The sequence below is a fragment of the Aethalodelphis obliquidens genome, unplaced genomic scaffold, assembly GCF_003676395.1.
Source record: "Aethalodelphis obliquidens isolate GAN/ISIS:26980383/991018 unplaced genomic scaffold, ASM367639v1 scaffold115, whole genome shotgun sequence".
In the NCBI taxonomy this organism is placed as follows: Eukaryota; Metazoa; Chordata; class Mammalia; order Artiodactyla; family Delphinidae; genus Aethalodelphis; species Aethalodelphis obliquidens.
This window is the reverse complement of record NW_020838059.1, coordinates 882,205-1,026,383: the sequence shown is the minus strand read 5'-3', so window position 1 is coordinate 1,026,383 and position 144,179 is coordinate 882,205. Positions and strand designations below refer to the sequence as shown.

Sequence of the window (144,179 nt, the reverse complement as noted above, 5' to 3'; positions counted from 1 at the left end):
GCAATGTTGGTGGGAATATAAATTGATACAGCCACTATAAGAACAGTGTGGAGGGTCCTTAAAAAACTAAAAATAGAACTACCATATGACTCAGGAATCCTACTACTACTGGGCATATACCCTGAGAAAACCATAATTCAAAAACAGTCATGTACCACAATGTTCATTGCAGCACTATTTACAATAGCCAAGTCATGGAAGCAACCTAAATGTCCATCAACAGATGAATGGATAAAGAAGATGTGGCACATATATACAATGGAATATTACTCAGCCATAAAAAGAAACGAAATTGAGCTATTTGTTGTGATATGGATGGACCTAGAGTCTGTCATACAGAGTGAAGTAAGTCAGAAAGAGAAAAACAAATACCGTATGCTAACACATATATATGGAATCTAAAAAAAGTGTTATGAAGAACCTAGGGGCAGGACGGGAATAAAGCCACAGACCTGCTAGATAATGGACTTGAGGACACGGGGAGGGAGAAAGGTAAGCTGGGACAAAGTGAGAGAGTGGCATGGACATATATACACTACCAAATGTAAAATAGATAGCTAGTGGGAAGCAGCCACATAGCATAGGGAGATCAGCTGGGTGCTTTGTGACCACCTAGAGGGGTGGGATAGGGAGGGTGGGAGAGAGGGAGACACAAGAGGGAAGAGATATGGGAATATATGTATATGTATAGCTGATTCACTTTGTTATAAAGCAGAAACTAACACACCATTGTAAAGCTATTGTACTCCAATAAAGAAGTTATAAAAAGTTTTTATAATAAAGGAACATCTGACACCACCACAACAAAAAATTATACTACCCAATAGTCAGAAATTGAACAATGTACACTTCCTATTTATAGCAAGAGCACCAAAGCATATACAATGGGGAATTACTAAAATCCATACAAACAAGCCCTGTTTTTTTTATGGCATTCATAATCTACTCTAAGCAACAAGGATATACATTCCATGGGTAATAAGACTATGTAAGTATATTTGATGACACTCACTCTATATTTCCTAGTTGGATACGTCCAGAAATCAAAATTGTTGAAATGGATTTAAGGGAGACTCTGACTTCTCACCTTTGGTCAATAGAGTGGATCCCAGTCTCCCAAATTTATATACACCAGTGACTGGGAGAGCAAATTCTAATCTTACAGTTTTGATCACCTGAAAGTGGGATATATTACACTGTATCTGAGAAAATATATTTATTGAGACAGGAATTGGGGTAATGCTTCTGGGTCCATGGCCATGTGTTCCCAGAAGACAATTTCCTTGTGATCTACAGCACGCAGTGTCCTCTTCACTTTCCACTGCGAATGGAAGCAGGCATACTCTAAGAAGACATACAGATGGCCAAGAGGCACATGAAAAGCTGCTCAACATCACTAATTATTAGAGAAATGCAAATCAAAACTACAGTGAGGTGTCATCTCACACCAGTTAGAATGGGCATCAGCAGAAAATCTACAAACAACAAATGCTGGAGAGGGTGTGCAGAAAAGGGAACCCTCTTGCACTGTTGGTGGGAATGTAAATTGATACAGCCACTATGGAGAACAGTACAGAGTTTCCTTTAAAAACTAAAAATAGAATTACCATATGACTCAGCAATCCCACCAGTGGGCATATACCCAGAGAAAACCATAATTCAAAAAGGCACATGCACCCCAATGTTCATTGCAGCACTATTTACAATAGTCAGGTCATGGAAACAACCTAAATGTCCATCAACAGATGAAAGGATAAAGAAGAAGTGGTAGGTATATACAATGGAATATTATTCAGCCATAAGAAGGAACAAAATTGGGTCATTTGTAGAGATGTGGATGGACCTAGAGACTGTTATACTGAGTGAAGTAAGTCAGAAAGAGAGAAACAAATATCATATATTAACGCATATTTGTGGAATCTAGAAAAATGGTACAGATGAACTGGTTTGCAAGGCAGGAATAGAGACACAGATGTAGAAAACAAACATATGGACACCAAGGGGGGAAAGGGCAGTGGGATGAATTGGGAGATTGAGACTAACATATATACACTAATATGTATAAAATAGATAACTAATGAGAACCTGCTGTATAGCACAGGGAACTCCACTTCTCTGTACCGTAGAAACTAACACAACATTGTAAAACAACTATACCCCAGTAAAAAATTTTTTTAAAATAAGTGTCTAGACATTGCACAGGGAGGTGGCATCCACCATGCTTGTTCTAAATACTCCATTGATAGTAATTTATGGCCACACAGAGAAGGGACAAAATAAGGAAGGGAGATGAGGAGGAAACTAGTAATTGCTGCATTCCAGCACTGTGCTAGGTGTTTTCTTTCATGCTCTCTCATTCAATGAAGTAGGTTTGATCTCCAATTTACAGATAAGGAAACTGAGGCTGGGATGTTAATTGATTTGCTCAGGGTCACACAGCCACTGAGTAGCTGAGATGTGAATGAAATCTGCTTTTATCTGTTTCAAAGCCCGTATGTTCTCAATATTGTCTCTTTCAAGGAGCTGCGACCTCAATAGGCCCAATTCCTTTATTTTAAAAATGCAGAAATTGAGGCCCAGAGCATGAATTACCTTGCCGAAGGTCACGGGTTTCACTAACTTTCCTGTGGCTATACTCTAAGGAAGCGGAGTGAGGAGGACATTGCTAACCCCAGCAGGGCCCTATGCAGGAGGAAATTTTGCTGTCCTCTTCTGAGGGTGCACATCACCCTCCTTGGCCACTAGGGCAGAGTGGAAACAACAGCAGTGTCTGGACGCCCTTTGGAAATAGTTTTTCACAGCATCATGATGAACACTTTCCATGTGTGACTCATAGGCCAGTCTTATTTTCCCATTTTCTGAGGAGAAAAAGACACTGTGTGGCTTGAACCAAATTTTAACTCGAGAGTCCTATTTAAACTGAATTCCAAGCTGTGGGCAGCTCTGAAAGACCAGGGCAGTGAAGCTCTAAGCTGGCCTTCACTCCCAGCTCGGCAGAGACAGGAATGCATATGGAGGAGTGCCCCTTCTCATCTCTCACCCAACTCCGAGTCAAGCTGTTTACTGCAAATGCTTGGTGTGGGCCTTGCTGGACTATTCCTTGGGGTAGTGGAACTGTCTAGAAATAGATGTAGGAAAAAGATTTTGTGAATTTAGGCCATGAGATTTTTAGGCTCCTCGTGGGAACCAGACTAGGTCCCAGTGTTGATTAGTATCCATGGCTCCTTATAGGAAATCCTGGATTTAATAGTTATTTAGGGTCCAGGCAGATACTGTGGTCCCCATTACCTTTTTTTAAAAAAATCTTTTAATTTTAATTTTTTGGCTGTGCTGCGTGGCATGCAGGATCTTAGTTCCCCAACCAGGGATTGAACCCATGCCCCCTGCAGTGGAAGTGCAGGGTCCTAACCACTGGACCACCAGGGAAGTCCCCCCACTACTTTTTTTTTTTTTTTTTGTGGTGCACGGGCCTCTCACTGTCGTGGCCTCTCCCGTTGCGGAGCACAGGCTCCGGACGCGCAGGCTCAGCGGCCATGGCTCACAGGCCCAGCCGCTCCGCGGCATGTGGGATCCTCCCAGACCGGGGCACGAACCCGCGTCCCCTGCATCGGCAGGCGGACTCCCAACCACTGCGCCACCAGGGAAGCCCCCCCCCCACTACTTTTAATAGGAAGTGGACATAGGGACTTCACAGTCAGTCAGTGACTTGAAATACATTCATTGAGTGCTCCCTCGGTGTCAGGATCTGTGCTTGCAGGCTGGAGTTATATGACAGTGAACATCATAGATGTACCCTTATTCTCGTGGAACTTCCTGGATACCATGTGCAGTCACCAGTAAGACAACTAAGAAGGCCCCTGCTTGGGAGGATGATGGAGATACAATGACTGAACTCAATGGAGCCCATGCCAGAGAGAAAACATGCTGTGCAGAGAAACTGAGGTCACATCTTGATTTGCTTGATTCAGGCTGGAATGACTGGGGCAAGCAGTGAGTTAGGGGTAGTTCAGAAAGGCCTTCGAAGAGGAAGTAGCTTCATAGGCCACTCTAGTAGGCAGGCTCTAAGGAAGAGCCTAAAGAGGAAGCCTCTAAGGAGAGACTTGTGAAGAGATGTTAGCAGAAGCCTTGGAAGGACACAACTGTGGAGTTGAGTTTAGCTGCCTGCCCAGTGAGCAGTCTTAGGCTGAAATTCAAGGGTTATGGCTGGGGCTGGCCTAAGAAGAAAGGATGGCGAGTCCCCTAAATTAGGAGTAAGGAACAGCCCACCATCATGGATGGGAGGGGTGGAGCTAGGTGCGTATAACAGAAAGTCTATGGTCTGAACCTAATCAATGTGACCTGAGCTAAACTAAGGGAAATCAGGAGACATACTTGTCACTTGTTTTAATGGATTTCCTCTGTTATACCATCCCTCTGGCCCAGAGTAGCAAAGATTGTCCTCCCTGTAGCCTCTTGATGCAGACAGAGGCTTGTACTGGAGAGAAAAAGAAAGAGGTCAAAGTCCAACGCTATGTGATCGTTTGTGGAGCAACTTCTGTGACCTTAGATGGTGGCAAGAGAACCTTATCAGCAGGGTGCCCTAGGTGTAGGCAATCCAGGTACATCCATATCAGGGAGGCAGGGAGGCAGGCCTCAGCTGTCAGGTCATTACAATACTACTGATACTGGGCATTACATTGCTTTACTTGCCCCAAGACTGATTTGAACATAGACTATCACAACTGGAGGGGCCGTTATAAACAGTCTACAACAGTGGTTCTTAACCTAGTGCTTCTTTTTAATAAGAAAAACAAATTAACTCCTGCCATTATCCTGAAGTGGAAAACATAGGTGATTCAACCCATCTACACATGTGTTTAAAAACTAAAAATAAAAAAATAACGTCCTGTGATATAAAAGAGGGAAAAGGGGAAATGATTTATTATAAAGCAATACTTGTTTCTATATGTAAAGTCTTGGGCAGAAATACACAAGAAGACAAGCCTGTTCCCCAAAATTTCCAAAACCCCTTCTAGAAGGCAGTACTAGCCCTGTTGAGAACCTCTGCTCTGCACTGGCCTTAGTTCCCCCATGGACAAAGCAGATCCCAGAGAAACCAAGGATCACATCATGGGGTCTTTCTTCTGCTGGATCATAGCAGCCTTTCAGTGAGCTCCACTTAGAGTTTCCAATCAGAACTGTTCTGGAACTCCAAGGCTAGTACCAGGGAGCTCACGTTCTTTTTCTTATGAATTTATTTATTTTATTTAGTTATTTTTGGCTGCATTGGGTCTTCGTTGCTGCACACTGGCTTTCTCTAGTTGCGGCAAGTGGGGGCTACTCTTGGTCGTGGTGCGCGGGCTTCTCACTGCAGTGGCTTCTCTTATTGCGGAGCACGGGCTCTGGGCTCCCGGGCTTCAGTAGTTGTGGCACATGGGCTCAGTAGTTGTGGCTCGCAGGCTCTAGAGTGCAGGCTCAGTAGCTGTGGCGCACGCACTTAGTTGCTCCGCAGCATGTGGGATATTCTGGGACCAAGGCTCGAACCTGTGTCCCCTACACTGGCAGGCAGATTCTTAACCACTGCGCCACCAGGGAAGGCATCATGTTCTTTTTGATAACTCTTGCTACCATATAGCTCAGTGATTAAAAGCATGGGGTTTGAAGTTAAAATCTTTGAACTTGGGCAGCCACTCAGCAGTTATATGACCCTGTGCCAGATACTTACCCTCTCTGACTCTGTTTTCTCATATGTAAATCGGAGATAAGCTAGTACCTACCGCATGGGATTGGTAATAAAGTATGAAAGAGGCCTGATACATAGTAAGCCTCGAGAAGTGGTGTTATTGCTATTAATACCTGTGGCGCACCACTAACTGCACCCAGCACTCTGTTAATGCAACTGTCATCACTCCATTGCTACTCTTGCTCCCACCACTACTGCTACAGGGGTCCCCAATGGGGAGCATATCTTCCTTTCAGTAACACTCTCTTGACCAGCCTAACCTGACCTAGTCTCAGGTGCATACGATCTTGTGCAAGGCAAGGTGTCCTGACTATTCTGGGTTTTGTTCTTTCCTTTGCTGTGCTATAAGGTCTGAAGAATCAGGCCAGAGGGCATGTGAGCATTGCCCTCCAGAGTCCCATTAGTGCATTTCTCAATGCTTCCAAGCTAGTGTCACAGGAAGGAGCCCAGGGACCTCAATCCTTTCCTACTTTCAAGTGAGTTCCCATCAACCCTCACTGTTGGAACAGCCTTTGTCTCCCCTTCTTTGTTCACATTTTTAATGCTGTTGTGCTGAGAGCCTTCACTATTTATCCCAGGAGGCCTACGTGTCCTGTGTCCTTACGTAAATAAGACTCCTGGCAGCTTACCCTTCTCATCACAGAGTTCCCAAAATAGGAAATTGGATTTGGTCCCCATTGTGACCCTTATCTCAGTAATTTGGATAAACCCTATGGTTCCTTTCAACAATAATGAACCTCTGATTTGGGGCTTAGCCAGTTTGCAAGCCTGCAAGGCTCACTCTCATCAGTCTGGAGTCTCACAACAGTGTGGCTGGGAGGTACAGCTAGATATAGGTAGGGGCCTTGGACCTTGGCAAACAACCTACTTCTACAAACAAGTATGTCCCTCACACAGCTGTTAAGACACCTGAACATACACTCGTTCTCCTCTAACCTTTTCTGCCCCTCATGTGAAAACACATTTTCCCAACAACTAATGTAAACAAGGGATCCTGGGAAGTGTTTGTAAGGAATATGTGTGGGGGAGGAGTACTGTGTCTAATCCTTTCCAATTTATGCTGAGGTTAGACACCTGCGTGAATTTTATATCCATCCATATTATTATAGACCCTAAGGCCCAAGGAGATTAAAAAACTTTTTTTCATCATGATTTCTCAAGTTTCTTTTTCACAACTCTAAGAATATCACACTACTAGTAGCCTTCAGGGTATCTGCCAGCTTCCTGCTGGGGGCTACTCTGTGAGGTTTCAATCACAGCAAAGCACAGGGATGGGGAGAAGCATGCACGCATGTACTCATGCATGAGTGCATGCACACACACATGCATGCACACACACACACACACACACACACTTGCACAACCCAGCATAAAGCCATAATTCTCATGTTGTCATTGCATACTCAGAAACAACTTCTCTAAACCCTTAGAAACTCTTAGATAAAAGAAGAAAAGAATCTTAAGCTCATTATTTTATGTTTGAAATATGCAAATCATCATTATTAGAGCCCCTCAAGCATGCAATATCACATATATTTGAACTGAGCATTCTTGAATATAACTTCCCTATCAATAGAGATATATGAAACTAAAGAGAAATAAGCTGGGACATACCATGTAAGCACGCATGGACATGTGTACACAAACACACACACACACCCCAAATCATTATCAGAATTTTGCCCCAATGGAATTCATAGTATGAGGATGTCTAAAAAACAGAGATTTAAGCTTAATGTCAATTGTACTTGAATGAGTAGGAGGAGAACAAAACTGTGAAGTCAACATTCCAGTGGGTTTTGTAAAATCAGGAAATCAACAGAATACTGAAGAAGATAATTGCAGCAGATAGAGAAGCTAGCTCTTTTAAATCCACGTAAGCCATAGAACAGCACATGCCACTATCCACACAGCAGTCTCCATATCTAATCACATCAGTCTTCCATACTGTCTCCGTCACTCCCTAGTTTGTCACCCTCCTTGCAACACTGAATCGTGACCACATGATTTGGTCATGACAGCCTCCCTTCCCAGGTCACACTCTGTGGTCAGCTAATTTAACGGTGCCCTCCTTTCAACTTTCTGTTCATGTTTCAGCGAAGCCCATTCCAACTACGTATTTGAACTGCTGGCTATGGGAAGTAACAGCCCAGCATGACAGTAAAGAGCTCAGGGTCTGGAGTCAGATAGGACTGGATTTAAAGCCTACTTACTAGCTGTATGATCTTTGGCAAGTTACCTAATTTCTCCCAGGCTCAATTTCCATTTTCTGAAAAATGGAGGTCCATAATAGCACTTAGACCACAGGATCATTGTAAAGATAAATTTTATCACCCATGTGAAGTGTCTGGCCCCGTGAAGAGTAGGCATTCAGTAACTAGTAGCCACCGCCACCATCACCATCATCATTATCACCATCATCACTCCTTCTCCCAGTGTGATGAAACCGTCCAGATGACCCTTACTGTTTAACTCAGAAACATTCCACTTATAAAATCCATGGAAGTAAAGAAGCTTCTTTCTTTCAACCTCTGATTTCAATTTACTTGCTATCATACGTCCCAAGTTTTCCATAATTGTACTAAGAAATTCTAGGATTTTTTTCTGACAGTTACATGCCTGCCCCAAGGCTCCAAAGAGTTGTGGTGAGCAAGGTTCCAGCCCTTGGGATACTGCAATGAAAGGTAAGTACTGTCTCCTACTGGGACCACACGCAATGGGAAATTCCTCAAAAGGAGACTGAGAACTATTAAGAAAGAGGAATTCAATGCTGATAACCAAACTATGGCAAATGCATACTATACCCAGGAGTGCAGTGTGAAAGCTACCACCGTAGACCTCAGGAAGACAAATCCTAACAAATGTTAACCAACTTCTCCCTTCTCCCAGCAACCCCCTTCCACACTGAAGAAGAGTAGCACAGCAGTAGAGTCCTCACATTCCAGGACACTATTGGTCCATTGTCTTAGGAGGTGGAAAGTCTGCCTCTCTCTTGGGACCTCCTCTCCAGGCAGTCTCTTGCTTCCACAAGGTTAAACAGGTATCAGCTCTCTTTTCTTTGTCTCTCTCTCTCTCTCTCTCTCTCTCTCTCTCTCTCTCTCTCTCTCAGCTTGATTCCTTTCATCCTCAACTGTTAGATATTTCTACTCTGGTACCAAGAAAATACATGTCAGTCAGTGGGAAGCAGATTAAAAGATTAAGGCAACAGAGTAAAAGAGCCAGAACCAGAGTCGGAGCTTAAACCAAACCTTAGCCCAGTAGCCCTTCATCCCACGGAATAAAAGCCCATTTCAGCTTCCCTTGATATAACAGGTGTTGTTGGAGCTCCACCTATGTCCCTCAGTCCTTTCCATGTGCTTGGGCTGAGTTCTAACTGCCAGTATCTGCATGACTGCTTGAGGACTCTTTTCCCAGAACTGTAGATCTCTATGCTGCCTATATGTGCAGCAATCTAAAAAATGCCAGTGAATTAACACACCACAGGAGTGCTAAGATGTGGCTCGTAAGTTGGTGTATAAATACTTCAGCTCCCTTGCCTCTTGAGTGGGATAATTCTGAGGTGTATGTGTTGCACCATTTTCCAGAGGTTCTTTATATGATTAAGTGTTAGTCCCCCACTGTGGTAGCTGGCTCAATAGCATACTCTTTTTCTTAAAATTTTTATTGAGGTATAGTTGATTTACAATATTCTGTAATAACCTATATAGGAAAAGAATCTGAAAAAGAATGGATAAGACCAATGGAACAGGATAGAAAGCCCAGAGATAAACCCACACACATATGGTCACCTTATCTTTGATAAAGGAGGCAGGAATGTACAGTGGAGAAAGGACAGCCTCTTCAATAAGTGATGCTGGGAAAACTGGACAGGTACATGTAAAAGTATGAGATTAGCTCACTCCCTAACACCATACACAAAAAAAAGCTCAAAATGGATTAAAGACCTAAATGTAAGGCCAGAAACTATCAAACTCTTAGAGGAAAACAGAGGCAGAACACTCTATGACATAAATCACAGCAAGATCCTTTTTGACCCACATCCTAGAGAAATGGAAATAAAAAAATAAATAAACAAATGGGACCTAATGAAACTTAAAAGCTTTTGCACAGCAAAGGAAACCATAAACAAGACCAAAAGACAACCCTCAGAATGGAAGAAAATATTTGCAAATGAAGCAACTGACAAAGGATTAATCTCCAAAATTTACAAGCAGCTCATGCAGCTCAATAACAAAAAAACAAACAACCCAATCCAAAAATGGGCAGAAGACCTAAATAGACATTTCTCCAAAGAAGATACACAGATTGCCAACAAACACATGAAGGAACGCTCAACATCATTAATCATTAGAGAAATGCAAATCAAAACTACAATGAGACATCATCTCACACCAGTCAGAATGGCCATCATCAAAAATCTAGAAACAATAAATGCTGGAGAGGGTGTGGAGAAAAGGGAACACTCTTGCACTGCTGGTGGGAATGTGAATTGGTTCAGCCATTATGGAGAACAGTATGGAGGTTCCTTAAAAAACTACAAATAGAACTACCACATGACCCAGCAATCCCACTACTGGGCATATACCCCGAGAAAACCAAAATTCAAAAAGAGTCATGTACCGAAATGTTCATTGCAGCTCTATTTACAATAGTCCGGAGATGGGAACAACCTAAGTGCCCATCACTGGATGAATGGATAAAGAAGATGTGGCACATATATATACAATGGAATATTACTCAGCCATAAAAAGAAACGAAATTGAGCTATTTGTAATGAGGTGGATGGACCTAGAGTCTGTCATACAGAGTGCAGTAAGTCAGAAAGAGAAAGACAAATACTGTATGCTAACACATATATATGGAATTTAAGGGGAAAAAATGTTATGAAGTGCCTAGGGGTAAGACAGGAATAAAGACACAGACCTGCTAGAGAATGGACTTGAGGATATGGGGAGGGGGAAGGGTGAGCTGTGACAAAGCGAGAGAGAGGCATGGACATATATACACTACCAAACGTAAGGTAGATAGCTAGTGGGAAGCAGCCCCATAGCACAGGGAGATCAGCTCGGTGCTTTGTGACCGCCTGGAGGGGTGGGATAGGGAGGGTGGGAGGGAGGGGGATGCAAGAGAGAAGAGATATGGGAACATATGTATATGTATAACTGATTCACTTTGTTATAAAGCAGAAACTAACACACCATTGTAAAGCAATTATACCCCAATAAAGATGTTTAGAAAAAAAGAAAAAAAATGGATATATGTATATGTATAACTGATTCATTTTGCTGTATGCCTGAAACTAACACAACATTGTAAATCAATAGCATACTCTTTACTGACTGCCTTTATTTTCTTTACAGCTAACCCATTCCCTTACAGGTGTTACCTGCAATTCCCGAACAAACCATTTTCATTCAAATCCCTGTCTCAGGGTCTGATTCCTAGAGAACCTAAGCTAAGATTCCATGATTACCCTTGAGTCAGTTGATAAAGAACCATGAATGAAGCAGAATCTTTCCCAAAGTGTTTTTGCTATTTTGTCTTACAATAATCTCTGTAATGAACCTTTGGATCTTAAGTCACACCCTAATGAGTACTTATCAGCCAAATGGGATATAGAGAAAGTAACTATAGATCTGATATAGTATAATGTACTTACATAATTTCCTCTTGAGAATATCAATCTTCTAAATCTAAGAGATGTGGAAAATCATCATTTTACTATGAAGTAGGAATGTTGGGATCAAGGGCCATTTTCACAAATTGGCAAAATAAGGGGATGAGAAAAAGCCGCTCTTGATCACTAAAAAACATGAACTTTCTCTGAATAATCCAAGGGAATACAGAAATGCTTGCCAAGATTTGTTTGAAAATATTAAGGATAAATATTTCTGAAACAAACTGAATACATTTAAAAAGAAAGTATAAATGGAACAATATGCTAACAGCTTCAACAATAAATGAATGACAAAATCAACAGCAAAAGTAAAAACTGTCATTTTTGAGTACTTAAGTATAGACAGTTTGCTAAATGTTTTATGTACATTATTTCAGTTAATCCTCACAATGATTATTGAAGGTATTATTTTTTAATCCCAATTTTACACATGAGGAAAATGAGGCACAGAAAGGTTGAGTAATGCTTCCGGGGTCACACAGCTAGTAAATGGTATAGATAGGATCTGAAATCATGTTTTTCTATTCCAAAGCGCTTGCATTTTCTAATTTACCTCTTTGCTTCTCACTCATATACATTTCTATCACTGTCTACTGTGTTTCACTTCATGTGTGTTTATTACTTTCAATAAAGATCAATTGTAAAATGTAGAACTAAATGTGATTTAATGTTTAAACCTTATAATAATTTATAACAACTTTATATAAATAAATAGAGTCCTGAGACAAAATCCTTAAGTCATGTGTCTGATCTGGGATTCATAAATTATAGTTGTCATATTCATAATGAGTGGAAAGCACATCATATGCCCAATCAGGTCTGTACATTCCATACACCTGGCTTTCTGACACTATCAAATCTGGCATAGTTTATACTTTTTACTTTTTTTTTTTTTTTTGCGGTATGCGGGCCTCTCACTGCTGTGGCCTCTCCCGCTGTGGAGCACAGGCTCCGGACGCGCAGGCTCAGCGGCCATGGCTCACGGGCCCAGCCGCTCTGCGGCATGTGGGATCTTCCCGGACCGGGGCACGAACCTGTGTCCCCTTCATTGGCAGGCTGAGTCTCAACCACTGCGCCACCAGGGAAGCCCCTGGTTTATACTTTTGATGTTGCCACTGAGTTCCAAATTGTCACATTCCTGATTCAGAACCTAGCAGAGAGACTTACACATAGTAGGCTTTCAATAACTGGATTGAACTGAGTCCCAAGTTTCCTTACTGGTTTCCAGGCCCAAGGCCCTTGCCTAAGTTTGAAACTATAATCAACCCAATCACCAGGATTTCAGGCCATCGTTTTCTCTCCTCTGAAGTCGGTGATGAGAAGCTTCTTCTTTGACCTCCCCCCACCACCTTCCCAGCCCTGGACAATTTTCCAGGTGTTCTTCTGGGTCCTAAAGCTTGATTTCTAGATCCTCAGGTTCCGATGTTCCTGGGCGCTGACAAAAGATCCTAACTATTACTCAGAAGTGCTCCGTGCCTTCCTGCCTCTTTGTTCACAGTATTCCCTTGGTCTGGAATATCCCCCTCCCCCATTTCTTGGCTTCTGCCTGGCTCTTGTCTCAGCTTCATGAACCTTGCCTGAACCAGGTGCAGATGTAATTCCAGCCCCAGCCTCCAGTCCCTGCTCTCCAGACCAGCTGGGAGTACTTACTTCAGCTTACTGGGGTCTCCAACCTTGACCTGGCCCCTCAGATCTGGTGCTGGCCAGTGTGAACCTAATAAGGAGGCACAGTACCCTGAGAGGTTGCCACCAGTATGTCTGTTTCCGCTGGAGGCCTGGTTTCCAGCATGTGCCTGCAAATATCTAACTTATTTACTCATCCTGCCTTTTGCTTGAGTTCTTTGAACACAGCAGGTTTCCCCAAACCATTTCAGACAGTACAGAAAGAACCCTGCCCTCATCAGTCCACGAGTGAAATGGCAAGTCAGGCCTGTAAATAGGATTCTGACCTTTTCTAAGGCTCAGCTGCCTGTAGAGACATGCAGCTGTGCAGCATATCCCCCACAGAGATACAGGGCCCGGACAGGAGGTGGGAAGATGAGTATTGACATGGTTTTTGCACCTCTAGATATATAATTCTATTTGAAAGGGAGACTAGACTCTTGGTGAGAGTCCTGTGGACTCCATCAAGCAGAGCAGTGATATGATGTACTGTAACAAGGGTCCCACTGGCTGTTTAGAAAATGCAGTCACTTGGCCTGAAGTGCGGCAGCCCTCAGCATATATTGTCAACAATTTGCACACTTTCTTTTTGTATTGTCTTCAGAAAACTGAGCGTGCTTTATATACACTTCTGAAATATGAAAAAGCCAAGGGCGGGACTTCCCTGGTGGTGCAGTGGTTAAGAATCTGCCTGCCAGTGCAGGGGACACGGGTTTGAGCCCTGGTCTCAGAAGATCCCACATGCCGTGGAACAACTAAGCCCGTGCGCCACAGCTACTGAGCTTGTGCGCTAGAGCCCGCGAGCCACAACTACTGAGCCCACGTGCCACAACTACTGAAGCCCGTGCGCCTCGAGCCCGTACTCCACAACAAGAGAAGCCACTGCAATGAGAAGCCCACGCACCACAACGAAGAGTAGCCCCACTTGCCCGTGTGCAGCAACGAAGACCCAACACAGCCAAAAATTAATTAATTAATTTAAAAAAATGCCAAGGGCTTCAGTGTTGCCTGAAGTACATTTTCACTCATGGTTGATAAAAGATAAGTCTGAGGGCTTCCCTGGTGGTGCAGTGGTTGAGAGTCTGCCTGCCGATGCAGGGGATACAGGTTCGTGCCCCGGTCCGGGAAGATCCCACGTGCCGCGGAGCGGCTAGGCCCGTGAGCCATGGCCGCTAAGCCTGCGTGTCCGGAGCCTGTGCTCCGCAATGGGAGAGGCCACAACAGGGAGAGGCCTGCGTACCGCAAGAAAAAAAAAAAAAGATAAGTCTGAGACCCCCCTTCTTGCTACACTTGCACCTTCAGCTGGAAATGAAAGCTCCAGGTGGTTGGAATCCTAACTCTCCCTGCTAATAGGCCAGCCCGGCCCAGCATAGGGGCTCCTTCCTATTAGTGTGCCCTTGCAGAAGAACATGTCATCACTTGCCTGGGTGCTTGTTGTTTTGTAATTGTCTTACCCTGACCATCACCCTCTCCCTTCCTCACCGACTCTTCAGCCCCCTGCAGTCCTCATCATAGTCCATACTTCCACCAGTGCTATTGAATATTACTATAGCACATACACAGTGGTTGATACTAGCCCTATAAAAATATTTCTACAGGTAAAGAAGGATAACCTGTTGGTTTTGTTTCCAATATATTGGCATTTTTCCCCAATAGAGTTGAATTCCATTTGTTAATGCTGCATTACTCTATTGATTGGAAATACTAGCGGGGGGGCATGTTCCCTGAAGCATCTCTTCACAAGTAAAGGGCAACCTGTATTGGATTAGGTTATTTAGCAAGGGGGTCAGCTCTTCTCAGACATCAGTACCTCTGAGACAGCCCCTTCCATTTTAAGTAATGGTGTTAAGAAAGTTCAGATCCCTTTGAATAATGTGAGATGTGTGAAATAAGGTTAGTCACAGGATTTCCTGCCACAAAGCTCACAAACAAACTTTCCTCACTTCCTCTTTTTTAAAGTTCAATTTAGGCTCACTGGTCTAGTTGCTCTAGTTGTTTTAGTGGTTACAATCTCCACCCTGTACCAATGGTTAAAAAGTTTGACAGAATGTCAAGTTCTCTCTCTGTCTGTCTCTCTCTTTATCTCTGTCTCTGTCTCTCTCTCTCTTACACACACACACACACACACACACACACACACACACACACTAGAGGCATTATATTGAAACAACAGACATTCTATCCATCAGAAACTTAGACTCAGAAAACTTAGTTTCTTCTAGTTCCAGTTTTGGCTTGGTCCTCTCTCTTCCTTATAGGCTTTGTTATCTGTCTTCCAATCCCCATAATTTACCATCCTCCCATCCCAGCCTATCTTTTGCTATGATCCTCTTCCTTTGTCGCCAGATGCTTAGGTTTTCAGCCTTCACAGAGCTCCAAGCCCTGAACTTTTCCTAGTTGTCTGCACATTCTCTCTCTCCCTCTTCCCCTCCCCTCCCCCTCCCCCTCTTCCTATCCCCCTCCCTCTCCTCCATGTAACCTCATCCCACCTAACCTCCTCCGAAGACGAATTTTCCTGTACCATCCTCACATAAGGCCGTAAGCGCAGCTAAACTGTGAGCTTCTTGAAAGGGATGATTAGGTTTTATACACATGTGTACCCCTAGCATTGTATCAGGCCCTCAACGTTTGTTGAAAGAAGTTTTGGAGACAAAACTAATGAATCAGATAGAGCGTTACCCTCCAAGGTAGTAATGTTTTAGTTCAATTAAAAGATCTGTCTCCTCAAGGCCATGGAAGATAGAATCAAATCGTGGGGATTTCAGACCCTCAGGCATGCTTCCCCCACTTTGACATATCTCAGGCTCTTAAGATGCCATGTGTAATGGGGCTGGAGATTTCTTTACTTGGAGTTATAAGTTCCCCATTTTCACCAGACTGTCCAGGTTTTCCAGTAGCATTCGTCTCCCCACCTTGTCCACTGAGGACCAGCACAAGTAATTTATAACTCAGCCTCGCTCCAATATAAAGACATTCCAAGCTCTATACTATGTACCAGTAAAGTTTCTCCCAGGTACAGTTCACGTGGCTCACTTTGCACAGATATAAGCCATGCGTGGATTCTAATTCAGGATCCATCTCCTGGCATTCCTTTCTAATCCATAGGCCTTTCCTTAGAGTGATGGGATTCAGGTTGGTTCACTTTAAGTCCACCCACCAGTCCAGCATGGAGCTATTATCTTTGGTTCTCATTCTGGTTTCTGGAGGCCTAACGTTCTGTTTTGTTTGAACCCTTTATGGAACCTATTTGCTTTTGGTAGAACCCAATTCTATGTATGCAGTCTATACCTTCATCACCAACACAACTGGCACATTCTGACTACTCTGCTCTACGAATTTTGCTTCTTTTTACCTCCTACTCCAGCCCACGACACAGGTCTTGCTCTCTCCATGAACCTTCCTATGTGTTTTTCTGCCTTAGGAGTCTCTGCCTGGCATTACCCACCACCATGCATCTAGGATCCTCTGCTCTGAATCTTCCTTTTTCCTTTCTTAATTCTTCAGCCAATCTCTGTCCCCCGACCTACATTCTCCTATCATAGCTTGTCTGCTCTGTTTTCTTTAAATGTCTCAAGTTCATGTTACTAAGTTCATAACATACCAACTAAGGGTCAACTTCACCTCTTCCTCCCATCCGTGATCTAGCTAAGGGATTCCTCTACCACCTAACTAAACAGCTTAAGGGCAAGGACCCTGATTTATGCTTCCACATGTCCCACACAGCAATAAGCACAGGGCTTTACACATAGCAAATACTCAGTAAAGGTTTGTTGATTTGGTTTTCTTGAATAACATCTCGCATTTAGAGCTCCACAATGCACACATGTTTTAAAGAAAATTCTGATTTACTTCAGCTTTACTGGGAAAACACTTAAGGCCCCACACTTTTCAATGAAAACAACTATTTTCAACTGTATGTAGTGGAGGTTGAGGGCTGTTCAAAATCACTTTTGAGGGAAGGCATGTAGCTTCCCAGTCAGCTAACTTAACTGATAGTGGAGGGAAATATTCTACAGGTTGTGTCACAGTATTACAGAGGGTGCAAGCCACAACCACTGGCATCACATTCTGTTTGAGAGTAAGTGGAGACTCAGCAGTGCTAACCTAGGAAAGGGCGCCCAATGGGTAGCACCAAATGTCCACCCTGATTTATTCAAACTTTGATTAAATGAAAAGCAAGTGTGCTTTCTCCTCAATGAAAATAATGGATCTGAACTGCCTTAAAGAAAGTATTCCAACTGTGTCACATCCCAGACAGGTAGAATTCTGCCTCCTAACACTTGGAGGAATTTAGTTTCAGTTTCTGAGTACTTTCCTTGAGTCAGTCTCCTGGGGGATGGTATTTCTCCTTAAATAACACAAAACACCTTCACCTTTAAAAGGACTTGGGTTTATTAAATCTGACTTACAATGAGTACTGTGACAGTTGCCAGATGGCAAATATTCAATTGCTGTTGGCCCTTCATAAGTAATCATCATTTCTAAAGGAAAGAGGTGCCTCCCTAGTTTCAAATCTTCTTCTAAACTGCTGTGGACTTTTAGTCAGTGCCACACAATATCTCAATTATAAAACGCCTTATGTTGCTCCTCGGCAAAATGAACTGAGTAATTCTACTCTTTTCAGTAAGGCTTGGACCTAGGACCTTCCCACGTATCACAGAGTTGGGCATATGGTAGATAATTAATCATTGCTTATGAGTTTCATGTAAAAAATATTTTTTTTTACTCTGTACTATGTTCCAAACACTGTGGAAGGCAAAAAGGCTGGGTGTATGTTTCACAGGACAAGTCTTTGGCCCTTGTCTCAGAGTCTAGTGCATCGGATGAACATGTAAATCAATAGTTACAACTAAAGTTGTTAAATGCCATAACAGGAGTTTATATGAAGTTGAATAGAAGGACTACGTCAGGGTTAGAATACCTCACTGGAGACATTTGTTATGGGCTGCTCCCACGTAATAAGGTAGACAACAGGAGGAAGAGATTTTTCCAATAGAATGAAAAACATAGAAAAGAGAAAGGTCATGAGAGGTTCAAGGAGGAGAAGAGAGCTAGGTATAGCCAGAGCATAGAGTATATGAAAAGAAGAGGAAGAAAGGGATGAGGCAGGGCCAGGCTAAGGAATTAGGATTTCATTCTGAAGGTGTTGAGGAGCCATTGATGGGTTTTAAGCAAGTGAGTGTCATGTTCAGATTTACACTTTTAAATAGCCCACTTTAGCAGCAACATACATGTGGCTGTAAACTGACAGAGCAGAAGATCACAAGCAGACCAGTTAGGAGACTACTGCAATAATCCAGATTAAAAACAATGGTGGCTTGGGCTAGGGCCATGGAAATGGGGATAGGAGTTTCAATAGTGGATAGATTTGAGAAGCACTATGGAGGTGAAATGAATAGCAGCTCATGACTAGTAGAAGAAAGGGTTTGAAGGAGAAGTCAGACACAAGGATTATAGACCAGGAACCCTGGTAGATGGAGATAATGTTAATCAAGATTAGGTGGGATGTCAAGAGCCTAGAATTTGGAGTCAGTGCTGGAATGTTCATCACTTAACAGCTGTGAGGTTTGGGAGGCTTTTCAAGGCTTTTCAAGGCTTTTCACCCTGGAAACTCAGTGTACTCACAGTAGAAGCAAAAATAGCTATGATTTACCTCACATATCTATTGTAGGAGTTAATTAAAGTCATGTTTGAAAATATGCTTTATACGCTGGAAGGTACCATATACAAATGTTAATTGTTCTTCCGTTGACTTGAAAAGTCACATTTCTTGAATCCAACAAAACTAAATCATGACCTTTTCCCTTAGAACCAGTTACTGACACTGTGTCTCTCATAATGAAAGAAAGTGTTGCTTGTTCAGGACAGGTAGGCAGAAGGGATTATTCAAGTCATAATGACAAGTCAATCACCCACACTCTCCAGCACCCCCGCTTCCTTATGCTGCCAAGCAGGAAATGGCTGTCAGGGGTTATTATGCAGGTGACAGTTAACAGCCATACTTTTAACATTCCATCAAACCTAGTGCTTTGGTCTGCTTTTAGTCACATAGGTAAGGACTCTTTGTTTATTTCCTAAAAAAGCAACAGTTGTAACTTGGTGATTTGAGATTTGTTTATGCCAGCTAATCAGCGGATTTGGAACAAGAAAAATGTCCTCAGGCCCAAGGAGGACACAAACACAAATGTTATTTTCTCTGAACTGTCAATTAACAGTCTACATAAATAATAATAAACATGACCTTTCAGTTGGTCATCAGTGATGTCTTGCCCTCAAACTCCTATCTTGGAAAGGAGCTGCACCTTCATTCTCTTCCTCTAAATTGTGTTTGTGAGGGAAACTACATCTTGTTTTTACAGGTTGACCAGACATCTTACACAGTTTCTCGGTGAATAAGTAACGTTGGCTTCTGCTTCCAACTTTGTTACATCTGCTGACCTTCTACACTGTTCTGAGTTCTCATGGTACTAATTCAGTTGTCAACTCTACACATTTGATTAGACCTCATCTTTTTAAAGTATAGCTTTCAGGTCTCTGTTGGAACATAGGGACCCTTCTGTCTTCATGTATTTCTTGGGCTTATTTCTTATGTTATTTTAATCAGGTTTATTTCTTTCTAGCATCAAAGACATTTTCTAGAGTTTTTATTTTGAGGTGGCATAAATCCATCTCCACTAAAAGTAGCCTTCCAACTGAGAATATATTATATATACTGGGAATAAGCAACCTTAAATTTTTATTTATATAGTAATAGCTTACATTTCTTGATCACTTAGTATGTCTCAGAAATTCCACTAAGTGCTTTGCACGAACTATCCCATTTAATTCTCAAGACAACCCTGTATGGTAGGTACTATTATTACCTTCAAAGATCAGCAAATCGAGGCTCAGAATGATTAGGAAACTTGCCTAAGACCACAACTATAGTTCTAGAACTTTCTATAGTTCTAGAAAGTGGCAGAACTATAATTTGAACCCAAGTCTGTCTGATACCAGAACTTGGTTTCTTAACCATTATTGGATGCTGTTAATATAATACTATTTCATGTATTCTTATTACTGCTGGCCTAAAGCCAAATGGGGATGTAAGAGAAGCTTGTCTTACAGCACTGTTCCACTTCTCTCTTCTAGGACCATTCCTACTTCACCCCTATGTGTCCCATCCTGTGCCTTTATAGTGTCCTCGTGATCTAAATCTGTCCTTTGGGAATATGAACCTTTGCCTCTACTATCTTCCCATCAAAATATACCAGTCAGGTGTCTTCCTTAAGACGCCTCTTTTAATTAAGTGTTAGTGGAAGGGATCTGATAAATTAATTCATACCTGGGTGCTAATGACTGAGAACAATTTATCACTTCTCTCAGAGATATTTGCATGTTAACAATGGATTCTTACCTTAACCCAGAGTAAATAAGAGGAAACCTGAAAATTTCAGGTCAGGGTCTTCTCAGTGCTACCATATAGGTAGTTTGTATGTCATGGGTACATAGGTTGAGTCTGATGCTCATCCCAGCTTCACACCTCTGTGAATGAGGAAGCTAATATGATATGTACAGTATTTTGGTATTCATTTAAGCGAGAATGCAGAAATTAATAAGTGGAATTGTTACAGGATTTATGTGAAGCTACATTAATAATTGTTACCTGAGTCATCAGTAGAGATGAAACTAGCATTTAGACAGGAAGTGTATAATTAGGAAACTACTGTTGGAATGAGATATTTATGGAGCATTCTTTAAGGGTCCTCAAAGTACTGTTTGGGAAAATCATACTGTCTCTTCGTCTAGATGGTTATTACTAAAATTTCTTTGTATAACTGCATATACAAAAATCTATATAACCCTGAGGAGTTACCATTATATTTGAGTTTTCAAGTAACAGGGATGGAGTCATGCTGTAGAGTTATCCATATTCTGTTACCCATGTTCCATTGGGACCTGCAATTGTGAAATAGCTGGCTGAGGTTAGGGTTACAGACTATGTCCATGAAACTGAATGAGACTAACTTAAACAAATGGGAATTGAACCACCAACTTTGACCTCAGTAATTGCATGCTCTAAACAACTGAGATTTGCCAGCATCCGAATAAGATTTAACAAATTCATTCTCTGGAACTGAAACTTTGACTTTTCTTTAAGAGTACCTAATCTACTCACTTAGCCAAATAGATCCAGTACATATTTAATTTTTAATATATCCACTGCATACTGTGGACCATTCACTAAATATAAAAGTTATACTCTCTCCTCAAATATAGAGATAAAACAATACTAAAGTCATAGGATTAATTTTCAAAAATTATGTAGTAGTTGTGAAAACACTCTAAAGCACAATACATGGTAGATCAATATTATTGTCCTAATTGGAAGAGTCTATCTTCTAGAAACCCAGAATCATATGTATATAATAACAATCAGATACACATATGGGAGTGAAAATGTTAAGAAGAGGAGTAACAGGATCAGACCTATGTTTTAGAAAGATTACTTTCGCGGAAGTGTGGAGAATGGATTGGCAGGGGATGAGGGGCATGGGAGAGTAGGACCAGGGGAGAAAGAGACACTGGCCACAGGGAGACCAGTTATTAGGATACTATCGCAAATAGCTCAGGCAGGAGATGATGGATTCAAGAGACATTATGGAGAATAGAATTAATAAGTTTTGGCAGGCTTCCCTGGTGGCGCAGTGGTTGAGAGTCTGCCTGCCGATGCAGGGGGCAGGTTCGTGCACCGGTCCGGGAGGATCCCACATGCCGTGGAGCAGCTGGGCCCGTGAGCCATGGCCGCTGAGCCTGCGCGTCCGGAGCCTGTGCTCCGCAACCGGAGAGGCCGCAACAGTAAGAGGCCCGCGTAATGCAATGGATAGAGAAGATGTGGCACATATATACAATGGAATATTACTCAGCATAAAAAGAAACGAAATTGAGCTATTTGTAATGAGGTGGATGGACCTAGAGTCTGTCATACAGAGTGAAGTAAGTCAGAAAGAGAGAGACAAATACCGTATGCTAACACATATATACGGAATTTAAGAAAAAAAAATGTCATGAAGAACCTAGGGGTAAAACAGGAATAAAGACACAGACCTGCTAGAGAATGGACTTGAGGATATGGGGAGGGGGAAGGGTAAGCTGTGACAAAGCGAGAGAGAGGCATGGACATATATACACTAACAAACGAAAGGTAGATAGATAGTGGGAAGTAGCCGCATAGCACAGGGAGATCAGCTCGGTGCTTTGTGACCGCCTGGAGGGGTGGGATAGGGAGGGTGGGAGGGAGGGAGACGCAAGAGGGAAGAGATATGGGAACGTATGTATATATATAACTGATTCATTTTGTTGTAAAGCAGAAACTAACACACCACTGTAAAGCAATTATACTCCAATAAAGATGTTAAAAAAAAAAGACATCCCATGCTCATGAATTGGGAGACTTAATATTGTTAGGATGCCAATACTACCCAAAATGATCTACAGATTCAGTGCAATCCCTATCAAAATCTCAATGGTGTTCTTTGCACAAACAGAAAAATCTATCCTCAAATTCATATGGAATCTCAAGGAATCCCAAACAGCAAAAACAATCTTGAAAGAGAACTAAGTTGGAGGACTCATTCTTCCTGATTTCAAAACTTACTACAAAGCTACAGTAATCAAAACAATGTGATATTGGCATAAGGACAGACATACAGACCAATGGGACAGAATACAGAGTCTAGAAACAAACACTTGCATATATGGTTAAATGATTTTCAACAGCGGTACAAAGAAAAAAGAAAAGTTTTGGCGATCAATCAATGGGTGGGCTGTTGGGGGGAGGTGAGTATGAAGAAAGGGAAAAAATAGTAATTCTTCACAACTAAGAATTCAGAACTACTAAACAGTACATACTATAAACCATCATTTTTCTTCCTTATGTACATAATAGAGAAACTCAGTTAACTCTTCTGTACCTAGTGATTGGGCAATCAAATTCTTTCCATTTGTTTTCTGTTCCTTCTGAGAGCAGTATCAAGGCGTCACAAATCTCTCAAATCTGAGTTCTGTTCCCAGGATGTGGTGTATGGGGCAGGGGTACCTCTCATGGGGACCTGGATAAAAGTCCCAGGGAATGGGTTGGTCCCCATGCGGCACTCATACATCGATGCCAACAGAAGTCTAGTCAAGTGGGGAATCTGATTACTGGCCAAAGAGGACTGCAAAAAGGTTCAAGTTGGAGAAGTACACCAAGTGCCAGGTCCTAGGGTGAGGTAAGGCGGTAAGAGGAAAAATGAGTCACGAGATCAGACATTAGAGCAGACTGAGGAAGAGGTAGGAATGAGTGTGAGATAAGCTGGGGTGAATGGCTCAGGACAGAAGCCATGAATTCTGAAAGAATGAGCAAGGTCTGTTTTCATGTAATATGGGTAGGTTGGTACAGGCAAATACCTGATAGCTGAAGGCACTGAACAGGCCCAGACACCGTATATGGAATCCCTAGTCCAAAGTATCTCTGTGTCAAGAGCTGAAGAAACTTACATTCTTAGAATTATAGCAGAGGTTCCTATTCGTGTTTCATTTTCCTAAGATTTGCAGTAGAAATATATATATTCTCAATATGTAAGAGCACAAGTTCTTTCACCTTCTGGAAATACATGGGACACATTTCTAATCCAGAAGTCTAAATCCAAGGCTATCTATCTTTCTCATTCTATTAGGTTACTATTTTCAAAGACAAATCCTCTAATTTATAAATACAGACTGCTTCATTAACTGTCTTTAACAGGTAGCAGAGGCTTTGTTACTGACAGCTGCCAGGTGGTGACTTGGAACACAGCCTTTGGTTTTCAAATTTGCCGTAACATGATACAGAGCACATAGCACGTACTTTACTTCAAGAGACATGTCTAATTTTGTTAAACTTTTTGCTCTGGCTGCCATAATCTGTGTGTGCTGCTCTAGGCTCTCCAAGTTCACATTAGCCTTGTGGTTGACAAAGAATAAAACAAGGGAGTAGGAAAAGTGCATAAAGAAAATACAGTGAATCTTTCTCCCATTACCCCCAATACAGTTGTAGTTACAAAAGGGATAAAAAGCTTAGGCAAGAAAAAGCTTGTGAAGGAAATCCAAGCTGGGAAGGGCTCAGTCATCACAGCTGTCTCTGATTCTTTCTCATCTGAGTTTTGACCTTTATTCTGCTGTAAGACTTCTCCCCATCCTCTAACTGGGGCAGTCATTGCCACTACCATTCCTGGTTTCCAGCAGTCCTCTAATTGCCTAAGCTCCCCTGGACCAGTTATGGGCAATTCCCTTTGTTCTACCAGAACCAGGTTGGCATTTTTCAGGTGAATTTTTATTAAGATAGAAAGAGGAGACAAAAGCAAGGAGACTCTGATGCCTAGAACTGGACAGGATTCTTTATTCTGTGACAATGATTCTCAAAGTGGGCTCCCAAGATCAGGGAACTCATTATAAATGCAGGTTCTCAGGCCCCATCCTCAACTTCTGAATCAGACACTCTGGGAGTAAGGCCCAGCCATCTGTCATTTAATGAGCCCTGTAATTCTAGTACAGGTTCAAGTTCGGGAACCACTGTTCTAAGGAAACTGCAACCTAGTCCTAGGTAGCCTTGACCAGTCTCCTTTTTCTTTCCTTGTGCCAACCATGTTTGGTTCTGTTTGCTGACGGCCTGCTTACTAGTGGCTAACTCTACCTTTGGGCCAGTGGACTTCATGTTCTGGGCTAGCACACTCACCAAGTATTACTACCACTAATGATTCCAGAAGCTTCCAGATGTTTTGCATGTTCCTCATGTGCCTTGCACTGTACTAAGTACATTACACTCAGCGTTTCACCTTATCCTCACAACAGGTCCATAAGGGAAGCATTATTATCTGCATCTTCCAAATGAGGAAATGTAGACTCAGAGAAGGTGACCTACCCAAGGGATGCCAGGTAAAATGAGGCAGGGCCAGGATTCATACCTAGGTGTCTGTGACTCCAAAGTCCATACATACACCCTTGATTCCATACTGCCTCCGCACAGCTACGTGGCTCCATCACCAGCTTTATCATCGCGTATCAACTCACTGTCTTGGCTAGCTGACTTCTCTCCTCCCGCACTAGCCCTTTCGCATATTATCCCAGGACAGGTTACCTAACCTCACTGAGCTTCAGTTCCCTTGTCTGTAAGATGGAGAAATAATCCTTACCTCACAGGGTGGCTTTGAGGACCAAACAGGTCAATGTGTGTCAGAGTGTTGTCAATTGTAATAGAAAGGAAGGGTATTATTAGCTCCATTCTACAGATGAGGAAACGTAAGGTCACTGTGGTTACCTGATTTAGACAAAAACTGTTGGCTTTCCACCAGATATTTGAGGGTGTCAGGAGGCCTCTGCTCCCAAAATATCTCTGCTTGCCACTAGAAGTAAAGAGAGAGCTGCATTTAATAAGTATTCTCTATGAAGCTGAAAATGTTCTCAAGCTAGGGTAACAAGATGGGCAGAACACAGATTCATTTTGACCAAGAGAGGTGAGAGTGGCCTAGCACCGGGGCACTGCCTGGGGAAGTACTGGCTTAGCCGCTAGCTGTCGAAATGAGCTTTGGGCAGCCAGAGCACACAGGGTCAGGGTGAGGGGAGTGAGGAGAGCACAGAGCCTCTGCTATGAGAAGTAGAATAGCTCAAGGGGTTGGTCAGCTTCGCCATTTTGCTTATGGCCCAATTATCCATGTTACCATTTAGATCCACATTTAGTCCTATCTCTCTTTTAAACAATTTTTTAAAGAAATTTTTAATTTTTATTATTTTTGTTGTTGGCCGCACTGTGTGGCTTGCAGGATCTCAGTTTCCCAACCAGGGGTTGAACCTGGGCGACAACAGTGAAAGCCTGGAATCTAACCATTAGGCAACCAGGGAACTCCCCAAACAATTTTTAATTGTATAATATACTTCAGAACAATGCTATCTTTTCATTTGTCCCTTTCACCTTCCTCTGTTTCTCAGCTTTCCAATATTTTTTCATTTTTCTTTTCATACTTCCTTCCCACAGATAAGGTTAGTTCTCTGTGAACTACACATTCACTCCTAGACTTTCTTCTCTGTTTCTTTTTCATGGTATGCCCGGCACACACACAGTGTTTCAAAAAGGTAGAGGTCACCAAGCCAAGGGAGAACGTTGGTGTATTCTGCGGAGTCTAGCAGTGTTATACCAACAAGACCGAAGAAGCCCTCAGCAACACTGGATGGGTCTGTGCTTGAGTTTCATGAGGACTGATGTGACAGAGAAGGTACTATGTAAGTTTTCATGGGAGGGTTTTTACAGAGGGATATTCTTTTCAGCTATTTTTTTTGTTTTTCCTTGCATGCAATGTATTTTCTCTGAAATGTAATATCTTTAAGATATATGGGCATGAAATAACCCAAAATAAACACTGACTAGAGGGTGGATATTAAAGCAAAAACCCTCTACCTGCTCCTGTGTGGCAATTCATTCTTCTGCACGTAATTTTTTGAAAAAGATCCATTTCTACAGGGCAAAGCTTTGCTTAAAATAGGATTATGTGTAGTTTAAGTTATCAATGAAAACATTCAAGTATAGTATAAATTACAATCATCTTGAAATACCCACAGGGAATTCATGTACCATTCCCCTACTTACATCATAATTAAAAGGAAAAGCCACACTTGGCCAAATTTCTGGCCCATCCAGCCCAGAATTTGTACAGGGGGATTCAGACACACGTTGGCAGTAGGAGAGAGGGTGTGGCTGTCCTCATTTATGACAACCTCAAAGGTTAAGGACATTTCACAAGATTCTCTTCATAAGCTATTTTGGTTTTATCTTCTATAAATATAGTCTAAATCCTTCTTGGAATCTCTTTTCAGCTCAACTTGTACTGTTGCTTTAGGTGGTGAGTTCCCTAGGTTTTACTGCCCACTGTGTAAAGTCTCACTTCCTTTTGCTTGTCTTGGATTTGACTCTTTTGAGGTTTAAGGTCTGTGCTGAGCTCTAGCCAGTGAATAGCTTTGATCACTATTTACTCTGTACATATCCTTCATGATGCTTTTATAATGAGGATAATAGTGGGACCTATGTTATAGGGTTAATAGGTATTGAATGATTCAGTAAACGTCAAGTGCTAAGACCTGTGCCAGGGACATAGTGAGTACTAAATAAGCACTATTAGTGAACTTTGGCCGTTGCCTCTATCTTCATCCTTTTGGGTTAAAGAATCCTAACACTGTGTCTGTCTCAGTACAGCTCCTTCTCACTCCTTCATTCTTGCTGCCCATCTCTATACCACCTTGAGGTACATTTTGCCTTTCTTAAATTAAAACCCCCAGAATTAAATATTCTGCTCCAGATGTGGCTGTAGAAGGTTTAAATTTTTTTTTCAAAAATAGGATAATGTGTTATTCTGTTTCTAGTCTGTTTTCTATTGACGCACAGCATTTTGTTGACCTTTCCAGCCAAAATGGCACAGTCAGCTGAAATTGTTCTAGAAATATCTACAACTCCTGGGTCTCTTTCCAGAGCCACAAGTAACAACAGATCTTATTATTCGTATTGTATAGTTAGGAATTTTTTTCTGTAAATGCTTTACCTTGCTGAAGTAATCTATTGTTTCTTTTTCTTACTCCCCCAATTTTGAGACATCTTCCTGCAATTTATCCTATGTTGGCTTACCACTTCACTACTGAGAAGAGCTTAGCGCCAGCTACAAACACAGAAATACCACTGTGTACACCTTATTTTACACGACTTATAACATTTAAATAAGCCTGGGACCATGGGAATCTTAATGCTGACGCTTCTCCATCCAGAGAAGCACCCACTTTTTCCTATTCTCCATTTCATTCTGTAAGTTAGCTCACCTTCCATGGCAAAATGTTTCCCCAAGTCCCATAGGGACTCATTTAACAGCAACAAAAATGTCAACAGTATGGAAGCCTGTCAAAAGATATTTAAAAAGTCTGTGTAGATCCTATCCCCTGGTTTCTCCTTGTCCATAACGTTATTTACTCTCTTGAGTGCTAATAGATTAATCAGACATGATTTTCTCTCATAGAAACCCTGCTGCCTTTCTTCTGAAAGGTGATGTTTAACTGTGACTCTAGATTTATTATTTGTCTATAAAACAGTGGCTTGGAGATTTCCAGATTGTGCTTTTTAAGAAATTTTTAAAATATAATCATTAAATGTCAGTGCTGGAAAGAACCTTAGAGATGGACCAATTGTCTTCATTTTACAATGAGGACACTGAGGCCCGAAAAGGCTTCTGCCAAACTCGTTTTTCATTTATTAATCTTTTAACAATTTGAATAAAAATCTTATTCTGGATTGTGTTAAAATGTTTGGGCATATGTTCTCTCTGATGTCTCAAATGGAATGTATTTTTCTTACCATGGAATACACAATAGATATAATTTATAGAAACAAAATGTTTTCCAGAACTCTAATATTTTTTAAAGAAGCTTGTTATGTTTAACTTTGTCATTTCCTTTAGCTCACAAGTTTGCTTTTGATTTCCTTATTCCTATTAAGAATTCTACCCCCAAAACATACCTTCTTTCTTGTTATGGTTAAAATCACTTTGGAAAGCTTATATTGTGTTTACTATGTGCCAGGCACTGTTCTAAGCACATCACATAGATCCTCATTTAAAGTTCAAAGGTAGAAAATATGAATCCACAAGGTTTGAAGACACGGAGATGGACACATTGGGGCTGGAGGAGGTATTGACTGGATGAGGGCATCAAGAAGACTTCTGGGGTGTGAGTAGCGTTCTGTTTCTTGATCTGGGTGACAGATACATGAGTGTGTTAATTTTGTGGAATTTCATTGAGCTGTTCAGCACATGATCTGTGCAACTTTCTGTATGTATGGCATACTTCAATAAATGTTTAAAGGAAAAATAGCACATATTTAAGGTCTTAAGTAAACTCGATTAGATAGGTATTTTTATTACCCACATTTGACAGATGAGGAGACTGAGGTACAGAAAACTAAACACCTTGCTGAAGATCACAGAGCTAGTACGTAAACAAGACTGGGATTTGAACCTCAGTAGTCTGGCTCCACAGTCCATGTTCTTACTTAGTACACTGTATAGCACCTTCCCGAATTTTTTTTCAATATTATAATGACTTTGTATTTGACCATAACTGCATCTGATTTTATTATAGTAACTTTTGTATTTTCCCTCATCACACATCACCACCTCGTGCTTCAACACACATGCGTGTACACATGTATACACAGGAAAATGCTTTAATGACATCATTTCCCTGCTCTTGCCATTTCTTTTTGTGCCTCTCTGTGTCCCTCAGAGATGTCCATGGTGACTTTCCCCATGAAACTGAAGTATATAAACCCCACTCTGAAACTCTAAGAACATTCTCAATGTAGGGGGGAAAAAGAGCACCTCCAAAATCCTCACAATGGATTTCTAAGAGCAGAAATCACACTGCAGTCTTCTGTTCTAAACTAAACATTTTAGGGATTCAAACAAATCACAAAAAGAAGAAAAACATTTTACGCACTCTGGATTCCACCTGACTCTACCCCTGATTGCTATGTAACCTCTGGGCAAGTCAAAATGCTTTCATAAATAAGCAGAAGATTTTCAAAGATTCATGAGGGTTGCTGACAGTAGTGGAGGCTCAGGGGAAGAGGCAGAGGTACAGGGGAAAGGAACTACCACTATTTGTAAAGTGTCAATTCTGTATCAGATACCACATTAGAGCGGTGTATGTTCATTATCTCATTTAAGCCTCATCATCACCACTTGAAAGAGGCATTAATAATCCCCGTTTCCTAGATGAGGAAAATGAGGCTCAGACATCAAGTTTGCACAGCCAATAAGGTCTGTCTGGCTCCAAAGCCCAGGTTTTTTCCATTAAATTGCATTACCCTGCAAAAAGTTGATGCCCCTTTATCTATTCTAGAGTAAAAATATCAAAAGAAGAGAGAAGAAAATGGTGTGAGTAAATATATCACATATTTTTCTTTTAAAAAGCTCTTACTCTTTATAAACAACACGAAGCTGCTTTCTGAAGGAAGAGTAAGGTGTTTGGAATAACAGTACTGATCAGTTAATTCCACACATCACACTGAATCACACTTTTTCTTTAGTCTCTCTCCTTGGAGAGCACTGAAGAAAAAATTAGTTCAAAAATGTTATAGGTCTTATTAGTTTTAGAACAAAAAGTCTCACTATAAATACTGTGCCCAAATAATAGTAACAATTAGAGTAAATTGAAATAAATTCAAACTTATAAATCTATGATCCTGCCCGTGAGGTATTCATGAGTCATGATATTTTTCAATATTCCTCATATAGATAATAAAGCACTCTACCCTGCATTCCTTATAACCAGTAAAAGCATAGTGGTTAAGAGCATGAATTCTGATGTCACACTCCCTGGGTTCAAATTCTGGCTCCACTCCTTAATAACTATATGACCTTGGCTGGTAGGGTTGTCAAATTTAGCAAATAAAAAAGCAGGACAGCCAGTTGAATTCGAATTTCAGAAAATAATACTTTTTAAGTACATGTCTCATGTAGAATTATTCATCGCTTATTAAAATTAAAATTTAACTGGGCATCCTGTACTTTATCTGCCAGCCCTACCTTGGATGAGTTACTTAATCTCTCTGTGCCTCAGTTTCATCAACTGTAAAATGGGAACGACATTATGATAGTAGTACCTAGCTCATGGAGTCATGCTGAGGATTACGTGGGTGTATATATAATTTGCAACCATGCCTGACACTATATAAATAATAGTAAGCACTATATAAATAATAGCTTTAATTCCTCAATTTACATTAATATGACTTTGGCTTGAGCTTCTTGCTTTAAAAAGGACAATGAAAGAACTACTTTATACCTAATTTACTATGTGCAGAGCCAAAGTAGAAGAGTGATATTGAAGTGTATTGTTATGCATTCTCACATTGATTACCTTACTTTTTTTTTTTTTCTAGTAGGAAACATATTCAACAACCCAGCATTTTACAACCCGGACACAGTTTCTTTTGTCATTGTTCATACAAGTGACCTTTCCATACAGCAATAACCTTTTTATGCTTTGAGAGTCTGGCAAAAAAAGAAGAAAATAATCTCTTTATAGTATATGTTTCATGAACTAAATCCATCCTTCACAACTTAGTAAGCACTCATTTCTCTATATTTGCATAGCAGGAATCTGTATATTGTCAGATGCAAAAGTTACTTTAAAATTTAAGAGCTGGTATATTTCAGTTTCTTGTAACACCTGAGAAAAACCCAAACACATAATAAAATGCATTGTACAAAACATTTAAAATATACTCTGTTTGTGTCTGCTTTCATGATCTCAGATTGTAAATGTCTACCACTATTTTCACAATTTATATGAAAAGCATGATTTATCTATGTGAATTTCAAGTTGGCATTTAGCCACTTGAATGCCTACCTTCACATATGGTAAACTATAGGGATGTGTGAAGTTTCATAAAAGGTCAATAGCACAGAAAGAATGGAAGAACCAGAATGGCATGAATGATTCTGAAAAATTGAAGCAGTATTAACTAAGGTTGTTGTGCACTTTCACAGCAGGCAAACATCATGACTTTGCCAGTAATCTGTGCTTTAGATTGCAATAAATTGTTCCTGTTTTTCTTTCTATTGTAGAAGACACTGACTTGGCCTCATGAAACCAGGCATGCATGTCATCTCCCACCTCATTTTCTTTTGAGTGTAGGAGGGGAAATATAATACAAACCATTCTGGCGCACAATAATCTATTTTACAGTTGCATGCAAGAAAACCATCCCAGAAAACCTGGCAACATAGCATTCAGATCTCTTCACATCATTTCTGTCCTTTGCTCCATTCCTTTCTTTACTGTCATTATCATGCATTCAAAAGGCAATCTACGCATGCAGGGACACAGCAGAAATATTTAGTAATACCATCTTATAGACATGAGATTAACAATCATTACTCTGAAGAAAATAGTATACTTTTTGAGATAGATATAATGTCAGTAGGCACAGGCAGCATTTAACCAGACCAAAACATAGAAAAATTATTCAAGAAGTGATTTTCTAAATAGGAGGTGAATGGGTGCAACTTGATTTCTATTTTTTATGCCCTCTATTGACACCTCGCCATGAGGTTACAAAGCATTTCTCTTTGCAATTCTCAGATGTGTATTTGCAATCTGACCTCTTGTTACTTTCAACTGCCTTCTAGACATCTCCACTTAAATGTCATACAGGCACCTCAAACTCAGTGTATCCAAACTAAACTCCTTATCTTTCCCCAAAACCTGGTCCTCCTTCTGTATGCCCTGGCTCAGTTCCAGGCATCAACGCTTACCCAGTTCTCTAAGCTAGATGTCTCTGGCATTTTAAACCTCTCCCTCTGGTCCTGTCCACATCCAATCAATTGAATGCTGTTTATTTCACCTCCAAATTATTTCTGGAATCTATCCCTTCCTCTTCATTCTCACAGCCATTAATTAATTAATTAATTAATTTATTTTAAAAATTTAATTGTATCAATGTTTAATTAAGTTATTGATTTGTACATCATAATAATATAATACAGAATATGATAAAACTGTTGTTGATCACATGTGCTTCTCTTTTTCTCCCCATAATTCTTATTTTTATTTTTGAATTTCAGAGTTGTTTAAATTACAAAAGATGACTCTTTTATTAACAACTTTGTCCTTAGCCAGAATTCCTTTCATACAATTTTTTTTAACATCTTTATTGGAGTATAATTGCTTTACGATGGTGTGTTAGTTTCTGTTGTATAACAAAGTGAATCAGCTATACGTACACATATATCCCCATATCCCCTCCCTCTTGCGTCTCCCTCCCACCCACACTCCCTATCCCACCCCTCTAGGTGGACACAAAGCACCGAGCTGATCTCCCTGTGCTATGCAGCTGCTTCCCACTAGCTATCTATTTTACGTTTGGTAGTGTATATATGTCCATGCTACTCTCTCACTTTGTCCCAGCTTACCCATCCCCCTCCCCGTGTCCTCAAGTCCATTTGCTACATCTGCATGTTTATTCCTGTCCTGCCCCAGGCTCATCAGAACCTTTTTTTGTTTGTTTGTTTTCAGACTCCATATACATGTGTCAACATATGGTATTTGTTTTTCTCTTTCTGACTTACTTCACTCTGCATGACAGACTCTAGGTCCATCCACTTCACTACAAGTAACTCAATTTCATTTCTTTTCATGGCTGAGTAATATTCCATTGTATATATGTGCCACATCTTCTTTATCCATTCATCTGTTGATGGACACTTAGGCTGCTTCCATGTCCTGGCTATTGTAAATAGTGCTGCAATGAACATTCTGGTACATGGCTTTTTTTTTTTTTGCGGTACGCGGGCCTCTCACTGTTGTGGCCTCTCCCGTTGTGGAGCATAGGCTCCGGATGTGCAGGCTCAGCAGCCATGGCTCACGGGCCTGGCCGCTCCGCGGCATGTGGGATCCTCCCAGATCGGGGCACGAACCCGTGTCCCCTGCATTGGCAGGCGGACTCTCAACCACTGCGCCACCAGGGAAGCCCCATGGCTCTTTTTGAATTATGGTTTTCTCAGGGTATATACCCAGTAGTGGGATTGCTGGGTCATATGATAGTTCTATTTTCAGTTTTTTAAGGAACCTGCATACTTTTCTCCATAGTGGCTGTATCAATTTACACTCCCACCAACAGTGCAAGAGGGTTCCCTTTTCTCCACACCCGCTCCAGCATTTACTGTTTGTAGATTTTTTGATGATGGCCATTCTGACTGGTGTGAGGTGATACCTAATTGTAGTTTTGATTTGCATTTCTCTAATGATTAGTGATGTTGAGCATCCTTTCACGTGTTTGTTGGCAATCTGTATATCTTCTTTGTAGAAATGTCTATTTAGATCTTCTGCCCATGTTTGGATTGGGTTGTTTGTTTCTTTGATATTGAGCTGTAAGAGCTGCTTGTATATTTTGGAGATTAATCCTTTGTCAGTTGCTTCGTTTGCAACTATTTTCTCCCATTCTGAGGGTTGCCTTTTGATCTTGTTTATGGTTTCCTTTGCTGTGCAAAAGCTTTTAAGTTTCATTAGGTCCCATTTGCTTATTTTTGTTTTTATTTCCATTTCTCTAGGAGGTGGGTCAAAAAGGATTTTTCTGTGATTTATGTCATAGAGTGTTCTGCCTATGTTTTCCTCTAAGGGTTTGATAGTTTCTGGCCTTACATTTATGTCTTTAATCCATTTTGAGTGTATTTTTGTGTATGGTGTTAGGAAGTGTTCCAATTTAATTCTTTTACATGTAGCTGTCCAGTTTTCCCAGCACCACTTACTGAAGAGACTGTCTTTTCTCCATTGTATACCCTTGCCTCCTTTGTCATAGATTAGTTGACCATAAGTGCATGGGTTTATCTCTGGCCTTTCTATCCTGTTCCATTGATCTATATTTCTGTTTTTGTGCCAGTACCACACTGTCTTGATTACTGTAGCTTTGTAGTATAGTCTGAAGTCTGGGAGCCTTATTCCTCCAGCTCCGTTTTTCTTTCTCAAGATTGCTTTGGCTATTCGTGGTCTTTTGTGTTTCCATACAAATTGTGAAATTTTTTGTTCTAGTTCTGTGAAAAATGTCATTTGTAATTTGACTGGGATTGCATTGAATCTGTAGATTGCTTTGGGTAGTATAGTCATTTTCACAATGTTGATTCTTCCAATCCAAGAATATGGTATATCTCTCCATCTGTTTGTATCATCTTTAATTTCTTTCAGTGTCTTATAGTTTTCTCCATACAGGTCTTTTGTCTCCTTAGGTAGGTTTATTCCTAGGTATTTTATTCTACAGCCGTTAATTTAGTTCAATTCTTCTCTTGTACTTTTACAATGGCCTCCTAATAGCATCTTAATAGGTCCCTCTGCTTCTAGTCTCTCCCATATCCAATCTGTCTTTTATGTACTAAATAGAGAGTTTTTGAAAAAAATACAAATCTGGAGCAAATTCCTCTCTTCCTTAAAACCACTCAGTACTCCTGGGAGCCTATGGGATCAAGTCCAAAGTCTTTAGCATGGCAGACAAGCCTCACAGTCTGTCCCCCATTCCTCCTTCCAACTTCATTGCTGGGAATGCCTCATGTAACAGGCCTCTGCCTGTTAGACCAAACTACCAGCTCGTCCTCAAAGAAAGCTTGTCATTCCTCTAAGTTAGTGGTTCATAACCAAGAGGACGCATCATAATCACCTGGGGAGTGTTTTTTTTTTTTTAAATAAAATACAAATGCCCTTTCTTCATCTGAAACCTTCAAAATCAGAATCTGTCCAAATGGAGCACAGGATCTGTATTTTAACCAGGTCATCAGGTGATGGGAATACACATGCCTCGCTTAGGCATTTGCTCATGCTGTTCCTTCTATGTGGAATCCCCTTTCTTCTCCACTCCCTTTTCCCAATTCTCTACCCATTTTTCAAGGCGTAGCTCAAATATCACCTTCTTTGTGAAGCCTTCCAGGATCTACGCAGGTAAAATGAACTGCTCTCTGGTGCCAGTTGCTGTAACAGTTTTAAAAATTCTATTGCTACTATCATTATACATCACTTTGAGTGCTCCTTGTTTTTTATTTATTTTTTTAAATTTTATACAATTTTTAAAGGTTACTGAGTGATTCTTGTTTTTGTATTGTATTTTTTGCAAGAAAGCAAACTTCTTGCATTTCTTTGTATTCCCAGCACTTAAGCACAGTTCCTGGTACTGTGCTCGAGAAATATGTGAGAAAGCAAAGAAGGGAAGAGAAACTAAAGGAAAAAGCGTAAGGTGGTGTGGCCTAGCCTGGCTCTGGGGCCCAAGTAAAAGTATAAGAAAACGTTCTGCCTTCGATTTCTCAGCAAAAATCCCCTGTTGCAGTCTATAGTTGGACCCTTCTAGTGGGCCTCATGGTGGAACATACTGAATTTTAACTAATCTTAAAATATCTATTTGGCACAGAAAAAAAAAATGAGTAGAGAGGGAGCTCTGCTTGTCTACAATGTTGAGTTTCTGCCCCAGAAACTTCTGGTAGTCCCTGATAACAGTCTTGCAAGGGCTGCCTGCTATTCTCCAGTTCTGTTCATGTTCTCTTGAGTACAGATGTAACAAAACTATGGGAGCTTTTACCACAGGGTGACAGAACCTCAGCAAGCAAGTTGAAGGGTAATTTTACACAACTGCCTTTCTTAGAGGTCCTGGCAACAACTTCCTTTTCCTCAGTGTGAGCTGATGGCATAGTCACTTCCTATTCGGTCTCAACTGCCAGTTTGTTTTTCCTGTTTTTAACTGCCACCTTAGACTAGAACTGTTTCTTGAGAAACGTACAAATTAAAGAACAAGTGGTCAATTCAATACATGTAAAAAAGTTAATTCTGAGGGGAAAAGTATCACCCAAATTGGTTGTCTAGCATCATTTCATGGTAACACATGAATGGTTCTCCTGTGACTAAAAACTGCACTCTGGAGAATACAAAGAAGTTACCTGACTTCATTACAAGGAGCCTAGTCTCCCAAAGAATCTCTCCTAAGAAACTCCCCAGTCTCCTCATGTACCCCTATGGCAACACAAACCTCAATTATAGGACGAATGGTACAGCAAGCAGTGGTCTGTCATCATTGAGGAGACTGTGAGTGAGTGCCGGCAGGCTTCTGAGGGCCTTCACCTTGGGTCTAAGCCATCTAAAGATCAACAGTGCAATTGTGTGAGAGTTAAGGCAGGCAGCAAAACTAGAACCAGGAAGTTATTTCTTATCGTGCTATCTTTCGACTCCTACCTCTACATGTGAATGAAATTGTTCGGGCCACATCTGCCTCTCAGTACTGTAACCAATTGGTGAAGGCAAGAAGTAATGAGCTCAATTCTTTTCATACTTAAATGCAAATATTGCAAAGTGAGTAAGCGTACATGTAAAGAAATGTTCTAAGCAGGAAACCGCTTAAGCAGCATCTGCTTCCACCCACCTCCTCCGTTGCTCTACTCCCCTCAGTAGTGTCAGGAAGTAAAGCTAGCAAGAAAATTCAGCTGTGCTGAGTCTTAAATGCTAGGTTTTTTGTTATAAATAATACTATGGCAGAGTACTGTGCGAGCCCCCAAAGGTGCAAGGTTATTTAGCAGAATTAAGCAATTACACAGGTTTAATGCTCCTTGACCAAGAATTGATTCAATATGTTTTTCTTTGGGATGCTTTGCTGGAACAATAGCGAGGTTACAACATCTGCAAGAACTATTATTTCGTGCTTTCCAATTTGATACCCACAGAGAGTAAAGTAAAGAGGAGAGTTACGGTATCACGTATGCTTTTGTAAAAAAAAGAAAACGAAAAGAAAAGAACCTTTGAATGTTATATTTCCAAATATCAATAGAGTCTAGTAGCTTAAATCAAAATATTCCTATCACTGGATGGTGAGGTTCTAGAATTACCCAGATAATTTCCTTTAGTTTCAAATATTCAGATAATTGAAAGAAATTCAGATAATTATATCAACTTCTCTTACACTTCAGACATATATGCACTTTATACATTTTAATGTAGTGATGAGTCTCAAAATGTGACAGTCTAAAATGTGAAACCCTACCTTTAAATTTTATAAAGTGGAGTAAGAGGTCAAATTTATCTCGATGAGGTAACATATTTGAAGGCTCCTAGGTAATGCCCGGTACATTAGAACATGCTCCATGATTACATTTTTTAACACAAATCATTAAATTTTGCTTAAGGTTATTTTCTGTTCAATAGTATTTTTCATTAAGTAGTATTCACTCTTTGGGGGAAGATAATCTATGGTCTACACAAAGGTGGCATAAAAATACTGCTTTGTTTCCGGTACCCCCTTGATGTGGCCCAATATCTTGTGGGATTGTTTGTTTCTTTGTTTTAGCCCCAGCCACCACATTGAACTAAAATCTTCAGGGAACAAGGATTCTTAAGTCTGTTACCTTGTTATGGGACTTCCCTGGCGGTCCAGTGGTTAAGACTTTGCCTTCCAATGAAGGGGGTGCAGGTTCGATCCCTGGTTGGGGAGCTAAGATCCCACATGCCTCGCGGCCAAAAAACCAAAACATAAAACAGAAGCAATATTGTAACAAATTCAGTAAAGACTTTAAAAATGGTCCACATCCATTGGTTCTGTTTTATGTTTTGGTTTTTTGGCCGCGAGATATGTGGGAGATCAGCTTGGTGCTTTGTGTCCACCTAGAGGGGTGGGATAGGGAGGGTGGGAGGGAGATGCAAGACGGAGGGGATATATGTATATGTATAGCTGATTCACTTTGTTATAAAGCAGAAACTAACACACCACTGTAAAGCAATTATACTCCAATAAAGACGTTTAAAAAAAATGGTCCACATCAAAAAAAACTTAAAAAAAAAAAGTCTGTCACTTGGTTAGTAAACCCTAATGCAAAGAGTATAGAGCATGGTGTTTCAAACCTTGGCACCATGGACATTTTGGGCAGGCTAATCCTTTGTTGTGAGGGCAGCCCTGTGCATTGGAGTATGGTTAGCAGCATCTCTGGCCCCTACCCACTACCACTAGCACCCTTCCCCCCAATTCATGACAACCAACAACGTCTCCAGGAAGCAAATTTGCTCCTGTTTGAGAACCATGGCCCTAATGCATTACCTCACTATTGCCTAAATTAAAGTTTGGCCATTTCTGTCTACCTACACTTTAGCTATGAACCCAGTCCATTCAGTAAATATTTATAAATGTGGGAAAAGTTAAATATTTAATATTGAGGGTATGACAAATGTCAGGAAACCGAAGCCACAGATTGTAAATTTAAATGAGTAACTCTTATTGGGTTCAAGGGTACAGTCTAACTTGGAATTCACTGACTTTGCTTAATCTGCATATAATTTTGCTTTATTTATGTGGTTATTAAGTATTCATACCCACTCAGGTCATATCAATCAAGCAGGTACCAAATCCGATCTGATACACTATGTCACACTCTATGCGGCTACTCAGAACATAAGATGTGGTGTCTCCCCTCAAGCTGTGGGAACACATTGTAATATGTTATTAGATTCTAGGCTGACATTTTGGAGTAAAAATATTCAAGTGCCGTTTTGGGGGGGAATAACAAAAGCATATTTGAATTTCTTGTCATTTTGTTTAAATTAAGAAACAGACACGTGAAAAAGCATAAGCAAACTACAAGGAACTCCATATAAAAGCTCAAGTGATCTCTATCAATAATAACAACAACAGTTTATTTAATAGCAGGAAACCTAAAGAAAGATCAGAAAGTTCACTAAGATCTCAAAAGCAGTGTTTTTAAGGAAATTTCTCAATAGTTCAGGTCTCAAAATTTACCATTCAGTCTTCCACAGGCTTACATAACTCTGGCCCAGAATCATGTCAAGAAAAGTCACTTCTTAGATATGCTTACCTTATTTATTAAAATTACACAACTTGCTCTTAGGTAGTTGTGAAATTAAAGTAATGGAAAATAATTTAGGAGACAAAAAAAAGAAAGATGTAACATATAGTAAAGTGAACAATTTAAAGTTTCAGCAAGAGCAGTGCCTAGGAGTTAAACCAGGCCATCAATAAAACACTATACCAACTAGCACTATGCCAACCTCAGTGAAGAGTTCAAAGGAAATCCATCCATCCATTCATTCAACAAATATCTATTGAGGGCTTCCTATGTGCCATACACTGTTCTAGGCTCTGAGGATACAGCAATGAACAAAACCGACAAAAATCTTGCCCTCAGAAAGCTGACATTCTATCTGAATAATTCTTACGTAAGAGAAGCAAATGAAATGCATGAAATAAGAAGAAAGAACTGGGCTTCCCTGGTGGCGCAGTGGTTGAGAGTCCGCCTGCCAATGCGGGGGACACGGGTTCATGCCCCGGTCCGGGAAGATCCCACATGCCGCGGAGCGGCTGGGCCCGTGAGCCATGGCCGCTGAGCCTGTGCATCCGGAGCCTGTGCTCCGCAACGGGAGAGGCCACAACAGTGAGAGGCCCACATACCGCAAAAAAAAAAAAAAAAAAAAAAGAAAGAACTACAATGTGAGTGCTGCTTCCACCAACATGCAATAGGAGGAGCTTGAAGGAGGGCTTCGATCAATGAGGAAGAGTCAGTGGGGGTGGGACTTGAGATGAGCCTTAAATGATGGAGCTTGATTCAGACCCTTGCTACTCAAAGTGTGGTCTAAGAATCAGCACTATATGCACCACCTGGGAAATTGAGAGCAATGCAGAATCTTGGGCCACTCCAAACTTGCTAAGTCAAAATCTGCAGTTTAAAAATATCCCAGGGAATTTCTATGGACATTAAAGTTTAGATGGCACTGCAGGTTTCTGGTCAAGCTGGCATTAAGTGTGAACTGGGCTGGTGGGAAATAGAGACTGGATTGTGGCCTATCATCAGTTTATAAGTGGTGAGGGCCTGGACTTGAGGATGATATCCTTTGCCATCTGAATGGATAAAGAAAATGTGGTGTATATACATGAAATGGAATGTTATTTGGCAATAAAAAAGGAAATCCTACCATTTGTGACAACATGGTTGGACCTTGAGGGCATTATGCTAAGTGAAATAAGGCGGACAGAGAAAGACAAATACTGTATGATCTCACTTATATGAGGAATCTAAATAAATACCAAACTTATAGAAACAGAGAGTAGATTGGTGGTTGCCAGGGGAGGGTGATGGGGGAAGTAGGTGAAGGTGGTCAAAGGGTTCAAACTTCCAGTTAGAAGATTACTAAGCTCTGGGGATGTAATGTATGGCATGGTGACTTATAGTTAACAACACTATTTTGTATACTACTTGACAGTTGCTAAGACAACAGATCTTAAAAGTTAGAAGGACCTGGGTTTGAATTCCCAGCCCTACCACTTCTTAATTATGTGATATTTGGCTCAAATTATTTAACCTCACTGAGCCTTTTTCTGCATTTCTGCAAAATGGAAGAAAAGCAATGTGACCTCAGGGGACCCTTGTAAAGATTTAATAAGGTAACATATACATAGCACTTAGTGGTCCCTGGCACAAAGAAAATGGCACCCATTAACAATAACTATAGTGATAACAATAATTTGCTATCTTTGGAGACAGATTCTAAAGGAACAAGAGAAACATTTATTGTCTGCCGGAGTCCCAACACTGTGTTGGGTACAGACCTACAACAACCTGCAAGTTAGGGAACTCCATCCTCATTTTAAACTGGCACTTGTATTACATATTACAACCCCTTGTGGGTTCTCAAAGGTTCCTTCATAATGAGATGACCATAATTGCTATTATTATTATAGCGGTTGTTATTGTTAGGTTATTCTTAAAAGAGCCTGTCTCCCTGCTGGAGTGAAACTTCAAATGGGGTGGAGGCAGGGAGTTGCTAAAACCACTGCTGTGTATGCTGAGTTCAATAATACGCCCATCTAATGACCCAATCTCATTTCCCATGCCTCTATTTCCTCATTAATTTTTCTGCCGATGTACCATCTGTTTTCCAACTTCCCTCTCTCTTACATGTGCAGAACTTGTGATGAAGAGAAGCCCCAGTCTGGTCGCCCTCACCAAACCCCCCAACTGACAGCCCAAGAGATAGGTAGGGGTAGCCTCAGTTCTAAGTCACCTGAAGCCTGTCTGGGGGCGGGGAATCCGGAAAGAGGAGAGTGGTCACGGACCCGCCCAGTGGCCCGGCCCGAAGCTGGGGAAAGAGCAGGGGTCCACCGACTCGGCGGCTCTCTGCGTCCCCGCCCTCGACCAGATCGGGGAGTCAAGAAGGACTTCCAACACCCGCCAAGTTTCAACTCAAGACTTCTGCGAGGCCGCGTGTGCCCGAGCCCTTGCACGCCTGCCTGCAACGTGGCCGCGTCCGGGACGCCCTCGGACCCCGAGGGTCACCCGAACTCTTCCCTTCTCTCTCCAGGCCGAGCCGTGTTCCAGGCCCCCCTGGCCGCGGGGTCTCCTCTCCGTGGGCCGGGAAAGTCTCCCTCCTCTCGGGCTCCAACCACCCCAGCCGAGCCCCTTCCCTGCGCGGAGCCTTAGCTCTCCTGACACCGCCCGGCTGCAGGGCGGAGGCAGGGCCAGCGGCGGAACCGCCCCCAACCGCCTCCCCGGCCCGGCGAGCAGGCGGGTGGCTGGGGCGCCTCCACCTCCTCTTCCTAAAGCGGCGAGCAGACGAGCGGCATCACTCGAGCCCAGGTCCCGGCCACCGCCACACACGGTGCCCAGCGTTCAGTAGGGGGAGCAGCAGCTGAGGCGGCTGCCACAGCGGCGGGCCGGCGCCAGAAAGGTAGACTGAGTCTCGGGGAGCAGCGCCGCGGACCGCCCACCTCCCGTCCCCGGGCCGCGCGCGCCACCCGCCCCGTAACCCCACTCGTATGTGTCCTTCCAGGCCCCGGTCGAAAAGCCTGGGAGGGCCGCCGACCTACCCCCGGAGGAGGAGCCAGTCGGAGCCCAAGGCGCCACCGCCGCCGAAGCCGCGCGGAGCTGCTTTCGCCTTCATGGCCCACTCACCGGTGGCGGTCCAAGTGCCCGGGATGCAGGTGAGGACGCCCGGGCCTCCCCCGCCGTCCACGTGACTGCCCGGGAGCCGGGGGCGCGCTCCGCGCTGGGCACGGGCGACGAGAGGCGGCCCAGGGCTTCCCCGAAGCCGGGCCGGGCGCTCCGGCCAGGTGACCCGGGAAGAGCGTTCTCAGTGTTTCCCGGCGTGTAAGCTAGGTGGTGCACTGCGCCGGCCGGGCGCGGAGGGACTGGGGGCGCGGCGAGGTGGGGATGCTGGGGGGCGAGGGGGGGTGCACAAAATAGCCCGGAGCGAGACACCTGCGCCGGCTGAGCGTGGTGCGGTTGGGGGTTGGAGGTGGGAGCACTTAACTTGGGAGAGATGGAGGTGTCTCGGAAATCGTGGGGTAAAACGCAAGTGGTGCTCCCCCCTCACACACACACACACACACACACACACACACACACACACACACACACACACACACACACACACGACACAAGTTGGGGCGGAGCAAGGCAACGGGGTGTCGGTGGTGGCGGCTTTGAATTGGGCTCTTCCTGTATGCGTAGAGCAAAGAGCGAGGTGACTTCTTTTCCCCTTTTGGTGCTGCTGCTTCAGGGCCAAGTTGTATCTCGCTCCCCCAACCTGGTCCAGCCCATAGGGTGGCGTGAGAAATGCAGGGTCCTAAGTTAGAGTAGCGGAGGTGATGACTCCCCCGCCCCGCCCCCTGCCTTTCCCACAGGAGGTCTGTTGCAATGCGGTTAAAGGAAGCTTTTTGTCCTGAACAAGGGACTACTTGCCTGGGACCCAACTTTTTACTCGACATCTTCCCAGCTCTCTCCCATTATATTTTCATTTTATTGAAGAAGAAATAAGCTATGGCCACACACTTTTTATGCTGTTATGTTTTTAAATCGGTGCATTTCAAGCTATCTACTAAATGTTATCCAAGTTTACTGACTTTTAAGCGTTCACATTTTATTTTTTTTTCCTTTGCTAGACAGCCTAAACAACCTATTTATGAATAGGTCAGAGACTAGAAACACTTAAGCCTCATTACCTTCTAAAAATGTGAAAGCAAACTTTTTCTACGTTCAGAAAAAATGTTTAGAGTAGTAAACAGCTTATGTTTCTAGTAGAAATCAAAGTGCTATGGATTGGGGCCTCAGTTTACTAATTAATTAATGGAATTCATTTTTTTTAAAAAAGCAGTTGGTTACATTTGATGCATGGTCACACAAAAAAGGGGACTTTTAAAATACTTTCCCCCAAAAGGACCGTTTGTGTCGGACATATATCTGACCTAGGACGCCTGTGTCTCCTAAGCACCAGGCCTTTTAGCTAAATATAGGGCAAGTCTGGGTTGAGTCCCAGGAAGTCGCTGTGTAGTTAATAAAAAAGAAAGGAAGAAAAAGGGAAATGAGAAATATTAGGGCCTTTTTATAGGTTGATCCATTCAAGCTTTACAAAATGCCTCAAACTTCCTTCTTCTCACGCCACCCCCCTCCTTCCCTCCCTCTTTCCCCCAGCCACTGCCCCTCACCCCATTCATTCAGTTCTGCCTTTGATTATATCAAGAGAATTAGTAATTTGCATTACTAACTACAGTTTTGCTCTGTCTGATGTGGAAGAAAGTGCGAAATTTTTCCCACCGTGCTCTCCTTTCCATTCTGTGAAGAGTAGAACGTTACGGATGTGTAGTTTGTCTCTGAGGGTCTCGGTACTTCTCTCTCCATTGTGTGCACGCGCTGCCTGCGTGCGTGCGTCAGCAGATTGAGTGCCTCCCGTTCATCAAGTTTGTGATTCTGGGGAACTCTGTGTGCTGAGGAGAAAATGGTTTCTGGTCTTTATTTCATTTGTCTTGACTTTATTTGATTTATATGGTTTCTGGTCCTTATTTGATTTGTCTTTATTTGATTTATATGGTGTAGGAACTGCTTGCTGTTCAGTATTTATTATGGCTCCCTGCTTTGTTTCATTATCTGAGTTCCCTATCTCTTGAATTTTAAAATCTTAATTAAGGTGGTTTAGAATGTGAATCACATATTTTGAAAGATAAATTCTGCTTTTCACTTTATGTCTGCCCAAAGTTGTGATTACTTTGTCTACCCTGATTTGGGGAGGGCAATCATCTCAATATTAGAAAAGAGGAGAGGAATATTTATTTGTCATTTTCTCTGTCTGAATGAAATGGTAAATTCTTAACTTCTTATTTCCATTTTCTTTGTATATGTGGTTCTTATGCATTTGGTGCAACACAAAAGTTTTCCACTTTTAAAATTGTGGAGTATCCTAAAAATAAATTTGATGGCATGCAGTGCGACTCTTGAGCCTAGACTACTTTGACTATTCTTTTGTTTAAAAATATTGCAGATGAGATGCAGAAATATATCACGAGCTTGTAGAATTCTCCTCGAGTTTTGTGAAAGAGGGGCAACTTTTAGACCTATAGAGTAGTAAGAAAACGTGAGTTAGCCATGTGTTCTTGAAATTCATGTGTAGTATTTCCACAAATCTGGGTGAAGTGGTCGACCGGCCTATAACTTTTTAACAGTTTATTTTAGGGAATTATGAAGATTGATGGAAAAAATGATTTTTCCAGAAATAAAAACAAATTTACTTTATCCACAGTGTTTTTCTCCCCCCTGAGGAGAGACGTGAAGTCGAGCTACCTGTTCTATCACTTAAGACTTCCAGCATTCCTGACTTTCAAACAAAGAAATTTCTGTTGCCACTAGTTTAAAATAGAAAAGAAACTTGGAGTGACGAAAGAAAACCCAGGATTTGGTCCAGTTCAAACCCTTCCTTGTGAATTAGTTATTCAGACTCATATTGTTAATATTTCTTAATATTGTGGTAATGAACTTTTTGCCATATTACACCAAATGTGGAGGGTATGAATTTTTTGGGTACTTAATTTGTGCTTACTTCTCTAGTATATAACTAATTTTCCATACCAGGAGCTAAACTCTTGAAAAATATTTAAAGCACAACTTAAAAAAATAAGCCAATAAACCTGTTTCTTTCCACTCAAATATTTACTCTTTAATGATTTAAAACATGTTTTTTCTTTGAAGTTCTCAGTTGTAAATCATACTTAAGTTTAAGATATTTCCCCTTAGAACCTGCATTAGTATTTATGAAGACAAGTGTTCTAAATTGGGTGTTAAATCTTTCATAAAATGTGGGTGGGAGAATAAAGTTAAATGTTGAATTAGAGTACTAAGTATTATTATGTTATGCTTTGTGTTATGCCTTTTGTGAAAGAATTTTTTAAACTTCCTGCTAAAGAATTTAAACATTAGTCTTCATGTATCTTTAAATATGATCAGGGTGGTACAGTTTGTAAATGGTTGTTATTTGAGATGTGATATGGAAATGAAGTTTAAGGATTAATGAACACTTTATTGGAGACTTTTATCTAAGAGTTGGAAAACATTGCCTTGCATTGGTGAACCTAGTTACTGGATTCTGGGAAGGATACAGAAGTATACTACATGATGTCTGCCCTTAAAGATCTTAAAATGTTGTTGGGGAGATAAATCTAGCACATGAAATATCAAATAATGCAAAATCTGTGATACTTACTCTATAATAGAAGTTGCTGACTGGAAGAGTTGAAGGCTTGCCCCCAAAGGATTTTTAGGATCCATATTGGGGAGGGCATTTCCAAGCAGGGAAATACCCTGAGCAAGTGTGTGCACGCACACGATCTTTGAGCGTCGGATAAAATCACTTGACCTATGATGAAGAATTACACTAGAGAAATAATAGGGGGTAAGATTGGAAAACTTGACTGCGTCCAGATTATGGTGGTTCTTGAATGCTAGGGAAGGGTTTTGGCCTTCAGACTAGCCACTAAACATTTCTAAGTAAGGGAGGCTCAACAAACAAAGTTGTATATAGGAAGAGAAATCTTAAGATTGGTTGAATGGATGAGCTGGAGGATTGAGAGACTTGAGGCAGTTTGATCTACTGAGACTATTTCAACAAGGTATTCATATCTGTACAGATGTAATGGACCTTGCATTGACTGATTGCCTTCCCTATGCTTAGTACTATGAGGTAGAAAATATAATTACCAGACTTGTAATTAGCTAGTTACAGGAGGAAGAATCGAAGCCTTTGTGATGTTGAATATGGGCAACTGGGACAATTATGGTACATCCAAAAGAAATCGGAAAGTCAGGGAGAAGAGCCAGATCCAGTAGAACATTAATGATTTCTGTTCTAGGCTTGTGAAGTTCGAGGTAACAGTGGGATGACAAAATAAAAATGTAGAGCTGTATGTCTGTTATCTTGATTGTGGTGATGGTTTCAAAGGTGTATACATATGTCCAAACCCATCAAATCGTATACATTAAATATGTACAATTTTTTTTGTATCTCAACATGCCTCAGTAAAGCTGTTTTTAAAAATGTCCAGCGAATACTTGAAGATATAGATCTAGAGCTCTGGTCATTCATCAGACATTTACTGAGCATTTACTATATGCCAGTTTCTTTACTTGAAACTGAAGGGTGGGAGCCACCAAGGAGGGAAAGGTCATAATGCCAGAGAGCATGTGGAAGTGAGGGCCCTTGTGAGGCAGGAAGCATAGGTGGAGGGTTGGCTTGTAAGAAAAGGAAGGGTGACTTAAGATGCATGGGGGGGGGGCTTCCCTGGTGGCGCAGTGGTTGAGAGCCCGCCTGCCGATGCAGGGGACACGGGTTCATGCCCCGGTCCGGGAAGATCCCACATGCCGCGGAGCGGCTGGGCCCGTGAGCCATGGCCGCTGAGCCTGCGCATCCAGAGCAATGGGAGAGGCCACAACAGTGAGATGCCCGCGTACCGCAAAAAAAAAAAAAAAAAAAGCATGGAGGGATGAGAAAATGTGTCAGGATCGGGAAGGAGTTAACTGGGGTGGGGGGACTTCTTAATTTAACTCTCATCATGAAACCTAAATTGGAGAAAGAATTCAGTTTGGTGTCAGAATCTAGTATGTAGGCTTCTTACCTTCCTTCCACCTTCTGAAAGGACTGATCACCTTTGCAATTTGAGGTGGAAAGAGGTAGAGAGCAATGCTTGCACTCATAGATAAAGCCAAACCATTGTCCTCGTTGGTGGGAAGCATATTCAGAGATGTTGAATATGCTAATGATAGTGGCAGAAGAGCAGCTGAAACAGAATAATCAAAGACAACTGTGAGCTGGGAGAGTTGGAGGTAGTTGCAGGGTATGGGGTAAGCAGGCTGGGGGCTGAACGTAGAGTAAACAGGAATTGGGCATGGTAGGACATGTGCCTTGAACACTCATGAGGGTCTAAAAATGGCACATGAGGACAAATGTCCATCATGTACCTCCCTTGCTTGAGTTATAGAAAATGAGAGAATATAATTTAGCTGGTACCTAGGAACCATTGAACATTGTGATACTGCGTTTTTTTATTCTGCCTTTCATTTATTCAGTGACCTTGAGCAAATCATCTACAAAATGGGGAATAATAAAAGCTGCATTTCCTTTGCCTCAGTGAGTGCTATTAGGATGAATTAGCTATCATCTGTGGAGTATATTTTGAACTCCTTCATCAAAGGTGTTATGATGTATGTGGGCAGTTCATCCTACAGAACAATGCTAGGCTAATCACATGAAAACACTGTCATTATCCCCTCTCACTCCTGCTTGACAACCCATGTTTTTCTATTGAAATCCAGCCTCCCCACCCCCCCAAAACACCCACACACATACCACCACCACCAGACCCAAAGTCTCCTGCTCAGCTTTCCAGACTTTCTGTTATCTGGCTCCTCTCTACAGATCTGTACTTAGTTATTTCTACTCCCCAACAAGAAATCCCTTTTGTTCTACCATGCCAGTTGCAATTCAGCAATCACTGACTGGCCAAATGCTACCTGATTTTCAAGGTCTCCATCTTGCTTTCCCCATGAACTTTCTCTGAATGTTCCAGGCTACAGAAATCACTCCCATTTCCAAGCACCTGTTATATCCCTTGTCAGTAGCAGACAGTCCAGTCCTTGATTTATATACTGCCTTAGATTTTCCCTAATTATATATGTTATACTTGTCTCCCAAACTAGGTTGTAAATTTCTTGAAAGCAGGAACCATGTATCTTACTTTTATTTATACCGTTAGGTATGAATTATATGTAAAAGTGTAGGCTAGTGAGTGCAGTACATATAGACTAGACTTTTCTGACTTTTTTCCATTCTGTTTCTGTAAATATATTGTGTAATGCTTGAATTCTTCTAGCTCATGAAGGCTAATTTATGTGTGTACAATGTAGACATTTTATACTTAGTAAAATGATTTTAATATATTACATGTAATAGGTCTAACAAAATATACTTGTAACTAATCAGCTGTCCACACACTGAAGCTCTCATTCTCATCTTGCAAGACCTTTGAGAGAAAAAGGAGCCCTCATTGCTTTCCTAGTAACTAGGGCTGATTTCAGACAAATTTATGGCTTTGGGAGAAATAACCTCTTGTTCCTTCCCTTTGTTCCCCCGTCCCCCAAATAAACAAATAAATAAAAGAAACTTCTTTACTTCTCTGTCCCAGCCGTCACATTAGAAAGAATCTGATACATTTCACTGATATTAAGGTGTTTTTGATTAATGGCTCACTATGTGACCTCTCCCATGGATGTTCACATGTTACAGGAAGTAATGCCTTTTAAAAAGAAATATAATAGTAGAATTTCAAACTGCTTGGTGATAATTTTTGAATGAATTGTATCTTTTGAAAGAGTCGTGGTTTTACTCATTTGTTGCTAGAAAGCAGAGTTAGGAGAACAAAAACTAACACTATTATTAGGTGTGATGCAACAAACTCCTTTTCATTTCTTGTAGTTAAGACCCAAAGAATTTCTACCACAGGTACATATAAAACAATGTCTCTGGAGGAATGCCATGAGGTAACTCATTTTTAAAAGAACAAAAATCAATAAAATATGCACAGCTAAAATTTTCATTCCATCTTATGTACATTTCTCATTTGGTCATCTGCCACTTTAGACCAAGGTGTTATATGGTAGGGACCACAGAAAGCAAACATTTAAATAAGATATTAACTAATTCCTCTCAACAATCCTATGAAATAGGAAGAGTTCTCCAATAGGAAAATGACTTCAAATTTATATTTAAAAACAGAAGAGCATATTGCTGGCCAACTCTACCCATCATCCTCTTTGTTGTCCCTCCCCCAAATCCCATATATTTCAAGCAGATCTTCTGACATGCACATTCAGAGAAACCAGGAAACCTAGTGCAGAGCAGATCCCATCCTTCTCCTCTATTCCTGCTTGTCTCTCCCCATTACCTCTCACCAGCATTTACCTTACTGGGGATAGAGCTATACTCTCCCTCAGCCTTTTCTGGACTTGTTCCAGCATACTTCTGACAGCAGCCCGCTGGCCTTTCTTTTCCTTCGTTTATCATACGATCATGGATTAGAATGATTCGTGTCCTAAAATATTGGATTAGCCGTTGGTATGACAGCTTTGGATATTCTAGCAAAATATGAACAAAATTGTGGTTCATACTTCCTGGGGACTAGAGTAAACAAAACTATAGACAGCTTAGGTGTAAGAGTTAAAAATATTCTAATTATCTTTTAAAAAATGTCCACTCTCCTCCTTTTTGATCAAGTACCTTCAAGAATGTGCTGCTGAGGAAATCCAAGGCATTGTGTTTTTATCTTTTTCTCGTGAAAAATGTTTACAGATAAAAACTTCTCAACCTTTCTTTAAGATCCTTGTAACAGAGATCGTGTGTTCGTAGCGGTATTTTTTCCCCTCTTCCCCTTTCACCTGTTTTATAAAAAAGTGAGGAAAAGAAATCTGTAAAACCCTATCAATTTAAAATGTAAAGGACTGAAAAAAGTAGGGTTCAAATCAACTATCATTGAATTTTTCAATTTGTTTATTACAGAACAATAGAGTGTCTAGCTGAAGAATAACAGTTGCTTTGAATTATAGAAATAGCTTCCCAGTATCAACTTAATGAAGTTTTTACTGGATTTGAAATCCATACCATACTAGATATGTTAGGGAATTTCTAAGCACACTAGTGAATTACTCTACCAGATTTCAATAGTGCCTAGTAACACAATCCTAGGAGTGAATTTTTGGCAGGTGGAGTAAAGACTTCAAGGACATTTAGACGCATCCAGATTTTTCTTTGAAAATGCATTTTTGAGTTGCTCTGTTAGTGCCTTTTCATCCCCCTCCCCCGGCTTTCCATTAAGCCATTGGCTTTGGGACATATCACTTTACAGTATGTTATATTAAGCTAGGATTTAACTGCTTGCTGCAGTATAGTATAAATAACATAGCAGTGGGTGATGGGGAAGGGATGGGCAACATAGATAATCAAGTGGGGCATAAGTTGTTATTAATGCAAGAAAATTTGGGGCAGCTGAGCCAGTAGAAACCATAAAGTCATAATTTCTTCCCAGAGCTAGGTTCATCATTATTGTTGCCCCCTAGAGCTGGGAAAGTTTCTGGCCTCCCTGGTCTCAATTTCCTGCTGCCTGCCTTAACTTTAAGTAGAAGCATAAAAGAAACCAATCAGCAAAGCATGCACACATGCTACTAAGTATAGGGATAGAAAATAGAACTTTGACCTCTTGTGGTTAAGGAGACTACAGTCAGTGTGTCTAGCAGCCTCAGGGAAAGAAGCATATTTCAAATGTATGCTTTTTAAGTGCTACCAACCCCATGGGAAGAACAGTTAGCAAGCTCATTAATTAGGGTCCTGTTTGCTTCTCTAGTTTTATTTCAAATCCTTTGTTTGAACTTTGCTCTGAGCCTTCCTATGTGCCTGTCAGTTAATGGTAATATATTAGACTTTCCCAAGTTGGACGCTGGTGATCCAGGTTTAATGTCTTTACACGCTTAGTCTTCATGAAACAGCTAGGTGTGATTTAAGCTAGAAAATTATTAGCAGCAAAGTTTGGAAGACCCACATTGTGTAGGACATAGTGCTTGATACCTATCTTTGAGATACAAAAAGCACAAAGGAGTCCCTGACCTCAAGAAGTTTATACTGAAACTGAAGAGATTAGACATCTACACATTTAGGCATCTAACAATGCAGAGCAATAGTAATGAATCCCAAATGTGATAGAAACTGACATAGCAGCATTCCAAGGAACATCAGACTAAGGAAGGGAATTATCATTTATAGAATGCCTTTATGCTAGGCACTTGTGCCTTTGTCACTGCACTACCTTGCTTCTAGGCAGGACACCCCTGAACAGACCCTTAAAGGAGAGTGGGAGACAGGCAGGAGAAAAGGCATAAAGGGACACACACAAGGTTCCTTCCATAACAGAGGTGTGAGGTAGGTGCTTGTTGCCATGAACTACGTTAGGACCAAATTATGAAAGGCCTTGAATGCCAGACTGAGACAGTTATTTTTAACTCAGTCTACAGCAAGTTGTTGTTGTTTTTGTTGTTGTTTTTTAATCAAGAAAGTGAACTGATGAAAGCAATGGCTCGTTGTCTGTTTTTGGAAGATTACATTAGGCTTCCAACCTAACAGGCTGGGTTGGAGAGGGAAAGGCTAGATATAATAAGTGGATGTTGTAATAGCCCAGGCTTTAGCTGTTAAGGGTGTGATCTAGGGCAGTGATGGTCAAGCTTGAGCATGTATCAGAACCACCTGGAGGGTTTGTTAAAACACAGATTGCCAGGCCTCACCTCCAGAGTTTCTTGTTTTCTTTTCCTTTTTTTTTTAAACATCTTTATTGTAGTATAATTGCTTCACAATGTTGTGTCAGTTTCTGCTGTATAACAAAGTGAATCAGCTATATGTATACATATATCCCCATATCTCCTCCCTCTTGCGTCTCCCTCCCACCCTCCCTATCCCACCCCCCTAGTTGGTCACAAAGCACCGAGCAGATCTCCCTGTGCTGTGCAGCTGCTTCCCACTAACTGTCTATTCTACATTTGGTAGTGTATATATGTCCATGCCACTCTCTCACTTCGTCCCATCTAACCCTTCCCCCTCCCCATGTCCTCAAGTCCATTCTCTACGTCTGCATCTTTATTCCTGTCCTGCCTCTAGGTTCATCAGAACCTTTTTTTTCTTTTAGATTTCATGTATATGTGTTAGCATACGGTATTTGTTTTTCTCTTTCTGACTTACTTCACTCTGTATGACAGACTCTAGGTCCATCCATCTTACTACAAATAACTCAGTTTTGTTTCTTTTTATGGCTGAGTAATATTCCATTGTATATATGTGCCACATCTTCTTTATCCATTCATCTGTCGATGGACATTTAGGTTGCCTCCAGAGTTTCTGATTCAAGTAGGTCTGCAGTGTCCGTGAATTTGCCTTTCTAATGAGTTCCCAGCTGCTCCGTTGGTCTGGGGACCACTCTGAACACCATGTAAGGAAGACTTGACAGACTTGGTGACTAATTGGATATGGGAAGGGCAAAAACATGAGGGGAGAGTAAAGACTCAAAGATATTGTCGAGTTTGGGAGAAAATGGGTTTATTTTTAAAACTTGAATTTGAAGCACTGGCCACACAACCAAGCAGAAGCAATTAGTAACAGGTTTGTTCAGCAGTGAAGATGGAGATGGGAGGTCCTACATGGAGAGACATAGTAGATGAAATTGTGAGAAATCAAAATAACATGATTTTCAATCATCCTTCCAAGAAGCTGAACTCAATTTTGTATTAAGTTTTGTAGCTTCCAAAATCTCGCCGTCACCCACTTCTGTGCTCCTTGATCCAGGTACGTTTGACAGCTCAGTAAATGCTCTTCAAATGCAAACACTTTTATTAAGAACATGAAATCTATTTATGCTTATACTTGTGAAAATGCAGTTTGGCTAAAGTGAAATAAAATGCCAATTTCCTAAATGCCAGTAAGTGGCACCATTTACCCCAAAGATAGACATTTTAAAGACTTTTTCCAATTTTGATACATCTCATCAATTCTGTTGTACAGAATCCCTTTCCTTCACTCTGTATTCCCCCCAACAAAACCCGGATGTAATAACTCTGAGCTACTATTATGTCAAAAATACCCATTCAAAGTTATCATATTCCAAAGCCACCTTGTGTTTACATATGGAAATTCTTGGAGGGGAGAGGAAGTTACTTCTGAATCATTAAGGAAATATCAAACCACTTCCTAAATGGCCTTTCTGACTCCAGCTTCTGCTCTCTAAAATATTCTCTATACCTGTCAGATTAATATATTGCCATTTGCCAACAGGTGCCATGTAGGAAAGCTCAGAGCTCAGTTTAAACAAAGGATTAGAACTGAAAATAAGAGAAGCAAATGGGCCTACTTAATGAGTTTGCCAACACCAAACAATGTGAGCAAACTTGATTCCCCACTTCATTCACCAGTCTTGGACCTAAGTCACTTTTCAATTTCTAAAATGAACACACAGCTAACAAAACCGAAATTGTCCTTCAGAATCGAAGATGTGCCACCAGTGAGGATGTTCAAAAACATGTGTAGAAATGTACCTCTAAACACATTTTAGGTGATGTTTAATTACCATTAAAATAAGTTCCTTGAGTACCTAGGGGACTTTCTCCCCCTTTAGGCAATACAACTTGTTTGGGTGTAAAATTCTGATATGTTTAACTTATACCTCTCACCTCTTTTGGGGTAGCTATCTCTTTTCCAGGATACTTAGTTACTTTTGTGACCCATTTTTCATTATTTTGGACGGTAAATTAAGTTTTCATTGGGGAAAATTGATGGGGGCTGTGTGTATATGCACATGAAATGTATATTGTACATGAAGTATATTTTGTGTTTGAAAACACTTTTGATCTATTCAAGAAAATGAGGCTCAACATTGGCCAGTAGAGTTTTTAGTCAGCTGTACCAAATTTAGACATAACTATTTTAAAAAGTAGAAAAGTGCATTGTCAAAATAAAAATGGGTAAAAGATAGGATGGTCACTAAGTTCAAGAAGCAGAAAATGATGATTTGGTAATGTCATTTAAGAAGGTCTGACCCCAATAAAGATGTTAAAAAAAAAAGAAGGTCTGCATATAAAAGGAATTCAGTAAAATTGATGTAAAAATTATGTACTCAGTAAAAATTATGGTATCCATGGATTTGCTAAATATTTTTATTATATAGAGTTCTTTACCACCTTTAGAAAGATTTATAAAAATCTTTAAATATGTATTTATAAAAGGTAAATACATATGCATATATGTACCTATGACTAAATACATAACAGTGTTATGAGGATTTTACATGTTGCAGTTTTATCATCACTAGTTCCTTTTTCTGTCTTTAATATTTAAACTATTACTATCCTTAAAGAAATTGGACTCACAGCAGTCTATTCCATACAGGAAACAGGTTATGGAAAACAACTTTTAATGAAATTCAGTACCAGTGTTAAGCTGTTTTAGTGAATTAGAATTGGATTGAACATTACGTAGGATTGTATTTATCAAGATTCTCAATTCTCTGCTTAATTTCTCCCGTAGAATAGTCTTACAGAGAATCATTGCATCAAAGGAACTGCTTTTGATAGATATAAATCTGTTTACCTATTAGTAAAATCAGAGGCATGTGAGTAGTATACAAATGACTTCTGGTTAACAGAAACTTGTGATCATTGTCTAAGCTCTTATTTTGAAGCTAAAATTGTTATAGGTACTTTACACTAGATTCTAAGGTGATAGGGAATGGAGGGGGTTAGGGCATTGGATTCTGTTTTAGTGGCAAACAAAATCTCATACAGGAGAGCTGCTTTTTTTTTTAACTATTTATCTCTTCATGAAAAATGGTGACTGTCACTGAAAGATCTTTTTTTTACTCTGTCACAGGCTTCCCAAAGGGTACATAAAATGAAAACGTGGGATTTAACTAGTTAAATAGTGAATCAGGTTTTAGCATAGGTGACACCTCCATCGTCATCTTTTCGGACTGTGATTTCTGGTAATAGCAAGTGAAAAAAAACTATCACCGCTGTTGCTATGGCTCTTCTATGTGCTGAGGTTCAGGCATCGTTTTGGAGGCTGCAGTGTAAACCGTGCTTTGGGAAGGTAGAATTTCATAATACCAGAGGATTTCTGCTGCTCATGAGCAGACAGAAAATGTAGGTGAGGGAAAAGGTGTTGGACACTGGAAGAAGAGAAAGACAGTATTTCCTAGGAAGGGAAAAAGTAGTCTTTTGCTTTAAAGATTGAGAATTCTCTCTATATTTTTTAGAATGGGAAATTTCTCTACTTTCTGCAGAGAGGAGAAAAAGCTAACAGAAAAGGAAATTGGGGAGGTAATAGTAATTCATTTCTTTCTTGTTGCTTATGACTTCTGTGATAAAAGTTACATTTACGTAATCGACTTGTTATGGCAAGAAAATGTAAAGAGTCTTTTGTGGCTGGGAGAAAGCTTGTGAAAGATCAGGGGGAAGAGCTGACATCATAGGGATGGTGATTTCAGCTGCTTTTCTGTTTACGATGTGCAATTTTGGTGGCGTGTGTACTGCACCAATAAATTGTTTCTAGACACTTGGAGTCATTTTGGGTGGCCTTTTTTTCCCTCTGTAGGCAAAATGAATACTTTTCATTAACAAGGAAAAGTGCCAGATTATCACTGGATTATATCTGACTAATTTGGACTGTTATTTGGGGATGGGGAAGGGGAGGCTAAAGAGAAGAAATCTTTCTTCCAAATGACTGGAATTAATATGATTGTTACTTTTCCAGTAGGTTCTGGCCTTAAAATTCTCCCTCAGGGAATGATTAAAACAGTTTTTTGGAGCATTTCAAGGCTGTGTAGCATCTCAGATTTACTTTTAAATAAGTTTGCTTAATCACTTTTTAGCACCACTTGATTTATGTCTTGGCTGGGAGAAGAATTCTAGAGAAGTTTGTAGTCCAATTACTTTTTTCTAAGAAGACTTATACTATATTATTCTGTTGTTGGCTTTTAACTTTCCAATAGTTTAAAAGGTATAAATGTCTTCATACTTGGAAAAAACCAACAACAACATTGTATTTTGCCCAGGGATTGCAGCCCCCTCCCCACTTTCCAGGATAGAGACAGCTTTCTCCCATTGTCCATCCACGTGCCTGGGTTTTTGGGGAGAGTCAATCTGTATAACCCAAAGCAATTTAATTTGATTACTCTTGTGTGTTATTCTTTAATGGCAGTGTGTCGTGCAGTCATAGTGTAAGTATGATCCTGATTGAAAGATAAAGCACGGTTTTAGATGATTTTTTAAAAACCCTTTTAACTCAAAAGATGATCCATATATTGTAAAAGAATATTCTTATTTAATATGGCCGAGTGATTCCAAAGTTTGAGAATTTAATTCTTTTTTCCTAGTAGGACACTAAATTGTCTTCTCCTAATTACTAGAATGAAGAATGTAGTGTATTCTCTTCCTTTATACTGTGAAATAATGCCTGCACACATCTCCTCAAATGTAAAACTGTGAGCTTTGGGGATTCTGCTCAGGAGTCTGGACCTAGGCTATTATTTATAAAAGATAAGAGATCATGTATTCATTCCAAGCAAATTTTGAATTGGATGTAATTAATTTTCTCCTGAGGCAATTAATGTGTAATTACTTTTCTACTATGTGTAATTAATTTTCTACTAAGAGGTAGTAAGGCTGTAATGTTTGGCTTATGTTTTGTACAAAAGGAAGTTTCCTTGAAATTTTGCATTTTCCCCTCTCCCTTGTAAATATTTTTGAATGCCTGTATTTTTTAAAAATAATAATGATCACCTTCTTCCAGTAGTGTTTTTGGAGCTTTGTTAATCTAATGCAGCCTTTCTCAATTGCAATTGTCATTCTGCACCACAAAACAGAGACAATGGTATGAGTTAATGTTTTCTCAATTCTCCCAAGAAGGACACAACTAAAACCATTCTAGATGCACTAGAGAGGAGTTTATTTATTACACACAGTAGATTCCTTAGTGCAGCAGTTGGCAAACTATAGCCAAGGGCCAAATCCTGCCTGCAGTCTGTGTGTAGCCTGAAAGCTAAAAAGAAATTTTTGTTTTACATTTTAAAGAGTTGTTAAAAAAGAATATATGACAGAGACCAGAGACTGTACCTGGCCCACAAAGCCTTTAAGACATTGACTGCGTGGCCCTTTACAGAAAAAGTTTGCCAAGCCCTGTCTTAGGGCATGGAACCTCATTGAGAATTGCTGATCTAAAAAAAGGAAGCATTATATAGTATTTTCTCTGGGATTAGGTATACAGTAAGATAATAGGAAAGTTTCTCTTTTTGAGGTAACTGACTTGTATATTGGTCCCATTATTGTAATGCTTAATTCAAGGAAAGACTCCAGATCATAGTTAATAGGGAAATACATTTTTATTTGTTTTCTAGACAAAAATTTTAACGGTTGAGTGATATAGAAAGTTCTGTTGGTAACAGAAAATGAACGATAAATTATGTGTATGTATATACAAATATATTTTAATATTTTTCTTAGTTTCTATAGCAAAAAAATAAAAGTGACTGAATTTTATAGGACTATGAGGGAGGGCATTGATTGCTTTTATCACGATTTTAAATTAAGGAGCTATATCTGTTAGAGAAGGAAAGTGAATAGAGAGAATTAGGCGTCAGATATAATCACATTTGTTTCCTACTTGTACTGAATAAGTGTCTTCACCCTACAATTAGCATCTCAGGTACCTTGTCAGCAGTAAGGAGAATAGTACTTAATCAAAACTGCATTAAAATGATTAGATCATAGCATATGAAGTAATTAGGCTCTACCAAATGCCACTTAACTACTTGATTTAGTGGGAGAGGTGCCATCAGCCATAAAACATATATTGGTCAATCACAAAATTATCAAGGGAGAAAAAGACCAGCAGGCATTATCTGTAATTTGCTGCTGATTTCCTTTATCTCCATATTCAGTTAATCATGAAGTTCTAGCAGTGTTTTTTTCTTGGGAAATGTCAGACATCATCCCTTCTTTTATCATGCCATTCTAGCCTCTGTCACTAAATACACTTGGAAAGCTGTGCTGACAACTTTCCAAGGCAATGTGCAGAAATAATGAAACTACCTGAAACACAGACTTTATTTTTTCACTCATCTGCTAAAAGCTTTCAGTGGCTCCCTACTAACCTGTCAGAAATTCCTAGGATGGATGAGTCAAGTGAGGCTTCTGAGATGGTCAGGAAAGGCATCACTGGATGGCTGAGCTGGCTTTAAGACTGGGTGGGAAGAAGGGAAAGAAAGGAAGGGAATGAAATTAGGCAAGACAAGAAAAGACAAATGGACTTCTAAAGTTGTGTTTTTCAAAATCTTCTGTGGGTCCTTTTGGGGAGGGCCATAAAGATTTGTTTGGTGAATGGTACTTTATCTCTGGTTAGGGCTGTAAAATGATAGGGTACCAGTCAGCTCAAGTTGTAGATCACAGATCTTTTTGGGTAGCATACTGTTCAAAGCATTCTAATTACTTTGAATTGCTCATCAAGATTATTTTCGCTATGGCAGTTCGAAAACTAATTAAGGAACTTTGCCATTTGTCTGCATCCTGAGGTTACTTGTTTGTCATTGCCCCCCCCACCCCATCCCCAGCTAGAAATCACTCATTATAAAATCAAAACCGCCAAGTATTTTATAAAGATCACTTCCAGTTCTAAAATCCTATGGTCCTTTAAAGTTTCTAAACAGATTGTATAGCATATTTTTTGGAGGACAAAATCAGATTTTGTACATGTATTCAAATTTGGTACTGGATGTTGATTATCCTTATTGGAGAATTACAGTTTCGTTAAGTTGATTGCAAAGTGAACAGGACCATCTATTCCAACTACTAAAATATATTACCTTAGCCATGGTTTTATGGAGAATATGTAAACAGCCTTATGTTTATAATGGTATTTCTTAAAAATTAAAAATTCAACTCATATTAGTAGGTATCTCATAATTTCAGTAGCATTTTCCCCTTTATTTGAAAATTTATTTTTCTAATATTGTGCTTTGGTGACATGAATAGATTTCAGCAATGTCAGCACAGATCAATGGGGATTAAAAACTGATGAATCTGTACCTTTAGGGATAGGGATTAGAACATTCACAAATGTTATTGACAGTGGGGTGTAGGGTAGGATGGAGATGGGTTTGAGAAACTTTAGTTCAGGAAAAGCTGATGAACTCTAGGCAGAGATTAATTTATAATAAAAAGAAGAAGAGTTCTCTAAGCTGAAATTCTATGGGAAACTGGAAATATGGCAATATTTAGGCCTTCTTTTTTTCAAATGAACTGGTACCCCCTGTGCAAAGGAAAGGGAATACTGATGATAAAATCCTTATCAGTGAGGATGTTGAAATCCAGACCCTGTTTTGTTAATGTAACAAATTTGTTGATGTGAGCTAATTTCTCATATATGTTGAGTGTATCATGGTGCGGGGCACAGAACTACTTTATGCTCCCTTGTAGTAGTTCTTCTTAGCTTAGGTTTTCAGGTACAACAGTTACACAGACACATCCCACTTTACTTCGTTTCTGAGTGCATTCCTATTTATCAATGCACTGCTCCAATTCTTTTAAAGAAGTAGATAGGTCATAAAAAATAATAAACATTATTCTTTTAGCCACGCACCCATACACACACATAAACACACATTGTGATGATATTTTTCACTTTGGGGAAATGAAAAGTGGGAAATGGATTGTTGAGAAATTAGGGAACATTTTTCAGAGCATTCTATAATCTCCTCTCTGCTCCATTCTTAGGGCTGGCCAAGATTAAAATTTTTGCTATTGACACATCATGCCATCGGTATCATTTTCTTGGGATCAAAGAATGTTAAAGCCAGCAGGACCCAAGAGATAAATTTCCTTAGTCCTAAGATTCCATTGGGTAACTCCTTGCAAATACTATTTGATTAAATTCGTTCAAAGTATAGATTTGATTAAAGAGGGAAATGTTGGAAGGAAATTATACTGCAACCACTTTCTCATGAAGAATGAAAAGGTAAGTCTATGTAAAATTCCACTTTTTCAGTGTTAATTTTCTAAAAGAACTCATGGTGTTAATAATTTAGTGCTGTGCTTACAAGTTTCAAACCTATTGATTTTAATTGGAGTTCCACATCGAGAAGGAAGATAGACAGTGAGCAAATCAATTTTGTTTTAATTCAGTGCATTTTAATAAGTGTGTTGAAGATTCATTATAACATTATCCGTGATAGTTTGATATTTGCTATAAGGGGCCTCTGCCTTAGATTCTATCCAAAGGTGTTTATTTCTGAAAGTGCTAGAATGACATCCTTTAATTTTGCCTCTAGTATGGATAGCATAAAATGAGGCTCTCAGTGTCCATCATGTTAAAGTGCCCTGTGTGGGTTTGATTAAATAATGGCCCGTTTTATCATTTATATATTAGCAGAATCTTTGTCTTCCTCTCATTGTATAGCCTTGTCTTCCTTTCCAAATGAGTATTTTATAGTTAGAGCTTGTTATCAATCCCAAGCCATATTTATACAGTATCCTGTCTAGTCAGTAATAATCCCTTTAACTTTAACCTTAATGTTTATGGTTAAACCCGATCCTTGATCGAATTGTGCATTTCTATATGTGTTCAGTCCAACTAAATTAAAAGAAATGTTCGGCAGAGTGATACATAGACTGTAGCTCTTTGAGGCCTCTAATCTTTGCATTAATGTATGACATCATGCGAGACTCTCTAGGACATACAGTAGTCATGTGGCTCTGTTTAATAGTGATTACAGATGTGCTTCCAGAATCAGATTTCCATATGCCACTGAGGTGCATCCTTGTGTGTATGGTTCCTACCAACTCTCCTTAGAGTATAGCTCCATATTATTTCAAGAATTGCTGTTTTGCATAAAATAGGTAGCTAGTGGGAAGCAGCCGCATAGCACAGGGAGATCAGCTCGGTGCTTTGTGACCACCTGGATGGGTGGGATAGGGAGGGTGGGAGGGAGGGAGATGCAAGAGGGAGGAGATGTGGGAACATATGTATATGTATAACTGATTCACTTTGTTATAAAGCAGAAACTAACACCCAATTGTAAAGCAATTATACTCCAATAAAGATGTAAAAAAAAAAAAAGAATTGCTGTTTTGCAACCCAAAGAGCTCCCCAGTAGAAAGGAAAAAACTCAAAGTTGTCACTTTGGAAAGTTTTTATTATGTCAATCACATGTGAGAGTAGGGATTGACTTAGAATCTCATATCTATTTTAACATCCTTCAGTTTATTGAATGTAATCTTCCTTGTACTGAAAGTCAATTCAAATTGCAAATGGAAGGATAACCTCATGCCAAAGATTTCATCTTAGGAGGGCCCCCAGGTAAGCACCCTAAAAACATTCAAGAGCCACAGTATACGAAGTACTGTACTGGGTGCTGTGAGGGTACCTGGTGCTTAGTGAGATAGAGCCCCAACCTCAATGAGCTTACTCATTAGAAAATAGCAATAGAAAAGTCATGGCAATGAAAGAGAATGCAAAAATAATGAAATGCATGCTGTAACGGAGGCTCAAGCAAAGGGCTGTGGGAGGGCAGAGGGTGAAACAATTGAATTTGTTTGGGTGATCAGGTTACCCTGGGGAGTTCGGAAGGTGGTTTTTGTTTGTTTGTTTTAATTAGAGATGCGGATTTCCAGAGGAGATGTAGGGTGTTGTTGACTGCGAAAATGGCATGGCCTAAAGGCTCAAACATAAGAAAGTAGAATTGTGCCCCAATGGAACATTGCATTTGTTTGTACGTCTAAGCTACTACTTACTGAAGCATTGGGTTTGAGATATGGTAAGATATCCCTGAAATTTTCCCTTTTGTCCTTTAGTTTTGTTGGATGTTCTAGTTCTGTATATGGGCAAATATAACTGCATTCGTTTCTGCATGCCACTTTACTTTCTGAATGAATTTACAATTAAAAGAAGAGGAAGACGAATATAACCTTAGGTCCTGTATGAGCTGAACTCCTGGCTCCCCTTGTCTTCCTTGGAGCAGTCGCTCATGTATAATGGGCCATGGCCAGTGTGAGGGGCCAGAGGTCAGTCTGGACTGTAGTTCACTCTGCTACTCTTTATGCATCCATCCTTGGCTTCTGAGCCTGCTTCATTATAGTATCAGAGAGTTGGAACTTGAATGCAGCCTACTCTAATTCTGAATTTCTTACTGGAACAATGGGATAGTATATACTTTTCATTTGAGCCATTGTATACCACTGTAGAGTTGGCCATGTGGCCAATGCCAGTTCATCCCTTACCTTAATGATTGCTTCAAAAGTAGAGTTGGCAACTGCTAGTGATAGAAGGAGGGGAACAAAGGGATTTGGCTTCTAATGCTTCACAGTGTCAGAACAGTAAGGGACTTAACAGTTCCCTGAGCCCACCTCTCTCCCTCATTATACAGATGGTGAAGCCGACATTTAATTGCTGATTTCGTATAATTTCTGGGATAAGCAAAATTATGCCAATTTTGCCTGACCTTTCTGCTGTTTACCTCTGTAATACTTATAAGAAACCAGATCTCCTTTTTTCCTTTGGAATGGCTGTGAGGTCAGAGAGAAATGAGCTAAATGATGCAATGGAATCTGCGTCCAGCATTTATTTTGATGATAGCCTTGACTTTTGGTTATTGAAAGAAGAATGTGATTGTTTGCAGGATGTTTCCTTCCCTTTACCTATGGATATAATTACAGGTTTAAGGGAACTTCAGCTCCCAGAGAGTTAGTCAAAAAGACAAAATTAGTTATTTCCTTTAATTTAAGAGGTCTTAGATGCAAAGGTGATTTACCTGGCTGAACAAAATAATCTGACATTTCTACTCTCAATTAAAATAATAGGAATTTAAAGATCTGGGAAATGGAGCTAATAAAAGTGCTGCCTGTTATGACTTTGTTTCTTGCTTGAGGATTTCTAAGATGGAGGAAGCTATAATTAAATTTCTTCTCAGTCTTTCTGTAGTTCAGCTTTGTTGAAAAAAATGTGGCATGTGGTAAAGTGACAATAGAATCAAAGAAATGTTTCATTCTTCTTTACCGGATTGTACATTGGACTGTCCTGCAAACTTATGTAAAGAATTGCATTCTTCACATCCCAGAATGTGTCCTGCTTACTTCATTGTTCTTTTCCTCTGATCTGAGGTTGGGTAAAAAGAAGAATGCAACTTAAGGGGCAGAGGAAGCTCTTCTCTTATCCTCTCTTGAGTAGGAGGAATTAAGATGAAGGAATATTATCAATTTTTCTTTTGTTCTTAAAGATGAAGTAGACTCAGAATTATTAATCAGGTGAAACTCTTCAAACAGCTATGTCAAAATCTTTTGTAATAATTTCAACAGAGTTATCCTTTACTAAAATATTTGCATTCTAAGTATTTTTGCTAATGAGGTGCATTTACAAACAGGAATAATAGGGCTTCCCTGGTGGCGCAGTGGTTAAGAATCAGCCTGCCAATGCAGGGAACATGGGTTTGAGCCCCGGTCTGGGAAGATCCCACATGCTGCGGAGCAACTAAGCCCGTGCGCCACAACTACTGAGCCTGTGCTCTGGAGCCCGTGAGCCACAATGACCGAAGCCCGCATGCCTAGAGCCCATGCTCTGCAACCAGAGAAGCCACTGCAATGAGAAACCCACGCACCACAACAAAGAGTAGCCCCCCTCGCCTCAACTAGAGAGAAAGCCTGTGCACAGCAACGAAGACCCAACACAGGCAAAAATAAATAAATTAAAAACCCCCCAAAAACAGGAATAATAAAGGGAAGATGAAAAAGTACTTATAAATTTAATTTTATTTTTGCCTTATGAACACATTTTTCTTGTTGCTGTGCACAGTATTGCTGAAAGTTTAAATTGTTGACTTTATGCTTTGCTATTACGACCAGGGCTGCCTTGTTGCTGCCTCATCCATCTTTAAACTGCCTTTTAAGTGGGTGAGTAAAGACAAGGACTCAACTGTGAGTTTAGAAAATGCTGTCTGAAGACCACAAGGAAGCCCAGGGCTGTTTTAACTATATCTCTGACTACATTTCATTTATGTCATTATGTACATAAAATCAAATAATTTGACTTCTACTTCATGTTGCAAAAGCAAGTTATAATTACCTTTGAGAGATGTGGGTATTCAATAAGAATAGGTTAACTAGGAACATTTTCTTTATACAAGTATTTTGAGCTCTCACAGACATGGAAATACAAACTCAAACGACTGACCACCTCAAGAGATTTGACTTTAAGCTCAATTCTTCTGTTTAATTTGAAACACATACAGACATAATTAATTTTGATCTTAGTTCTTATTCTGTTATATGCAAAATGTAGTGAAGCTAAATATTTTACTTCATAAATATAAATCACAGAGGTCTCTTAAGATTTCCATAAAATTTCATCAGATACTTGTAATATGAACCTGAGGTAAGGTAGAGAAATACTCTGCTAACATCACATTCTTCAAAAATTTAGAAAAATTTATGAGGAGTTTGCTTTATCCTTCTCATTATTAAAGTAATCTGAGTATTCACATGGTCATTTGAACACTTCTATGCCTATATAAAACCTAGCACAAAAGTATTGTCTTTATTCTTGGATAATTTCATCAGTTTGAGGGTCTTTTTTCTGAACAGAACTGAAAACCTTAGTGTCAATGGTTACTGAAGTCTACAATAAATCACTGATAAAGCTGGAATTGGAGCTGTTGGCTTCCGGACATTGGGTCCTATGGGAATCATGGTATAGAATACCGTTGCTACCTTGCCTCCCACACTTTAGAGGCTACCCCAATCCAGTCTAGTTATTGACATGGAAAAATGGTCCAAGTATAGTAACCTTGTCAGAAAGTCAAGATTACATACTGTACGGCTCTAATATGAACTGTTTGGTAATTGTGCATATATACAGGGATCAGTCAATTGCATAGTCGTTCAAAAATTATAAGAAATCATATTCAAAGAATAGGAAAGTCCTATTTTAAATTTTTTCAAATTCTTCTAAGTTTAAATTTTTTTCAAATTCTTTTTTTTTCAATTTCTTTAAATGTAGGGATATTAGTATGTAGACATTGGATAGTTGTGTGATCTGTTCATGATGGAAAATAATTTTGGTTTTATAGCAAAAGGGTATAGTTTAGGTTACAAGCTGTAGTGAAAGAAACTTAGACTTAAGAATCAGGAGACGGGCTCAAGTTTGAGCTTTGCCACTAGTTAATTGCCTTATATCACTGAACAATTTGTAACCTCTCTAGACTACAGTTTTTCTCCCTGTAAAAATACATTTTGGATCAATCTAAATTCCTTTTATCCTGCTAAATTCATTCTTTGCTAAATTCCTGTTCATCTCAGAGATTCTATAATTATTTTAGTTCCAGGATTTCTGTTTCCGTTTTTAATCTCTCCCTACATCTACCATCATTTTGACATAAATGGCCTTAAATTTCGCAGCTTCTGTTTGGTGGTATTAACCTAGGACACAGCAGGCAAACAATAAATGCTTGTTGCTGGCGGTGGTGATAAGGAGTTGCATTAAATGACAATTTCCTTCCAGCTCTAAATGCCTATGACTGTTATGGTTCTATCCAGAGAGAAGTCAATTGTGCTTAGATCATATATAGCACTTTAACAAGACAGATAGTGTCCTGTGGTATTGAACGCAAGTAGTGCTAAGGGGTAGATGGCTGTTGATTTTTAATCTTTCCCTTTTTTCTTCTGGCAATATCTTGATTAGGAAGCACGCAACAGACTTTTGAGGCAGTGTTCATAGGGCATTTGAAAAATCTTAACATACCATAATAAAACGAATTGAATTTGAGGCTTATGGAACCACTAGAGAAAGACTTATATTTCTATGCATTCCATATTGTTAAATAACATGTAATAGTACAGACGTGGAAGTAATCTAGAAAAATATTTCCTCTTTAACTTAGGAGAACTAATCTGAGCAACTTAAAGAGATAGCTAACTGGGTGTATCTCTAGTTTTTAGTACATTGTTAAGCTAATGTTTTTAGTTACTCTCTGTGATTGTCAGGGCATCCTGAGTTCGTTGCAGATCCCTTCTGGTTGTTACCACTTGAGAGGCTGGAATGAGTAAGAGATACTCCTTTCTAAGCCTTGATAGCATTAGCACATTCTTTGCTAATAATTTCCTGTGTGCCCCTCCTCATTAGTGAGTCACTGATAGGCCAATACACAGATGATTCTTTGTAAAGTGCAAAATGTATTTTATAGTCAAGAGCACTCATAGTATGGATTTTACTAAGGTTGGGAGGCAAGTGCAAAACCTAGTTTGAGGTCAGCCTTGCTGACTTTGGTTCTCGGTTTCTGAAGGTTCTTTCACCTGAACTCAACCCTTCTTGGTAAAAACCTCTGAGAAATCTATCTTCTTTTTCCTGAATCTATTATGTTTTCACTTTCAGTTCCAGACTAGAGGGCTTACATAGCTACCTCAGATTCAAAGAAACTAGATTCTTTACCTTTGGTTCTTTCCTACCTTTGGCTTTCCAGGTCTTCATACTGCTAGAACCCCAAGACTAATTCTAATTTGGCCTACAATTTTCTTGTTTCTTCTAATCACCTATTCTTAATGTCCCCTGATGGGGTTCAGGACACACTAACCCCAAAATACGCACTTTGGCATGTTGAATATTTTAAGTTGAAGGAGTTTGAGAAAGACCTCCCCCACACTGCTGCCTTGAAGCAGGTCAGAAAACTCTCATTTGAGAGGTGCTCTCCCTATGCCCAGAGGAAAGGAGCATCCTTATCTCCAAAGACAAGGTGGCGCCAAAAAGAATCGGAACAAACAGGCGTTGCTAAGTTTCCCACAGTTTGCTGCATTTAGCTCATACCCTTTGCCCAATCACTCTTTCCGCGACGTTCCACTCTTCATCAAACTTAGCATAAAAACACACAGGTTTAACCATTTCTTTCAGTCTTCATTTCCATATGGAGGTTCCAGTATCATGTAAAACTTTTATTAAATTATATTCTTTTCTTCTGTTCATCTGTCTTAGTTTAAGTTTCAAAGCTAGGCAGAGACCCTAAGAGGGCTGAGGAAAAATTTTTTTGCCCCTACACCCCCCTCCACTGTTTGTACCCATTTTCTAGAAGCTAACTAGACCTAAACTTTTACTCTTTGTCAATATTGACTGTAAACTCAAAATGGCCATCAAATACATCATAACTTATTATATACCCTATTATTACATAGACTGTATTGGGTAAAAATTATTCAAGAATACATACATAAGGAGTATGGGATATGTTGCATGAGTTTGGGTAAATGTTACATTTACAGTCTTATTCGAGGTGTCCTTAGAACGAGTATAGCAGGACTTAATTTTTAAAATATAGGTATGTATATGTAAATACCAAAGTCCTCTTGGTTTTATTTTAATCTCCAAGATGTCCACTTTTAGTGTGCAGAGTTAGAAGAGAGCCACATGCTTGCCTGGGAAAAATAGGGATAATGAGTTCCCTATAATGAAGGATTCAAATTTCAGATCTATCTGCTCAGTGGTTCCTAAATGCTGATTTTAAGACTGGTGCCAAAATGACTAGATAAAAAATAGTTTGGAGTACTTTTTTAAACAAATACTGATTCATGGGCCCTAGTCTCAGAGATTCTGAATCAGTAGTTTTGGAATGAGGCCTATGTATCTGCATTTTAAAAGATGTACTGGTGATTCTAATGTGTAGCCAGGACTGGAGAGTACTTAGAAAGCCTTTAAGAGAGTTCTTCCAGCCCTCTAATTCTGTGATTTAAGTATACAAGAAGCCTTCTTCCATCTGCCCCTGACTTTCCTTTTCTTTTCCTTTTTTAAAATTATAGTTGATTTATAATATTATAATAGTTTCAGGTGTACAACATAGTGATTCAGTATTTTTATAGACTATACTTCATTTAAAGTTATTACAAAATAATGGCTATAATTCCCTGAACTATACAATATATCCTTGTTGCTTATACATAGTAGTTTGTACCTCTTAATCCCCTACCCTTATCTTGCCCCTCCCTAGCCCCTCTCACCACTGGTAACCACTAGTTTATTCTCTATATCTGTGAGTCTATTTCTGTTTTGTTATATATATTTATTTGTTTTGTATTTTAGATTTCACATATAAGTGATAACATACACTGTTCATCTTTCTCTGACTTATTTCACTAAGTCCATCCATTTCCAGGTCTATCCATGTTGTTGCAAATGGCAAAACTTCATTCTTTTTGATGGCTGAGTAATATTCCATTGGATACATATACCACATCTTCTTTATCCATTCATCTATTGATGGACACTTGGGTTGTTTCCATATTTTGGCTATTTTAAAGAATGCTTCTCTGAACGTTGGGGTACATATATCTTTTTCAATTAATGTTTTTGTTATCTTCAGATATATACCCAGGAGTGGGATTGCTGGATCATATGGTAGTTCTATTTTTAGTTTTTTGAAGAACCTCCAAACTGTTTGCCATAGTGGTTGCACCAATTTACATTCCCACCAACAGTGTACAAGGGTTCCATTTTCTAAACATCCTCGCCAACATTTGTTATTTGTGGCCTTTTTGATGATAGCCATATTGACAGGTGTGAGGTAATATCTCATTGTGGCTTTGATTCGCATTTCCCAGATGATTAGTGGTGTTGAGCATCTTTTCATATGCCTGTTGGCCATCTGTATGTCTTCTTTGGAAAAAATGTATATTCAGGTCCTTTCCCCATTTTAAAATCAGGTTGTTTGTTTTTTTGATATTGAGTCGACGAGCTATTTATATATTTTGGATATTAACCCCTTATCAGTTATATCATTTACAAATATTTTCTCCCACTCAGTAGATTGCCTGTTCTTTTTATCAGTGGTTTCCTTTGCTGTGCTAAAGCTTTTAAATTTAATTACGTCCCATTTGTTTATTTTTGCTTTTATTGCCTTTGCCTGATGAGACAGATCTAAAAAAAATACTATGACTTATGTCAAAGAGTGATCTGCTATGTTTGTTTTCTTCTGGGAGTTTTATAGTTTCCAGTCTTACATTTAAGTATTTAATCCCTTTCGAGTTTATTTTTGTATGTGGTGTGAGAAAAATTTTCTAATTTCATTCTTTACATGTAGCTGTCCAATTTTCCAGCACCACTTATTGAAGAGACTATCTTTTCCTCATTGTATATTTTTGTCTCCTTTGTCAAATTGACCATAAATGTGTGGGTTTATTTCTGGGCCCTCTATTCTGTTCCATTGACTTGTGTGTCTGTTTTCATTCCAGTACCATACTGTTTTGATTACTGTAGACTTGTAGTACAGTCTGAAGTCAGGGAGCATGATACTCCACCTTTGCTCTTTTTTTTTTTTTTTTTTTTTTGCGGTACGTGGGCCTCTCACTGTTGTGGCCTCTCCCATTGCGGAGTACAGGCTCCGGACACACAGGCTCAGTGGCCATGGCTCATGGGCCCAACCGCTCCGCGGGATGTGGGATCCTCCCGGGCCGGGGCACGAACCCATGTCCCCTGCATTGGCAGGCAGACTCTCAACCACTGCGCCACCAGGGAAGCCCACCTTTGCTCTTTTTTTATCAAGATTGTTTGGCTACTCAGGGTCTTTTGTGGTTCCATATAAATTTTAGGATTTGTTCTAGTTCTATAAAAAAAAAGTCATGGATATTTTGATAGGGACTGCATTAAATCTATAGATGGCTTTGGGTAATATAGACATTTTAACAATAGCAATTCTTCCAGTGCATGACACAGGATATCTTTCCATTTCTTTGTATCATCTTCAGTTTCCTTTATCAATGTTTTATAGTTTTCAGAGTATAGGAGTTTCACCTCCTAGGTTAAATTTATTACTAGGTGTTTTATTCTTTTTGATACAGTTTTAAGTGGTATCGCTTCTTTAATTTCTTTTTTTGATAGTTCATTAGTAGTGTATAGAAAGCAACAGATTTCTGTATATAATTTTGTATCCTGTAACTTAACTATGTTATTTATTTATTTTTTTGGTGGAGACTTTAGGGTTTTCTACATAAAGTCTCATGTCATCTGCAAATATTGTAGTAACAGTTTTTACTTCTTTCCTTCCAATTTCGATGCCTTTTATTTCTTTTTCTTATCTGATTGCTGTGGCTAGGACTTCCAATACTATGTTAGAAGTGGTGAGAGGGACTTCCCTGGTGGTCCAGTGGTAAAGAATCTGCCTTCCAATGCAGGGGATGTGGGTTCAATCCCTGGCTGGGGAACTAAGATCCCAAATGCCATGGGGCAATTAAGCCTGTGTGCCACAACTTCTGAGCTGGTGCACCTCAATGAGAGAGCCCGTGTGCCTGCACACTACAGAGTCCATGCGCTCTGGAGCCTACACACCACAATTACAGAGCCCACACACCACAAATAGAGAGATAAAACCCGCATGCCACAACTGGAGAGAAGCCTGCGTGCTACAACAAAGACCCCACACAGCCAAAAAAAAAAAAAAAAAAGAAGTGAATAAAATAAATGTTTTTAAAAAAACATGGCCATGTGACGTTAAAAAAATAAGTGGTGAGAGTGGGCATCCTAGTCTTGTTCCTGATTTTGGAGGAAAGATGTTCAGATTTTTACCATTGAGTATGATTTTACCTGTGGGTATGTCATAAATTACCTTTATTATGTTGATGTGTGTTCCCTCTGTACCAACTTTGATGAGAGTATTTATCATGAATGGATGTTGAACTTTGTCAAAAGCTTTTTCTGCATCTATTGAGATGATCATTTGATCTTTATCCTTACTATTGTTAGTGTGATATATTACAGTGATTGATTTGCAAATATTGAACCAATCTTGCATCCCTGGAATAAATCCCGCTTGATCATGGTGTATTATCATTTTAAGTGTTGTATTTGGTTTGCTAATATTTTGTTGAGGATTTTTGAATCTGTATTCATCAACGATATTGTCCTAAACTTTTCTTATAGTGGTTTTGTATGGTTTTGGTATCACAGTAGTGGTGACCTTGCAGAATGAATTTGGGAGTGTTCCATCCTCTTCAGTTTTTTGGAATAGTTTAAGAAGGATAGGTATTAGCTCTTCCTTATATGTTTAGTAGAATTACCCTGGGAAGGCATCCAATCCTGAATTTTTGTTTGCTGGGAGTTTTTCTTATTACAAATTCAGTTGCACTAGTAGTGATCAGTCTGTAAATTCTCTGTTTCTTCTTAATTCAGCCTTTGCAGGTTGCATGTTTCTAGAAATTTGTACATTTCTTCTAGATATCCAATTTATCAGCATATAACTGTTGGTAGTACTCTCTTATGATTTGTTGTACCTCTGTGTTATCACTTGTAATTTCTTCTCTTTCATTTTGTATTTTGTTTTATTGCAGTCCTCTTTTCCTCTTAGTAGAGGTTTATCACTTTCGTTTATCTTGTCAAAACAGCAAGTCTTAGTTTCATCTATTTTTTCTATTGTTACTTAGGCTCTATTTTATTTATTTTTTCTATGATCTTTATTATTTCCTTTTTTCTGCTGACATTCAGCTTTGTTTGTTCTATTTCTATTCCTTTAGATTGTAGGTTAGGCTGTAGGAGATTTTTTTTTTCTTGAGGAAGGCTTTTGTCACTATAAACTTGCCTCTTAGAACTGCATTTGCTGCTTCCAATAGATTTTTTTAAACATCTTTATTGGAGTATAATTGCTTTACAATGGTGTGTTAGTTTCTGCTTTATAACAAAGTGAATTAGCTATACATACACATATATCCCCATTCTCCTCCCTCTTGCATCTCCCTCCCACCCTCCCTATCCCACCCCTCTAGGTGGTCACAAAGCACTGAGCTGACCTCCCTGTGCTATGTGGCTGCTTGCCACTATCTGTCTATTTTACATTTGGTAGTGTATATATGTCCATGCCACTCTCTCACTTTGTCCCAGCTTACCCTTCCCCCTCCCCGTGTCCTCAAGTCCATTCTCTAGGTCTGCGTCTTTATTCCTGTCCTGCCCCTAGGATCTTCAGAACCTTTTTTTTTTTTTTAGATTCCATATATATGTGTTAGCATACAGAATTTGTTTTTCTCTTTCTCAGCTACTTCACTCTGTACGACACACTCTAGGTCCATCCACCGCACTACAAATAACTAAATTTCATTTCTTTTTATGTCTGAGTAATAATCCATTGTATATATGTGCCACATCTTCTTTATCCATTCATCTGTCAGTGGACACTTAGGTTGCTTCCATGACCTGGTTATTGTAAATAGAGCTGCAATGAACATTTTGGTACATGACTCTTTTTGAATTATGGTTTTCTCAGGGTGTATGTCTAGTAGTGGGATTGCTGGGCGTATTGTAGTTCTTGAAGGAACCTCCATACTGTTCTCCTTAGTGGCTGTATCAATTTACACTCCCACCAAAAGTGCAAGAGGACTCCCTTTTCTCCACACCCTCTCCAGCATTTATTGTTTGTAGATTTTTGGATGATGGCCATTCTGACTTGTGTGAGATGATATCTCATTGTAGTTTTGATTTGCATTTCTCTAATGATTAATGATGTTGAGCATTCTTTCAAGTGTTTGTTGGCAATCTGTATATATTCTTTGGAGAAATGTCTATTTAGGTCTTCTGCCCATTTTTGGATTGGGTTGTTTGTTATTTTGATATTGAGCTGCATGAGTTGCTTGTATGTTTTGGAGATTAATCCTTTGTCAGTTGCTTCTTTGCAAATATTTTCTCCCATTCTGAAGTTTGTCTTTTCGTCTTGTTTGTGGTTTCCTTTGCTGTGCAAAAGCTTTGAAGTTTCATTAGGTCCCACTTGTTTATTTTTCTTTTTATTTTCATTTCTCTAGGAGGTGACTAAAAAAGATCTTGCTGTGATTTATGTCATAGAGTGTTCTGCCTATGTTTTCCTCTAAGAGTTTGATGATGTCGGGCCTTACATTTAGGTCTTTAGTTTATTTTTGTGTATCGTGTTAGGAAGTGTTCTAATTTCATTCGTTTACATGTAGCTGTCCAGTTCTCCGAGCACCACTTATTGAAGAGGCTGTCTTTTCTCCATTGTATATTCTTGCCTCCTTTATCAAAGATAAGGTGACCATATGGGTGTGCATTTATCTCTGGGCTTTCTCTCCTGTTCCATTGATCTATAATTCTGTTTTTGTGGCAGTACCATACTGTCTTGATTACTGTAGCTTTGTAGTATAGTCTGAAGTCAGGGAACCTGATTCCTCCAGTTCCGTTTTTCTTTCTCAAGATTGCTTTGGCTATTCAGGGTCTTTTGTGTTTCCATACAAATTGTGAAATTTTTTGTTCTAGTTCTGTGAAAAATGCCAGTGGTAGTTTGATAGAGATTGCATTGAATCTGTAGATGGCTTTGGGTAGTAGAGTCATTTTCACAATGTTGATTCTTCCAATCCAAGGATATGGTATATCTCTCCATCTGTTTGTATCATCTTTAATTTCTTTCATCAGTGTCTTATAGTTTTCTGCATACAGGTCCTTTGTCTCCTTAGGTAGGTTTATTCCTAGGTATTTTATTATTTTTGTTGTCATGATATATGGGAGTGTTTCCTTAATTTCTCTTTCAGATTTTTCATCATTAGTGTATAGGAATGCAAGAGATTTCTGTGCATTAATTTTCTATCCTGCTACTTAACCAAATTCATTGACTAGCTCTAGTAGTTTTCTTGTAGCATGTTTAGCATTCTCTATGTATAGTATCATGTCATCTGCAAACAGTGACAGCTTTACTTCTTCTTTTCCGATTTAGGTTCCTTTTATTTCTTTTCCTTCTCTGATTGCTGTGGCTAAATCTTCGAAAACTATGTTGAATAAAAGTGGTGAGAGTGGGCAACCTTGTCTTATTCCTGATCTTAGTGGAAATGGTTTCAGCTTTTCACCATTGAGGATGATGTTTGCTGTGGGTTTGTCATGTATGGCCTTTATTATGTTGAAGAAAGTTTCCTCTATGCCTACTTTCTGGAGGGTTTTTTTAATCATAAATGGGTGTTGAATTTTGTCAAAATTGAGGTGATCATATTGTTTTTCTCCTTCAAGTTGTTAATATGGTGCATCACGTTGATTGATTTGCGTATATTGAAGAATCCTTGCATTCCTGGGATAAACCCCACTTGATCATAGTGTATGATCCTTTTAATGTGCTGTTGGATTCTGCTTGCTAGTATTTTGTTGAGGATGTTTGTATCTATGTTCATCAGTGATATTGGCCTATAGTTTTCTTTCTTTGTGACATATTTGTCTGGTTTGGTATCACGGTGATGGTGGCCTCGTTGAATGAGTTTGGGAATGTTCCTCCCTCTGCTATATTGTGGAAGAGTTTGAGAAGGATGGGTGTTAGCTCTTCTCTAAATGTTTGATAGAATTCGTCTGTCAAGCCATCTGGCCCTGGGCTTCTGTTTGTTGGAAAAATTTTAATCACAGTCTCAATTTCAGTGCTGTGACTGGTCTGTTTATATTTTCTCTTTCTTCCTCGTTCAGTCTCAGAAGGTTGTGATTTTCTAAGAATTTGTCCATTTCTTCCAGGTTGTCCAATTTATAGGCATATAGTAGCTTGTAGTAATCTCTCATGATCCTTTGTATTTCTGCAGTGTTAGTTGTTACTTCTCCGTTTTCATTTCTAATTCTGTTGATTGGAGTCTTCTCCCTTTTTTCCTTGATGAGTCTGGCTAATGGTTTATCAATTTTGTTCATCTCCTCAAAGAACCAGCTTTTAGTTTTATTGATCTTTGCTATCATTTCCTTCATTTCTTTCTGATCTGCTCTTTATGATTTGTTTCCTTCTGCTACCTTTGGGTTTTTTTGGTTCTCCTTTTCCTAATTCCTTTAGGTAAGGTTAGGTTGTTTATTTGAGATGTTTCTTGCTTCTTGAGGTAGGATTGTATTGCTATAAACTTCTCTCTTAGAACTGCTTTTGCTGCATCCCATAGGTTTTGGGTCATCGTGTTTCCATGGTCATTTGTTTCTATGTATTTTTTGATTTCCTCTGATTTCTTCAGTGATATCTTGTTTACTTGGTAGTTTATTATTTTTTCTCCTTGTGTGTGTATTTTTTCAGAATTTTTCCTTTGATTGACCATAGCATTGTGGTCAGAAAAGATACTTGATACGATTTCAATTTTCCTCAAATTACCAAGGCTTGATTTGTTACCCAAGATATGATCTATCCTGGAGAATGTTCCATGAGCACTTGAGAAGAAAGTGTATTCTGTTGCTTTTGGATAGAATTCCTATAAATATCAATTAAGTCCATGTTGTTTAGTGTATCATTTAAAGCTTGTGTTTCCTTATTTATTTTCATTTTGGATGATCTGTCCATTGGTGAAAGTGAGGTGTTAAAAGTCCCCTAGTATGAGTGTGTTACTGTCGACTTCCCCTTTTATGGCTGTTAGCATTTGCCTTATGTATTGAGGTGCTCCTGTGTTGGGTGCATAAATATTTACAATTGTTAAATCTTCTTCTTGGATTGGTCCCTTGATCATTATGTAGTGTCCTTCTTTGTCTCTTGTAATAGTCTTTGTTTTAAAGTCTATTTTGTCTGATATGAGAATTGCTACTCCAGCTTTCTTTTTATTTCCACTTGCATGGAATATCTTTTTCCATCCCCTCACTTTCAGTCTGTATGTGTCCCTAGGTCTGAAGTGGGTCTCTTGTAGACAGCATATATACGGGTCTTGTTTTTGTATCCATTCAGCCAGTCTATGTCTTCTGGTTGGAGCATTTAATCCATTTACATTTCAGGTAATTATTGATGTGTATGTTCTTATTACCATTTTCTTAATTGTTTTGGGTTTCTTATTGTAGATCTTTTCCTTCTCTTGTGTTTCTTACCTAGAGAAAGTCCTTTAGTATTTGTTGTACAGCTGGTTTGGTGGTGCTGAATTCTCTTAGCGTTTGCTTGTCTGTAAAGCTTTAAAATCTCTGTCGAATCTGAATGAGATCCTTGCTAGTTAGAGTAATCTTGGTTGTAGGTTTTTCCCTTTTATCACTTTATAGATGTCCTACCAGTACCTTCTGGCTTGCAGAGTTTCTGCTGAAAGATCAGCTGTTAAGCTTTTGGGTATTCCCTTGTACGTTATTCATTGTTTTTCCCTTGCTGCTTTCAATATTTTTTCTTTGTATTTAATTTTTGATAGTTTGATTAATATGTGTCTTGGTGTGTTTCTCCTTGGATTTTTCCTGTATGGGACTCTGCACTTCCTGGACTTGATTAAGTATTTCCTTTCCTATATTAGGGAAGTTTTCAACTCTAATCTCTTCAAATATTTTCTCAGTCCCTTTCTTTTTCTCTTTTTCTTCTGGGACCCCTATAATTCGAATGTTGGTATGTTTAATGTTGTCCCAGAGGTCTCTGAGACTGTCCTCAATTCCTTTCATTCGTTTTTCTTTATTCTGCTCTGCAGTAGTTATTTCCACTATTTTATCTTCCAGGTCACTTAGCCGTTCTTCTCCCTCAGTTATTCTGCTGTTGATTCCTTCTAGAGAATTTTTAATTTCATCTATTGTGTTGTTCATCATTGTTTGTTTGCTCTTTCGTTCTTCCAGGTCCTTGTTAAACGTTTCTTTTATTTTTTCCATTCTATTTCCAAGCTTTTGTATCATTTTTAGTATCATCACTCTGAATTCTTTTTCAGGTAGGCTGCCTATTTCCTCTTCATTTGTTTGGTCTGGTGGGTTTTTACCTTGCTCCTTCATCTGTTGTGTGTTTCTCTGTCTTCTCATTTTGCTTAACTTACTGTGTTTGGGGTCTCCTTTCTGCAGGCTGCAGGTTCGTACTTTCCATTCTTTTTGGTGTCTGACCCCAGTGTCTAATGTTGGTTCAGTGGCTTGTGTAGGCTTTGTGGTGGAGGGGACTAGTGCCTGTGTTCTGGTGGATGAGGTTGGATCTTGTCTTTCTGGTGGGCCGGACAGCGTCCAGTGGTGTGTTTTGGGGTTTCTGTGACCTTATTATTACTTAGGCAGCCTCTCTGCTAATGGGTGGGGTTGTGTTCCTGTCTTGCTAGTTGTTTTGCCTAGGGTGTCCAGTACTGTACCTTGCTGGTTGTTGAGTGGAGCTGGGTCTTAGCATTGAGATGGAGATCTCTGGGAGAACTTTCACCGTTTGATATTACGTGGAGCTGTGACGTCTCTGGTGGTCCAATGTCCTGAAGTTGGCTCTCCCACCTCAGAGGGACAGGCCTGACACCCAGCCAGAGCACCAAGACCCTGTTAGCTGCACGGCTCAGAAGAAAAGGGAGAAAAAAAGAAAGAGAAAAAGAAAAACAAAATAAAGTTTCTTAAAAAATATAATTTTTAAAAATAAAAAATAGTAAAAAGTAATTAGAAAAAGAAAAAAACAACCAAACAAACATAAAAAACAGAGAGACATAACCCTAGAACAAATGGTAAAAGCAAAGCTATACAGAGAAAATCACACAAGGAAACATACTCATAGTCACAGAAAGAGAAAAAGGAAAAAACGTATGTATATATCATTGCTCCCAACGTCCACTGCCTCAAATTTGGGTTGATTCTTTGTCTATTCAGGTATTCCACAGATGCAGGGTACATCAAGTTGAATGTGTAGATTTAATCTGCTGCTCCTGAGGCTGCTGGGAGAGATTTCCCTTTCTCTTCTTTGTTCGCACAGCTCCTGGGGTTCCGCTTTGGATTGGCCCCGCCTCTGCATGTAGGTCGCCTGAGGGCGTCTGTTCCCTGCCCACACAGAATGGGGTTAAAGTAGCAGTTGATTAGGGCGCTCTGGCTCACTCAGCCTGGGGGGAAGATGGGGTACGGAATGTGGGGCGAGCCTGCAGCGGCAGAGGCCAGCATGATGTTGCAACAACCTGAGGCGTGCCGTGTATTCCCCGGGGAAGTTGTCCCTGGATCACAGGACCCTGACAGTGGCGGGCTGCACAGGCTCCCAGGAGGGGAGGAGTGGATAGTGACCTATGCTTGCACACAGGCTTTTTGGTGGCTGCAGCAGCAGCCTTAGCATTTCATGCCCATCTCTGGGGTCTGCGCTGATAGCTGCAGCTTGTGCCCCTCTCTGGAGCCTGTTGAGGCGGTGCTCTCAATCCCCTCTCCTCACGCACCCCAAAACAATGGTCTGTTGCCTCTTAGGCAGGTCCAGACTTTTCCCCCAACTTCCTCCCAGCTAGATGTGGTGCACTAGCCCCCTTCAGGCTGTGTTCATGCAGCCAACCCCAGTCCTCTCCCTGGGATCTGACCTCTGAAGAAGCTGGAGCCTCAGGTCCCAACCCCCACCCATCTTGGTGGTTGAACAGACAAGCCTCTCAGGCTGGTGAGTGCTGGTTGGCACTGATACTCTGTGCAGGAATCTCTCCACTTTGCCCTTTGCACCCCTGTTCCTGCATTCTCCTCCTTGTCTTTGAGACTTCCACCCCGCCACCCCCCATCTCCGCCAGTGAGGGGCTTCCTGGTGTGTGGAAACTTTTCCTCCTTCACAGCTGCCTCCCAGAGGTGCAGGTCCTGTCTCTATTCTTTTGTCTCTGTTTTTTCTTTTTTCTTTTGCCCTACCCAGGTACGTGGGGAGTTTCTTGCCTTTTGGGAAGTCTGAGGTCTTCTGCCAGCGTTCAGTAGGTGTTTTGTAGGAGTTGTTCCACATGTAGTTGTATTTCTGTTGTATTTGTGGGGAGGAAAGTGATCTCCACATCTTACTCTTCTGCCATCTTGAATGTCTCCCCTGCTTCCCATAGATTTTTGAAAGTTGTGTTTCCACTTTCATTTGTCTTGAGGTATTTTATGATTTCCACTTTGATTTCTTCTTTGACCCATTGGTCTTTTAGTAGCATATTGTTTAGTCTCCACTTGTTTGTGTTTTCCCCATTTTTCTTTTGTAATTGATTCCTAGTTTCATACCATTGTGGTTGGAAAAAATGCTTAATCTAATTTCTAGTCTCTTAAATTTGTTGAGAAACTTGTTTTGTGGCCTAGCATGTGATCTATCCTGGAGAACGTTTCATGTGCACTTGAAAAGGATGTGTATTTTGCTCTTTTGGGATGGAATGTCATGTAAGTCGATATCTATTAAGTCCAACTTGTCTATTGTGTCATTTAAGACCATTGTTACCTTGTTGATTTTTTGTCTTGGTTGTCTGTCCATTGATGTAAGATGGGTATTAAAAGTTCCTTACTATCATTGTATTATTGTCAATTTCTCCCTTTAAGTCTGTTAATATTTGCCTTACATATTTACGTTCTCCTGTATTGGGTACATACATGTTAATGAATTTAATATCCTCCTCTTGTATTGATCCATTTATCATTATATAATGCCTTTTTGTGTCTTTTGTTGTAGCCTTTGTTTTAAAGTCTTTTTGTCTGATATGAGTATTGCTACCCCTACTTTCTTGTCATTTCCGTTTGGATGAAATATCTTTGTCTATCCTCTCACTTTCAGTCTATGTGTCTTTAGCTCTGAAGTGAGTGTCTTGTACAGCATATATATGGGTCTTGTTATTTTATCCAATCAACCACCCTATGTCTTTTGTTTTGTTTTGTTTTACTTTTATTGGAGTATAGTTGATTTACAGTGTTGTGTTAGTTTCTGCTGTACAGCAAAGTGGATCAGTTATACATAAACATAGATCCACTCTTTTTTAGATTCTTTCCCCATATAGGTCTTTAGAGAGTATTGAGAAGAGTTCCCTGTGCTATACAGTAGGTACCCTATGTCTCTTGATTGGAGCATTTAGTCCATTGACATTTAAGGTAAGTATTGATAGGTATCTATTTATTGCCATTTTATTACTTGTTTTCTGGTTGTTTTTGTACTTCTTTGTTCATTTCTTCTTCGTTTTCTTCCCTTGTGGTTTGTAGATTTTCTTAAATCTACAACAGGTACGTGTGTGTTCCTTTCTTCCCTTTCTTCCCTTGTGTGTGTTCCTTCCTTCCCTTTCTTCCCTTGTGTGTGTTCCTTTCTTCCCTTGTGGTTTGTAGATTTTCTTAAATCTATAACAGGTATGTGTGTGTTCCTTTCTTTTTCGTTTTTTTTAAATCTATGGTTGGCTTTTGATTTGTGCTTACCATCAGTTTCCTGTATGTTGGCCTATAACTATATCTACTTGTTTTAAACTGGTAGTCATTTAAGTTCAGCCACATTTTAAAGATCTACATTTTTTACTCCTCTCCCCCACATTGTGTGTTTTTGATGACATATGTTACATCTTTGTGTTTGTCTCTTACCTTTGTATCATTGTACTTGATTTTACAATTTTTGTCTTTTTTTTAAATTAATAAACTTCTTTTTAGAGCAATTGTAGGTTCACAGCAAAATTGAACAGAAAGTACAGAGCGTTCTCCTATACCCCCATGCCCACATGTGCACAGTATCTCCCCCCGTTATCAACATCCTGCCCCAAAGGGGTACATTTGTTAATTGATGAATCTACAGTGATATATCATTAGTACCCAAAGTCCACAGTTTCCATTAGGGTTCACCTTTGGTATTGTACATTCTATGGGTTTTGACAAATGTATGACTTGTATCTACCATTGTAGTATCATGTGGAATAGTTCAGCTGCCCTAAAAGTCCTCTGTGCTCCAGCTATTCATCCCTCCCTCCCACCTAACTTCTGGCAAACACTGATCATGTTACTGTCTTCACAGCTTGTCTTTTTGCAGAATGTCATATAGTTGGAATCATATAGTATGTAGCTTTTTCAGATTGGCTTCTTTCACTTAGTAATGTGCATTTAAGGTTCCTCTATGTCTTTTCATGGCTTGATAGTTCATTTCTTTTTTGTTGTTGTTGTTAGTTTCTGCTTTATAACAAAGTGAATCAGTTATACATATACATATGTTCCCATATCTCTTCCCTCTTGCATCTCCCTCCCTCCCACCCTCCCTATCCCACCCCTCTAGGTGTTCACAAACCATACTAGTTTACTTAAGTGATTGGTCTACATCCTTTACTATATGTTTTCCTTTACTAGTGGGATTTTTCCTTTCCTATAAACTCTTACTTCTTGTAGCCTTTTCTTTTCCATTTAAAGAAAACCCTTTAACACTTCATCTAAGGTCAGTTTACTATTGATGAACTCTTTTAGTTTTTGGTTGTCTGAGTAGTTCTTTATCTCTCCTTCAATTCTGAATGATAGCCTTGCTTGGTAGTGTATCCTAGGTTGTAGGTTTTTCCCTTTCAGCACTTTAAATATATCATGCTACTCCCTTATGGCCTGCAAAATTTCTGCAGAAAAATCAGCTGATAGCCTTTTGGGGGTTCCGTTGTATGTGACTCTTTATTTTTCTCTTGCTGACTTTAGAATTCTCTCTTTATCTTTAACATTAACCATTTTAAGTCTGATATTTCTTGGTCTGGTTCTCCTGGGGTTCATCTTGTTTAGGACTCTCTGTGTTTCCTGTACCTGGAAATCTATTTCCTTCTTCAGCTTCGGGAATTTTTCATCCATAATTTCATCAAGTACATTTCTACCCCTTTCTCTCTCTCTCTTCTCCTTCTGGGACCCCTACAGTGCAAATGTTAGTATGTTTGATGTTGTCTCATAAGCCCCTTAAACTATCCTTATTTTCAAAAATGCGTTTTTATTTTTGCTCTGCTGATTGCATGATTTACATTCTTTTATCTTCCAGATCACTTAGGCATTCTTCTGTATCACCTAATCTTCTATTACTTCCCTCTAGTGTATTTTTCATTTCAGTTATTGTATTCTTCAGTTCTGACTGGTTTGTTTTTATACTTTCTAGTTACTTGCTAAAATTCTCACTGTGTTCGTCTATTCTTTCCCCAAGTTCAGCTAGTATTCTTATTACTAAAGCTTTGAACTCTTTATCTGGTAAATTAATTATCTCTCTTTCATTAGGATTTTTTTCAGGTTTTTTTTTCTTGTTCTTTCATTTGAAACATATTCTTCTGTCTTCTCATTTTGTTTAACTTTCTCTATCTCTATGAAGTTAGGTGATAGAGTTACCTATCTGACGCTTCTGTGGGAGCATCCCTATACAGTCTACATGTGCCCAGTGGCTATGGTAGGAGAGCCAGATCTGACGTGAGCAAGAGTCACATCTTTCCCCAGGGTGTGCTGGCAGCTATCAGCTTGGTAGAAGGTGGTGCTGGAGATGGAAGGGCTAGAGCCAGAGCCAGGGCTTCTTCTATGCTCAGCGGCCATCACCGCCTCACTGGGGGCAGAGTTGGTGCCCAAGGTACTGGAGCAGAAGCCCTGAAGTTCAGGTCCGAGCTGGTTCCTTTCCCTCTAAGTGTGTGCACCACCCCCCTGGCAATGGCACCTCTGCCACAGTGGAGAGCAGCACTGGAGCAACAGGTACTAGAGGGGGCCTGTGGGACAGGCCAGGGTAAGTGCTGGGACAGTCCCAGCAAGTTAGTCCGAGCCCCAGGCAATTTTCAATCTGCTGCTTCCTCGTGTGCATGCTGGTAATGGCTGCCTTCCCCTTGTTCAGAGGCAGGGTTGGGTCCAAGGCAGCTCTGTTCTCTCTAAGTGTGAACACTCTCCTTGGCAGCAGCAGCCTTTATGGCAGTGGAGAGCTGCACCAGAGCAAGAGAGGCTGTAGTGGGCACCCGGTGCAGGCTGGGGAGCAGGCTGTGGCAGTTGCGGGAAACCAGCCAGAGCTCCAGGTAGTTTTCAGTCTGTTTCCTCCGCCTTGTTCCCTGGGAGTAAGCAAGTGTGTGCATGCTCTTCATGAGTGGAGTGTCAGTTTCTTACAGCCCTCTGGTAAGTCCCACTGGTTTTCAAACCAGCTAAGGGGACTCGTCTTCCCGGAGTCAGGCCCAACATGTGGCTTGAACCCATCACTACCCACAGAGGATCCTTGAGGCTGTGATATCCCCTGCCTCTTGTATGTCCCCTCCTTGGGCACTTGTCCCAACCAGATCGCTTTTCCTCCCTTCCTGCCCAACTCTGTGCAACTCTTTCTTTATAGCCTTGGTTGTAGAAGAGCCTTTATGTCAGGCTCCAGGTTGTTTTCAGCAGGAGTTGCTTCATATGTAAGATATATTTTGATGTGTTTGTGGAAGGAGGTGAGCTCAGCATCCTCCTACTCTGCCATCTTGATCTCCCTCCCATCTGCCCCTGACTTTCCACAGGAGACAAGTAAGATGATCATCCTACATTTTTCCCCTTTGGACTTCCTCAGAGTATTTCCATACTAAAATGTTGTTGTTATCTTTGCTGTTTTAGTGGCGATGGTACTGTCTAAGACTTAAATTTGTAACAATCTACCTATAGCTGAAGAGTCCAAATCCAAGCTAAGGAAGGACAGGTGATGAAGGTCAAGGAATAATGAGAATGTCCTGAGATGGATCTCTGAGGTTTTCATTTTCACAGATGCATTTTTGTGCAACATGTATAAGTCATCTACCATTAGTTGTAAATCAATGTGACATTAATTTAGCCATTCATCCTTTTTGCTGCTGCAGAACTTAGAGCTCCTTCCTGGGCTATGGCTTTAAGAAGGCAATGCAAACACAGATATAGAAGTAAACTAATTTTGCAATAGAGATAGAAAGATTTAGAAATTTTAATATTCTTAAGAGACTATTTGATTTGTGTTGAGAGGGAGCTGACTTGATTTTCTTAGAGGCTCTAAAGAAGAGTGAATATGAATGATTGGGCAAGCCAGCATCTTTATAAAGGTGATTTTTAAATTGCATTGCTTGGAGTGTTTACCATTTATTTACTTGACTTTTGCCCTTGCGTGAAAAACCAAAAGGAAATATGTCTTACTTTGGTTTAAGAAGCTGGCGACGTGGTGAATGGGGAGTTAGAACTTAGGTATTATCTACCCCAGATTCAGGAAGTCAGGGAGATGAGGTTATACGAATGAAAACTTGTTTTCAAGGTTCCCTCCACTCTGAAAATTGGGGTTTTGCATGAGAAGTTTTAGTCCCAAAATAAAAGATTGGGAAGTGCAAATGTTGTGTAAATGAGAGATCTTTCTCTTTTTCCAACTTGGTATTCCTTGATTGAAAATCTTAAATTATATTTATTGATGAGTTAGGATTCACTTCATAGCATGTTTAAAATTCAAAATGTGACTTGATTTTTAAATCTTTGATTTACATACTTTCAGGAACCCATTTATTATAGAAATCAAGAACAGCTGTGTTCTCCCTAAGGTTGATTGTTTCAGTCAAATCCTTTTAAAACGCGAATTAAGAAGATTAGGATTTAATCTTTGTTTCTTCCAACAACAACAAAAAATCTCATCATAGAGTTAATATACCTCCTAGTCCAGAATGTGTTATTGGAAAGTACATATTCAGTACTGTCTACTTTTTAATCAATGGTATATTTATAACTTTTAGATTATTTTGTAGTTACGTCAGAAAAACTGAAAGATTTGCTCTTTTTATTTTTCCAAATTCATTGAATTTAGGAAGTTACAGGGTGGTGAACCTATCACTGAGCTTTTTGGTGAGTATTTTTGCCGCAAGGTACTAGAAAGACAAGAACCATCACCAAAAGTAGGAAGAGGTAACTTGTGGGTTAGCTATTATACAATGTCTTGGTAAGAAATTAAGCACCAAGTAAATCAATAACGATGGTACGCAAGTTTTGGAGAAGGTATTATAACAAAATGTTAGCATTAAAGAAACATTTGCAACCTACGAAGCCTAAACTATTTTTAAAAGCTCATATGGGCAGCTGAAGATGTATTTGTCCCATGTGAATACTAGAGGTGGGTGGGGATAAAACAAGTAGCTTGCCATATCAAAGAGACTATGGCATACATGGAAAGTGTCTTTTAGAAATAGGAAAAAATCCAATCAAGGAGAATGGGGAAGCTTATACATTTAGCAGGTCATGTGCGAACTGTCATTTAGGTTGGTTGAAAAAAGAAAAATTGGCGAAATTCTTTAAAATCAGTCATAAGTTTTTAAGTTACTCAAAAGCAGGCAGTTTACTGGGTCTATTTGGTGATGATGGTGCAACAAACTTGACAGAAAAATAATAAACTTTAATGATCTATTTGTCTAATAAAAGAAGATATAAGGGAACATGCTATCTCAATAATTTGTCCCCTGAAATTGATGACCAGGTTCAACTGTAATAAATGAACAGATAATCTAGGTCCAATTAACAAATTAAATATAGACAGTTCATCAGAACTATATAGCATCCTTCTATATTTTGAAGGAACTCAAAGTAAGGTTTTAGGTCTGGACTAATATAGCACTTAAGTATAAGTTAGATTGACATGTATACACTGCTATATTTAAAATAAAACACCTTCCCATGAAAAAATAAATAAAAAATAATAAATTAATAACTTGCCATTTCTGTGAGGTTTGGAAATCTTTTTTTCTACTTGATCAGTAGTATATATTCAGCAATATGAGTTTAAGTAAGGTCAAAGGTTATCTTGTGGGAGTAAAATTTGAATTCAGAATTGTACACTGTTAGATAAAGGATATTTCTGAATCAGGAAAGGGCAGTGAATTTATAAATCTAAGTCATGCCTATACATCTGTTAACCTAAAACCTTATGCTTGATTCAGATTTTGTTGTAGCAAAATATTGATTTATTCTGGATTCCTACTGTGAGATGTGTTGTGAAAGTTCAGCATATTACCATTTCCTTATGAGTACTTGCAATCATGATAAAAGCATAGAATCTTATTGCAGCCATTGATGAGACCATTACATACAGATAGGATCCCAAGTAAAGAAGAAAAAAAGGACTCGTAGATTCTTGCATCTTTTGTGCTCTGTGTTGTTTATATGGTGGTTTAGAAGTATAGGTGCAGTGATTAGGATGTCCAAGTTGGAGAGAGAGATTTAAAAGGTAACATTTTGCTGGTGGAATGTAAGAATTTTAACAACTCACCTACCTAGAGCTTAGATTAGGTATTCTCTCATTATCACTACCATTGCATTAATGTGCAAATTGTGTATATTCAGCTGCTTTATTCTAAAAAGAGTCTGGCCCTTTGGTGTGCACCAGAGACATTTGCTATAGGAGATTGTGATCCTTAGCAGGATCAGCTAAGCCCACTTAGTGTGGGTGATCCAGTAGAATATGGACTAGTTGGCCATTTGGGATACAGATGTTCTAACAAAGCACGTGCGGAGAGTCAAGGGAGTTTGTATGCTTTTTTTTTTTTAAATGTGGTATTGTCTTATGTGATTTATTTTCCTTCATTTAAAAACTTGATGCAAAATGTTTGTGCTCTTTCCTTTCCTTCTCTCCCCGCCCCCCCTTAGAATAATATAGCCGATCCAGAAGAACTGTTCACAAAATTAGAACGCATTGGAAAAGGCTCCTTTGGAGAAGTGTTCAAAGGTATTGATAACCGCACCCAGCAAGTGGTTGCTATTAAAATCATAGACCTTGAGGAAGCCGAAGATGAAATTGAAGACATTCAGCAAGAAATAACTGTTTTGAGTCAGTGTGACAGCTCATATGTAACAAAATACTATGGATCATATTTAAAGGTAATGTGTACGCTGGATTATTTAAGTCATAAGGTATTTTCATTATAAGTATTTCTTTTTTTTTAACTCTGTTTTTCGAAAGGCAATGTCTTAAATTAGGATTTGACAGCCTTTGGCCTCCAGACAGAACTCAGCTCCATTTGTAGTGCCAAAATAGGCTGGTTTTAGATTTGGCAGCTGTATCCTGAATGCATCCCAGTACTCAGCTGCAACATTTTTCCACACCTGAACTTTTGGGTTGATAGAGGAACAGAAAGGCAGCTGAGCCTTGAGACGTATCCTTTGCCTGGAAAGAGCTTTCTCCCTGGGCTTTTAACACATTATTCTCAATGGTCCAGTCTGTCTCAACCTCAGAATGGATGGCATATGTAAGCATGTCACTATTCCACTGAGTTATGGTGGTTATTTACACATCTCTCTCTCCCTCTAGGTTGTAAGCTTCTTGACAGCAGGGAGTTTAGTTCAACCCGTCTTGGTTTTCACATCACTTAGCACAGAGCATGGCACATCTTAAGTACATGATAAATGTTTGTTGAAATGGAATTAAATAGATTAATATCGTTCCCCCCCACCAAAAATAAGTTGGATTTTTAGTTTCTAGGATTATGGAATTAGCAGACACCTGAAGTTCCAGCAGATGGAGTTATTACTGCATCACAGAAAACTCTTTGGTGACTAAAACCCGAGTTCTTGGGTTCCATATTTATAGAGTCAGGATTTGTGTCTATTGAAATATAAAACAATACATAATTAGAAAAATCTAGCTTAGAGTTTAAATTATCTTAAAATTTAAAAAATGTATCCCCATATTGATATTTTTTAAAGGAGGGCAGTATTAGTTAGATCTTTGATTTTCAGAGCTTACAAGGGGGAAGGTTTTGTTTGTCTGTTTGTCCATCCATCTATCTCTAGGCCAAAAGGGTGTGTTTATAACCCATCAGGCTGTTGGCCTGCACAAAAATTGATGCTGTCTTTTTATGTTCTGCTGATCAAATATACCCTAGGATAAACTATCTATATTAGTTAATACTGATATAGAAATTCATCTATTTCCCTGGCTTTTTACAGAGCCTAACCTTTTTTTTTTTTTTTTTTTGGCTGCGCTGCACGACTTGCGGGATTGAACCCAGGCCTCCTGCAGGAGAAGCACAGAGTCCTAACCACTGAACTGCCAGGGAATTCCCCACAGAGCCTAATTTATTCTAATAGTACGTGAATTAGGTGACTGTGGCATTAATGCATAGTAGAATGAATCATTAAATAGCCAAACAGTCACTATGTGTCACACACTGTACTAAGTTATGGAGATGTAAAAGTGAACAACTCCTGCCATTAAAGAGCTCACAGTCTCATATTGCACTAAAATAGTGTAGATTTTGTGATTGAATATGTACAAGGTACAGATGAGGCATAAATAAGAAAATGGTTACCTCTACCCTTTTTTTCCATGATGGTGTGAAGGAAAGGCTTCCAAGAGGAGGTGATACTGCTGGTAGCTCCTATACAATATACTTTTAAGTGTTAGCCATTACTCTATTTTACTGTATACCTAATTACTTGATTCTTTGTGGTTCACTTTGCTTTTATATTCTTTCCTAAAAAGCTTATTTAGTGGGTCAGATTCCTTTTTGGGAATCCTATGGGGGTGGTCATTCAATCTCAGTGGTTTTAAGTCTCCCTTCTAATTTCCATAGCAGGCGGGGTTGTAGGCAGTCCAGGGAATTTGTTGTTGTTGTTGGTGATGTGTGTGTGTGTGTTTTGCTTATTCTGGTTTACTCTTTCTGGATTGAATCCTTGTAATTCCAGACCCACTCTAGAGCAAATCTGAACACTTGCTATTTTTAGGCACCTGTATCAGGTAAGCTAGTTTTGGTGACTGACTTATATTAAAGAAGCCCTATTTAAAATGCGCTATTGTATATTATATTGAAAATGGGTACTGACATGGTATTGAGTTTTATTGTTTGCTTACAACCTTTCTTTATTCATATTCAGTACTCACATGGAAAATGAATTATAACTCTGTTTTTATTATTTATTCCTAAGATTTCACATTTAAAAAAACTTTCCTCATAGTGTACATGTACTGGTCACCCAAAAAAAACTTAATCTTTTAATAAATCCAACTGATAGTTTGTTTTCTCCAAATCTTGATTGTTGAATGTTCTCAGGCCAGTTAGTGATACAAAACTGTTATCCAAGATGTCTTCTTACAGAATTAAACTGCATTATTTTTATCTCGTTTACCCGTCATTAATTAAAATACATGATGAGAAAGCCTACCTTGAAGAACATGTTACTTCATGATAAAATTGTAGAAATTCACAGATGGCTGCTACTGATTACATTTGTATCTAGATTATCTGTACACACACATATTAGCTCTATATGGATATACATATATATGCACAGAGAAAAAGAAATATGATTTTATAACTCTTTAATACCATTTATTTAAATTACTTTCTTAAATTGACCACTTGTTTATTTTCCATTTATATTAAACCATAGTGTGACTTCACAGGCTTAAATTTTTTTAAACTAAAGTCACATCAAATATAACAGGGTTCTGTTTAGTTCAGTCAGTGAAATCAAGGCTACATCCTCTAAGTACCATCGGAGAACTGCATCATCAATCGACTTATGTTCTTGTTGTGGCCCATCCTTCCGTTTCAGATGACATGGGAGATTTTGTGAGTCAAGTTAACTGAGTAAAGTAGGATACAGGTTCTTCTCAGGTTGTCCTAACACAGGACATAACCAAGACCCTCACTGTTAGCTGGAGGAAAATTTATTGCACTTGAGAGAAAATTATATGCTCTCTGCAACTGTATGTAGTTGTAGCACTTTCCTTGAGACATGCAGAAATGTACTAGGTATTCATTTTGACTGAGCTCACTGTATAACTTCGTTTTTAAAAACAAGAGTAAAAACCAGACAGACACATCAGTATGACCACAATATTTTCCTTTAATTTTACTTCACTGCAGATTTTCTTGACAGACAAAGTTAGTCTTTATGACGAGTGCTAAAATAAGCAAACCCTTCCCTTCTGATCTCATAACATTGGAAGAATCTTTTATAATCTTTAAATATTTTTCTAGTTCGATGTAAATCTTAAAATGAAGCTCACTCAGGCATTGAATAGAACTTGAATCATGCCTTTATTTGCTGCTGAAAATTGCTTTTAGATTTCTGTTTATGTTAAGGAAATATGCCCCCCTCCACATACCACAACGACTGATATTTATTTAAAAAAAAAGAATTGAATGATTGAAGTAAAATATTCCAGAATAGAGTCTGTACAGTTTTGTTTCCTTCTCATTATTTTTCCTGAGACTTTTGTGTGTGCTTATTTCCGAAGTATGGCGAATGTTTCTGGAATATTTCTGGAATATTCTTTAATTTTTAAAAATCATAGTTTTCTTATAAAACTTGAAGGAAATTGGAGAGGGAAATATTTCCTCCTTGTACAGTGGTTTTTTCTCTCAAAATAAGAATAGCTTTAAACTTCCTATAATACACCTCTAAGAAGCCCCATATTAGATTCAATTCAGCAGATATTTATTTTTCCGTCACTACTCTGTGCACTCCTCTCATTCTGCATATTTGCCCTGGTCGGTCTCATCTACTTTATTCTGACAATTTCTAAATTCATGTCTCTGGTTTCAGCCTCTCTCCTTAGCCCCAGATAGGTATATCTAACTTGTCTCATATCTCCCACTTATCTGTGGGTAGGTACCTCAAGTGCAATAACCCAAAACGTGGGGAATAGCATTTAAAGTGGGTCTTGAGTATGATTTTGATAGGGTTTGGGATGTGAGGGTGGGGTATAGACAAGGCATTCTAGACTGGAAGAAAACGATTCCAAGGTGGTAAAGTATCTGGCAAGATGCTCTCTACTATTCCTTGCAGTTATATAAGATTTCACATTCTGTTTCTTTTCTTATCGTGGTATAATATATATCGCGAAAGTTACCATTTTAACCATTTTAAATGTACAGTTCTGTGGCATTTCATGCACTCATGTGATTTTGCAACCATCACTAGCATTCATCTCCAGAACTTTTTCATCTTCCTCAACTGAAACTCTGTACCCGTTAAACTATATAACTCCCCATTCTCTCCTCACCATAGTCCTTGGTAACCACCATTCTACTTTCTGTCTCTATGAGTTTCCCTACCGTAGACTCTTCATATAAGTGGAATCATACAACATTTGCCCTTTGGTGACTGGCTTATTTGACTTACACATGCTGGTTTATGTGGTCAGTGTTATGATTGGCTATCTGCTTCATAGACCAACCTACTTAATTCAACATGTACTTGATCTATGTTCAATAATTATCTCATAAATATATATAATGGGTATTTTAAATGTTTTTTTAAACGTTTTTTCTATGAGCAAATGAATTCCAAGTTCCACAGTAGCATTTCTCCCCCCTATAGCCAAGTGTCTGCTTTAGTGGCAAATTCAAAGGCCCCATGGGGTGATGGAGTTGATACTCCAGACACCAGTGATTTGTTAAAACTAGGCTCCAACTTCTCCCCAGTAAACAGTATAACTCTGAAGTACTTAACTCTTTTTTCAAATTTTTATTGGAGTATAGTTGATTTATAATGTTATGTTAGTTTCAGGTGTACAGCAAAATGAATCAGTTATACATATACATATATCCACTCCTCTTAAGATTCTTTTCCCATATAGGCCATTACAGAGTATTGAGTAGAGTTTCCTGTGCTATACAGTAGGTCCTTATTAGTAATCTATTTTATATATAGTAGTGTGTGTGTGTCAGTCCCAATCTCCCAATTTATCCCTCCTCCCCCCTTACCCCCTGGTAACCATAACTTTGTTTTCTACATCTGTAACTATTTCTTGAATTACTTACTCTTTAGGCGTTCTGAATTTTGGAACAGAGAGCCATTTCTTAACCCCTAACTGACCACCCATGTTGATGCAGGGCTTTATTTTATTTATTTATTTATTTTTGGCTGTGTTGGGTCTTTGTTACTGCGTGTGGGCTTTCTCTAGTTGCGGCGAGCGGGGGCTACTCTTCGTTGCGGTACGCGGGCTTCTCATTGTGGTGGCTTCTCTTGTTGCGGAGCACGGGCTCTAGGCGCATAGGCTTCAGTAGTTGTGGCGCGTGGGCTTAGTTGCCCCGAGGCATGTGGGATCTTCCCAGACCAGGGCTCAAACCTGTGTCCCCTGCATTGGCAGGCGGATTATTAACCCCTGCACCACCAGGGAAGTCCCTGCTGCAGGACTTTAAACTTAACTCCTCCAACCCATTGTTAAAACATTTGGATCATTTTATAATTGGAGAAGTGACATTTTTCCTTCAGGGACTTCCTATACTTAAATGTGCCAGATATATTGTTATGGTTTAGAGGTTTAGAGTCATTTGGCTCTTTTGGATTTGTAAACCAGTATGTAGATATCAACTTAGTCTTTTAAATTATTTAAGAACAAACCAAACATACATATTTGCATTCTCCAACACAGACATCTTTTACCAGAAATCAAAGATAGAAATTGTAGTCCCCCAAAAGAATACAAACACAGGGTCTAGGTTTTTTGGTTGGGTTTGGTTTGTGATTGGTGTTTTCATTAAGACCTGCTGTGGACAAGGAACAAGTAAGAGCCTGTGTGGGTTAAGCTTCCTTGAGTAGGGAGGAGCCCCACTGGCTCGCCATTCCTGCCTGTGCCCACTCGGGCCTCGCTTCAATTCCCCTGCCTGCCTCGCAGTCTTCTGAATGTTTGGACCTATGACCATCCTCCAGCGAGGTTTGTCTGCAGAAGTGACAATCAGAAGGAAGCAGCCAGAAAAGCTATGAGGCAGCTCTGGTTCCCTGCCTGTTTCAGAAGAGTCCTAGTTCCACTGAATAGCTCGCTTGCAAAGAGGAAGCCTTCTTTTCAGATCGGGAATTTGCTTAGTCATAAGTTTACTGACTTTTTAAGCTTTCTATGAATACATTTTGGTAGGTTTCTGTTTTGAATCGGTACCAAAAAAAAGACACACATTGTTTTTAACTTGGAAAACAGGCGCTTTCATTCATGCAGAACTGCAAAACAGATAAACATGTTTTATAAGATCTTTTTATTTTTCTTTGAATGTCAGGTGAATGGGAAGCATTCTGAATTCATGAGGTAGAATGTAGTACTTAGGAAAAAAAACGTGGCAAAAGATAAACTTCTCAGGCTGTACGGCATTGTGAGAAACACTTTTTTCTTCTGTAGAAAAAAATAGGAAGACTCATCAGGTTCACAGTTCTCATGTTCTGAGTCCTAATTTCTATACATGGAAACAAGTTACATGAACCACTCCTGGAACTCTTCTCCTCTCCCACTGTTAGGGGGATTTATTTCCTCTCCTGCCTACTGTATACACCACTCTCTCTTCTCAGTTCAAGCTGGCCTGCTGTGACAGGAGAGAGTTGATGTCAAGATGGGCGGGGGACATTGTTCCTTTCTTTCTCTTATACATTCTACATAATGTCAGCATCTTAATTTAACTGAGCCTTCCCTCCCCGGACCCTTACCCTACACCACAACCCATTCCCCCACTACAGTGTCCCCTAAACACTCATCATCATGTTATTGGAGTCCATTCTCTGCCATAATAAAGCCCCAGTCTCATGGAGACACTTGGAAATTTTGAATGGAACTCCTGAGTACTTCCCAGGGATTTTGGAGTTTGAGGACTACTGGCAACAGCTTGAGAATCTTCATTCCACAGCTGGGACTGTAAAGGTGAGAGATGTGTTCCTGGCATCCCAAATCGAAGCACGACACTGAATATATTTTCCCCTAGAAACATTGTTATGGTATAAATGGTAGTGTCTCTGGTATCCTTTCTGCTATACTATGGATACCTTTGTGTTAAATTGTCTTTTTGGAGGACACTGCTCCAGGAACCTAGGCATTATTTTTATGGGAAAATGCTTGCTTTCCAAATTCCAAACATCTTACTTAAAAATGAACTTTTGGAACACAATCCATTCACAACTTGGCTATTGGCCAGTTTAGCAAAACCAACCATTCCGCTTTCAGTCAATTCTGTGGTCCTACAGTAATTCAGAGAATACCACTCATGAAATGGTATGGAGAGAGAGATGTCTTCCGTATTTCAAAGTATAGCTGAAAGAAAAATGATTTAATGATTTATTCCAAATTTTATCTGATGTAGCTGAATGGTGTGTGTGTGTGTGTGTGTGTGTGTGTGTGTGTGTGTACACCTGTTTTGTAATTCAAACACACGTGTTCCCCCTATGAGCTCCATTTCCTCTTGTACAACTTACAGTGAAGTTAATTCTACATGAATTAATCATAATGCTTTTTAAGCTACACACTCCCTTTCCCTTATCCATTTACCTCTGGGGAGAGGGGGGTCAATGTTCTTTCTAGGTTCCATATGTGTACGAAAAATCCCCGTTAATCCTGGTTGGTAAAAGTTGTAAAGTACATTAAAACAAAAGCCAAAAACTAAAATAAGGCACAATACCCAGTGTCCTCGAACTCTAAAATCACATGGGAAGTACCCAGAAGCCCCATTCAAAATTTCTACAAGTCTCTATTTACCTCCTCATTCTTTTTTTTTTCTCCTCATTCTTTAGTGTAACTATCTTTTCCTTTCAGTATCATTATTCAAAATAATTTAAAGCGATGGTTTTTTCTGGGTTTTATAAAAGTTGCTAACAGTTAAACAATAAGGAACAATAATGTGTTATTTATTTAGCTATATCATATGGTAAATCGGTTTCAGGGAGGGCCAAGACTCAGAACTTGACTTTCATTTGTAATAGTCTATGGAAAAATATATTCTGAGTTCCAAACAACTAATTTTAAACCTGTATTTTAGAACCAGTACATTAGTATGTCAGATTTAACATTTATGCTAGTATGTTACTTGGCTCAGGTTTATAATTATTAAACTATTTCATGGCTTTTACAGGGTTCAAAATTATGGATAATAATGGAATACCTAGGTGGCGGTTCAGCACTGGATCTTGTAAGTATTTTTAAATAATTACGCACATATATCCATACTTGCACTTTTTTCTTTTAATTGGAGTAAGCAATGGTTTTTGGACAAGCTAAGCAGTTGTTTAGTTAATACGTTCACTCTGTCTTCAGGACTACTACTCTTATATAGATTCAGCTATATTGCAGGGTTCTGCACGTTGCTGGCATTCTTAAAGTATATAAGAAATGCAAACAGCTTAATAAAATAAAATTCCCCCCAAATTAGGAATGAGCGTGTGACAGTTGCCGTCAGTTTAGAGTTTTACTTTACATGCTTATCCCTGAGAAGACTCAGTGTTCTTAGATTTTTAAAAAAGATATCATTCAGATAACTGTCTCTAAAATTGGCTCTTGGGTTCTGACCAAGAAGGCCTACAGACCCAGCTCTCTGCAGAGTTCTCTCTGCCCCTCTATAGGTCATTTGGAAATGTGATGGCATCTTTGTCACAATGACTTGGAAGTGCCACAGCCATTTTAGTGGGCAGGGACCAGGCTGCTACAATCCTGCAGTATGCGGGAGAAGTTCTAACCAATGAAGATATGTTCGTGCATGAAATGTTTTTGAGAAACACTGGTTGTTTTCCCCAAGTGGTGTGATTCTGTCAGTGTTGTTCCCCGCCTTTTAAATCTTTATTAATATGACATTGTATTTAAAATGCAATATGAATGACTAGAGACAAGTTTGTGTAGTAGAATAACCACTGGGCTGGCCTGTGGGAGTTTGAGGTTCTAGCGCTGGCTCTATTTGTAACTAAATCTGTGACTGTGAACCAGACACATAAATTCCTTGGACTTGGATGTCCTATAAAACAAAGAATTTGCACTAAGCTCCTCTTCCATGTTTAATATAATATGACTTTTATATAATATGCTTCTGCCTTTGAAATTATAGAGTCTGCTGTTTCTAAAAGTAATTTTAATTCTTATATTTTAAAGTGGAGATGAGTTTTTCTGACTGAAAGTAATCAAATATTTTTTAAAGGCTTTCATCCTGACTGCCAATGACTCCAAAGTTTCAGATAATCCTGTGAACAGAAATGACCATAAGCGATTTTCTTCCCTTTAAACAGAACCATACTTAAACCATTCTAAAGAAATGGTAATTAAACTTGATGGAGAGCCTCATCTTCCAGGAATTCATCGCAGTTTAATCAGTTGCTGAGTTAGGTCATCCTTCCTTGTGTCTAATGTAATTCTTATATCCTAAAGCTAGAGTTCATTTTTTTCTTTCTCTCTCCTCTCTAGTGAGAGAACATAACTGGTGTTTCTTTGGATAATAATCCTTCATGCCTATGGAGTCAGGTCTCATTCTCCTCTTGCCGTTAAATGATCTCAGCTCTATTTCTCTTGTCACGTGGTTTGATTACACAATAATTTTTTCATTAGCTCCACAAGAAGCCTCACAATTGCTCCACGAGCCTCCTTCCACTTCTTAAATATTAAGAACCCTTTCCAAATTTATCACAGTTAACTGCCCCCAAAAGTGCTTACCATGTCACTTCCCTGTTTTGTAGGCATTGGCAAAGCTAGTGCACTGCTTTCATCGGATTTCTGATAGCAATGTGAAGCACTGGACACTGGCCCAGCCCTAACTAATACAATCTGTATCCCCAGTAGTAGTTTGGTCAGTTTTATGAAATCTCTGAATGAAATGATTGTGAGATCATAATCTCATTCTGCCATTCTGATCTCCACCTAAATACAACAAATACCTATTAGCATAAATTCAATGAACTTAAAATGTTAAAATCAAGAGACCTAGATCCTAGTCCTGGTTCTGCCATTGACTAGCTGGCTAATACTGGGCAAGCCATTTAACCTGTGCCTCAAATGTTCAATGAAGAAATTAGATGAGTAATCTCTCTAACTCTGTTTTTCTAGCCCTAACGCTTAATGATATTGTGATTTAATTATAAACCTCATTTGACTGGACTTTGTAGGCAGAGCAAGTGATGAGAAAATGTGCTACTTCTTCTTCATATATAGTCCTGTACGAATGAATGCTATCATTTGGGGGAATCTGAGAAAGGATCAGGCTTAGAGGAGGGCACTGCTACCAGGGACAAGAGAAATCAGGAGGGATGCTGGGTAGAGTGTTCATCCCTTAAACTGGTGCCTGACTAATGGAACATGATTATGACCAGTATTGATGTCAACATTATATAGTGTATACCTCAAGATTCCCTCCCATTCTAACAAAAATAATTAGTTGTATGTGAACAGACTTTGAGCATACTGTACGTTATTTTATTGAATTGATTATACCTTACTTCTTTCCAAATAGAATTGCAGTGACTTACAACAAAAACACATATAATAAGGTTAAGAGAATAAAACATGAGCACCAAGGGAAAAAGTTGGAAACAATATGCTAACTGTAAGAGAAAGCATAACAAAACATGGTGCATTAGGGGCTGGCTGGAAGTCAAAAGAGTATGGGGAACACCCCCAAGCCCACAAGTAGATAGTCTCTGAAAGGGAAAATGTCCGTCTCTTGAATATCCTCAGTTGACAACAGAGGCAAATCACACAAGGCCAGTACACTGCCCTGGGGGCAGAAGTGTTAGCTATTAGAGACGTGATATGGTCTTCAGTCTTTGGAGAGAAGCTCAGTTGTGCGCTCCAGGGACAGTCGACCAAGATCTTGCGTCATCTCTCCCAAGGTTGCATTGGAAATTTTTAAAAAAGCAATCTGTGTTCCATCTACTTTACCTTCCTTCTCTTTCCAACTCCCTTATTTCTCCTTTTCTGATCATTATCATCATGGCTAAGGAAACATTTTAACCACAAGGTTTGGGACAGTTTTCTGTCTGATAGTGAACAAGAAAAACGCAGCTCGACCACCACCCCATTCCCATTTCCCTGCCACCCAGGCGCCCCTACCATCCCCCTCCGGTACCCAGTTAAGTGAGAATTTACTTTTACTGAATTTTAAACTGGACCTAAGTATACCAGATAAGCGACGGACCACTTTTCTGTTTGTTTTTACTTAAATATATTTTAAAAATTCTGTATTATCCAGGGCACTTTTAGAAATCCTTCAGAATGATAGCTAGTATCTTTTATATGGACCTTGCCCAATTTCCTAAGTGACTGAGGGTATACCTCCTCTGGCCCTGTCAACATTTTATAATCAGTGATACTAAGTACTAATCTTAAGTAGTATGACATTTATCTTTAACTTATTTGGTAGTACCTCAGAATTTCATTGCCAGCAATCAATAAAATAATATGCCATTTTCACCTTTTAGATGAATTTAATCACTGCTGTTTAAAAAGAAACTTTTGGGGTGGAAGTTGATATATTTGAAAGTAAACAGATAATGTTACCTAGGAAAGGCACCTATTGAACTATGAACATCCCTGGAGTATACTATATATCCAGAGCATAGTTAATATTAAATGGTGAGACTGAAGTGTGGTTTCTATTTTAAGCTGTTAAATTTCAACATGAAAGTGCCCTTTATTCAGAATAAATATGGCATTCATGAAAGATGAAATACAGAAGGTGCCAAAGAGCTGTGAATCCCTCCCAGTGTGAGGCTTGGTGGGCAATATTTGATTTTCACCACCTCTTCCCTCCTTCCAGCAAACAGAACTCTACCTCAGCTCTGACTTTAGATTCCCACCCTTTCCTGTAATAATATTGTACAGTCCACTGTTTGTGCTTTATGAGGTACCAGAATTTTAAAATAACCATTTATTTTAAGGAGAGATTTTCAGATATTCCATTACAAATTCTCCTGAAACCTAATCATTGCTTTCCTTGTATTGCAGTTAAAACTACTGGCTTTAGTACAGGGAAATGTGTTACATTTATTTGAAAAAACGTATCCCTCCATGATTTGATATTTTTTTACAATGAAAGTCTGAATAGTTTAATTATTATATTCCTAGCTAAAATTTAAATCTGAGTCTCAAAAAAGGCTCTATGCTTTACAATGTTTTTGAAATACACAAATGCTAAGAACTGTGCTACAGCTGACCTATATGATCAAATTTGGTTGCTGCAAAAATCTTATGGACCGTCTGATCTAAAAATCAGTTCGGTGTAAATATTTAATAAGTTTTAAACAGCAAATGCCAAAATTTAAGTAGCTGATTTCTTTTTTCCTATCTGAGAAAAAGAAAACTAGTTCTGTCATTATTTAAGCATGTTTCTTAGATCTTTGATGTAAATATTTAAGAACCTTAGGATTTGGAGCTAGTATATAGGTTGTACTATCTTTCAAGATTAAACTTAATCATTAAAAAACCCTTTCTGCCCTTTGACTTAACTTTCCTCACCTTTTAAAATTTTCTCATTTGTTTAAATATTGGTTTAATAAACAGAACTGCTTCATATATCTAAGTGATTCTCTTATTTCAAAGAGAATGTCAAGTTCGAACTTCATTGTTCCAAACTTTTACATGTATATGTATGTATGTGTTTTTCCCCCTAAGCTGAGAGCTGGTCCATTTGATGAGTTCCAGATCGCTACCATGCTAAAGGAAATTTTGAAAGGTCTGGACTACCTGCATTCAGAAAAGAAAATTCACCGAGACATAAAAGGTATACAGAAGTCTAATGTGAACCTGAGAAAAACAGATGCATTCTGAGGAAGCTGAGGGTTTTTTCATCTCTTTTTCCCTCCTAGCTGCCAATGTCTTGCTCTCAGAACAAGGAGATGTGAAACTTGCTGACTTTGGAGTTGCTGGCCAACTGACAGATACACAAATTAAAAGAAATACCTTTGTGGGAACACCATTTTGGATGGCTCCTGAAGTTATCCAGCAGTCAGCTTATGACTCAAAAGTAAAGTGTTACCTGTACAAACTATTTTGTTTTTAATATTAAGTTTTATATAGCGTACTATCCTATTTAATAAACTGCCTTAATACTCCTTCCTTTTAAAGTATTCCTAAAGCTAGAGTCACGTCAGTTGTTGCTGGTAAATCATACGTTCCCTTGTTGCTGGTAATATTTGGACCTTCTTCCCTTCAGTGGCCTTTCATCCTACTTGGAATACAATCCAAAGTTCTTACTATCACATATGTGTCTCTCTACAGTCTGGCCCTTGTCTACCTCTGGCTCATCTCTTATCACTCTCCTCTATTTTCTTTTTTTTTTTGATCTCTCTTCACTTCCACTTTTTTTAAAATTAATTTGTATTGGCCCTCTATTTTCTATCTGCTTCAGCCACAGTGGCCTCATTGCTGGTCCATAAACACAGCAAGTCCCCTCTAGCCTCAGGACCTTTGCACTTGCCTCTCCCTCTATCTGGAATAGCCTTTCTCCCAATTAGGTCTTGCTTAAACATTACCTACACAGAATGGTCTTCCCTGGCCATCCTGTGTAAATTTGCAGCCCTTTTACCTTATTCATTATTCCCTTATCCTGATTTACTATTTTCTTCACAGAACTTAGCACCATCTGACATCCTATTATTTATTTATTTATCTGTCTCTTCTACTAGAACATAAGCCCCTTGAGAGCAGGGATTTTGTCTGGTTTGGTCACCACCTGAGTCCTCAGTGCCTAGAATACAGTACCTGGCACAAAGTAGAATATTCGATCATTTTTTAAATAAATGAATTATATTAATAAAAATTTATTAACATCACATTTCTTGAGACACTTTCATATTGTATGACCGTTAGACTCCACAGGTTATTTTGTGGCATTATGTTGGAATGGAATTTCAAGGTAATTGTTCTTTCCTCCTTACCTTAGGCTGACATTTGGTCACTGGGAATTACTGCTATTGAACTAGCCAAGGGAGAGCCACCTAACTCCGATATGCATCCTATGAGAGTTCTGTTTCTTATTCCAAAAAACAATCCTCCAACTCTTGTCGGAGACTTTACTAAATCCTTTAAGGAGTTTATTGATGCTTGCCTGAACAAAGATCCATCATTTGTGAGTATATATGCTATGACTACTATTTTCTATGATCAGATCTACATAGAGCCAGTGTGGTTTGTTCAACAGTGAGGAATACAGTGCCTGTGAAAACTGTCTAAGATTCTTCCCTCTATGTTCCCTCTATGTTGCTAATTTTGTTTAGTTGTTGACAAGATCCGCAGTTCCTTCTCTCCTTCCCGTGCATCTTTTTCTCTTTTTTCTATGGTCCCTAGCTTCTTCTTTATTCTGTTGATCATTTCCTATTTCAGTGGGAAATAAAGTTCATTTTCTAGGGTGTCATTATGAAAGTATATGTATAACTATTCACAATGATTTTTATTCAACTGTGTTTTCATTTTTCATGAAAAGTTGTTTGCGTTTCACTATTTTTAATTTAAATGTTCAGAAATTCCAACATGAAGTTGTATACGTTTCCTGAAGTCTAATGAGCTCCATTCATTTACTTGGCAAAGTTGATTACAGTTGTTCTACTGTTTTTAAAATAAAGCTGCCCGATGACTTCGAGAAACTAGAAATATACAAGAACTGAATTTGATGTGACAATTTTTAAGTTGCTAATGGCTATTCTCATAGTAATAAAATACTAGGGGGAAAAGTATCCCCCACAGCACCTGGTGTTTGTATTTAGATGCGATATGAATTAATGTGTGATGAAGAAGGGGGTCATATGATATGTGCAGATAATTAAAGTTACAGCCTTGCTAGTTTTCACTCTTTTTTCCAATTTACAGTAAATATAATAAAAGTATTTTAAAGCACTATTTTGAAACGTTTTAAAATTTTTACTTAATTATCAAAGTCCTGCCATGTGTTTCTCTGCTTTTAAGAAAGCCCTGCTGCCTGTTGCTAGTAGGTAGGCCACTTTTTGCCCATTGGGCTTTAGCAAATTGGTACCAAAGTAGTGAATTTAATTTGGTTGCCTTGAGCCACTTCAAAAGTAGAATTAGCTATTGTCCTGTGGCATTTTAGTTATCCTCATATCTGCAGACATACTTTTACACCTTTCCGCTTAATAGCTGAAGTGATTTCTTATCACTCCTTGCAATCAAAAGAGCCTAGAAATATTCATGCATCCTTTCTTTTTTGTTCCTTAGCGTCCTACAGCTAAAGAACTTCTGAAACATAAATTCATTGTAAAAAATTCAAAGAAGACTTCTTATCTGACTGAACTGATAGATCGATTTAAGAGATGGAAGGCGGAAGGACACAGTGATGACGAATCTGATTCTGAGGGCTCTGATTCGTATGTACCAATTATTTAATTTTTATGTAGATAGCCCATTTTAATATTGCATATATTTTAACGGTGATCCAATATGCTTTCTCTAGCATAAAATATAAACCTTATTCTAAAGTCTGACTTTAGAAACTGTGAAAATCTTTTAAAATCACCGTCTGTGAAGTACAATGAATTTGGAAACACGTTTTTTTTCTTAGAAGTGAATTGCTTTAGTTTTAAATGGTCTCGGTCTAACCCCTAGTGGATACTTGAGTATATTACAAAATTTTGGAACAAAATTCGATTTAAGGTGTTTTACTAGTTTGCCCAAAGTGATGAGGAGCAATGTCTTCTCTTACTTTGATGGCAACCTGCAAAATCCCTCTGGAGAACTAACGTTTCCCAGCTCTTGGCCATGTACCAAACCGTGATCAGACCGGGACATTGAAATATTCATTTATATCTCATTTGTACACCCTAAAAAGTTGCATTGTTTTTTAACTGCAGCATTTATACTAACATTTTAACCTCTAAGTCCGTAATTTAATTTACTGCTTCGCTAGCTGAATTGACACAAAGGCAACACCAAATTTCTTTAGATATACTACTTGCATTTATGAGAAATTGCCCAACTTTTAAAAGGTCTGAAAAATACCAGGATAGTTGTTTTTACTCTGTCCTAATGGTTGTTGGCCTTAGCTGCCCAATGAGAGTCACCCATGGAGCCTTTCAAAAATGTAAATCAACTATACTCCAATATAAAATAAAAATTAAGAAAAGATCACAAGCCACACTACAGGAGATCTTGATCTAGTCAGTGGGAAGGGGTTGGGGCAGGGCTTTATATATAGTAAGAGACCTTCACGTGTGATGCTGGTACACACTTAGAGTTGAGAACCATTGCTACTCTTCAGTAAAAAGCAGCGTTGAGGGCTTCCCTGGTGGCGCAGTGGTTGAGAGTCCGCCTGCCGATGCAGGGGACACGGGTTGGTGCCCCGGTCTGGGAGGATCCCGCATGCCGCGGAGCGACTGGGCCCGTGGGCCATGGCCTCTGAGCCTGCGCGTCCCGAGCCTGTGCTCCACAATGGGAGAGGCCACAGCAGTGAGAGGCCCGCGTACAGCAACAAAAAAAAAAAAAAAAAAAAAAAGCAGCGTCGATTTGAAACTGAGATCAAATGATTTTTTATACATCGGGACAATTCTCCGTTCGGAGTCTGGCTGCATTGATTAGGTATTTTCACCAAGCATTTAGGAACTTATAGAAGTATCTTTGGCAATCTCTTTAGGGAATCCACCAGCAGGGAAAATAATACTCATCCTGAATGGAGCTTTACCACCGTGCGAAAGAAGCCTGATCCAAAGAAACTACAGAATGGGGCAGTATGTATATGGAGATGATCACTTCCTCTTGGTAGACTTTTTCGAACTATATAGTGAGAGTATGATGGCCAAAAATTGTTAGAATTTAATACCCCTAAACGCTCATCTACCTCACTGTGTCCATAGTAGGTTTCATTTGCCATTCGTTTTGAGCTAATTAAGAAAAGGTCATAGAAGTCATTTAAGTGGCCATTGGTATGTTTTAAAATGCATTTTACCTAGAGATATCTAAACCCAGTGGAATCATGTATATCAGTTGTAATCCTCTAAGTTAGAGAACTTCTGGATGACGGATGGGAATTAGTGATGGGAAGAAAGCATGGAAACTTGCCCTGTATTGGGTCTTTTGGGAGGAGGATTCCAATGAATGCACATGAATGATTATTTTAATGTCATGTGTATAATCTATAATATTTGTTCAAAGGAGCAAGATCTTGTACAAACCCTGAGCTGTTTGTCTATGATAATCACACCTGCATTTGCTGAAGTAAGTACAGATTCATTAGCTTTGGATATCTATTTTAAGAAGTATAATAATTTTAAATGTTATAGCTATTGATCTTTCTCAGCTTAAACAGCAGGATGAGAATAATGCTAGCAGGAATCAGGCAATCGAAGAACTGGAGAAAAGTATTGCTGTGGCTGAAGCTGCCTGCCCTGGCATCACAGACAAAATGGTGAAGAAATTAATTGAAAAATTTCAAAAGTAAGCTTGAAATGTCATTTTAAAAAAACTATTTTGACATTTTCTGTTGCATGTTCATTTATGATGCGATAATATAATTACCTACTTGATTGAGTCATTCTGTTTATTCCTAACAAAGTCAATTCTTAATAGTCATATGCTTGAAAACTGTTTGTTTGTTGCCCATCTTAAACATTAGCTTTTGGAATTATTATCTTCGGGCATTACAAGGTAGTTTTCCACTGAACGAAATGGCCCGGCTTTTTTTTTTTTTTTCCTCTCCCTGTTAGTAGGAGTACAGACAAAAGGTCAGGGGACATATTCTTATTTGGACCCTTGTAAATACCATTGAGGAATGCTTTCATTCTTGCCACTACTCTTATTACACTGCTGTTCACATTGTTTCAGTGCTAAAGTTCATTAAGTTTAACCCCCATAAGAAAAGTTAAGGATTTTAGGTAGAGAAACTCAAATGAAGACTCTAAAATGTTCTTATGTTTGATTTCAGTTTCTATACTGCCTCTTGAACTGTTGCTTTTACTTTGTTCACATTCAATAAAGTTCTTACATTTAATTTTTAAATTCCCTTTAAAAACAAGACTTTTGTATGCATATACAAACACAACTCCTTAGCTCAAGCAAGTTATAAAAAGCACTACTAATCTTAGCCTTAATCCCATTATATTGCTTCTCAGTGCATCTTTATATTCCTTTGTATTTGTGATGCCGCTGGGATCAAGTTGGAACAAACCATACAGCCTGTAAAACACATAATCTCCTAGATCTTTCTGGCTGATAAAGCCTATTTATACTCATCAGCTAAAGCCTCTCTTAAAATCCCTTAGTTTTTAGTGAAAACCTCCCCTCTTTTCCAATTTGCAAACAAATCAATTGGAAGTTGTAAAATCAGACCCAGAAGAGATTTTTGAACTGCTTTACATTTTAACGTTTACATGATGAGACGCAATACAATTTTTGTTTGCTGAATCAATTCTTTCATTGCAGAGTTCATACAGATGTAAAATAGACACATGCATAGTTATATATCAATTTAAGTTTTTCTTAATTTTATAGGTGTTCAGCAGATGAATCCCCCTAAGAAACTCCTTGTTAGTGGCTTCTATTTCATATGGACCCAGAGAAACCCACCAAAGCTACTTCAAGCTTAACAATGCTTAACTCATGAGCTCCACGTGCCTTTTGGATCTTTGCGACATTGAAGATTTGGAAGAAGCTATTCAACTATTTTGTGATGGTGTTTATCATTTTATATTTTAAAGAGATTATTTTGTAAGGAATAACTTTTAATACTATAGTTTCACCTGTATTCTAGTAAATGTTGAGATGCAGTTTTGCTTTTAGGTATCATTATTACTTAAGTTACTAGGATGAATACCTTTCATGTTTTGATCTTTAGTTAACTGTACAGTTATGAAACATACAGGTCTTTCAAAGTCATCCTAAATATTCAACTTTTGTAATCATCAAGCCTCAAAAAGCTTTTTTTTAAACACAAGCATATTCTAAAAATGACTACTGGTGGGGAGGCGGAAACAAGTCACACGTTCTTAAAGCAGAAGGTTTTTTTTAAATTTATTTTTGGCTGTGTCGGATCTTCGTTTCTGTGTGAGGGCTTTCTCTAGTTGTGGCAAGCGGGGGCACTCTTCATCGTGGTGCGCGGGCCTCTCACTATCGCGGCCTCTCTTGTTGCGGAGCACAGGCTCCAGACGCGCAGGCTCCGTAGTTGTGGCTCACAGGCCTAGTTGCTCCAAGGCATGTGGGATCTTCCCAGACCAGGGCTCGAACCCGTGCCCCCTGCATTAACAGGCAGATTCTCAACCACTGCGCCACCAGGGAAGCCCAAAGCAGAAGTTTTTAATAAGCTTTTAGAAATGAAACCTGGAAAACTATTGACTCTTCTCCCAAGTGGGTATGATATTCCAGGCAGCTCAATGATGATTACATCTGAGAGCCCTGCGTTTGAAACATTTAGAGGCAACATGTAGCAACAGAGGTACCTCTTGGTGTGCAGTATTTACTTTCTCTTATAGAAGACACAATTGACCCTTATTTAACATGGTTGGAAAGTTAAAGCAGTACTAATTAGCCAAGGATGGATTTTTGGTAATACCGGAAGAATTAGTTTTTAATTCATTTTTAAAATCAACTCAAATCGCATATTATATGCTTGGATTTGGGGAGCTTAAAAGAAGCTGATTATCATGTGATTATAAATACCTGATCAACAGGTATGAATATAATTTACACCAGCATATTTTTGTCATGGTCATAAAATGTCCTATAAACTATTTATACATTTTTTTTCCTCATAACTATCCAATACATAAACCTCATTTGTTCATTTTTGAAAGGGTATTTAAATAAGCATTTTCTAGTTCATATGAAAATAACCATAGTACAGGATGATTTCTGTCTGTACAAAGGTAAGTTAGACTGTACAGTTAATTTTCAGTTATATTTATGGTACTGTTACATGGGTAATACCTTTTTCTTTTAAGCCCAGTATATATATTATGCCTGCCTAAGTTCTGAAGTGGGGCTATATTTCAGTAGTTGTAGAATCATTGATATTAATTAGTTTTGATAGTTAATGTTTTATTGTTTGGGTCTGAACAGTTTGGTTTTTGCACAAAAGTCATTTTAATAAACCTGAATAATTGCCAAATATTAGAAGAAAGATTTTCTTCAAGTGAAGAATACAGTTTTTAGTCAAAGTGGCCATTACCTCTTCCTTTTTTGTAATAATACAGACACTTGAATAAGTTGTTTTTGTGTCACATGCCAAGAAAATTTTTTCATTGGTGCCTATACTGTAATAATTACTTTTAACACATTGTATTTTGAAGTAATAGTTCAGTTAAATTTTTCACCTGCTATGTAACTGAAACTCAATTACAGTTTATAATTTGTAGAGGTCTGGTGGTAATTTTGCAGCTCATATCATGTATCAAATGAATATTTTTGTAAAAATAAAAGCAACAAATTTTTAAATTGATTATTTGAAACTGTACAGCACAGCTGCACCATAGATAGAAAATTGTATTGCTTATTCATTATAGTTATTAGTCCTGTAAACTGTTTCTGGGTAAGCAAACTTCAGTGTTTTGCGGGGGGTTAAAAATAAATATTTAAATTTCCTGGTCCCCAGTGTTAGTTTTCTTGAGGTGGGGGTATGGTGTGGTATTTTAATTGTTTCAAATCATTTCTCCTGTCCCCTTTCATTTATTGTTGGAACTTTTACACCAGTGTTTCCATTGGAAACTAGAAGGTATTCTTCACATTTTATTAAACATTGATTATAGCTCCAGTGAATATGTCCTGATTTCTGCCTCCTGTCCTGACAAAATTATTAATAGAGTCCTCTTTCACTCAAAAATGTCCTTCCTAGGTTACACAATAAACTTTATGGTCACCCTAGTTATAGTTTTATTAGGAAATTTTATACAGATTTGAACGCTGTATTTCTCTGGGGGAAACAAATTTCACAAAGATTTCTAGAAACTGAGATGAGAAATAGCATATAATCCTAAAAGAATTTGAGTTTTTCCTAGAGAAAAGGTCAAAGATGAACTTAATATAGCTTTGAGTATCTATAGGATTAATATATAGGTGATTGGGTTTCAATATATTCTTATTATTAAATAGCTATTCTAGACTTGTGAGTTACCGGATTCGATTCCAGGAGCAGGAAGGAAAGTGCTAGCATGTTGGAAAGAGGTAGAGTGAGGTATATTCAAAGGGATTTTTGTGGTGTAAGGACTAGGAGAGTAAGAAAACTATTCCATCCATCTTTTCTCCATTCAGTCATATATAAAAATAGCTTGCTTACATAATTGCATCATTTCTTTGAAGTCACTACCTAACATTATCTTGTAAATATGTTTTACTTACCATTAAAATCAATAAAGAAAATAAAGTTCTCAAATAGAATGCTATACCTTCCAAGGGAAATAATAGAAAAAATTTGAATCAGTCAAGAGTAGAATTTTGAAAAAAAAAAAAGAATAGAATTTTAGTTCATTAACTCAGCCTGGAGTACTATCCTTTTTTTTTCAGCTACCCCAATTCTACCACTTCTCCATCCCTGACTATACATTTTTACCTGCTTCCCTCCTTTTCCTTGTTCTCTAAATGTCCGTTTCCTTAATTATAGGCTAGAGCCAATTACTTCTGAAACTGACTGAAACAAAATGAAGTTCATACTTACAACTTAATTTTCAAATAAATGGGTTTCCATCACTCTTTATTAAAATGCTATTCATCTCATTTCCTTGCCTACATGCACACAACAAGATATGGCAAAAAAAATGCTTACAGGAGAGATTACATAAACAGACCAACATGTTAACTTTTATCTTTCACTACATATTACAGCTAGTTAAGAATAGAGAGTAAGTCAAACATCATATTATCCCCATCAGGCAGATGTCTGGCTTTAGAAATTGATCAACTCCTGAATTCCTGAGGTTTAGAATTCTGCCAAGTCCTAGATTAATTATAAACTTGTGTTCTGTTGAGAGGATCTATGTTCCTTCTTGTTCCTGAAATATAGGAGAGCCATGCTCCCCCTAACATATGTTATAAAAATTGAAGTCTTTGGGGCTTCCCTGGTGGTGCAATGGTTGAGAGTCCGCCTGCCATTGCAGGGGATGCGGGTTCGTGCCCCGGTCCGGGAAGATCCCATATGCCGTGGAGCAGCTGGGCCCGTGAGCCGTGGCCGCTGAGCCTGTGCTCTGCAATGGGAGAGGCCACAATAGTGAGAGGCCCACGTACCGCAAAAAAAAAAAAAAAAAAATTGAAGTCTTTAACATAAAACAGGGCCATTTTTACTGGGTCCCACATGAATAATGAGGACTGAAACCTTTAGTTGTAGTATTGTTTAAGAACAACATGACCAACACACTCACAGTCTACTAAACCGCTAAATGATATCAGAACCCAATTCTATAGGTCAATCCATACTGTCACTGTTCTTCAGTGTTGAAGAGCCTGACCTTCGTTTATAATGTCTCTTTGGGGAAATGTATAATGGAGATGACAAATACCCACCTCACTCTGCTATGGGGCTGGTGAGGAAAGGGCATGTTCCAGAATGATTCAGAGGGAATAGAAGAGTGAGGCTTGAGGAATGGGGCAGAGCTGGATCTTTCATAAGCTAAGTGCCTAATCTTAGAAGAGTCCCTTAATACCAATGCATAGTAACAAAGAGTGGTTTTTGCAGAAGGTTCCTTATGTTTCACCTAAGTTAGTAACATGGAATTGGCCTGGAAATGTTCATAGGGTTCACGTTTTAAGCTAAAAAGTAATTACGTGGTTTTCACAAAGTCGTATCTTCAGCACTTGATGTATTGAAAGAGACATCTTCATCTTCTTCATCTAGCTGTAGGCTACCAGAAGACAAGCGGATTCTGGCCGTGGGTGAACTTATTCCTTTGTCATACAAAGAGTAGTAGTCTGGTTTAAGAATCTCTGATTCAGAATCACTGGATTCACTAGCTACATACCCTTCTGTTGCTCCCTGATCCACTAAAACTGTTGGAAACTCCTGCTCTGCAAACACATATGTAAACAGGTCAGCTTTACGACTCAGAGCAGGACAAGGCCCTAAAGGTCTAAATTCTGATCCAAAAGGAAAACGGATAGTTTTCATGTCTGATTGGCTCTGGGACCGTTTAGGGGTTGGCTCTTGAATGTTATATGCAAATGCATCTTCTAAATTTGGATCTTCCTCTTCTAGATCTACATTGAGGTTGCCCCTGCCAGTAGTTTGGGCCATAGCTTCATGGAGTTCTTGAAAGTCTTGCTGAAAGCTCTTCATTCTGAGGTTCCTTGGGCTTCTTTTGGCTGGCTTCATTGCGGTAGGCTGTAGACAGCTGTCTGGCCTTTCCCTTTCCTCTGCCATGATTGGAGACTGTCTGGGCACCTGGGGTGGTCTGTCCACATAAAAGAAGACTTGGGGAAGCATAATAACCTGCTGACCAGTACAAGGAATATAGGGCACATCTGTGTAAATTAGCTGCCTTGCTGGACTCACTTTGCTTATAAGGGCAGAAGATGTGCTCGTGTGATTGTCAGCAAACTTACAGCTTGTTTGGAAGGAGCTTAGAGGACTCCTTTCCTCAAAGTAGTCAGGATCGGGGTCGGTGGTAAAGACAGGGTCTGTATAAATAAAAGGGAACGAGGAACTGCTCTGGGACTGATGTAATGATGTGGGCTCTGCCTCTGGTTTGGAATGCTCCAGCTCGGCTGCAAAGGTCACCTCCACTGCAGAGTTTCTCCTCCTGCTGTCCAGCACAGGCTCAGAGGCGTGCACTCCATTCACATTTCGGTAGTACCCACTGCCATAGGCTAGTCTCAAATCTTCCACCTTGAGAGAAAGAACATGTTGGTGAAAGAAGGAAAAAACCATTTGGTTGGGGTGGGGGCAGGGATCTAAATCAATCTTGAATTTTCAAAGGTAGTTTTTCACAAAGGCCTTTCAACCCATGTTCTATGCCAGGGTTGATAAATAGATACATAAAAGGTAATAACTTGTACCACATCCCAATTTATGTGCTGAAAAATAAACGACACTTTCCTTTCTCAACACCATCACACTCCCAGCCTCCGCATTCTCTATCTACTTGAGCCAGCATCGTACTTCAAGCAGTATGGTTAAGTAGCTGTATTCATGAGCTAGGAGTTCTGCCTTTTGGTCCTGGCTCTGCCTTTATTTGCTGTGTGACCTTAGGCAAGTCTCCTAACCTCCCTGTTCCAGCCTCCTCCCTATTTTCTGTAAAATGGTGGGGAGGAGGGCTGTAAATGGCATGAGATGGTCAATCAATAGATGGTACCTTCCAGCATTATACCTCTGTGATGCCTTTCAGATAAAAATTGCCTCTGACTTGAATGAAGACAGAGTTTATGAGACCTCTAATTAATTTTTTTCAAGAGAGAGCAATGGTTCATACTATAAAACTCAAATGAAGCCATCATCTCACAGTTCCAGGAGAACAGTACTTTGTTCTTAACAAAATTACATAGCAAAAGTACTTTAAAACCTTGACCCAAGGGACTTCCCTGGTGGTGCAGGGGTTAAAAATCCGCCTGCCAATGCAGGAGACACGGGTTCAAGCCCTGGTCCGGGGAGATCCCACATGCTGCGGAGCAGCTAAGCCGGTGTGCCACAACTACTGAGCCTGCGTGACACAACTACTGAAGCCTGCGCTCCTAGAGCCTGTGCTCTGCAACAAGAGGAGCCACCGCAATGAGAAGCCCACGCACCACAACGAAGAGTAGCCCCCGCTCGCCACAACTAGAGAAAGCCCACGCGCAGCAACGAAGACCCAACGCAGCCATAAATAAATTTATTGATTTATTTTTAAAGTTACTTTTTTAAATTTTATTTTTGTGGTACACGGGCCTCTCACTGTTGTGGCCTCTACCGTTGCGGAGCATAGGCTCCGGACGCGCAGGCTCAGCAGCCATGGCTCACGGGCCCAGCTGCTCTGCGGCATGTGGAATCTTCCCGGCCCGGGGCATGAACCCATGTCCCCTGCATCGGCAGGCGGACTCTCAACTACTGCGCTACCAGGGAAGCCCTAAATTTATTTATTAAAAAAAAAAACTTAAAAAAAAAAACTTAACCCAAGACCTTATAGCTTCTTCTAAGCCTTAAGATTTTCATAGGTAAAAAAGTAGCTTTTAGTTTTAAAAATACAAAGCCATAGAAATTCGTTTGGATCTGCATTTTGCAAGATGTTAGAAATACAGGTTGCAATTTAAAGACGTGCCAGATCTTTCCAGTCTATAAGGCACACACACCAGTTTACCCAATGTTCTTCTATTGGCTGGAGACTGAGTTGACAGACCTCCCCAGGAGGCTAACGCAACTTGACCAGAGTAACCTTTTTACATACTGGGAGATTTTGGCAGAATTAATTCCTGGAAGCATTTGAAATGTGCATGTATTACATTTATATAAAGAAGAAGGAATTTTCAAAAACCTTACTTGTTTTGACACATCATAGAGGAGGTCTGGTGAGGACCTGCACTGTCGTTCATGGTACTGAGATGGGTAATGTTTCCTGAAATCCCCAAACAGAGAAGGAATTGAAATAGTCTTCATGTGAGTACAGGATCCCTATAAATCTCTAAATTCAACTTAAAAATCAATGTGACAAGTGGGAAGCAGCCACATAACACAGGGAGAGCAGCTCGGTGCTTTGTGACCACCTAGAGGGGTGGGATAGGGAGGGTGAGAGGGAGGGAGACGCAGGAGGGAAGTGATATGGGAACATATGTATATGTATAACTGATTCACTTTGTTATTAAGCAGAAACTAACACACCACTGTAAAGCAATTATACTCCAATAAAGATGTTAAAAAAGAAAAAATCAACATGACAAAGAGAAACAAAACCATGTACCTTTCAAATGGCAAGCTCTTCAACCTCCCCTTTTTCCCATATTCCAAAAGTTGCCTTTGGGTTCTTCCGCTATTATAAAATCAAGATAAACAATTTTATGAATGCTCTTTGTAACCCAGTAGGCTAACTAAAACTCAAAAGTGTCATTTATTGTTGAAATCGAAAGATTCTGGATGAATGACATATGTCGTGAATCTCTGACCATCCCATTAATAATACACCCATTTACCCGAGGATCTGGCAGAGCAACCTCAACTATTCAGAACCCAGAAAGTTTTAAATGCTTCTGAACAGCGCTATATAGCAGTTACAAATTCTGGCCTTGAAAACTAATATACTTTCCTTTAAAGGCCTTTCCCCTTCCTCCAAATTTACACATAGTTTCTAATGAGGCTATTTGTCTGGTCTCGCAATCCATGACAGGAGAAAAACAGCTAACTAAACAGTAGAAGAAGGTTGCTCCAGTCAGACATACACTAGCAAAGAAAGCCAGCTGATTGCTGGGAGAAACACAAGAGCCAAAAAAGAAATCACTAACATAATAAAATCCAAAAAGTCTGGGCCATTTATCACTGTGGTGCAGGGTCTGACATGCCTCCCCCGCCCTGAGGCTGCCACTGCACTACAGCTGCCAGCAGAGGATAAATAAGTGATGTTTATAATAGGTCATTGAGAAAAGGGACAAATATCCTCAGTATCATCTGTTTAAAAAGGCAGGGATTTGTAGAATACATTTTGGAAAGAGTCCATAAAAATATGTACGTTGTAAAAATCTCACTTTTTACTGGGGCAGGCTTCTACTACTTGAAAAAATCCTTCACAGGAAGCACTGGATTCGAATTTTTTATCTTAGCTAAGAGTTTGAAAGCGTCTTCCAAAGAACTCCTAGGCTGGTGGGATCAAGTAAAAACAAGTTCTTATTTTGACCTCGCTTCCTTTCCTCCAAGGTGTTAACGTGTAGTAAGGAGCCTCCACTACAATATTGTTCAACCTCTCAAATCCCTTAGCCCCTGCAGTGCTTTCTCACCCTATCTTTTCCCTAACCACCACCAAAAGGATGTTGTTGAGCTGTCCTTCCTATGGCTAGCATGTAAGTTGCACGTAAGGAAAACAGTAGGTTCATTGACTACGTTTTCTCAAACGGCATATGCCCCCTTATCCTTGCAGAAATTCTGATCTAACCTCTTAAGTGGGGTGTACACCTGCCCCTACCTCCCTGTTAGGAAATATTGACTTAATGAGTCACACAGAGAATGAGCAGTAAAGGGTATCATCCTTTATGTGATTGAAATGGATTCTTTATTGCTTCTAGAATTCAAGCTCCTCCTACTGCCTTCCATGCTATTGAAAAGAAGTTGTGTGTTTAGTTTGCCTGTGTGCAATATTTAATTACCTGTAGCGGAAACTGGAACCCTTGCTGCAGAGTAGGGTTTTAGGCTTTGATTTGGGTTCTTCAGAAAGTCTGAAGAAAGCATGGTACTCCACACAAGTCTTCCAGAAAGCCTTGCAGGCATCTCGGCTGGCCATGGTGAACTCCAAGGTATCCTTGCACAACACCTGTATAAACCAATTTCCATCAAGCAAAACATCCTTCAAGAATATCAAAGACCTTCAAATCCCAACGCCTTCTAAACTATTGGTCCAGGGGCCCATCCAGCTTCTGATTTTCTACTTGGCTCCCTTTGGCTTCACACCTACTGAAACCAAATGATTGGCAAACTTCCAAGGAACAGACAGGGCCACTGCTCAAAAACAGAACCTTCTCTAAGAAGCAAATCTTGCTCTGCACACCCTCCTCACCTCACACGCTTTTTTACCCCCTCTTCTCTGCCAGGAACATATTTATGAAGTTGTAAATTAGGTTAAAATGAACATCAAAGGACATCCTTTCAAAGTGACAAGAAGTTATAAATGACCAACAGGAAAAGGGGAGGGAGGAGGAGATCTTTCCTACAAATGGTAGGCTTTATAGGATGATTGTATATACATGAGTCTTTTTAACACACCAGCTAGAAACATTCTCCCTCTTTATGCTGCCTTGTTCTATGATGCTCTGTGTTGCTCATTTAGCGTATTCTAATCGGCTGTAGGGGAGCTTAGTCTTCCAGACCTAAAGTGCAAGGTTGCCCCATCTCCTGACTCACTATATACCCCCATTTGCCCATGCACGTGTGCAGTCCACTTTGCTGCTCCCCTTCTCTCATTCCTCTCCAGGTTCCTGTATGCAGCCCTGGGATTCGTCACAAGCTTCGCACTGGATTCAATCTTCTGAACTGCTCAAATGAACACTTTTATCTAAGGCTAAGGTTCAGAGAATGAAGCCCAAACTACTGAATTATCTGTAGGTCAAAAATGTAGTTGATACATATTTTTAATTTCCTTTATAGTCATAAAAAATTCTTTCTAGCCCCTTTGTCCCACCCTGTACAATGCAGCCTTGCCCAATAGTTGCTTCTTTTGCTTAATATATACCCACTCCCCACATCCTGCTTTGGGAAAGAGTAGGTATTCAATTATTTGGCATGTAGTAGGTGTTCAATTATTTTTGCTTAAGGAAAGAAGATGAAAATGCTTTATAAAAGGAAGCAAATAACGTTGAATTAATATGTCCACAGTCTTAGATCTGGGCTCTTTCATTTGACTTACCAAATCCCTGAAAAATGGTTTCTAAGGAGACTTGTCTTTCATCCCAGCCACCCCATTTTCCTATTACTTTATTCATTTTGAACTGCCAATAGGATTTCTTAGTGTTTTGCCTTTAGTAAAAATATGACTAAAGCTCTGGTTTATTTATGTAGAGGCAAAAGAGGGAGAATATTATTGGTCAGGGCCAGGCAGATTTCATCACTCACAATCAAACCATTTGCAGAAACAACCAAGAAATCTCAAGTGAGTAGAAAGTAAAAGAAGTTATTCAAAAGCTACTTACCAAGATGTTGGCATGAAGTTTGATGAGAAAATGTTTTCTCTTAAAACTCAACTTGCGGATTTTAGCCCAGTTGAAAGTATTTATCTTTGTATTTCCCTATGATGAAACACATGCAAATTTCAGGATGAATTTCAGCACAAGCTGGTTTGTAAGACAATGCAAACCTGTTGGAAAATGCACTTCATGAACAGGACTATCCTTGATCTATCTCTTGCACAGACTGATCCAGTTGTACTAGATAGAAGCTATGGCCAAAGAAGGCATTCCAGGTGGGACACAAGCCTGCTCTGAAATGCAAGTAAGAAGGGGCATGCCTGGGAAAAGTTTCTAACCAGGATAGGGGATCACAGTAGAAAAAGATTGCAGGTATCCGGGTATACCCCACTTTTCGAAAGTTCACTTTATGCCACTTCGCTTTTACTTCGCTTTGACGAAAGACCCACATTATTACAAGTTTTTGCTAACTGAAAGAAATCCAAAGAGGATTTTTGATTTTACTCCAAAAAAGGAGAAAATAAAAATCAGCATTTGTTTTGCAGTGAGCTGTTATAGAGCCAGCACACACCCTGAGCAGTGAGAGCGGCACCTCTTAAGCTCCTTCCCCAGGAACTACACTCTGCTCGGCAGCTCAGCATCAAGCCACCATAGCTTTGAACTGTACATTGGTACTTTATTTCGATTTATTTTGTGCACCCATTAGCAAAATGTGTCCTCAGGTAATGCTTCTTCACTTTACACTCTTTCAGCTAGGAAAGGTTTCATAGGACTGCTCTACTTTCAAATAGCAGGGGAAACCTGAACTGCAATAGCTCCTCTAATCTCACCCCCTTCCCATGTTTCCAAATTCAACTGCTTTAAAAAAAAATCCCATTTATTCTGCCACTCATTTACTCAAACCCCTTCAATAGCTCTGCACCACCTACATCAACTCTAAACTCTTTTGGCTTGATTTTTTTGCCCCAACTATATTGACTATAACTTTGATCTCACTGCTCCCAGAAAACACCTTTCCATCCTACTCTGTACCTTCCCTCCCATAGGTCTCCTCATTCTCCTTACCCAGAATGACTAGCACCTCCTCTAGGATATTCCATATCATTGCCATAGCCTACACCCATTTCTAACTCCTCTGAACTCCTTTAGCTCTCCTGGACTACTCAAACAGTTTAACTCTCTTGTTTGTTTGTTTGTTCACATAGTCCAAAAATCAAAGGGGGCACAAAAATAAATATATTGAGAAGTCTCATGCCCACCACTGTCACTTCTACCTCTGTCCCCATCTAACCACTGTCTACAGGTAACCACATTATTTTGTTGGGTATACTACTTCTGCAACTAAAGTAAATGTGATAGATTAGCTTTTGATTACTCATTGTCTGATATTGATCGTTATTTCTCTGGTCTTTCAAAATAAATTGTGACTATCGTAATGACAGGAGCCATATGTCATGCTTAATGTTAGTTTCTTGATTATGTCATCCTTTATCCTTCTCAGGGCCTTTGCCTGTGTGCCCTTTCCCTGGAACACCCTCCTTCATCAGGCAATCATATCCCATTGGTCTGGTTAATTTCCTCAGGTCTTACTTAAATGTTAAGTCCCTTTCACATGTGTTACCTTAGCATCCTGTGCTTCCTCTAGCACAAAGCACATCACATTTGTTTATAATTACTTGTTTAATTGTCTGTCTTCCTCCTACTGGAATTTAAGTTCCTATTAGAATTTAAGTCAGGGTCATGCCTGTTTACCTCTGCAGCTCTAGTACCTGGCACAGAGTGGATGTACAATAAGTATACTGATAGAAGGATGAATGGATTGCTGCCCAACTATAAATATACTCAAACTCATTGAATTGTACCATTAAAACAGATGACTTTTATGTTATGCAAATTATAGCTCAATAAAGCTGTTTTTTGTTAAAGAAAGAATAGTACAATGAAGAACAGATAGAGGGTACTCAATACATAAATACTCTTTGACTGGATTTCAGGTAGGACAAAATAGACCATCTATATTGTTCCCAACTGTCCACAGAAGTATTCACAATGAAAGAGATCACAACTAGCATGACGGTCTTGCTCTCATACCCTTCCCATTTTCTCTCATGCAATAGGAAATAGCAAGAATCAGGGTTAGCAAGAATAGATACATGAAAGCAATCTTTAGAAAGAAAAATGGAGCTGGAGGAAGCAGGCTCCTGGACTTCAGACTATACTACAAAGGTACAGTAATCAAGACAGTATGGTACTGGCACAAAAACAGAAATATAGATCAATGGAACAGGATAGAAAGCCTAGAGATAAACCCACACACTTATGGTCACCTTATTTTTGCTAAAGGAGGCAAGAATATACAATGGAGAAAAGACAGCCTCTTCAATAAGTGGTGCTCAGAAAACTGGACAGCTACATGTAAAAGAATGAAATTAGAACACTCTCTAACACCATACACAAAAATAAACTCAAAATGGATTAAAGACCTAAATGTAAGGCCAGACACTATCAAACTCTTAGAGGAAAACATAGGCAGAACACTTTATGACATAAATCACAGCAAGATCCTTTTTGACCCACCTCCTAGAGAAATGGAAATAAAAACAAACAAACGGGACCTAATAAAACTTCAAAGCTTTTGCACAGCAAAGGGAAACATAAACAAGATGAAAAGACAACCCTCAGAATGGGAGAAAATATTTGCAAACGAAGCAACTGACAAAGGATTAATCTCCAAAATTTACAAGCAGCTCATGCAGCTCAATATCAAGAGAACAAACAACCCAATCCAAAAATGGGCAGAAGACATAAATAGACATTTCTCCAAAGAAGATATACAGAGTGCCAACAAACACATGAAAGGATGATCAATATCACTAATCATTAGAGAAATGCAAATCAAAACTACAATGAGATATCATCTCACACCAGTCAGAATGGCCATCATCAAAACATCTACAAACAATAAATGCTGGAGAGGGTGTGGAGAAAAGGGAACCCTCTTACACTGTTGGTGGGAGTGTAAACTGATACAGCCACTATGGAGAACAGTATGGAAATTCCTTAAAAAACTAAAAATAGAACTACCATATGACCCAGCAATCCCACTACTGGGCATATACCCTGAGAAAACCATAATTCAAATAGAGCCATATACCAAAATGTTCATTGCAGCACTATTTACAATAGCCAGGACATGGAAGCAACCTAAGTGTCCATCGATAGATGAATGGATAAAGAACATGTGGCACATATATACAATGGAATATTACTCAGCCATTAAAAGAAACAAAATTGAGTTATTTGTAGTGAAACGGATGGATCTAGAGTCTGTCATACAGAGTGAAGTAAGTCAGAAAGAGAAAAACAAATACTGTATGCTAACACATATATATGGAATCTAAAAAAAGAAGAAAAATATTCTGAAGAACCTAGGGGCAGGACAGGAATAAAGACGCAGACATAGAGAATCGACTTGAGGACACGGGGAAGGGGAAGGGGAAGGTGGGGTGAAGTGAGAGAGTGACATGGACTTATATATACTACCAAATGTAAAATAGATAACTGGTGGGAAGCAGCCACATAGCACAGGGAGATCACCTCGGTGCTTTGTGACCACCTAGAGGGGTGGGATAGGGAGGGTGGGAGGGAGACTCAAGAGGGAGGAGATATGGAGATATATGTATATGTATAGCTGATTCACTTTGTTATAAAACAGAAACTAACACACCATCATAAAGCAATTATACTCCAGTAAAGATGTTTTAAAAGATTAATAAAAAAAGAATAGATACATGTATATGTATAACTGAATCACTTTGCTGTATACCTGAAACTAACACAACATTGTTGATGAACTATACTCCAATATAAAATTTTAAAAAGTTATTACAAGATAATGGATATATTTCCCTGAGCTGTATAATATATCTTTGTTGCTTATCTAAAAAAAATAAAAATAAAAAAGAATCAGGGTTTGAGTGGACTGGGTAAAAATTCCCTCCTGGGTGAACAGGTGTGCCTGTGATCCATTGGGTCTTTTGTCCATCAGTGTGGCTCTCATGCTGTAAAGTTTATAACCACATAAATTAGAAGGTTAAGATTCTTGTTGCCAAGTCTGTACCTGATCTGCTTTGTGACTTATTTCAGTGCTCTAATTCGGTCCTGGGGGTCAGTGGGTCTGAAGCCACCCCTTTCTTTGTCACAGGTGATTCATTCCAAAACCTGTCTAGGTATCTGCCTATCATTCTGAAGCTTCTTAAACCTTAACTTGGATCTAAATTCATTGAATGCTCACAGATATAAGAAGTCCAAAAAGACTGAAAAACTGTTGAAAAATATGTTCTGGCCACATTCCAAGGAGTGAGGATTAATGGTGATGGAGAGAGCCCTCTCTGGAAAACAGAGTCCTGGGAAAAGGATGAGTCAGTAAACATCAACCATTGCTTTCAGGGTTGGGCACTAATTCCCTACTGGCTGGCACTGGGCACCTCCAACAAAACTGCTAACTGAATGAGAACAACCCTTCAGGTTGTTTCTGGTGGATTTGGACAGGCTGAATGCACTTTATTTCACAGCCTAAGCTTTTAGGATGCCAAAAACCTGTATTCTTATTTAGGGTCTAAAAGTTCCAAAGAGCCTCTTGACTTCATCTCTTCACCATGCTGGCCTGATCTAATGTGTGAGCTCCTGAGAATCAAAACATTCAGCTCCAGACTGCAAATGGAAGCAAAGGACATCAAGGGAAGGAGACTTACCCTAAACTCTTCCAAGCACTGCCTCCTTTCCTTGCTGGTGGTAAGACTGAGGGGTGGGGTCACCTTGAGAATGGACATTCAAGTTTGAGCCAAGATAACACCCAAAACTGAAGACTTTAAAGGAAAAGAGCTGTTACCCGTAACACCAGTACACCCATGTGAGCAACAGCCAGTTGGATCTGCATCCCTTCACCATCACTGGCAGGGTGCGGCCTGATGCCGTACATATCCAGCTTCCTCGCTATGTCCAGTAGCAGAATGTCAGCTTCAGCTGGGCTCCTGCCACTGCAAAGGGAAAGAATTTATGAGCCTAATAAATGCAGCAAGAATGACGCCTAAAAAAAAAGAATGACACCTCTACCCCGAGAGCTCGAAGAGGAACTCAGTGTTTTCTTGAGCCTGAAGTTTCTCTGACTTAAAGGCTTGCTTTTAAGAGTCTGTCCTCAGCTTCAGTCTTCCCTGCCAGCAGAACAGGCGGAAGCAGATGCCAGGGAAAGTACTTACATGTGCTTCTGATGGAAGTGCACGATCTTGCTCTCTAAATCATCTTGGTTCGGTAAGTACCGGGTTTGTGCCAAATATTTCCTATCTGTTTCTTCATGAAAGTCTCCCAGTTCTGCTGCATGACAGTAAAGTGACATTTTTTACATTACCATTGATGAGTTAAGCAGTGGAGCACCCAGCAGACCCTCTGACCTCCCCCAAACAGCCCTTTCTTTGCAGCCATTGCAGCCCTAGACCTCCTGAATATATGTATATTTGTTTCAGGATATGGGTGGTGGGGGAGGACCTAACTGGTTCTTCTTCAAATAAGAAGCAGTGGGTTGTTATGAAGTCACAGACACAGTGTAGGTCTTAAAGGCTCCAGAATCATAGATGAATATTTTCTTATTTTCTTCTCCCACATTCTGTTGATGATCTCTTCTACTTCTGATCAGTCCCTGTTATGAGTTGAACTGTGACCTCCCTCTCAAATTCATATATTGAAGTCCTAACCCTCAGTACCTCAGAATGTGACTGTGTTTAGAGACAAGGCCTATAAAGGAGTGATTATTTTAAAAATGAGGCAGTAGAGTGGGCCCTAATCCAATCTGATTGGTATCCTTATAAGAAGAGGAAATTTGGACACCAGGCACCAGGAATGCAGGTACACAGAGGAAAGACTGGGTGAGGACTCATCAGGAAGGCAGCTATCTGCAAGCCAATGAGAGAGACCTCAGAAGAAACCAAACCTGCTGACACTTCAATCTTGGATGTCTAGCCTCCAGAAGTGTGAGAAAATAAATTTCTGTCCTTTAAGTCACCTAGTCTGTTGTATTGTGTTATGGTAGCCCTAGCAAACTAATTCAGCCCCCTAACCTCCCTCTGCCTTGATCAGGCATTATTAAGAAAGGAGAATACAAATGCCAACTCCAATGCAAGCCAGTCACAGCCATTCATCACTCTGTACATTGGGAATCTAGTAAAACCCTGCTATATGGAATCCCCAGTCGGTGAATAATTCTGGAAATTATTCTCACTTTTCCAAATCACTGGAAGTTTATCCCTGCTCATAATCTATTCTAGATATATCCAATTTATTGTTATAATAGCACTGTGCCTACAAAGGCAATTGAGGTATATAGCATTATCTGCCCCTACAGTAAATGGCTTGAAACTGTTTTGATTTTTGAATTCTTGTGTGTTCTTTATCATTATTATGCCTTTTCCCTCTCTGTCAGATTAATAGGAATCACTTCCTGGTCATTGACTTCCCCTGAAGAAGTCTCTACTTGGTTCCAAATTGTGACTTCTAATCTACCATAAAATGGGCACCCAAAACAATTTTTACAATTAAAATTCACATTTTAACATGAAAAAAGGGGAATGCAGATATCCAAACCTGTTCGCATTTTATGAATTATAAGAGTAAATAGACTCCATGGAATCATGTGGTGCTCTCCTATTGAGTAAAATTCATGGACATGGGGGCATCAGTTTTGAGTACTAGAAAGTTATTTTCTCTTTTGGCTTGGTTTTCTATTGTGTTTTAGACAGATGGCATGCTCATTTTTAGATAGGTGAAGTGTATTTATATATTTCAAAACCACATTAGAATGAAAATCTTTATATAACAAGCTTTTTTAAAAAGACCAAATCAATGGCTCTTTTATCTATTTATTTTTTTCCCAAATTGATAAATGTACAAATCTCATTAAAACTTAATCAGTGGCTTCCCTGGTGGCGCAGTGGTTGAGAGTCCGCCTGCTGATGCAGGGGAGGCGGGTTCGTGCCCCGGTCCGGGAAGATCCCACATGCCGCGGGGCGGCTGGGCCCGTGGGCCATGGCCGCTGAGCCTGTGCGTCCGGAGCCTGTGCTCCGCAGCGGGAGAGGCCACAGCAGTGAGAGGCCCGCGTAACGCAAAAAAAAAAAAAAACCAAAAAAACGTGATCAGGCCCACCCATATGGTTTCACTAGTTAATGCTATCAAATATTCAGATAAGATACAAATACCAATTTTTCACAAACTCTTCCAGAAAATAGAGTAAGGAACACTTACCAACTCGTTCATGAGGCCAGTATTACTCTGATACCAAAATCAGACACAGACATCACAAGAAAACTACAGATTAATATCTCTCATGAATACAGAGGCAAAAATCCTCAACAAAATACTAGTAAACTGAATCCAGCAACATATAAAAAAGAATTATACATCATGACCAAGTGGGATTTATCCCAGGAGTGCAAGATCAGTTCAACACGTGAAGGTTAATTAATGTAATATGCTATGTTAATAGAATAAAGGACAAAAAATACATTATCATATCAATAGATGCAGAAAAAACATTGGGCAAAATCTAACACCAATTCATGGTAAAAACATTCAACAAACAAAAAAATTAAAGGGAACTTCTTCAACCTGATAAAGTTGGAAAACCTACAGCTAACATCATAATAATACTAAATGGTGAGAAACTGAGTGCTTTCCCCTAAGACCAGGGACAAGACAGGGATGTCTGCTCTTGCCACTTCTATCCAACATTCTACTGGTGATTCTAGTCAGTCAGTCTCTCTCTCTCTCTATATATAAATCACTTGCTGTACACCTGAAACTAACACAACATTGTAAATCAACAATACTTCAATTTTAAAAAAAGAGCACACACACACACACAAAGAAAATGAAAAGTCAAGCCACAGATTGGAAGAAAATTTCACAAATTATAGATCTCATAAAGGATTTTTAATAAGAATATATAAAACTCTCTTAAAATTCGATAAGACAACCCATTTTAAAATTGGCAAAAATTTGAATACGCATTTTACCAAAGAAAACATAGGAATGGTTAATAAACAGATGAGAAGGTGCTCAACATCATTAGTCATTAGGAAAATGCTAATTATAATTGCAATGAGATTCATTGCACTAGAATGACCATAATCACAAAGATAGACAATACCAAATTTTAGTGAAGATGTGGAGAAATTGGAAACCTCATACATTTCTGGTTTTATTGTAACAATTTGGTGAACAGTTTGTCAGTTTCTTAAAATGTTAAACACAAATTTACCTTAAGACAAAACAATTACATTCCTGGAAATCTACAAAAGAGTGATGAAAACATGTGTCCACACAAAGACTTGTACATGAATATTCATAACATTATTCATAATAGCTAAACTGGAAACAATCCAAATGTCCCTGGCCAAGTAAATAGATAAATAAAATGTGGTATACCCATAAAATGGAATACTACTCAGCAATAGAAAGGAACAAACTGCTGTGATTCATGTTACAACTTGCATGAATTTCAAAAACATTGTGTTGAATGAAAAAAGCCAGATACAAAAGACCACATATTTTATCATTCCTATTACATGAAATGTCCAGAAAAGGCAAATCTATAGAAACAGAAATTAAATTGGTGGTTGAGTGACTGCCAATGGGCATGAGAGAGCTCTTTTGGCATGATGGAAATGTTTGAAAACTGGGTTGTGGTAATGGTTGCACAACTCTGTAAATTTACTAAAAACCATTGAGTTACAGACTTAAAATGAGTGAATTTTATGGTATGCACATTATACCACAATAGAGCTGTTTTAAAAAATAAATTAAACACACACACACACACACACACACACACACCCCAATCTTTCTCTTTATTAAGCACAAGTATTAAGCACAAGACCTTACGTTGACCCTAAGGAAAACATAGGAACATAGGAACATTCTCTCCATGCAGGACTATAACAATCTAGGAAGAGACCTATGACATACAAATGAGTAAATATCATTAGTGATAGAAGGTAGCATGTGGTGTGAGCACCTTCACTGTTACCACGCTGGTCCAAATTACCATCATCTCTCTCTCTCCTGCTGTCGTCTGTTATCTTGTCTCCCCACTTCCACCATCCCTCATAAAGTCTATTTTCTCTCATTTTTAAAAATTGAATAAATTTGACATATAACATTGCAGCAATTTAAGGTGTACAGTATGTTACTTTGATACATTTATAGATTGCAATATGGTTGCCATTGTAGCAATATTTATCACATTACATAATTATAGTACAATATTATTGTCTATATTTATTATACTGTACATTAGATCACTATGGCTTATTTACTACTCGCTACAAATTTCTGTTTTCACCACAGCAGCCAACATGATGTAGTTAAAACCTAGTTCAGATCATTTCACTCCTCTGTTTCAAATGCTACATTGGCTTCCCATCACATTTAGAGTAATGTCCTAGGTCTTTAATATGCTTTTAAGGCCCTCCATGATTACTGTCTCCCTCTCTCCCTCAGTTCCAGCCATCCACAAAGCCTGCTTAATGTTTCTTGAATACTCCCAGCATGCTCCTACCTCAGGCCCTTTGCACTGGATGTTCTCTGCCTGGAGCTCCCTTCCACCAGATTTCTGCATAGCTTGGTCTTTTACCTCCTTCAAGTTTTGTTTAACTATCACCTTCACAGTGAAGCCTACCCTGACCACCTTATTTAAAAATTCAGTACCCAGCCCCCGAATTTCCCTCTCTCCCTTCCATACTTTATTTTCTCCAGTGCACTTATCACCTTCAAACTTACATTATATATTTCCTTATTTTGGTCTGATTGTCCTCCACTGCCGAAATGTGAGCTCCACGAGAGCAAAGATCTTTTTATTTCACTGCTATGTTCCCAGTACCTGGCATGTAGTACGTACTTAATAAAATTTGCTGAGTGAATGACAAAGAAGAGTTACTGTACTAAGGGCATTCATAAAAGGGAGGCTTCATTTGGAATGTACAAACTGTATTTGGGAGGAAGAGTCTGGCTAGAGCCAGAGGGGTGTGTAAGAGAGATTTAAGCAGATGAGGTCAGAATGTGGAGGTTCTTGAATGCCTAGAACATACATATTAGATGAATAAATAAATGAGCAAACGAATGAGCATCCTGGCTGTGTTCTGCACACTGTCTTAGCAACCAGTGAAATAATCTGACCTGGATGGATTGTGAAGAGCTGACTCCTTGAAACTTTCGCTTTTTTTCTGTGGAAAGAGCTTCTATTGACAAACAAAATATCCTCTAGAAAAGCTGAAGTGTTCTGTGCTATGCCTGAAATGGCCACTAGGGAATGCTCAAATCCATAATGTTGAACTATTAAGAATGAAATTGGGCTCCCCCATCAGAGGCTGTCTGGGGAGCCCCAATCCTCTGACTGCTGCCTTAAACAGGCAGCTAACGGAGAAGGATAAGTCTTCCAATATTGTTTTCTCCACCTGCCTTACCCCATCTCCCGACCCCACCCCAAGAACAATACTGGACATATAGTTAGTGTCCTTGGCATTCAAGGCCCTTCAAAATGATGCTTAGTTTTTTGCCACCTCTCCTAAACAGACTCTATGCTCGAGTTGTACTTGAGCTGCATCCTCTGTATATACTTTTTCTTGTACCATCACCTTTTTTTCTTTTCTGCTTTCTCTGCTTATCATTACATATCCAATTCCTATGCATCACTTTAAGGCCCAGCGCAAAAGCCATCTCATCCATAAGCCTTCCCTGATAACTACTGGTCTCACTGCCTTCCTGAGATCCTGGGCTCTCATCCTGTCTCGCTTATGAGTCACTTGGTAAACACTGATTCATATACTGTCTCTATCCAAGCCCTTCATTCTGGAGTTCCCAGTGAAATCAGAAATCTACCATTTCTGGACTGTCAGGAAGGCAAAGGATAGAGGTCAAAAATGAACTTTTGAAACAAAAAAATGAAGTTATGATCCTTCAGGAACAGTAAGGAACAGCCTATTCTTGGACGACCTCTCTAGAAGAGAGAGAAAGTCCAGCCAGCCCTAGAAGAAGAGATAATATTTCCAGCTGCCTTAATCCTGCCCTCGGGGATACAGGAGCAGCCTGATGTGCCCAGCTTCACCCCCTCCCAGGAAAGGCCCCACTGCTCCCCGGGCCTCTTTTCCCTGCCTACATTACTCAGCCTAGTCCAAGGACTTGGCTGCTAGGATATGGGGAACTCTAATAGACGCCTGGGGCCTTTTTCCCTTTTAGTTTCTCTCCACCTGCTGTACTCTGTGCTTTGTTCTCTGGAATCATGATAAAGAGCAACATGGGAATCACATTAAACGTGACAATGTGCTGCAGAAAGCACGTACCAGAAATGGATCCTGGGGCAAGCAGAGGGAGTGGGGGCCTGCCTAGCAAAGTCCATGCCCAGATTAGTCCAGACCAGCTCCTGGAGAGCAAGCCTGGGGCAGTGGGAGGCCAAGGTTAGACCGAGATAGAAGAAAATCAGCATTTACTTTTAATCTACATAACTGCTCTGTGAGAAGGCATTCTTGTCACTCTTTTAAAGACTAGGGAACTCAGGCAAAGACAGATGAGGGGACTTCACCCAAGGCTACAACAGTTAGAACGTACAAACAGGATTTGAATCCAAATCTCAATGCCTACAGTAACCAGCCTCTTTCTACTGGACCCTGCCATTTCTATATATCTCATCCAGGCTTTCTCTCCTCTACAGAGAAGCGCTAACATGATGATAGGGATGTTGAGGGTGCTCAACCTCTTTGCCTGGTTCTCTAGCTGGCTGATAGGCCCCAAAGTCGACATTTGCTACTTACATTGTAAGATGTGAGATATCATCAACGCTGTACAGTTGTCACTGCATGGAAGCCTTCCCAGAGCCAAATCCTTCTTTATTTGAAGAGTAAAAAGATACCTGCAAAGAAGTGGGGGGAAATCTCTTGAGGAAGAAACAGGAACAAGAAAGAAGCATTTCCCTTCTCCCAGATCAAGATGTTTCAAGAAAGACACGGTGCCCCCAGTCAGGGAGATGCCTTTTGGGGGTGGTGAGTAATGCATAGGCTTTGCTTCGGCCCCTAACCAGCACTAGACCACAACTCAGCTGATCCAGCATTTCAGCAGGCCTCACAGCCATTAGGAATTGCCCCGGCCAAATCCTCCCGCCAACTTGAGGGAGTTGGCCAACAATCCTCTGGTGATTTCTGCCACGTAGCAAAGCCACATACCCAGCCAGAGAGAAAGGGAGATTCAGCAAGAATAAGCCTACTCAGGAGGCCAGTACTGCTCTGTTTACAAAATGCTATCAAATACTCACTATCGTAACAACTTAGAAGGCTGGCATCATCACCACATGTTCCAATTACGGAAAGACAGAGGTTAGGCGATTTGGGCAGAGTCATATCACCCCAAGACAGTGAAACTGTGGCAAGACCTCAGGTCTGCCTCTCAATTCCAGGCTGCCTCCTATCCAAAAGACTGTATTTCAGAAATCAAGAACTTGAGGCCGTGATTCTGCCCCTTCACCTGGACCACCGTCTCCGTATCACCAGAGCCCAGCCTAGCCCTTTGCACAGAGCAGGTATGGGATTACTGTGTATTGAATGGAATGAAGCCAGACTACCCTTTTTCCTACCGATAATCAGGGACCCATAAAGTACACATTGGTATCCAGAACTTTGCAAAACAGATGGCATTTGTCCCACACTTTTAAGCCCTTATCAAAGGCAATCAACTTTTGAAAAGATGTGTATAATTAAGATTCTACTGCCGACTATGTTCCTTCTTGGTTCAAAATTGGTTCCAAAGTTTTATTTTATATATTAAAACATTTACTATCTACTGTGGGCATTTCCCTAAATAAGATGTAATTTTCTGAATAAAGTTCTGTCTAGATTTTTTTTAAACCAATTAAGACTTGACAGCAATGTGGTGAACCAGAATTAATTGCACGTGATAGATGAAAATGCAGACTGGGAAAAAACAGGTAAATTAGTAGGTGATTATTTAATTTACAAAGCCATTCATTATAATCCTTCAAATTGTGATCTCTCTTAACGGATTAGAAATGATTCATTAGAAAAGTTATATTTGCACACCACTCTGAGAAACTCACGTAGTGGCTCCAATCAAGGCATCCTTGTAAAGTCAACTACAGTTAAGTATTCTCAAATGGACCAATGGGGAAAAAATAAAGGAAGTCTAACCGTTGCCATTACCTGCTTTCAAATATAGATGTACATGGGAATAATCAGCCTCAATTGCTAAAGGGGACGTGAATTTCATTTTACTCCTAGCAAGAAAGAAAGTAACCTTCTTGTCATTTGACACATTCCTTGCTGTTAAGAAGGCAGCTGCCTGCTGCAAATACCAAATCCTTCCTCTGAACAGCTGATGAATCATTTATCATCACATTGATTTTCTCATTCTTTTTTTTTTTCCCAGAGAAAGTTTATCTCCATCAAAATTGGTTACAATTTGAGACTCGACTGAAATGAGTTAGCAAAGGCAAACTGATAGAGATACCAAGACATCAAGTTATCTGGGAAAAGGGCCTACAACTCACAAATTTGGAGAGGATTGGGAGAGAGAGAGAGACTGACCTTTTTTTTTTTTGTTTTGCGGTATGTGGGCCTCTCACTGTTGTGGCCTCTCCCATTGCGGAGAACAGGCTCCGGACGCGCAGGCTCAGCGGCCAAGGCTCACGGGCCCAGCCGCTCCGCGGCATGTGGGGTCTTCCCGGACCGGGGCACGAACCCGCATCCCCTGCATTGGCAGGCGGGCTCTCAACCACTGCGTCACCAGGGAAGCCCGAGACTGACTTTTTTAAAGTGACTTCTACAAAGACCCCTCAGAAAAGAACCCCCCCATTTTACAAAAAGGGTGAAGAAAAATTGGCCATGAACCATGATGGGGAATATTTCAGGTAGAATAATTGCCAACACGCTGTGACCTTGATCAAGTCACTCTAGTTCCCAGGACCAGTTTCTGCATCTGTAAACCAAAAGGTCTGGACTAGATTATCTCTTACATCCCTTCTATGTGTAGAAGTCTGGAGTCTAAAGTCTAGAAAGCAGAGTAAGGTTTGGGGAGTGTTATGTTGACAAAGTATTTTTGAAGAAGTAGGTTTACATGGTCATTTTAAAGGGCATTTTTATAAATATAAAAATACTTTAAAATGTTTTATACTTTTTACTTTTTTGTAAGTATACAAATATTTTACTTATATAAATTATTAATAATTATTATTGTAATTATTAATAATTATAATAAAATATCAATAATTTATAATTATGCAAAATAATTTATTAAATTATTTTTTACTTCTCTACTTTCAAAAAGGTTTTATAAGTGTATGTCATCATCACTTTCTACCTATGGGATATACACACACACAAACGTGCACACACACATGTGCACACAGCCGTTTTCAGTATGCAGGGAACTTAGCTGTCAAGCTGCCCTCTGATTAGAACACAGATGCAATGAAGGCAAACACTCTAACTGTTGTAGTAGTTAATGCCTTAACCCCCAAGTGGGCGCCCAGGCTGGTTACCACTTTAAGAACACCACCCTTCCTTCTCCCTGAAGTCCCTATCCTTTGGAAGATTAACCCTGGGGACCAGCCAGGTCGTCCTTCTCACCAACTTCTTACGATCTCCCAGAGTGACTGAGACCCAAGCCTTCCAAAGAAGGCTAGGAGCCCATTCCCTGATAAATGGATAATAATGATTAAGTAACATCATGCAAGTACTATACCTTGTAAGCTCTTCTCGCAGATGTCCAGGGTCCACTGGGAAAAATTTCACCATAAATTTGAAAACAACCTCCTTAGGATCTTAAAACACAATATCTCCATAAGTTTTATTTAAATGTCCATCACAACAGTTACAGGGCTTCTCTCTCTCTCTCTCTCTCTCACACACACACACACACACACACACACACACACACACACACACACTCCCCTCTCCTCTTCCCTCCTCTCCCCAGCACTCCCTCTCACAGACTTTTCATTTAAATTTCAATTTTTCACATTTGTGAGCTGTTGCTATTTTTGAATTGTGCCTCTATGTGGATAACAGTTGGGAAAGTTCTCCTGCCCCTCTTCCTCCCTTCTCTTTCTTTGAGTTTCTTTTTGTAAAGATGTGCCTTGTTTGGGGCCTACTGTGTCCTCAGTAGGGATTCTTGGGATTCTTGGGATTCTGCATTCCTGGCTGAGAGAAGGGCCCAGCTATAGAGGCAGGTGAATATCAGCTGGCTCAAGGATTCATAAAGGGAACTAGAAGTAGTAGGGACTGAGGCCTCTGTGTATCTTAAAATCTACATGAAGAAAACATATCTACTTGCCTTCACTCCTACTTGCATTTGAAAATAAGAAGCTTTCTGTATCAAAAGCAAATACACACATGCAGCATTAACACCATTGATTCAGTAAATATATGTTGAGTGCCTATTGTATGCTAAGCATTGTACTAGAGGCTCCTGGAAATGAAAATACAGTTAAGCACTCAAAGGTTGGTAGAAGAGGCAGACACCTAGACAGACAATCACAGAACCACAAAGTGTTATAAGCCCCGAGTACTGGGTAAGCACAAGAGGGAGAAAAGAGTTTGGAGGAGGTCAAGGAAGGCTTCCTGGAAGAGCTGACATCTGAGTAGGGCTGCCAGATTTAGCAGATAAAAATATAGAACTCCCAGTTAAATTTGAATTTCAGATATACAATGATTGCTTGGGACATACTTACACAAAGAAATTAGTCTTTGTTGATCTGAAATTCTAATATAGTTGGGCAACTTCTATTTTATCTGAGAAGCCTACACCTGAAGTTAGTTTTGTTCAAATTAGGAGAGGTAGGAGTATGAAGTGGTCAGAGGCAGAGGTAAAGGCTGAAAAGTCAGGCAGAGTCTGGTGCTTTGAGGATCATGTTAAAGAGTTTGGACTTTATTCTAAGGACAATAGGGAGTCATGGAAGCATTTTTAAGCAGGAGACTGATGTGGTCAGGTTTGTATTTGCAATAGTTCCCTTTGGGAGTAGTGTACATGATGGATTGGGGGGAGTCAGTTGGGAAGCTGTTGGGATGATGTGACAGATTATCAATACGTAATGGGAAAAGACAGAACTGTGGGAGACACCAACACGTAGAGAGCAGGAGGGGGAAGTGACACGAAACAGCCTTTCCCAAAGTGTGGACTGAAATCCACCTGCAGCGGAAGCAGCTATGGAATTTGTTAAAAATGCAGGTTGCTGCCCCCAAACTCGGGGATGAGGCCCAGCAATATGCATTTTAACAAGAACTGCCCCCTCCTCCCGGCCCGTGATCCTAATACACACTGAAAGTTAAGAACCACCACACTAGATTGTGACATATAGGGTTCGGGGGAATATTTCATGCATAGTAGGCACTCAAATATGACCTGAAATGGATGGACAATGTCTGTGATGGGATAAAACTGAAACACCTCCTGGAAGAAGGTGAATGGCATTGCTGCTTGACATCAAGGATGCTCGAAGATTTACAGGTCTAGACTCAGAGATGTATTCCTAGAGCCAATCCACAGAGCGCTGTCATTACCAGGGTTCTCGAAATTTACTCAAAGATCCAGCAGCCTGATTTTCCTCATCTCAGGCAAAGTTAAAATGATTTTTTTAAATTGCTAAATTTACTGGATGGATGAAGGATTAAAACAATACATCAAAGCCCTTTTCTCCGCTTATATTAAGGCGAGGAACAGTGTGGTATTGTTGAAATATTTTCAAGTTGTAACTGGGAATTCTATTCCTTAAGTGATTTTCCATACTTACTTTTTACTTGCTTTGTAATGGACTTCAGAAGTTCCAACCAGACCTGTAATAACATTAATGAAAGAATTGGTAGAACATGGCACTGAGTATAGCTTTTTGTTTTTTGGGGGTTTTTTTGATAGCAGATTAAAGTCAACATGAAACAAACAAATGTCAAGACTCTTTAGACTTCTAAAGATAGTAAGAAATAGCAACGTCAAAGAAATGCTGTGCTTCCACCACACTCAATCTGTCCCCTTCTATTTTCCCAATGACAGTGCACATTGATGATCTATAAACTCTTGCTGTTGACATTTGAGTCACTGCTCCCTGCCTCAGGAGAATGACAGAGGTGTCATATACAAGGCTCATTAGTTGCCACAAAGACTAATGAAGGCATGTGGCTCCACATTTGAATCCTACAGCCCCCAAATGCCAGCTTAATAGTCATAATGAGCCTTTCTGGGAAGGAGCCAGATAACAGATCCACCAAGGCAGAACACAGCGGGCAGAACATTGGGAATGTCAGGATGTGAGAGAGGGGCAAGGAGCATTCCCGAATACTACTGGTGAGGTTAGGAGTCTTCAGTTTGGAGGTTGAGGTCCAGCCTCTGGAAAGTCAGAATAAAGCACAGAGACCTCTTCACACAGTGGCAAAAGAGGAGCAGAGGGTGGAAGAGTTTGTGCTTGGCAAACTGAGGTGACTTTTAATAGACAAGGAGGGGAAATAGTTGTTAAATCCACTCATTTTGCAAGGGTTTAAATGGTTTTTCCTTTTGCAGTTGGGGGTTTGAGCCCTGCATATCTAGCTGCAAGCTGCATTTAGAAGCAATTCTAGACACAAAGAACCTATAATGAAACCAACTTACATTGTTTCCAGAATGGCTACAGAATTCTAATCCAAAATATTCCTTTTCAGCAAGATTTAGATGGCTGCAACTCAGGTTAAACAGCGCCTTCCCGGATGACTTTTGCTAAACAAAACAAAGAGACCATAGCACAGTTTGCGATCCTAAGCTGATATTGTTGCTGTAGTGTGGAGTAAAGGGTAGAAGCAACTAGACTCTCTTCAGTTTCCTTTAAGCACTGTTTTCAGGCCCTGTATCCTCCCAAATGTTGTTGAGTTTTCCACACAAATACATGCATCTATCTGTAGATTGTTTTAGCGGTACCTCTTAAAAAGCCTCAGATTAATGACAAACCCTCTTGGAAAAAGACAGCCTTGCACTTAACTACGTATGGCTAGATCTGCAAATCTACCCTTTCAGTGGAATTCTTTCATCAATTCATCCCACAGGCAATTTGAAAGATTTCCCCCAAATTGACAGATAGTTTAATCAAGATGCAAATCTGACCTGCTTAAAATCCTTCAGTGGCTCCCTTCAGGATAAAGTCTCTACTCCTTAGCAGGAAGGCTGGGCCCTTTCCCTCATGTGGCCCTGCCTGCCCCTCCAGCCTCATCACTTTCCCTTCCCCCTTCCTTTCTAATAATCGCAGCCTGCTCATGTTTCCCCACACGTCAAGTAAATTCATGTCTCCATGCCTCTGCTCATGTCATTCCTTCTACACAGAACGCCCTTCCCACCTTTCTTTGCTTTGGCTTCCTCCTACTCAGCTCAGATGCCACTCCCCGGGAGACCTTTGGAGCCAAGGGCAACCTCCGTGCTCCCAAACACTCTTGCTTACCTCAAACATGGCACTTCTCACACGGGATGTCTATGTTCCTCGTTAGACTGAATTCCTTCATAGCAGGGGCCTTGCTTTAATTGTCTTGTTACTCACCAGGTCTAACTTAGAGCCTGCCACATACTAGGGGTCTTGAATGTTGGTTGATCCAACATGAAATTGACCAACTTCCTCCTCCGAGCTCCACGAGGAGATTTCATTCTACAGCTTTTCCCATCATAACTGCATCTAGCATACTCCTTTCACATAAGGCCACACATATTTTTTTTTCTTCATAAAGCCCGCATACACTGGGAGCACAAAACAGTCCCTTTTTCAGGCTTCTCTGAGAATAGGAGCTGTGAAGAGCTCTCTGTGAAAATCTCTATGAGCTGAGTGGGGCTGGAGCTGATCTTCAGCCAGCATTGCTGAGGCCGAGGGTTGCAGTTGCAGGGAGGATGGTGATGGGAAAATTGGGCCCTAGCTGATAGGCACAAAGACACGCTGCTGAAAACCCCTAGTTAAAGCCAAGTCACACGGTGCCTCTGGTGCTGCAAAGGAAGCTGGGTGCAGGGAAATGTAGTTGGAAATCACCGACGCATAGAATTAATGCCAACCTTGAGAGGTCAGAGAGTCCAGCTACCCTCCTCCCACACCCCACCCTCTCCCTCAAGGCAGTCCCACACGGAACAGAACCCACATCTGGTATTTAATAGCTTCCAGGAAGGCGACCTCCCCCATACCCTTCCCCCAACGACCCCAAATGCTCCCCTCTCCCTTGGACTTCTCTCCACTTGGTTTCGTAGTCCAAAGCTCCATCAACTGAGATCCATGAGGGTTAACCAGGGTCCTATTTTTAAATGCAAATAGGATGCAGAGGGTGAAAGCTACTGCATCCTTAGTGCCTGGAGAGAGGGCTGAGGGAAAGGGGGTTTGATTTTATGTGGGAAGTCACATTGGAGCTGTGATCCAGGAAAAAGGGGTCAGCCCATGGTGGGGTTCGGGGGCTTGAAGGGCATTAGGGGGCAGTGGGGGAGGGGGCGTCTGGGAGGGAGGAGGGAGGGGGCGCTTCTGCCTATGTGGCAACCTTGCCTAGGGCAAGTCCTGACACAGACCATTCCAGACAGATGAAATCGCTGCTATTTTCAAAGTCCTCCAGACAAGGAGCTGTTATGGGATTTTTATTATGAATTAAAAAATTTTCTAAAGAGAGAGAGAGATGACAGCAATACTTTTTCCAACACCAAAGAAACGTTTCAGTCATGAGGACCAAATTCCGTCATAGACTCCAGTTTCTTTGCAAACAATTTAAGAAACTCAAGATTTTCCTTTCTCCTCCTCATTTTTTCTTTCTTTTTTTTTTTACCATTGGGGTGCTTAATCATCGCCATTAATGCTGCCACATTCCATGTGTTTGTATATTTAAATGTTTCTGCAGTCACAAAGAATATATAGCCATCCCTGTAAGGTTTCCAATCCAGGCTGCCTTTTTGCTCCTTTCTGTAAGATCCCATACCATGTTTATAAGAATAATCCCCTGACTCGTCCACCCCTGTACATCTTGCCAACTGGCTCTAAAAGCCTTTGGCATTTGTGCATTAGGAGGTCAGGAGCTCATGTGGCTCAAGCTCTCTACCCACATCTCCGGGAGAGGCATTTCCCTTCAACCCTCCGTAGTGTACGTTGAAATTGGCCAGCCTAGTGGAATGTATTGCACAATAGGTAAGGTCTTGGTTCTGTCTTAACATGCAGCCTTTAATTTTTTTCAACCAATTCTTCAACTTGTATGTTATGATTATTTTTCTCATAATATCTCTATATACAACTTTCCTATTTTCTCTTTTCTGGACTTCTGATTCTCTTTTCCATTGCTTGTTCTTGTTTAAGCTGACACTTTTCAACATTCTAATCAAGCTCCTTAGTGGATCTAAATTATTTATCACCGGGCCTCCCACTCAAGGAATTGGAACTCCAATCCTGAACCCTGTCTTATATTCATCTCCCTTGGATTACAGTAGAGCAGTGTTTGCCTTTAAAAAAATCACACACACACATATAATTTAAAACTTTTCAGAACTTGTGTTTATAATCTTCAGCTTACAAGCTCGGTCTTAACCATTGGACACTGATTTCTTGGGGCTCCAAACTCATCTTCTCACGGAAACAATAAATATTCAAGGTGACCGTTTCCAAAAAACAGCCCATCAAATCTTCTATGCACATAGGGCTGTCATATAACAGTTTATTAAAACAAGCCTGTATTGTAATCCTGCTCTACCCACTTACTAACTGGATGAATTGGGGCAAATGTTTTAGCTCACAGATTGATCTCCCTTTTCCAGGTACCTGAAGACAGAAACCATGTGTCTGAGTACCTGGCATTATATACAGTGATTGGAAAAGAGTGGACATTCCATAAATGTTTACTGAATAAATAGATGAATGGATCCGAACATTTAACTTGATTCATGTGCATTAGCAGGACAGTCCTCTCAAGAGGAAGAACAAATTAGTTACTATGTGACCTAGGGCAAATTACTGAACCGTTCTGAGCCTTGGTTTACTCATCTGTAAAATGGAGATAATAATAGTATTATGTTACAGAGTCGTTGTGTGGATTAATCAAGATAATTCACATCAAGGCCTTAGTACTATTGCCTGGCACATCACAAGACATAAGTAATACACACATATATTTATAGATATATAGAGAGAAGAGTCTGGAAGAATACATACCAACCTGTTAACAACATTATTCCTGGAGAGGGGTTTAGATTAAAGGGAACCTTACCTTTTTAGTTTGTACATATCTGGATTCTTTTTTTAAATGAACAGGGACAGTAGAAACTCTCTTAATAAACTTTAATTCAACAACGCACAGAGAATGCTTTCCATTCCCCCTTTAAAACATTGACAGATGCCTAAGTCATGATGAAAGCTCATGGCTAGTAAGCTAATATGACTTTGCACTTCTACATCCATTGACTGAGTCTCAGGCTTGATAATAATTATTTTCTTGAACATATTTTGACAATTCTACTTATTACTGTAATTATACAATTTAATTATATTGTATGTATATCACAAGAATCATGATCACTAATAGCAAGAGTAGTTTCTATGAAAACCAAATTGAAAAAAAATCAATAAGGGGGGAATCCCCCAAAATGTGCTGTCAAATTAGTTTTGGGTAGGACAGCAGTAAAATATTGGAGGATAAAATCTGGAAGGATTCTGTACTCAAATTGTTCCACATTAAATGAACAAATACTGGAAATCATAGATGATGCCTTATGCGTATAAGTCAGAGAAGAAAAATGGAAACACCGATCAGAAGTCCTTACTCAAAATGCCCTTGACCCTGCATCAAAAGCTTGGCATATGAATATAAATGTATACGTTTTATGTTGAAGTAAGAAGTTTAAGGTGTTTGTGTGTAAATGTATGTATTTATTATGATTTTCTGCTTTGGCAAATTTGATCAATTAACTGATCAACAATCACCTTTGATCACATTAGATAACAGAGATTCTAATGCATCCACATAATGACTGTGTACTTCAAAAGAATGTAGGCTACAGAATTAAGGTTTCAGAAAAGGATAAGCTGGAACAACAGCGTATTATTAACAGTAGCATGATAGGCCATTTTAATTTTATAATGTGTATTGTGTTTCTCTGGAAAATATAACAAATATAAGGAAAATTAAAGAGTCTTATAGATGCTTCTCCTGTTTCCAGTGCTGATTCCCACATTCAAAATATTTCTCATGCTCCCCTCAGGAAACTGTTTTTGAAGTCACAGATAATAATCACCCATTCTTCTGATTTTATGGTTATGCCTCATTTTTGAATCCCAAAATATGACTATATAAACTCCGGTGACGACAACAAAATAGCAGAGAGAGAGAGAGAGAGAGACCTGTCTCTTCCTGTTTTATAAAGCCATCTGTCCTATCAGGTTAGGGCCCCACCCTTATGACCTCATTCAACCTTAATTACTTCCTAAAAGTCCTATCTCCAAATACAGTCAGATTAATCACATGGGGAGTGGGGTTAGAGGTTCAACATATGAATCTGGGTTGGGGGGATACAATTCAGTCCATAGCAATGACCCAACTTGATAGCCCACTTTAGTTATCATACTTGCTCTTTATGACTTTTGACTCTTTCCAAACACGAAATCCACTCTCAAATAATGAAGATTTGTGAGTCATTTTGGAAGCAATGTGCCCAGTTACAGAAGACCAAAAAGGAGTTCCAAAATGTGCTGAGTACCTGCAATACACAGGAGAAGGCAGCACATCACGGTGGCTAAGAATGTGGGCTCTGAAGCCAGACACAGCTGGCTCTAGTTCTGACCTGTCTACCTGCTAGAGGGGTAATCTTGGGCAGACTATTTAATCTCTCTGAACCTTTGCTTCTTCAGTTGCAAAATAAGACTGTCAAACACAGAAGGGTCACATATTATATGATTCTATTTATATGAAATGTCCAGAACAGGCAAATCTATAGAGACAGAAAACAGATTGGTGGTGGTCAGAGACTGGGGGGAGAGGGGAATAGGGGGTGACTATTAACTAGTATGGGGCTTCTTTTGGGGAGGATGCATATATTCTGGAATTAGATAGTTGTGATGGTTGTACAACAATGAATATACTAAAAACCACTGAATTGTACACTTTAAAAGGATGAATCTTCTGGCATGTGAATGGCATCTCCATTTTAAAGAAGGGTCATAGAGAGCATCTAATGAGACTATTCTTGTCAAGTACTTTACACAGTATCTGGTCCAAAGGAAGAGCTCAAGAAATGTTGACTGTTTATAGGGCGACTATATAATTTATCATCCAAATTGGGACGGTTTTGAGAGTTGACAGGGCACTAGTAATTGTTATATTGTCACAATAGGTGTAAACCAGGACTGTCCTGGACAAACTCTGATGTATGGTCACCTAGTTATTTGTATTTGGACCACTCCAGGGGGTCTGTTTTGACAACGGCAGCATTTATTTGAATATTCAAAATCTGGAATATTAAGAATCAGAGACATGACTATTAGTTTCCCCTCATAGAAACCGGTGTCTGATGATCATTCCTCCAGTAGCAAGTGAATGAGGTACCCTTCAGTCATGTTAACCCTGGTTCCGTATTTTTATAGGTAAGGCTCAACCGTAACAACCACACAAAAAAACAGGGACAGAGAACTGCTTCACCAGTCTTAACCTTCTCCCTAATAAACATTTTAAAAGTCAATCCCTCTCCTTTAACATGTTTTTTCTCCATTCTTTATTCTCTTTTTTCAGTTCTCTTTGTTTTCCTGTTGTAATTTCCCCCTGTGCAAACTCCAGGCTTACTTTTGATGCGTTTGCCCTTTTCCTCCTGTATATGCCTTTACTCTTTTGTGACACTTTCTACAACCCCTTCAATTCAACACACAATACTGAGTGCCTGTTCTGTGCCAGGTACTTTCCTGAACTGCAGGGATACCGAGGTGAACAAGACCCAGGCATTACCACCAAGGAATACATAGGCTGGCAGGAAAGGCAGGCACGTCAACAGGTGATCGCAGTGGTTGGGACTAAGTGTGCTTTTAAGCTTGTATGCAGGGGTTAATGTGATATCACACCCAAAGGGCACCTAACCCAGAAATGTGGGTGAGGGTATAGTACATGGATTCTTTTTTTAAAAATTAATTAATTAATTAATTTTTTGGAGGGCTACATTTGGTCTTCATTGCCACTCAGGGGTTACTCTTTGATGCGGTGCACGGGCTTCTCATTGCTGTGGCTTCCCTTGTTGCAGAGCACAGGCTCCAGGTGTGTGGGCTTCAGTAGTTGTGGCTTGCAGTCTCTAGAGCGCAGGCTCAGTAGTTGTGGTGCACGGGATTAGTTGCTCCGTGGCATGTGGGATCTTCCCGGACCAGGGCTCGAACCCGTGTCCCCTGCATTGGCAGGCGAATTCTTAACCACTGAACCACCAGGGAAGTCCCTGCATAATGGATTCTTAACAGTGGGGACACCTAATCCAAGATAGGATGCAAGAGTTGGAATTAGCCAGGTGAAGAGGAGGAAAAGAGAAGGGTGTCAGAGGCAGAGATTAGAAAACAGGGTGTGAACAACTCAATTGTAAGCAGTGTGGTGTTCCTAAAGGAGCGAGGGAGATACAGGGACACTGAGCAGGAGCCTCACCAAGATGGGCAGAAATCTTGTAGAAAGTGTAGACCAAGATGCAGAAATCTTGTTCTGCATCTTGGTCTACACTCCCTCACTTCCATCCAGCTCTCTGTTTGTAAGCAGCAATAGGCACACACTTCATTTACAGAGTTTGGACCTTTCTGAAGGAAGGTAAGTCTTCCTCCATTCCTGTTGTCTGCAGGCTACATCCAGAAACCTCAGAACCCTTTAAGTGTTAAACCCTGGGACTGCTCCTTTTAAAGGGCTGTTTCACTTTTCATTAAAAGTGCAAATATCCTGGGGCTTCCCTGGTAGCAGAGTGGTTAAGACTCCGCCTGCCAATGCAGGGGACAAGGGTTCCATCCCTAGTCCGGGAAGATCCCACATGCTGCGGAGCAACTAAGCCCATGTGCCACAACTACCGAACCCGCGTGCCAGAACTGCTGAATCCTGTGTGCCTAGAGCCCGCGCACCGCAACGAAGAGCAGCCCCTGCTCACTGCAACTAGAGAAAGCCCACGCAGCAACGAAGACCCAACGCAGCCAAAAATAAATAAATTAAAAAAATATTTTAATGCAAATATCCTGACATTGCAACAAACAACAGCAAAAATCCGACACATATCTTATTCATCTACCAATATAGTCAGATGCAACCAGTTTTCTAAAAACGAAGTTGGACATACTTTCAAAATTTACACTGTGTAAACGACCCGGGGAACTAGGAAACAGAGCTCCTTTGGGGCAGGGCAGAAGAAATTACTGGCCAAGCTATAACCCTCCTGGGGGTTCAACTCCTGGTAAAAAGAGAACTGCTGAGAGTGGTGAGAGGCTAATTACCAGGTAGCTGCAGTTCATTCTAAAATGGAGCCCTCTCTGCAGGCAGTCTAGTCTTTCAGCATCTGGTAGAGAGCAAGGTGCAGTTAGACACATCAAAGAACAAAGAATAAGTAGGATGTCGAGGGAGGCCCTTTCCCCAGAGCCCAGAGGACTCAGCAATAAACCCCGGAGGGAAGAACAGTTTAAATGGGTACTTAAGACTTCCTGGTGGTGGTAAGCAGAGAGAACAAGCCTTGTAGTTGCTTGTGCACGTGTGAAATTCACACCAAATTACAACTGGTTTTTATTTTATTTCTGAAAACATAAAGCAGTTCAAAGTACTGCCTGTGTGATTGATGGAAGGCTTAAAGTTGCTTAAGATTAACAGCTCAGAAAGATTTCCGGCCCACGTGGCTGTCCTAGGGGAGTCCTGAAGGATCAACCTGAGCAGCTGACTGACCACCCGCCCCTTTTTTTTCTATTGAAGTAGAGTTGATTTACAATGTTGTGTTAATTTCTGCTGTACAGCAAAGTGATTCAGTTATACCTATATACCACCCTCTTTATCTGCAGCCATGTTGATACTGATTAAACTAAGTTCAGAAGGGAACTCGGGAGTCAGAGAGCTCGTCTAGGCCCTGATAGATGATACTTCCTAGCAGACACCCTTTTCAAGCTCTAAGGGAATGATGTATTACTGCCTGAGGCCTTAGGTTGGTTTGGCAATGATCTGGACATGTTCCATCTGATTCATACGCTTTGCTGGAATGTGTCTGAGAGACTCTCCTTGCTCAGAATTGCTCTTCATACTAAGGAAAGAAAAAAGAAAAAAACAGAACAAAACACGATTACCACCCTAATAGCAATCTTGCCCCCACTCCTGGGACATTGAAATTACCATGCCTACATTGGAAAAGCTGTTCAAAAGTGACAGTGTAATAATGGCATTCTCAAGCCAGTGCTCCCAAGTCCTGTCGAAATTACTAGCTACTCGGGTAATTAAAACAATTATAATTGTTTGTTTCCACTTAATGCTTTAGCACTAAATCCACGTGCTGTGTGTGATGCACAACCAGCTTCCAAACGGTAGTCGGCCTTTTCTTTTAAACTTCAGGTTGATAAAACATTCTGTGCATATCTATCAATCTGAGACATTCAGGACACAACAGAGATCATTCAATGTCATATAATCCGGGCCCTTCATTTTATAAGTGGGGAGATTTAGATCCAGACAAGGGAAGAGACTTGCCCAAGATCTTCCAGCAGGTTAATAGCAGATCTGGGATTGGAACCCAGGTCTTCTGGCCTCCAGTAATGGGCTCATTTTATTACACCGGACTGTCCTTAAATATAAAGGGAAAAGTAATATCTAGGTGTATGAAGGACAACAAAAAGAGATAAACACCTAAACTTGTTTCTTTGATTCACTCTTTCCTTTCATGTTCACTGTTTTATTTCTTTACCATCTTTTCTCAACTTTCGACTGTACTGTTAACTCACCTTTCTCTTCTTCTGCTTATTATTCCAATGTTTCTCCTTCTTTAGCCTCCCTTTCCTTGATTGTTCTACATTCCTGACTCTTCTTTCTAGAATCAGTTTTACTCCGTTTATAAAGTGTTCACTATGTTGCCCAGCAAGGCTGTGAGCAGGTTGGAGGCCACTCTGTTCTGACAGGTTGTGAATTTCACAGAAACTCTATAAAGAAGCCATTAAACAATAATTCCTTTTAAAATGTCTACTTAATAAGAGGCCATGAAACCCAATGTATCAGGGTTACTATGGAGAATCTGTGCTGGCTGAACAGAAAATCTTTTAAAAAAATATTTCAGAAACTATTCCAAGTTAAATGGAATCAAGAGACACATGTGGAGTTTAGGGTTCCATAAGAAAGTAGTATTTCAATGTATAAAATATACATGAGAATGTTAAATTCTGGATGATGGGATTATACTTGCATTTTATTTTCTTCTTTGTGCTTACCAGAATATTCTAATGAATTTATGTTCTGTCATATATAGAAGCTGGATTTGAAAGTTGAAAAAAAAATCAGAAAGAGAAAGACAAATACCATGTGCTATCACTTATATGTGGAATCTAAAATATGACACAAATGAACCTATCTATGAAACAGAAGCTGAATCAAGGACATAGAGAACAGAATGGTGGTTGCCAAGGAGGAGGGGGTTGGGGGAGGGATGGAGTGGGAGTTTGGGGTTAGTAGACGCAAACTATTATATATAGAATGGATAAACAACAAGGTCCTACTGTATAGCACAGAGAAGTATTCAATATCCTGTGATAAACCATAATGGAAAAGAATATATAAAAAAAGAATGTATATATATGTATTACTGAATCACTTTGCTGTACAGCAGTAATTAACACAACATTGTAAATCAACTACACTTCAGTTTAAAACAAAAGAATCTTAGCATCAAACTTTGAAAAAAAAAGAAAATTGAAAAATAAATGAACCTCTAAAGGACTTCTGAGTAGCAAAATGAGTGGTCATCTGAGCCATCACTCAGGCTAATCTGTCTGTCATGAAGTGTCTCATTCCCCCACCCTTTCAACACCCCTACGTTAGCCAGGTGTGCATGCTTGTCAACACCTGTGGACTAGGTTAAGGGACCAGCTCTGCCCCGCAGCAAGAAGCCTATAAGGGCTTCCTGCCTGAGTCTCAACTTGGCTTCTTGCCAAGCTCCACTCTTGCAGAAGTCACTCAGGACCTGTGATTTCATTCCTCTTTCCCTATGCAGACATCTGCCTGAGTTCTTGACCCTTGTTCACTTAGTCTGTTTACTTGGGTTCCTGCTGTTTGGTTCTGGATTGGACCTACAATGCCCATGGGCTAGGCTCCACTCAGCTCTGCTCTCCCCTTGAGTAGTCTCCACCTCTGTTGTGCACACCATAGGTATTTCATGAAGATTGTGGTTTAGCAATATAACTTAACTCCTGGGCCTGCTTGCAGCCTTTTATCCCTTTCCTCCCAGCTGCCCTGGCATACAGTCATGGAAGTCCTGAGTGCTAACTCCCTCCTGTGGGCCTTGGGGCGACTTAGGCTCTACAACCCAAAGCCTAAGAGTAGCATACTCCTCTCAGTCTGGCTTAGTCTGGGCTGATACCAGGTTTGCAGAACACTGCCGTCCTCCCTCCACAAGGCTACTTCAATACGGTGGATCTATGGTTAGGGTGTGTAACTCAAAACAGTTGTCTGGGATTCTCTAGCTGTACT

The 144,179-nt window shown here is 39.7% G+C and overlaps 2 protein-coding genes across 3 annotated transcripts; one reads left to right on the top strand and one right to left on the bottom strand.

Moving 5' to 3' along the window:
- Positions 1-41,874: 41,874 nt before the first annotated feature.
- STK26 (serine/threonine kinase 26) lies at positions 41,875-105,606 on the top strand. Of its 2 annotated transcripts, none has more exons than XM_027097580.1 (12): positions 41,875-42,344; positions 42,447-42,597; positions 86,670-86,900; positions 94,856-94,912; positions 99,370-99,478; positions 99,564-99,721; positions 100,640-100,825; positions 101,926-102,074; positions 103,337-103,430; positions 103,855-103,917; positions 103,983-104,136; positions 105,190-105,606. In XM_027097580.1, the coding sequence occupies exons 2-11, from the start codon at positions 42,556-42,558 to the stop codon at positions 104,109-104,111; spliced, it is 1,218 nt and encodes a 405-aa protein (XP_026953381.1). In that variant the 5' UTR covers positions 41,875-42,344; positions 42,447-42,555; the 3' UTR covers positions 104,112-104,136; positions 105,190-105,606. The 2 variants fall into 2 exon arrangements, with proteins under 2 accessions (XP_026953381.1, XP_026953380.1); XM_027097579.1 differs by having other exon boundaries at positions 42,170-42,344; positions 104,000-104,136.
- Positions 105,607-108,857: 3,251 nt separating this feature from the next.
- FRMD7 (FERM domain containing 7) lies at positions 108,858-128,146 on the bottom strand. The gene is made up of 8 exons (XM_027097541.1): positions 127,323-128,146; positions 120,726-120,840; positions 120,359-120,506; positions 115,474-115,569; positions 113,938-114,101; positions 112,545-112,613; positions 112,127-112,202; positions 108,858-110,503 (listed from the first exon to the last, which is right to left on the bottom strand). The coding sequence occupies exons 1-8, from the start codon at positions 127,561-127,563 to the stop codon at positions 109,454-109,456; spliced, it is 1,959 nt and encodes a 652-aa protein (XP_026953342.1). The 5' UTR covers positions 127,564-128,146; the 3' UTR covers positions 108,858-109,453.
- Positions 128,147-144,179: the final 16,033 nt, after the last annotated feature.

What these genes read in the sequence shown, in the direction of transcription:
- STK26 (XM_027097579.1), top strand. Translation starts at nt 42,556, where the DNA reads ATGGCCCACTCACCGGTGGCGGTCCAAGTGCCCGGGATGCAG. An exon ending in AATTCACCGAGACATAAAAG is followed by an intron (nt 99,479 to 99,563) that starts GTATACAGAAGT and finishes TTTCCCTCCTAG; the next exon opens with CTGCCAATGTCTTGCTCTCA. An exon ending in TTAATTGAAAAATTTCAAAA is followed by an intron (nt 104,137 to 105,189) that starts GTAAGCTTGAAA and finishes TTAATTTTATAG; the next exon opens with GTGTTCAGCAGATGAATCCC.
- FRMD7 (XM_027097541.1), bottom strand. Translation starts at nt 127,563, where the DNA reads ATGCATTACTCACCACCCCCAAAAGGCATCTCCCTGACTGGGGGCACC. An exon ending in AAGAGCTTGCCATTTGAAAG is followed by an intron (nt 112,203 to 112,544) that starts GTACATGGTTTT and finishes TGGGGATTTCAG; the next exon opens with GAAACATTACCCATCTCAGT. An exon ending in TCTATGATGTGTCAAAACAA is followed by an intron (nt 110,504 to 112,126) that starts GTAAGGTTTTTG and finishes CTTTCTCTCAAG; the next exon opens with GTGGAAGATTTGAGACTAGC.